This window comes from Aplidium turbinatum, chromosome 2 (assembly GCF_918807975.1).
Source record: "Aplidium turbinatum chromosome 2, kaAplTurb1.1, whole genome shotgun sequence".
NCBI lineage: Eukaryota > Metazoa > Chordata > Ascidiacea > Aplousobranchia > Polyclinidae > Aplidium > Aplidium turbinatum.
The window spans coordinates 15873868-16018046 of record NC_137473.1 but is presented as its reverse complement, the minus strand read 5'-3'; the positions used below and the strand labels follow the sequence as shown (position 1 = coordinate 16018046).

At 37.9% G+C, this 144179-nt stretch overlaps 4 protein-coding genes and 1 pseudogene across 4 annotated transcripts; 3 read left to right on the top strand and 2 right to left on the bottom strand.

Annotated features, from left to right (window-relative positions):
* Positions 1 to 2324: 2324 nt before the first annotated feature.
* Positions 2325 to 13809, bottom strand: LOC145788368 (uncharacterized; annotated as a pseudogene).
* A 12941-nt stretch (positions 13810 to 26750) lies between these two features.
* On the top strand, positions 26751 to 28158 carry LOC145765534 (F-box/LRR-repeat protein 3-like). The gene has a single exon (XM_082577371.1). It carries the CDS (start codon positions 26816 to 26818, stop codon positions 27965 to 27967), a length of 1152 nt encoding a protein of 383 aa, XP_082433497.1. The 5' UTR covers positions 26751 to 26815; the 3' UTR covers positions 27968 to 28158.
* A 51048-nt stretch (positions 28159 to 79206) lies between these two features.
* Positions 79207 to 85935, top strand: LOC145764864 (uncharacterized). Its single transcript, XM_082576555.1, has 5 exons — positions 79207 to 79379; positions 80618 to 80953; positions 81721 to 81877; positions 83547 to 83738; positions 83965 to 85935. The coding sequence occupies exons 1-5, from the start codon at positions 79212 to 79214 to the stop codon at positions 84186 to 84188; spliced, it is 1077 nt and encodes a 358-aa protein (XP_082432681.1). The 5' UTR covers positions 79207 to 79211; the 3' UTR covers positions 84189 to 85935.
* Positions 85936 to 89475: 3540 nt separating this feature from the next.
* LOC145788367 (cyclic nucleotide-gated channel alpha-3-like) lies at positions 89476 to 117357 on the top strand. The gene is made up of 16 exons (XM_082600141.1): positions 89476 to 89583; positions 90041 to 90237; positions 99487 to 99622; positions 101993 to 102246; positions 102810 to 102940; positions 103727 to 103871; positions 104186 to 104244; positions 106548 to 106609; positions 107240 to 107431; positions 108537 to 108691; positions 109174 to 109349; positions 112425 to 112518; positions 112759 to 112919; positions 114546 to 114619; positions 115113 to 115262; positions 116845 to 117357. The coding sequence occupies exons 1-16, from the start codon at positions 89476 to 89478 to the stop codon at positions 116872 to 116874; spliced, it is 2124 nt and encodes a 707-aa protein (XP_082456267.1). The 3' UTR covers positions 116875 to 117357.
* Positions 117167 to 127738, bottom strand: LOC145765081 (protein BCCIP homolog). The gene is made up of 8 exons (XM_082576822.1): positions 127709 to 127738; positions 127371 to 127480; positions 126073 to 126190; positions 122788 to 122933; positions 119804 to 119962; positions 119080 to 119172; positions 118556 to 118699; positions 117167 to 117407 (listed from the first exon to the last, which is right to left on the bottom strand). The coding sequence occupies exons 3-8, from the start codon at positions 126182 to 126184 to the stop codon at positions 117234 to 117236; spliced, it is 828 nt and encodes a 275-aa protein (XP_082432948.1). The 5' UTR covers positions 126185 to 126190; positions 127371 to 127480; positions 127709 to 127738; the 3' UTR covers positions 117167 to 117233.
* Positions 127739 to 144179: the final 16441 nt, after the last annotated feature.

The following is a 144179-nucleotide window of genomic DNA, read 5'->3' as shown; positions in this document are numbered from 1 at the left end:
CTCAACTGAGAATCTGCAAAGCTGGGGTTTTTTTTCGGTCATTGACCGATTTTTTAGCAAAATGTCCGAAAAAAATATAGTCAATTGGGTCAAAATGTCCGAAAAAATATACAGTATAGTCAATTGACTATATATGACCAAAAATGACTAAAAATGACCGAAATAAATAAAAAATGGCCGAATTTTTTCAAGTCATTTCGGACAAATAACCGAATAGTCTCAGCAAATAACCGAATAGTCTCAGCAAAAAAAAAAAAACAGCTGCAAAGTGTTTTCAGAGAAAGGGTCTGCGATAGTTTTCGAATTTGCAGCATGATTACTTCTCACTATCACAATGAGCAAATCCAAAAAAAATTATTTTGATTGTGAAAGTGGAAAGCTGATGTGCAATCTGCTATTTGTGCAGCCAGCCAGTCATCTGGAGTGAGGTCTACAAGTGTAGAAATGCCCACAAAACCTGCATGTTAAAAAATAAAATGTGATGATGATGATTGATAAGTTTTGTTTTTATGTTGGTTGTATCCAGGCTTACACCCAGTGGTTGAAGATTTAGATGAAGTGGACGAGAAGGCAACAAAACCAACCTTTGTGTCAACCTTCAGGCATGCTTGTTGTAAGTGTCCTGCCAAACACACAGCCGCTTGCTCTAGAGCGGTGTCAAACCGACACCCTTTCAATTGCCGTTCTTAGGCTCTCACTACTTGGCTATGCAGCTGACAATTCATAAGTACCGGTAACGGCATTTACAAACTGTCTGTGCTTTATTTATGCATTTACAGCACAATGCCATTCAGCGGCATCTAATGGATAAAATAATTCCTCGGCAACAAGTCTTCAATGATCGGAAACTTCACAATGTTAATATCGGTGATCGGTCCTGCATCAGTGATTCAAAGCTTCTACAACTATGCGAAACTACCAGGATTAAGCTCTGCAAGAAGCTTTCTCAGTCCGAGGATCAATCAAAAGTCAAAGTTCTCGATATCATGATTGCGTATTTGCGTCAGACAATTTGCGTGATTCGCGCCCTGGTTACAACGAAGCTTATTTCGCTGCGCCCACCAACGGCCAAACTGAAGCTACCTGCTTTGTAAATGGTTGAAATATTAAAAACAATGTCAGCTCATATTTGCGTCACGATGCACAGCGCTCAGTTTAGTCGTTCTCAAGTTCTTTTATTTCGCATCATCAGCACATGTGCAAAAAAAATTACAAGATTACAATGTGAACTAAGTTGTTTGCTGATGATGGGAGTGGCAGAAGGACCGAACTGGTCATCAAGTCTGCCACACCCAATATGTGGTGTCATGGCCTATTTGACATAGAACGGTGCCAGCACAGTCTCTGTAACATAGAAATCATAAGAGAGTAGAAGCATCATAGATTGCTTTATGCGGTACCGTCGCAACTTGCTAGCCGCCATCTTTGTTAGCACATGGTATTCACCGCTGGAGCTTTCTCAAGTTGATAAATGCGTGCTACAAATTGTTTACAAAATGCCTTATTATGCAGCTATGAACTGCACAAATTGCCTCAAAAAGGGCTCAGGGAAAACTTTTTCAGGGATGGTCGAGCATTTTCAGGGGTTGTCAGGCATTGTAGAGTAGCTACTTTCAGGCATTGTTAGGAATTTTCAGGCATTGTCTAGGATTTCCAGGCATTGTCCATCATTATCAGTGGTTGACAGGCTTATTAGGCATTATAGAACATTTTCAGGCATTGTCGAACATTTTCAGGCATTGTCGAACATTTTCAGGGGTTGTCGAGCATTTTCAGGGGTTGTCAGGCACTGTAGAGTACCGGTAGCTACTTTCAGGCATTGTTGGGCATTTCCATACATTGTCTAGGATTTCCAGGCATTGTTGATCATTATTAGTGGTTGACGGGTTTGTCAGGCATTGTCGAATATTTTCAGGCACTAACACTTGTTTCATATTTGTTGTTGCTTGTTTTATTCCCGTTATCGAGTACGACATGCTGGTTATACAATAAATAACAAAAATTAGTTTAAGTCCACATTTTGGCTACATTTAAGTCATAAGCAAAAGATAATTTTCACTTTAACTCAAGCAGCGTAACACGAGAACGGAAAAGGGAAGATGCGGCAAAACGAGCTAGCGTTATAACATGCATTATAAAACAGCTTAGGCCTACAGTCAGAAAAAATAACTATAAAAACACATGGCCGCATCACCAGCAATGGTGCAAGGCCAGCTGCGTTATGTGAGGAGGAACGCTGCTGCGGTAGTATAAAAAAAGAAAAAGCCGGTAGGCAGAGAAAACCTCCCGAAGAGATTTTGCTAAGAAAGAAAGTAATCACAAAATCAACTAACAATAGGTTTACGAAAGTTACACAGCATGAAACATACAAACACGATACGTGATGCCATTGGGACATACTGGTAAGGCAGTGGGTTAGTCAAAATTTTATATGTCTTGGTCAGTCCAATAACACGCTCGACATGTATGCGTGATGATGCAATGATGATGATGCAATATCCGAGACAACCACATCTGCATCAAGTTGGTGCTTCCCTTTCAGCATGGTAGGCGTGTTGACTGCAACATCATAAGGTGCAAAAAGATCCTGCACAAGAATACTTCTGTCAGCCATGATGTTATCCCCTTGTGAAAAGTGTTCATTAGCTTGCTTGTAGAGAGCACTTTGCTCGATAAGTTGGCGATCACTTGAACATCCACCTGTTGATGGGCCTACGTACGATACCAGCCCATTTGGAGTGATGCCAATCATAATTTTTAGTGTGTTCTTATTCTTGTAGGTGGAGAACGTCATGCTTTGAGCATCAATTTTTCTTGGCTTATTGATTGGTATTTCAGTTGCAGCTAAAATGACACGTGTTGTGAGGAATGAATTTTGAAATTGTGTGGGCATGTGTTCATCCACAACAGCTCGAGATGGCCAAATATTAAGTTCCTTCAGCTGAAAATACATAAAGTTGATCCATACCCTGAAAATTAATGAAACTGTGCTTTTACTAATGTGAAAAAGAAAACTCAGCTCTTTAGTTTCCTTTGATTTGTGGCGTTCCCCTTTACAATTCTGCCTGCGTCTGAATAGTTCTGTCCGCTAGAGGTCGCCAAGGCTGGAACGTGGCTCGCGCCGCGGATGAATAAAAAACAGGGACTTTTTGAAAACAACAACTCAGCGATCGGACGTAAATTGAAGTGAAGGAAAGCGATGCACAAAAGACAATAAAGAAATGACATTCGGAAATCGGAACATGGCTACAAGGTTGAACCCGGACTATTGATTAAGGACATTTATTCTATTAAGTAATATTACTGTGTGTGTAACCTGGTCTGCCCTGGTGACGTTAATTTGTATTATCTTCTACCATTGTTAATTAATGTTTTGTGTTTACTTTGAATTATTATACTACTTCTACAATGCTTACTTTAGTGTGGTATTAATAGACAGTGCACTCTAGAAGAGATAAGGTTAGAACATCGCCCTTTCTGAGCTAGGAGTCGCATGTCGGTAGTGCTTAGCGTACACTATTCGACCACCTACAACCCATACGCCAAACTGGTGACCCCCGGCAAAGCCTTCTTCTAGCAGTGCATTGCCTGTTAGTGTTTTGTGTAAATTTATATACCATAATGTGTGTAGACTAACTTAATCTTTTTTTTCTAATCATTTTTTGTTATCATTGTGGCTACACACACCTACAATACACGCCACCAATCACGCATCACACAAAATAACTCTTATATCTCACCAAACATTAGTAACAGCGTGATGACAGAGCATTACCCAACAACTTCCATTTTAAAACCGGGTAAACGAGTCACCCAAGAACTTTGCAAATCTGCCCCTAAGGCATGGTTTGCTAATTTTAATAGAGTGTGCCAGAAGTGGAGCATAGTTGAGGATTCAGACAAGATTGAAGCTTTAATGTCTTGTCTGGATTCATCAACTATGATTGCAGTGCAACCACTTTTGGCAAGACAAAAACAATTCCCGGACATTCAAAGTTTTCTGATAAGCAAATTCACAGAACCCTTATGCGACCAAATTCAAAAGTTAGTTTCTGTCAAGCAGTTGGGTGATGTGAAACCTTCGGAGTTTGTGGCTAACATGAGAGTAAATATCTCGGAGTCGGACATGTCGGACTCTGTGGTGAAGTCCATGTTGGTCGACAAACTTCCACAAGAGGTTAAAATTGCATTGGCACCACTTCATGAGGCTTCACTAGAGGAGTATGCAATAGCAGCAGACCATGCTATAAAGCATACTGCCCCTTTATCTTTTGTGGGTGCTGTAAACAAAGAGCACCAGCAGTCTGAAATGGTTAGGGTAAATTTACAGCTGGAGTCATTGACCAAGTCAGTGCAAGAATTAATGAGGACTCTTCCAAGCCAAGCTTTTTCCCAGAACACAGGTCCATCACATGCTAGGTTTGCACCAAAACCACAAGCTCCACCCTCAAATTACTCTCGCGTGGCTAGAACACACAATACAATGTGTTTCTATCACCAACGGTTTGGTGCAAATGCTCGCAAATGTAACCCTCCTTGCTCTTTCCAGGGAAACTGGTAGGTTGCACTGCGAGATCGACTGTGCCCAGTGCAACAAAACTTCCATTTCATAAAAGTCACAGTCCACTTCTTCACATTAGGGATCACAAGTCAGGTTTATGCTTCATGATAGACAGTGGTGCTGAAATAAGCTTGGTTAGGCCGTATAAGTCTGAAAAACATTTAAAAACACATAGTCATTCTTTAGTGGGGGTGAATGGAACTTCCATTGCCACTTTTGGACATCGAACCATGAACTTGCAGTTTGGTGATAAAACTTCAAGGTTTCGGTGGATTTTTGTAGTGGCCGAAGTGTCTCAAAATATTCTTGGTGCTGATTTTCTCAAACATTTTAATTTATGCGTCGACTTCAGTCAATCTTGTCTGAGAAGTGTCAACCAGTCAATTGCATGGCCACTTTACCCAAAAATGGTAGCACATGTAGGTGCACCCAAAGCATTTGTAGCCACCAATTCCTTCTTACAAATTTTAGAAAAATATCCTGATTTAACGCGTCCACCAAACAAAAACAAACCAATCAAGCACAATATCACCCACACCATTGAAACCACTGGCTATCCTTGTTCTGCACGCGTTCGCCCTTTGTCACCTGAAAAATTAAAAGCGGCCAAAGAAGAAATTGACATGCTCCTTGAAGCAGGCATAATTAGTAGGTCCAACTAACTTTTCCTCAGCCCTGCATATGGTACCTAAAGGAAACTCTGGTGTTTTTCGTCTATGTGGAGACTATCGTTCCTTAAACGTCCAAACAGTGCCTGATATGTATCCTACACCTTCGATAAATCAGTTGTTGCACAGATTGCAAGGTTCTTCTATCTTCAGTAAAATAGACTTAGTTCGAGCTTACCACCAAATCCCTTTGTCGTCCGAGTCAAGACATAAGACTGCCATCACATGTCCTTTAGGTCTGTTTGAATATAATTTTATGCCTTTCGGATTAAGAAATGCTTCCAGCACCTTTCAACGCTTCATTGATCATGTCTGTCATGGTTTAACCAACGTAATGGCATATGTAGATGACATAATTATATTTTCTGAAAATGAAGAAGACCACAAAATGCATTTACGTAAGTTATTCCGCAGGCTGGATGAGTATGGAATAATCATCAATCCTACAAAATCTGAATTTGGTAAGAGTGAATTACTGTTCTTAGGGCATCTGGTGTCTAAGGATGGTGTGCGACCCACCCCTGACAAGGTCAAGGCAATTTCTGAATTTCCCTTGCCTGAAACAACAAAACAATTAAGACGTTATCTGGGCATGGTAAACTACTACCACAGATTCATACCACATGCAGCTCAATGCTTAGCACCCCTCAATGACTTGATTTCTGGTAAAACACGTGCGGATAAAAAGATTGTTTGGACTAAATGTGCAGAAAAAGCTTTTTTCGACAGCAAAGTAGTTTTGGCTGAAGCATCAATTTTGGTGTATCCACTGGAAAATGCTCCTTTAAGTATGATGGTTGATGCCAGTGACACAGCAATAGGTGGTGTGTTGCAAGTGAAAATTGATGGGTCCTGGTCCCCTGTAGCTTTCTTTTCGAGACGACTGGATAAGACACAGAAATCTTATTCTGCCTTTGATAGGGAGTTATTAGCGGCCTACAGTACTCTTAAACATTTCCATCATTATGTAGAAGGAAAGGATTTTACTCTTTTCACTGATCACAAACCTTTAGTAAGTGCATTCCTTTCCAAATCTAATCAATCTATCTTGAGGCGAGTCAGACAGGTGAGCTACATCACAGAATTTACTTCAAACATCAAACACATTCAAGGGTCTGCAAATTTTACTGCTGATGCTCTTTCTCGAATTGAAATTAATGGTGTGTTACATGTGCAAAGTGGCATTAATTTCTCCGAAGTGGCTGCAGCCCAAGAGTGTGATGAAGCTGTTCAGAGCATGCTCAACAATCCACAGGCATCTGGGCTGTTCTTAGACCAGTATGCTATTCCAGGTGTTCAAGATAAACTCATATGGTGTGACACTTCAACTGCTGTGGTTCGACCGGTAATTTCACTAAAATATAGAAAGATGGTCTTTGACCAGTTGCATTCATTAAGTCACCCTGGAGTAAGGGCTACTCATGATCTTATTTCGCGGCGTTTTGTGTGGCCAGGCATGCGAAAAGAGATTGCCAGCTGGGTAAAAGAGTGTCAGTCTTGTCAACGAAGCAAAGTCATTCGCCACAACATTGCTCCATTAAAGGATTTCAAAATGCCTCAGTCACGGTTTGAACACATTCACATTGACTTGGTAGGTCCCTTACCGGAATCAAGCGGCTATAAATACCTATTTACAGCAGTAGATCGTTTTACTCGTTGGCCAGTGGCAGTACCCTTGAAGAACATTTCTACAGAATCCGTAATAGATGCCTTTATGTATGGTTTTGTTTCACAGATGGGAGTGCCCAAAACTGTCACTTCTGACAGAGGAGCTCAGTTTGAATCAAATTTGTGGGGTCAGCTCATGAATTTCCTTGGTTGTCGTCGAAATAGAACTACTAGCTACCATCCGCAATGCAATGGCCTAGTAGAGAACATGCATAGACGCCTGAAAGATGCTCTACGTCAGTGGTCTCCAACCTTTTTAAGAAGCGACCCCAATTTAAATAAAAATGAAATCAGCATATACATGTGACCCCATTTTGTTTTCCGATACGACTAAAAATATTTCAAGTAATGCTGAAACTAAATAATACGAGCAAGTATGCATAGTTACAGAGAAATGTGGCTACATAAAAGTATTCCAAATGATTGTTTTAAGAAGTTTCAATTAACACATGAACTTGATTTCACGAACACAAAATTGTCAATTTGTTTCAACGTTTAATTTGCATTGTCAATGCGATGGTTGCGCCTGCATACCAGTAGCGCACCGAGCATGGGGCTAAGGGGGCTCAAGCCCCCCCCAAACCCGCCACCAAAAATAAAGTTTTTGTATGTTCTCCGTTTATACCCTTTGCTTACAGGTTAGATATGAATGACACAACATTACAACAGGGCTGAGCATTATAACAATATATTTCATATATTTACAAATAGTGTTGACAGTACAACGTTTTCGGCTTAATATAAGCCTTCATCAGGAACCTGAAAATATTTATAAAAATGCAATGAGTTTCAACTTCTTGAAAGTAAAATTACATTAGGAAAAGGCAACTACGTAAATAACTACCAAAAATTTTGGGTACCCGGTCATTTGGTCGACAGGACGTTTGGTCGACAGACATTTGGTCGACAGGACGTTTGGTCGACAGGACGTTAGGTCGACAGAACGATTTATTTTAGGGTTAGGGTTAGTTAACTAACCATAACCCTAATCTAACCCTGACTCTAACCCTAACCCTAACCCAAAAATGAATCGTTCTGTCGACCTAACGTCCTGTCGACCAAACGTCCTGTCGACCAAACGTCCTGTCGACCAAATGTCTGTCGACCAAACGACCGTGCACCAAATTTTGCACCACAGGGAACGTGATACATCAAGTAAATGTTGAGGAGAATGGATGCAGCTCCAGCAAATAATTGTTTGTTTAAATTTGGGTTGTAGCGTTTGATTAACACTGCTTTCTGAAATTTGGTATCAAATTGGGATTTGCCTTTGTGTAAATTTTAAATGAGTCAGCAGAGAATTTTCGATCTGTGCAAAGAGAACGCTCCATGATATGGTCTTTGATGGTACTTTTCTTTAACTCCCTAAAGTTCAGATGCTCCCGTACTCACGTGGTCAAATGTCTGGTGGACATACCAATGTACCATACGTCAATGCCGAATCACACGGACATGTAAAACTGTGTACGACACTTGAGCAGAGAGACGAAGGCGCCTGGGACTTTAGTTGAAAATACGAACTAATTTTGAATGTTTTGTAAGTAGGAAAAACGTCCAGATCAAATTTACTGTTTACAAAATTAGTGTTTTGTTTCAAGCTGTTTTCGTGCTGGTTGTTGTTTTTGCACTTACTTGTGTTGGCAAACAAAAAGCTAATTCTATTTTGTCATACATAACAAAAAAAATCGAGATCTATAGACGATTGCGAGAGTAGACGTAGGGATGAGGATGCTGATGGTGCTATAGTAGCATGCATGTGAGTGCCTTTAAATATTAATCAAAGGAATGGGCATTGGCCGGTGGCGTAGCCAAGGGGGGGTTTGGGAGTTTGGTGAGAAAAAAGTTTGGTGAAAAGAGAAAAAAGTTTGGTGACCCCTGTTTTAGGCGAACACGCCGTCTGGCTTTGCCCGCCGACCGTTAACCCCCCCCCTTTCAAAATTCCTGGCTAGGCCACTGGCATTGGCCTATAATAACTGTTACTCGGCCGACATTTTTGAATTAGCTCCCCCCCTACATTTTTTTCTGGGTGCGCTACTGCCTGTGGGTTGTGGACCGTGAGTGCCTTTAAATATTAGTCAAAGGGATGGGCATTGGCCTACTGTCACTATTGTCGCAAATCACTCGGCCGACATTTCTGAATTAGCCCCCCCCTAAATTTTTTTCTGGGTGCGCTACTGCTGCATACTGTCCACGAGTTTTTGAAACCGCGGCTTGACTTTGCATAAGCTTAACCGCATGTCATGCTCTACTTCCAATCGATTACGATGTTTCGTTTTTAAAATACTCATTGCGCTGAATCCGGCTTCACACAACCATGTGGTTGAAAACGGGATAAGTAGTTGAATAACAAAATTTGACATAGTCGGGTACGTTGAGTGCATTGACACCCAAAAGTAAATATTTGCTGAGACCTTTGGATGTTTTGCTTTAAACGAGTTAAAAGAAATACGGTTTGCCGCATCAGCTGTCATTTCTGTAAATTCTTCAGCAACACGGAGGGGCAGTTCCTGCAAGTCTATGACAGAAAAAGGATCTATTATCCAGTCTTGTTCTTTGGACGGCGTCAGGATGTTGCCATAGTAGTGCTCAAACTTTTTGCTAAGCTGCTGAAGGTGTCCAAGTATGGTATTTTGCATAGACACATCTCTGTCGACAATGTATTGTTGAAGTTCTTGAAACATGTCAAACTCATTTCGCTTCACATAACTTTGCCACAGGATAAGTTTTTTGTAGAAAGCGGTAATTTTAGCAGTGTGATCAATAATCGTAAAGCCAGAACCTTGCATGGATTGATTCAAACAGTTCAGCAAATCAAATATGTCGGCTAAGTAAGCCACGTTTGCAATGAACTTTTCCTGACCAAACTGTTTAGCCAAGGCCAAATGATCCTGTTTGTTTAGAAAAATAACAATTTCTTTTCGCAGTTCATAAACTCGCTTGAGTACTCGACCACGTGACAACCAACGCACTTCTGTATGCAATAGCAATCCTGTGTGATCAGCACCCATCTCATCACACAAACAGGAAAATAAACGCTGGTTGAGTGGCCTCGCTTTAATGTAATTTACACACTTTGTCACAGAATTCAAAGTATCATGCAGTTCCTCAGATAAATTTTTGGCGACGAGTGCTTGTCTGTGCAAAAAACAATGTGTCCATTTTGCTTTTGGTGCTTTGTCCTGAATTCTTTTTACCACTCCGGAATTTATGCCAGTACATGCTGCCGCACCATCGGTACATATTCCAGCACATTTTCCCCAGGATATAGAATTATCGTTAAAGAATTTATCAAGACTTTTGAATATATCTTCACCTCTAGTATGCAACTGCAGTGATTTGCAAAACAGAAGCTCTTCTAATACTTCTTCTCCGTTGATATATCGAATAAATACAGAAAGTTGAGGCAGGCCGGCAACATCGGTGGACTCATCTAATTGAATTGCATACCATGGAGAAGCATTTACTTGAATTACAATTTGATCAAGAACGTCATTGGACATATCTTCAATCCTACGTTTTACTGATGTAGCTGATAGTGAAATTGAATCCAATTTTTTGCTCTCTTTTTCTCCAATCATGATTTTCACAACTTTCTTCATTACTGGCATCAGCAAATTTTCTCCAATTGTATGGGCTTTCTTTTGCTTTGCAATCTGATAAGAGGCGACATACGAAGAATAAACAGCAGCTTTATTTACTGCAGTAAATGCTTTCATCACACTTGCTTGTGATGCAAGAGATTGCAATTTACGTTAAAAAAACTCAGATGGTTTATCCACGCAGCCTGGATGATTTTTTTCTAAATGACGTTTAAGTTTATTTTTTTTCATCGATTCTTCTGCTAGAACTTTTAGACAGATTACACACTTTAGTTTGCCATTAAATTCAGTGAAACCAAGTTTTAAAAAAGCCTCGTCATATGATCTTTTTCTGGAATTTTTTGCTGCCATTTTTGTATAATATTTAGCTATACTTACTAGCTAGAAATTACCATTACTAGCTGCAAAGCAAACCGTAAACAGCCGGTGAAATGTCTGCACACTATACCTGCATAAATAACTATTCGCTCGTTTTGGAGTCACCTTGAATAATAAAAAGCTAGTCAAAGCTAGCATCGTGAATGCTTTTGCTCTGTTCTACTAAACAAAACTTTTACCTTACAAAGGTGAAGTGTTGCGCCTCCTTGTCGCAACTATTCGGCTTTTGATTATTGCACCACAATGGTTTATTTGTGACACGAGGTAGCAAGCTGTACTCCAAAACACAGGCAAAGGTTGCGAACTAGAACAAAAAAGGATCAGTCTTTTTTTCGATAATAAATTGAAAGTGTAATAAATCGAATATGGTGAGTTATGGCGACCCCAGGAAAAGTTAAGGCGACCCCACTTGGGGTCGCGACCCACAGGTTGGAGACCACTGCTCTACGTAGTTGTAACAACCCAGGTGATTGGTACCATAATCTACCCCTTGTGCTACTCTCTATGCGCAATACAGTCAAACAAGAGTTGAAATGTTCTCCAGCAGAGCTTCTTTATGGTGCCTCCGTGGCCATGCCAGGAGATTTTCAGGTTGAAGGAACTGCTGCTGCTGTTCCTCAGCATGAGTTTGTAAAGACACTGAAAAATCATTTCAAAGACATTCAGCCTTCACCAACTCGACCTCACCCACAGCACAAAAGCCATATTGACCCAGAGCTGATGTCATGTGAGTATGTGTGGATTAGAAGAGATGCAACTGCATTTCCTCTGCAATCACGTTACACAGGTCCTTACCGGGTGATCTCTAGAAATGAAAAATATTTTACTTTAGACATTAAAGACAATAGGAAAACTGTATCCATTGATCGCTTAAAAGCTGCACATATGCCAGAGCTGAACAATCAGCCTACACCTAAATCTTCACCGCCTCTGACTTCAGTGACACCGACCGCAACTACTGTTCGTCGCACGAGGTGTGGTCGTAATGTAACTCTTCCTGCACACCTCAATGATTATGTGCAAGTGTAAAGTCTGTCCTCTCACTGTATGTTCTTACATTTACATACCATAGTTTCTTTGCTTGTAGTAGGAACTAGATTAGGACCAGTGCGAGGAAATATATCAGCTCTTTTCTTTTCAGGCAGTTGTAGATTCTCTTTCAGCAGGTATTTATTCTGGATGACCAATTCTCTAAAGACTCAACATGTGTTGTATATAACAGGACTGCATACACAGTTCACTTGTTTTATATACACTTTGTGTATGATAGCTGCATGTTATTTCTAGTTTTCTTTGCAGAAGGTTGTGGCCAACCCAGCCATGACATCTGTCTGTGGGCTATAAGTCAAGCATGTAACTTTCCTAAACCCTTTAACGGTGCACACAATGCATTCAACCATTCGTAGTGATGATATCATTATGTCCTCTGTTGTACTCACTCATGTACTTGAGCATAATTGTACCACTCTGCATGTCTGTGGTGTTGTTTGGTACATCCGGAGTACCATTCGACGTTTGGAGAGTAATAAGATCCTCAATAGGCATCAAGTTCTCCCTTCCACATTGTTTTCTTCCATTTTTTTTCGTATACAAGCCATACTCCATTTTGACGATTGTTTGAGAACCGTTCATCCAGAAGTATCTTGACTGAGTAACCTCATCTTGACAGAATCTTGCCTTGTTTTTCTTTTGTCTATTCGCACGTACAATTACCTAATCATTGTACACATACTACATTTCATTGACATGGAACACACACTGTCACGCATCATGTTGTAGCAGTTGATTCGTTTATTTTTTTGTATGTTCGCAACACTTCTGTGTTGGAGTAGTTTTCACTCTAAGCAACCGCAGTGATTGTTAACCCAGCAGCCGTCATGCTGTTATGTTTTGAGTAAGTTTGTGAGCATCATTGTTATTATTGTATGATAAGTCATTGTTTTATGTTTGAACCATTCGAAGTTAACTACAACGTCATTACCAGGGTAGACTTGGGCAGCAACCCCGTCGATAATTGCATTTGTTTACCTATCTTGTGCACGTTTAATGATCAACCGACAACACATAGTTTTGGCCGCATAATTTGAAAGAAAACTAGTGCTACAAACAAGACTGTTATAAAGATTTCTGCAAACGCATCAGTCCCGAGACACCAGCATCTCCATCGAGAAGTCACGCCAAGAAGCATGTCGATGTTTGATCATTTCATCAACTCATGATCTAATCATCTGGCGCCAAGTGATGTGGCGTTCCCCTTTACAATTCTGCCTGCGTCTGAATAGTTCTGTCCGCTAGAGGTCGCCAAGGCTGGAACGTGGCTCGCGCCGCGGATGAATAAAAAACAGGGACTTTTTGAAAACAACAACTCAGCGATCGGACGTAAATTGAAGTGAAGGAAAGCGATGCACAAAAGACAATAAAGAAATGACATTCGGAAATCGGAACATGGCTACAAGGTTGAACCCGGACTATTGATTAAGGACATTTATTCTATTAAGTAATATTACTGTGTGTGTAACCTGGTCTGCCCTGGTGACGTTAATTTGTATTATCTTCTACCATTGTTAATTAATGTTTTGTGTTTACTTTGAATTATTATACTACTTCTACAATGCTTACTTTAGTGTGGTATTAATAGACAGTGCACTCTAGAAGAGATAAGGTTAGAACATCGCCCTTTCTGAGCTAGGAGTCGCATGTCGGTAGTGCTTAGCGTACACTATTCGACCACCTACAACCCATACGCCAAAGATTGTCTTAGCTTCATTAGAGTAAGAAAGAGCTGGTTTGGTGGGTCAAGTTTGCTGCTGGTATAGTTCAAGTCATATGCAGCTGGCCCCAAGCAACGCAAGAATAACATAAAGTTATCATAATCATCGAAACCAGTGTAGTAGTTTATGACTTGCTTATTTTCATTGTAATGTTCAATTCTCATTCCAGTTGAAGCGCTTCCTCCGCTATTGTCGTTGCTGTCCAGGCTGCACTGAATTGCAACTGAAGTCGCTTTCCTTCTCTTGCAATGAGGTTCCGTTGTACCATAGATATCTTACATATAGATAGGCAACTCAGTGGTGCGTAACGATGTTTGAAGGCTAACAGCGTAGCTATGGCTGTATGCATTGACTTCAAACTTGGCACAGCAAAACAACTTTATTTTTAATATATTTTTTTGGTTTTTGTTTAAATAAAACTTTCTTCGTTTTCAAGTTGACGTATGGATTGCTTGTGATGACGTCACATTCTCGTTCCGCATGGACTGCTTTATGGAGATTCTGGCGATTGAAAACAAATCACAGTCACAGAGGGTACCTCAAAATACCCTTTGTCAGGCATTGTAGGCATTGTCGGGCATTGTCAGGCATTGTCGGGCACTGTCGGCTTTTTGGGGGGTTGTGGAGCATTTTCAGGAGTTGTCGAACATTTTCAGGGGTTTCAGGTATTGTAGAGTAGGCTAACTACTTTCAGGCATTGTTGGGAATTTCTAGGCATTGTGTAAGATTTCCAGGCATTGTCGATCATTATCAGTGGTTGACAGGCTTGTGAGGCATTGTCGAACATTTTCAGGCATTATCGAACATACTCAGGGGTTGTCGAGCATTTTCAGGGGTTGTCAGGCATTGTAGAGTAGCTACTTTCAGGCATTGTTGGGAATTTCCAGGCATTGTCTAGGATTTCCAGGCATTGTCGATCAATATCAGTGTTTGACAGGTTTGGTAGTCATTATGGAACATTTTCAGGCATTGTCGAACATGTTCAGGAATTGTCGAGCATTTTCAGGGGTTGTCAGGCATTGTAGAGTAGCTACTTTCAGGCATTGTTGGGAATTTCTAGGCATTATCTAGGATTTGCAGTCATTGTCGATCAATATCAGTGTTTGACAGGTTTGGTAGTCATTATGGAACATTTTCAGGCATTGTCGAACATTTTCAGGGATTGTCGAGCATTTTCAGGGGTTGTCAGGCATTGTAGAGTAGCTACTTTCAGGCATTGTTGGGAATTTCCAGGCATTGTTGATCATTATTAGTGGTTGACGGGTTTGTCAGGCATTGTCGAACATTTTCGGGGGTTGTCCAGCATTTTCAGGGGTAGTCAGGCATTCTAAATTAAGCTACTTTCAGGCATTGTTGGGCATTTCCTAGCATTGTCTAAGATTTCCAGGCATTGTCGATCATTATTGGTTTTTGACACGTTTGTCAGGCATTGTCGAACATTTTCATGCATTTTTATTCCCAGCTTTGCATGCGCAGCAGAATGATCCCTTTCTATTTTGCGTAGGTTGTAAACGTATTTACGGTATACACAAACACAGCAGCGTTTAAATGACCTGGCTATCATAAGTATCGACAATGCCTGACAAACCTGTCAAAACCTGGTAATGATCGACAACCCAAGAAAACGTTCGACAACGCCAAACAAACCTATCAACCACTGAATATGTTCGACAATGCCTGAAAATCCTAGACAATGCCTGAAGATGTCCGACAATCAGTGGCGTAGCTAGGGGGGGGAAGAAGGGGAGGACCGCCCCGGGCGGCACGTCTGGGGGCGGCACTTTCAGACTACGATTTTTGATTTTGATTATAATCTGATAAAAAACGCATTTCATTTTCACACAGGGCCGGATTTAGCTAATGGGGGCCCCGGGCACTTTTAGATCAGGGGCCCCCGTGCAAAAAAATTCGCCTACGGCGCGAAACACCCCCTCGACGTCTACAGTAGCATCAATCCAGCACTGCACAGCATTTTGCTGAAACCACAAAAGCTAATAGTAAAAAAAATCACATTTTTTTCACGTAGGGGGGCCCTTTAAAAGTCGGGGGTTCCGGGGTACCTGCACCCTCTGCCCCCCCTAAATCCGGGCCTGTTTTCACATGCTTTTTTTTGAAGGGGCGGCAAAATCTGAATCCACCTCGGGCGGCACATTCCCTAACTACGCCACTGCCGACAATGCCTGCCAGAAAGAATCTAAAGTACTTTATAATGCCTGAGAGCCCCTGACACCTAAAAATATTCGACAATTCTTGAAAATTTCCGACAATGACTGATAATGGTTGACAAGCCTGTCAACCATTGATATTGATCGACAATGCCTGGAAATCCTAGACAATGCCTTGAAATTACCGACAATGCCTGAAAGTAGCTACTCTACAATGCCTGACAACCCCTGAAAATGCTCGACAACCCCTGAAAATGTTCGACAATTCCTGAAAATGTTCGACAATGCTTGAAAATGTTCCATAATGACTACCAAACCCGTCAACCACTGATATTGATCGACAATGCCTGGAAATTCCCAACAATGCCTGAAAGTAGCTACTCTACAATGCCTGACAACCCCTGAAAATCCTCGAAAACCCCTGAAAATGTTTGACAATTATCGCTACCGTATATCTCACCCTAAAATCGTTCCGGCGCCCCTCTATCTCAGGTTTGTGAACTGCCTACAACAAGCTATAATGAGTCACTGAAAATAAGCTTAAATGATATTTCCAACGATCATGAAACAGAAGTTGCATAACCTACGTGAAGAAAGATTATTGTCTTGATTTTTCATAGTAGGCTATTCTGTAAAAACTTGAAATATACGCCATCAAAAATATTCCAAAGGAGCTCAAAAGCCACCACTCGCCAAGCCCAAACCGTACAATAATAGCCTACCATAGATACGCTAGCCAAGCTGGCAACCTTGATTGTTGATTGTGTCCATAAAGTCAGTCGAGCGTGACGATAATTCCACGATTGCTGAGTTGCATATCTATATTTAAGATATCTATGGTTGTACATTCAGCATGATCAACAACCTCTTCTTCATGCTGCCAATCTTCAATGTTACAAAGCTTTTCTAATCTTCGTTTCAAACGCGCTCCTCTTCCTGAGGTAGCAAGTGTTGGTTTGAAAGTGATGGCACACTGTTTGCTTTCAAGCAATGTGTTGTCATTCAATGTGTTTGAAAACGCCTGTTTACTTATTTGCTTTTATAGCCACAGCAACGTTAAATCAAGCCTAAAATGTATCAAGCTTTGTAATATGCACCTTCTTACCCTCACATCAACACAAAACTGCACTCCCATCCCACCCATATCAGCTGTACGCGCGTTACGCAAAGCGTGCTAAAGCTTGAAGCAATCACTGCGAGCGTGTTGCTAGGACCCAGTTGTAGCGCCACCGAGTGGATCGCACAACCCCATTGTTATTAATCTTTGTTCCGTTTGTTTCACTGTTGCAGAATAAATTTAAAGGAGCCTAGAAAAAATGTTTTTAGTCAATGTGTTAGGTTGATAAAAAAGTTGTAGGCTATTTTGTGTAGGCTACTTGCCTTGATTCTTAAAGTATGTAAACAAGCCAAAGAGTATGACAAGTTTACGAAAGAACTTTAGTTTCATGAAGTTTTATAAGAATGGCGGCATTGAGGACAAGTGCCTGTGTTGTATCGGAAAATCGAAAATCACCATCGGAAATTTTTTTCGGGAAGCACTGGGCAGCACTTTTCTTAAATGCCCAGCCCAGGCAATCAGGCATCAGTGCTCTCACTTTTAGGGATTTAGTTATTCGTTCCAAATTGGAACTTTTAGTCCCTTTTAGGGACAAATCTAGGGATTTTTTGGGGATTTTTAGCAAGTTCTTGCAAATTATATTGTTTAATTTGCTAACTAGTAAATTTTGTTTTGTTTGCTTTTCTGTGATATGAAGTGGATTTTTGAAGTCCTGTTGTTGCTTGCTTGTTGTCAATGCTCAAGGCGATTTTTTTTATTTTTTTTTAAAATTATTGGGTACCGTAGCCTAATTATCATTGCCGTTTTAGGGTTAGGGGTTGGGGTTAGAGGTTAGGAGTTAGAGTTTGAGGTAAGGTGTTAGGCTTGGGGTTAGAGGTTAGGGTCTTATTTTAACGTTTAGCGTCGTTAAAACGATGTAAAAGCGGCAATGATAATTGGGCTACGCATGGGCTCCGTTAGAGGGGTGGCCACTGGTGTGATTACCCCCCCCACCAATTGGAGTGGGGGTAACTAATGCAAAATTACCCCCCACTAATGTAAATATAAAAATTTAATTTTTATATTTTTTCTACTTTTGTGTTATAATTTTATTTTTTTATTTTGTTGCACAACTTTTTAGTTGTTTGCTTGAAAATTCCAACTCGCAAGACAACGCAAATATGCAATAGAGACCTGCATAATGCTATGGGAATTGTTCAGAAGCTAAGTAGTTTGCAAAATCAGGCTAGCAAGTTCAAAATCGCCCTGCAGGAGGAATCCCACCATGGCTTGCACACTTTGTGCCAAACAAGATGGCTGACACGTGTACCGGCCATTTCAGTGTTGTCAAACTACGAAGCCAAAGCCTTGCTAAACACACTTCAAAATTTCATCAATGCAAAATCATTAGGCCTTTATTCCCAATTATTGCAAGGCAACACATACTTTGCATTGCAGTTTTGTCAAGTTTTATTCAAACCACTTAAACAGATAACTGGCGTGTTGCAGATTAAGTCTTAGCCTATAGCTACCAGCAGCGACATGATGGAGCTGGTTGAAAGCTCAAAAGTTAATTACCAGAGTCTTAGAAATGAAAAACAATTTATGCAGTTATGAATATAGGCTAGGCTACAAGGAATTTCAGCAGCAAGTAGATAGCTAAGGCTTAGCTAAAGTCCAAATTTCAAGAAAGCGCTGTGAGCAAAATGCTTGCCATGACCTCGCTTCTCATTACAGAAGGTAGTTCTATGCATCTATTGACAGCATAGTGCAAGGCCTCACCCACCGCTTCAATGGCGAAGAAATTAAAACTCACCAAATGCTTAAAGTTGTAGTATCTGGCACAGTCAACGGCAGTGCTGTTACAGCGTTGGAACGATATGGCTTCGACATGAAAATTTTGGGCCAAGATTTAAGCCACTTCCATCAGAAATTTGGGCCGATCAAGTATGTGTGCGATGTTCGAAACAAGTTAATGGGATTTAGGCCTATTATTGTCAAAGAGTTTTATGCCATTGTGGAAAAACTTGTAAAATTGCTATTGGTCAATGGCCCTTCTTCTGCAGAAGCTGAAAGATCATTTAGCTCGCTACGCCGCTTAAAAACATGGCTCCAAAGCATATTGACTGCTTCAAGACTCAATTTCATTGCCATGTGCCATGCCCATTAAGTGTATTTGGATGAACTAAGTGTAGATGAAATCTGCAAAGAATTTTTTTTTCAACAATGCAAAAAGATTTAAAGTCTTTGGCGACTTCTGACTGTTCTGCTTAGAATAGAAGCAGAGTGCACACAGAGTTTTGTTTGAGTTGAGGTGTTCGTTTATAATGTTATTTCTTTGTAGTTTTTGTGAAATTTCGGCACAAGGTATTACCTGGGTGTTATGTCATTTTTTGCTTAGTGTTATTTTTTATACGGCTCAGATGGTAGGCCTTCCTATAGTATCGATCAAGATGTCTCCTTATTTTCAGTTCTGTAAAAGTTAATGCATTTTAGCTTCTTTTTTTCTGAGATGAATGTAGGCCTAACCCTAGATGCTGAAACGTTTCATTTCACTGTGGATGTTATGGAACAGGTTGTCGTGCTGTATTCATGTAATTGTAAATTAAGTTTTATAGATTCGGCCACCCCCACTAGTGGGGAACAAACCGACGATGGATTGTGATGTGATGAGATTATAGCATTGACCTTAACGCTTTTGGCCTTTTAAATCTAACCTTTTAGCGTCTGAAGTGCAAAATTTGAAGGACTTGAGCCAAGGAAGAATAGGCTACAGAGAGGGATTTTGCGTACGTCCCCTCTTCCTGTCAAAATTGTCTCAAAACCTCAAAAAATGTGGCAAATGTTAAAAAGCTTTTGCTCGTGATTTCAGATTCGTTGAAATAATTTTTCGCTTTTAAATCGTACTGAAAGGCAAAAATTTTGCGCCTTTGGCGCGAAACATGCAGCCTAAGACGCTGTATAAGAAACTGAAGCTTTCAGTAATGCGAAGGAGGGTCTGGTGGGCGACCTCCCAGAAGTATTATATATGTGATGCGATAATCCAATAAACCCCTGTCGATGTCAAAACATCGTTCCCGCCCCTGCTTAAATTACCCCCCACTCTCAGGAAGTGTCCGGAGCCCCTGGGCTATGGTACGGTACCCAAAAATTTCAAAAAAAGTTTTCAAAAAATTGCCGAATAAGGAACTCGCCGAAAAGGGCTCTCGCCGAATAGGGCACTCGCCAAATAGGACTCGCCGAATAGTACGGTAGCAGACCCTCATTAACCACCCCTTACAGGCAGGGTTACATTCACTTTCGCCTGAATGTTTAGTACTCCACTTTTTGATATATAACATCGGTTTTATCTTTTTCGCTGAACGTGGAGATTTAAATGTGAAACTTGTCTATAACTCATTCTTATTTGAATTTTCATGTATTCAGAATTTTTCATATTAGCAAGGTGTTAATTCTGTTTGTGGTGTGAATAAGTAGCAGGATGGCGTCTTCAAGGAGAAAGTGTGAAAATGACCCTGATGTTTTTTGTTACATATGTGGCCATTGGCGTAATTTTTTTAAAAAATTTGACGAAATTAGAGGTGCTCTAAGTTATCTTATGAAAATTGTCAATATAGGCTAATCAATTGAAAACCTGACCGATGGAAAATGTTAAAACCAATGACTCAATCTAATAGTAAATTCAACCATGTTTAGCCTACGTCATGAAACGTCGAATCAACATAAAAGAAGATAATTTTGTCGTATGTGTAATCAAATAGGCTGCAGCGGTATGTTAAACGATCAGATAGAAATGAAAACAAGTATTACATGCGAGGCGAAAGTGATCTTACATTGAATATTGAAATATATTCGACTTTAATTTGTTCACGTCTGCCTTATAATGCGGCTTGCTATAAATTAATCACATCCAAATTTGTTTCTGCGGGTCGTTGTCTTGGAAACAAACTCCGTGACAAGTTCTTCCATGTTTAATTTCTCAGCCAATTCGCGATGACTACCTATAACGGCGAAGGCCGAAGGCTTAGTGCCGAAGGCTTAGTCTAATGAGAACCTTATCTTCTCGTTCCCCGAGGCTTAAATCAAGTATGGGACTCCGGAATGGCCCGATTCGGTGAGTCCGATTCGGTGAGTTCCCTATTCGGTGAGAGCTTTTTTCGGTGAGAGCCCTATTCGGTGATTTTTTTTTAGTTGTTGGGTACCGTAGCCTAATTATCATTGTCGTAATAGGGGTTAAGGGTTTGGGGGTTAAGGTTTGGGGTTAAGGGTTGGGGGTTAAGGGTTGGGGTGAAGGGTTTGGGGTTAAGGTTTTGGGGGTAAGGGTTTGGGGGTTAAGGGTTTGGGGGTTAAGGGTTTGGGGGTTAAGGGTTTGGAGGTTAAGGGTTTAGGGGTTAAGGGTTTGGGGGTTAAGGGTTTGGGGGTTAAAGGTTGGGGGTTAAGGGTTTGGGGGTTAAGGGTTGGGGGTTAAGGGTTTGGGGGTTAAGGGTTTGGCGTTTAAGGGTTTGGGGTTAAGGGTTTGGGGGTTAAGGGTTTGGGGGTTTGGGTTTGGGGGTTAAGGGTTGGGGGTTAAGGGTTTGGGGGTTAAGGGTTTTGGGGGTAAAGGTTTGGGGGTTGAGGGTTTGGGGGTTGAGGGTTTGGGGGTTAAGGGTTGGAGGGGAAGGGTTGGGGGTTAAGGGTTTGGGGGATAAGGTTTGGGGTTAATGGTTTGGGGGTTGAGGGTTAAGGGTTTGGGGGTTAAGGGTTGGAGGTTAAGGGTTTGGGGGTTAAGGGTTTGGGGGTTTGGGTTTGGGGGTTGAGGGTTGGGGTTAAGGGTTTGGGGGTTAAGGGTTGGGGGTTAAGGGTTTGGGGGTTAAGGGTTTTGGGGGTAAAGGTTTGGGGGTCGAGGGTTTGGGGGTTGAGGGTTTGGGGGTTAAGGGTTGGAGGGGAAGGGTTGGGGGTTAAGGGTTTGGGGGATAATGTTTGGGGTTAATGGTTTGGGGGTTGAGGGTTGGGGGTTGAGGGTTAAGGGTTTAGGGGTTAAGGGTTTGGGGGTTAAGGGTTGGAGGTTAAGGGTTTGGGGGTTAAGGGTTTGGGGGTTAAGGGTTGGGGGTTAAGGGTTGGGGGTTAATGGTTAGGGTCTTATTTCAACGTTTAGCGACGTTAAAACGATGTAAATGCTGCAATGATAATTAGGCTACGGTACCCAATAATTTTCAAAAAAAAATTCAAAAAAATCACCGAATAGGGCTCTCACCGAAAAAGGCTCTCACCGAATCGGACTCACCGAATAGTAGCAGATCCTGGGGCTCACCTTTATCTTTTTTTACCTATAACGGCCAAATTGTTCAGTCGTTGTTGCGTTTGAGTGCTGCGAAGGTAGGTCTTCAAACGTCGTAATAACGAAAAGGAACGTTCGGCTTCACAGGAAGAAGTCGGAATAACAATGTAAGTTACCAAAGCTGCATATATATTTGGCATTATATCGACCATTGACGGCTGTGCAATGAATTTCTGACGTAGCGTATTCACTGTCACAACATCACCGTCACGTTTGCAACAAGCGAACCAATGTTTGCGTTGCTGTTTGTGACCTCACAGACATCGGTGAGATTAAAAGAAGTTCGATTGCTGCAGTTTGCAGAAAAATGCTTTGATCCTACAATTGCTCTCCCAGTCAGCAAAGCTGGTCTTTTTTACATTGATTCAACGTCTGCAGACGATAAATCAATGTAAGAAGGACCAGTTTAAATTCACAAAAAACTTTTTTTTTTGTAAATTGGTTAAACGAATCAATCGTATCAAAACGTCTGGCAAATAGGTGATTCGATTAAACGATTTCGTCTGTAGTACAATCATGTCTGCCTTTGATATGCGTGGCGCTGCGTACCACCCACAATAGTAAAACACTAAAAATATTGCGCTTTGGTGAAACGACTTTCAAGAAAGAAAAAAACCCGTTATTTAGCAATGCTAATTTCCATTTGAATCGGTGTATTTTGTATGCAAACCAGGGCCCAGGGGTGCTTTCGCATTTATGTTGTTACCTCAGATTTTCATTTTGGGTTGCTCAAGCACCCTTCGCACCCCTGAAATGACACCTATGTATGTGGCAGTTATAGGATACTGTTCCTAACCAAAGGCAAACCATAACAAGTTTTGTGAAACAAGCATATCTTGCATACTTTAAAATTCGCCTGGGTGATCAGGACAAATCATGGGCTCCACAAACTGCATGTGAAGCTTGTGTGGAAAACCTAAGACGATAGAGCAATGGAAATCCTAAATCCACTCAGAACATTCACGAAAATCATGCAAGTGAAAGTTTGTCCCAGAGTAACGTTTCCCAAAACCTATTTTTAAGTGTCTATTCCAGGGGGGGGCAAAGTTGTTCAAAGAAAGAGCCGCTCGCGTATAAACCATAAACACCAGCGAGCCGCAAAATCAGTTGACATAACATAACAGCAATAAAAACACAATGATTGTTTATCCATATGAGTTATGTACTTGACTCACTAATCTCCAAAAATTTGGACGATAAGTTGTTGATGCTGTGCGAATTAATTCTTCCATTTGTCAAGGTTGCACAATGTTTTGATTTTACAAAGTTATAAATTCTTGTAAAAATGAATAAGTAAGTTCTGGTACCCAGGCCTTAAAACTCGTCTTTTTTCCCGGCAGCCATCGTGGCCTACCGAGAGCTCCTTTTCGGCGGCCAAGTCTGCGTGCTTGGAGGCCAAAATACAAATAACGATAGCACAAGTAAATAGAAGGATGTCACCATTTAGGGTGTGAAGTCACTAACCCACAGCGGAAACATTTCTCATCTCTGAAGACACATGTTTTCCCCTCGGATGTCAACTAACCTACCCAGACAACAAAATCCATCATTTTTACATTGATTCTACGTTTGGTTGTTAAATCAGAGAAAAAATGACGAATTTTGTTGTCTGGGTAGTTCTCCCTTTTCACAATGATTCAATGTCCGACAACATTGAATCTACATAAACATGACAATATTGCCAGCGGATGTAAATTAGCACTTCGGATTAAAACTTTGCTAAAATAAACATCGGGAATTACAAACAAGACTTATCTGGTGATCGCAGCTGGATATTTTCTATACAATAGCTAATGTTTCCGCACAATACAACAATGGTGATTATGACGCGCTGACCTAATTCTGCATAACTCTTTGATACTAGATATTTTCGACAGTTAATCCACGATCATTTTATTGCAAAATTAAATAATTAGCTAGAAGAAACTGGCGACCAAATTGGCCGACTGAGGAGGTAGCACTGGCGGACATTCAAGCACTACTTAGCGGCCATTCCCGCGATGGCCGCCGGCTGCTTTAAGGCTTGGTACCGTACTACTTTTAAGCTTCAGCTAATCGCTGCTTATAGCGACTTTACTAAACTTCCAATTGTTGCTGAGTGAACTCAAAATGAGCCAGGAGAAGCACAATGTTGCTTTTGCAAAGTCACAATTCCATTGTTTAACAATGGTTACAGTAAAAGAGAGACTCTTGTTTGATCTTTGTGTTGTATTGGCCGCAAATTACATTTTGAAGACAGTGTAGCTAAGTCACCAATTTTAATTTATACCAACCGATTTTTGTGCCCCTATCAATGTGGCGCCCATTCCTCGAGCCATACCTGCTATACCCTAGGTACGCCACTGCTTGGTTGACAGTCCGAGATACATTTATAAATTATAATCTTAATTTTTTTGTAGTAGGCTATTACGATTCAATACAAGAGCCACAAAATTTATGTTGAAGAGCCGCACCGTTGGTCTATTCTATTCAATTTCTTCAATTTTATTTTTCTTTGCTCTCGCAAACATATAACGAATGACAATGTTACAAACACACAACTGTAGCACCAACAAAAGGAAAAGATGGCAAAACCAAAAGGTTTAAAATATGCATCGGGGATTTGCACAGCCACCAAACCTACTTCTTAACATGAAAAAAATAACAATGTAGCCTACTCTTGTAAAAAAAAAGGGCGTTGAACGTTTAGTGTTTGCACATAAACTTTAAAGAATTGGGTTCAAGTTACCGGACTTCAATAAAATTAAAAAATATAAAAGAGGTCTTGAAATACGGTACCTCAATGTTTTCATTAATATTATGTTTGTATCTCTTGTGTAGACTTTAGACTTTATCGTGATGAATTTAGACTTTATCGCAGACCTTATTGACAAAAAAAGGTCCAAATTCCTTAAAACGCCATAGTCTACCAATATAGATCAGGAGTCGATTTTACCAATTTTTACCAAATCAGCATTCAGATATCATAAAATCCTGATGTGATACAAAAAATCTGATGTGATTTTTTAATTCAGCACCCAAAATATATCCTAGAATGACATTTACTATGCTGACACAAAAAGTGTGTTGGCTTGTGTAATAACTACACTGAACCATAGGCAATAGGCATACAAAGCCAAGCAACGTTATCAAGTTTAACAATTAACATATTAAAAATTATTATATTTACAAAAAACACAAAGTCAAGTCAATTTATTTGTTTTAACAGCGCCATATATTAACAAATAATCAGAGTAAAATGTAATTGTCAAAACAATGCATTGTACAACTGTTGGTTAGATTATGGCGCAATCAGGATGGTAGCGAAAAAATGTATAGATGGTAGCAAAACTACACAACAATTTAATATTGAACGTTTTCGACATCACACAATGTCCTCTTCAGGAATAACATATATATATACAATTTTTACTACATCTGAATAAAATACAATGGTTATTATAACTATAAACAGGAAAAACCAAAAAACTACACAGTACTTCTGACTAGCTCAAACTCAACGATATAGGCTCTGTGAGAATCAAAGGTAACTGCATCAAAAGGTGTTGAACAGATCACATGATGTGGTAGAAAGGCAAGGTGCAAAAAAACTAATTTTAAAATACAGAGAGCAAGAAAATGCAAGAAAAATTTATTTAAAATGGTATATATCATTTGTGAAAAGATTTTTCAGATCATTGCTACCAGATACTGCAGTACTGTTTTGAGTTTTTGAATTTTTTGAGGAAAAGAATTGGTCAAAATCAATGTCATAAGTTCTGTCAACAAAGGAGAGACTAGAATTCAAGCATCTCTGACAGTACCATGGCACATCATCATTCATCAGATTCCTTACAAAGAGAGATAAACTTTATAATACATGTGTTACTGTGTTAGGCCAGAACATTTTAAATATCTGAGCCAACGTTGATTGATATTACAAAAAACAGAATTTTAATTTTTTAATGACTTTAGTGCAACGTGAACATTCAACCTTATTTAACATTTCCAAAGCAGAGTTTTTCTCCTAATTTGCATGTAACAAGGGACTGTCCAACAGTGACTCTCTGCATAGTGACCATTTGTAACTTTCATGAAGATTTTGTACATAGGTGTATAAAATTAGCTAGACCGAAGCATGCTTGCTAACTTTATTGCAGTTTTTAGGGTGCCGTATCAAAGCAGGAAAGATTTAGTAGTATGGTATATTTGCAATGACACTTTACATATTATAGTTTATAAGATACCCTGTTTGTTTTGTGAAATATATTACAAGTTTATGACATTTATATGTAACTTGTTTAATTTCTGGACTTGTTGAAAAATAACTGCAAATTCTTGCAATACATTGAAGTAAAATTTTTGAAAACGTTTGTTCTTGATTAGGTTATTTATTCCCGTAGGCTACTAATTTGATCATTGTTTTAAATGTATTGTCATAATTACTTGTTGGTAGATGACGTTTTTTATTCATAAGTAAATTTTTGTACTCCAAATGCACTTTTGTGCTCCAATTTTTAGCATCCCTAACTAGTACAATAAAATGAGGTGAATAGCTACTATGTTGACTTTTAATTTATTTGCTAAAAATTTCAGAGTAACAATTTATGTAATTAGTACCGTAATAACTGTTGTGTAGGAAAAGTCAGTGTTCCTCACTTTCTCATCATATCATGTCTAACTTTCATCCCTTGCAAGAGTTAGATTGGTCTATCTTGCCTGAATGTGCACTTGTTACAGTGTTTGGTTTTATTTCATTGAAAGACAAGAAAAATGCCAGTTTAGTTTGCAAGCATTGGTCTCAATGCTTTTATCATCCCAAACTGTGGAATCATTTCACAATAAAGTGTGGAAAAAAATTTAAAGCAAATCAACTGCGAGGTTTTTTCAAAAATGTTTGTATGGCTGTAAAAAGTATTGAACTTTCTTATGAAAATCTCAAAGGAAGTACATCACAAGCTTGTCAAATAATCACAGAGCTTTCCAACATCAAGAACAAACAACTGAAAACATTTGAACTACACAATCTCTTTTCTAGCCATTATGGTGTCAATATTGAAGTGAAATCTTTTTTACTATATTTGGAAAAGTTCTTTTCTCAAACAGACGAGTGCAGTTGTAAATATTTAACAACTGTTGATCTCAATGATTCTGGTACTCCCGTGGATGACAAGTTACTGATCAGCTTAGCTCAAAATCATCCTGGACTTGAAGTTTTAAGAATTCAGGGGAAGTTACATTTTGAGAAAGTTCCTGCTCCTTCGTCATTATTTTTGCTTGTTGAGAAATGTCAGTCCTTGAAAGAGTTGGATGTATACTATAATTCCATTGATGACAATGTTATAAAAGCATTATGTAACTTTAGAAAATCTGCACTTCAGAAGCTTTCCTTTATCTGCAGTCTTCCAATTGTTGCCGAGTCTTATGTAGAAGAACATTTATGGAATGAATTTACCAAAGCAAATATGAACGTTGAAGCTAAAGTAGTGATTTTCACCCATCGATGTCGATATCTATCTACAATAGTTAATGACACGTGCAATATTTTATGTCCTTCTCTACCACTTGTCTACTTAAAACTTGATTCGAAAGAAGGTTCGGCTGAATTGGATTATGTTACTAGTAAATATTCATCTACTTTAAGATATTTGGTCATCATTGGTAGTTTTGATGCTGATAGATCTTTTGAACGATCCCTTTTAAACTTGGTTGTTAAATGTGACCAACTGAAAGAATTGTATTGTGAAAGATGTTTGAAAGGAGAAATAGTTGATCAAATTTTATCCAAAAGAGTGTTTGATAAACATGTACTCAGTACTATCTGAAAAACAAGTTTTATTGTTTTAACAAAGATTTTTAAAACTAAGCAATAAATTTGTGAAACAAGAAAATATTTTTTTTGTTGACTTGTGATCTTTGTCAACTTGCTTCTAATCACTTACTTCACAAAGATGAGGTTTTTCAAACTGAATATTCAGTTGTTCATCTTAATTGCCATTGGCGTATTATTTCAATTGCTTGCAACTAGTTTAATCGTAGTTTTCAGATTTGTTTCAACTTCTTTTTATTTCCAAATCCTAAGTTTCAATTAAAAATACTTGTCCTAACTTTAAAAACATTCAAATTTTAGCTACCATGTCATATTAACTGTGGTCTAGGGTTACCATATTTGATGATACACAATCCCTGACAAATTTATTTCTGTTGCATTAACTTTTTTGCGATCCAAGCACTTCTATTACGGAATAAATTTAGAATATTTGAAAGTGCATAGTTAGTTAAACATTAACGTTTATGAAAACAAAAAGTATCACAGAACTACTACAAAATAAACAGACATAACCCAGCAACAACACTTCATTTAACATTATAAAAACAAAAAACAATAAGGTAGCATTTTCGGCTAGTCATACAGCTCTTTTCAAGCCTATAAAAAATATTTTTAAAAGAAATGCTATAGAATAATGCACTATCACAGCACAAATATGGACATTGGACGAATCTAAACATTTGAGAAACTTGCTAAACTAGCTCACACAAAATGATAACTGAAAAATTACACAACACACGGGTCAAGTATTTGAGAGTAAAATTAATTAATTGTTCAGAAAAGGACAGTTTTTATCAGCGCCACAGCAAAGAAAAACTGGGCAATTCTGAGCAACATACAGGGTTTTTCGACAGTTGAAAGTACTTGCACCATTTCTTATGTGCAGGCAGTGAAGTAAATTCGTCATCACTGCTGCAACTTTGAACAAGCGACTTCATATTACAAACTTGGTCAAAACAAACAGTGTTCCAACTTGGTATCTCACTCAAGGACATCCACATAAAACAGTTAAGCTCTTTTAGTGGTTTCATCTACAATCTACATCAGTGCATGTACTTCTAGACTACCTGTACTGGACACAGGTTTTTATTGAATACGCTAGTGGCCCCATGCGACGAAAACCGTAATTACCGAACAAACAAAACCGCAGTACTGTTTTAGGCGTGAGATGTAGAATATAGCAAAGAGTTAGCTGCAAATGTTTGTTTATTAATTTTAGTACTTTAAGCAGCACAGAAAATTGCAATGCAACATGAATTTAAGGAGAGGTGTGACAACTGTGACATTGATGCAACACAAACAACAAGGTAGGCTACGCGGAACAATGTCAAAGAAAAATATCACTGAATTATTTCCATCGCATTCTTGGCTGAAACTTTGTGCTAGTATAGCTTTAATTGATTTCTCAATGTTTGAGGTACGATTCCACTGACGACGACGTCCAAAATATCGCTTGTCCGTCAAAATAGACATAAGTCACATCTCTGGTTGTTGTTAGTATCCATCACGCAACTTAGTAATTTTACGGCACGATGTTGATCTACTGCTTTGCGATAGATCACGAACATAATTGGACATAAAACAATTAAAAAACTTGCAGATCATATTGTTGATGATATCATGGATATCAGATATGATAACAGAATGATATCAGAAAACTTTATAAGAGAAATAGTTTTGATCTTTCGTTCGTTCTGTAAAACAAGCTGTACAGAAATGGTTGACATTAGACTCAAGTGAAGTCAACTCAGATCGCCATGCTTTTAAATATTTAACAGAAGCATTTTGATTTGGTGCACCAAGTTTGTGTGTGATAAGATGAAGTGTTCTTTCTGAAGGCAAAATTAAAATTTCATTTTTTAAAAGAACTCTGTAAGCACTTGCACTTGTTGACTATACCAGATATGCAAAAACAGTGGTTAATCTAGAGTTTTTTCGTCCGTTTGTAGAACCTCCAATAAGCTTCAGTTATGAAATTTATTCTTTTACAATCAGGAAAAAATTCTTCAAAAGAAGTTGTAAAATCATGAAGAACATCATCAAAGCTAGTTGTGTGACAAGATGATAATTGACATTTTAGGTCAGCAAGCAGGTTTGTGACTTCACTGAAACGACTTATTGTGCCATTTGCAATATTAACATTGTTCTTTCTTTTTTTACTACAGTACTCAAAAAGGACTCGTATGACAAATCAACAAAAATCCGCAACCCCATGCTTAAAGATGGAATTTCAGCAGTCATGTCAACAATACAAAGAAATAAAATGTCGTCTTTCAACAACGCAGTAATTTCAGATGGCATGGCTTGTTCTGTCTGTATTTGCTCATATATGTCTTCAATTGACCTCACCTGGTTTTTTTCTAAAAATAAGTTGCTCATTTTCTCTACAATTTCAGTATCTTGTTTGTGTCTGGCACTGGCAGAAGTGGGTCTTCTACTATTCGGTGAGTCCGATTCGGTGAGTCTGATTCGGTGAGTTCCTAACCTCTAACCCCTAACTCCTAACCTCTAACCCCTAACCCTAAAACGGCAATGATAATTAGGCTACGGTACCCAATAATTAAAAAAAAAAAATTGAAAAAATCCCCAGTTAAGAGATCGGACTCACCGAATCGGACTCACCGAATCGGACTCACCGAATCGGACTCACCGAATTGGACTCACCGAATCGGACTCACCGAAACGGGCCATTCCGGGCAGAAGTAGTTTTGGATTGTTTGGGTGGTGACTCACTGGACATGTAAGTTGGGCAGTTGGGAAATAATGTTGGCAATCAGAATGCATCACTCCTTAGTTTTCTGTAAAAGTGACAATACAAAAGCTATGCATCTCTTTTAAGATTAGAGTTTCATGATAGGCTAAACAACACATACCGGTACTCTATGAGTCAAAACATTCAATGGAAGGTCTCAATTTCATAATCAATAAGCCTAGGGCTTCATATAATTGGTAGGCCCAACATGATTAACACTACTTTTAACAGCCTACTAGGCCTATATGGAGAAAATTAGATATGAGGTAGCACAGCAACATAAATCTTAAAAGTTAATTAACTAGAATTTATTTATTTGTTCGAATTTATTTGTGTTTTGAATAATTTTTTTTTTTTTTTTTTTTCGTCTCTCTTGTCAACAAAACCAGTAAACTGAACTAAACTAAGCTTTGGGTCTTGTGTACTTTAAGCCGTCCACGTTCAATGCGGACATCTTTTGTACAAAAGACCATTACCCTTTTTCTGCACAATCTAAGGCTCACCTTCTTTTGAGATCTGAAGTTCCTTTCTTCTTAATTTGACTTGTATTAGAATCTTCCGATAAACTCCCAAAGCAATCATCAGTAAAATGCAAAGAACACACCTTAGAACTTTTGCTTGCAACAAAATCTTTTTGAGAAAGTTTACAGCTCCATTTTTCTAACAGTTCATGACTTTGAAAAAGAAAACTGCTTTAACACACCTTTTGGTGTTTTATGCCTATCATAGCCACTTTTACAGCCATAAGCAGAGCAACATCCCATAATTCGAAATTTGTACCAAGCTACACAACCTGCAACAATTCATCAGGTGTCTTTATTTGTAAATTGAATGAATAAATTAATCTAACATATAACTGCTGTGATAAGAGAGCTGAATTGGAAACATCACTTTCTAACTGATTTCAATTCTGTATGCTTTAGTTTTGCAGTAATTACAAAATACCATAGCTAACTGCTTACTACTATTATGTAGGCTATTTTCAAAACTTGACTTCTTGCAAACTTGCATGCCTTACTGCTGTGCTGTTATCAATGTCACTCAATGCAAGCCTTCTTGTATTCACTGTCAACAATCAAAAACGAGGTATTTTTTAATAATGTTTTATGCTTTGTACATAAAGTTGTACATAGGCTACTTTTGTACCGAGCAGTACCATAGGTTCCATTCTCACAAAGCTTTCCCATGGCTACTGCTGTGCTAACATCACAGTCACGCACACAAAACATTAAAGAAAGGTAGCCTACCTTTCTACAAAGCACACAATTTCCTTCAAAGTTTAAAACTGAACTATATTTTTTTTTTCATAAGAAAACTTAAATGAACTGAATTCTCTGTCTTCTGTCTAGTTTTTGAAAAACTGAAAAAGCGCAATTCCTTTGGGTCCACTGTGGTATGGTCACGTGATGAATACATCACCTGTGACCAGTACAGGTAGTCTAGAAGTACATGATCAGTGTTTCTCAACCTTTTGTGTTTCACGACCCCTTTTAGGTGTTTAATAAAGCCTGCGACCTCCTTCCTGCTCTCTTTTCTATAGATAGTCTAAGCTATAAAAATTAGCACAAAAATGCATTTCAATAAAATTTAATTTCGAAGAACTGTTGAATGTCCCAATTTTAATGTTTGGCGTTTAAAATCGGCCACATGGCGTTGGAAATTTTTTAAATGCTTGCTGATGTGATTGGAATGCTTTGTTTGGAAATGCCAAGTTTCGAAATGCCAACTTTGATGGCTTCATAGATTCAGCACTGAGAAACATTGCACAAAACACACTGTGGATTCTCAATGCTGTTGCTAACTATGGAAGTAATCCTGAACATTAAATAGCCTACTCTTCAAAATATTTTCGTTTCTTGTCCTTGGTAAGTATAGAACTGAAATAATTATAAACATTGAAATATGTTTACTCCTGACTCACTAAACGCAACTGCACAATAATTAAAATCTGATTTAGACCAATGTTTTTTAACAATTTTTTTCTTCAATTTTTACTGCAATTTTCTTCATTTCGCCGACCAAGGTTTTTCTAATACTGACGTTTCGAGCAAGTTAAACAGGCTGTCTCAGTTCATTCTTTACAAAGTGGAAAAAATATTGATATATTTTTTTGATCATATTTTCAATGTTGATGCTCAATGCTCATTCTTTCAGCTCCATAATGGATACAGTTTTTCAAAACATGTGCTGGGCAGCCTACCCGAGTCAACCATGTGCTTATCGTTTTTTTAAACTTTGCAAACACATTGTTACCAAGTTTCACGCAAGCAAAATGTTGCACAACTGGGGGGATGATTTTGCACTGAAGATATGCACTTTCATCCAATAAGTGGAAGAATCTTTAGATAGGTCTTTATTTGGTCACCAGAAAAATCTCATGGCATCGCGGTCACGTGGTGAGATCCTGACTTGGTAAAACATTGCCTCCACGACCACATCTGAAATTATGGCTACGCTTTTTGCGGACTCTCAGCAGGACGCGAACAAGAGAGTTCATGAGGTCTGGGGCCTTTCATCAAAAAGTTGTTTAGTGATCTTCCACATGACGTTGCAGCACAGTCGTAGACTAAATAATATGTAAATATGAAGTTTGGTTTCTTTGGATTAAATACAGGATGGTGGGTACTATCGTTGTTGACTTCATCTTGAGGAGCGATCTCAGCATAGCCCTTGTCGAAGGTGATTTGCATTTGTGCTGCATACTTTTCATGAAGAGCGCTGTCACGTTGAAGGTGTTCTTCAGGTTGTCTAATCGTCGTGGAGCTATGTCACGGCTGTCTGGAAGCTCAACACCGTCGAGCTTCCAGACTTTCGAGAAATTGAACCCAAATTTTAGCAGTTTCTGTGGGTTTGTAGCATATTCATTAGATCTTCCTTATAAAGGTCTGTGTCAGCTGTTAGAGAAAGTGTTTCTTCTTCATCAGTGATTATTAAATTGGACGAGTCTTCTGCATCGGTGGGCCACTTCATGCCACGGACAAGAAAAACTAAAATCTCTAATATCTCTAAGTAACCAGCCTAAGGGTGTCCTGACTGCATCAGGTCCTAGCTTCGGGTTAGATGCAAAACGGCTTTTAATGCAGTGTAACTGTACCATTGTCCAGTTGCATCAAGTCAATGCCTTGGAGGTACTTGTGAGTTTTCAGAAACTTTGGAGAAGACGCTGGAGTTGGTTTGGGAGGTATCTTGTCAACGATGATTACATCTGTCAGCTCTTGCACTTTGCCGCCAACTACTCATAGAACTTTCAATCCAGAAGAGCATAAGTATGTATTACCTTGCTTTCTCCTGTCACATGTACAGGAATGATGTCCAAGTAAGTTGCCGAGTTGCTCGTTCGGGAGTGGAAGGTTTCTACAATTTCATTTGTGTTTCTTTTTGAAGGTATTCTTTTGTGATCATTTGGCTGGCTATCATTTCTTCTATTAGCAACGGGGTTGGGGTGTCGTTTCTGGATTTGTTCTCCAGTCATGGCCAGATATTGATGTAATGAGCTTCTGCAATCTGCATTCAGTGCATTTACCTCGTCTTCTGCAGTCTCTGGTCCAAGACAGTTTAAGCACAGTTTATTCTTCCTCATAAATTGCTCCCGTTCAGTGACAGACTTGGCTTTGAACTCTTTACAGTGTTGCAACTGTTGCAAAGAGTTCAAAGCCAAATCACGAAGCGCTTGCATAATGCATATGGTGTTGACGTCAGCTCAGGTGTCTAGCTGGAAATGGACTTCCTTTTCATTTATGTTGAGTAGTTCAGTCAGTCCTCCGTTCTCACTTCCTTGAATCCTTGTATTGCACACAAATATGTGTCTTCTTCTGAGTGTACACTTGGCTCCATGTTTTGGAGCTGGTGTATGCAGTTTCGGCATTTTACTGAAATATGATTTCTCTCCCCCAAGTAGAACACATTTTTCCATATAATACGCAGGGCACATATTTCTGTTGCATGGATGGTTTTGGCCACAAAAGTCACATTCAGCGATTTTCTCATTACCGGTACGTGGAAAGCATCTCTGTGTTGCCTTGTTGGGATGGTGTTGTACTACCTTACAGACTCACCAGACTCAGTTCGGCAGGCTTTGTTTGCAATTCTTGCAATTGTTTGTGCGATGCTTTGCGGGCTCGGCAAATTTGCACTGTTTTGTCAAACTTGTGTAAATGTCGCTTGACGCTTGAGCGTGACCATTGAGCTAAAGAAAACATTTTTGCATTGCCAAGGTAGAAGTTGTGGATCATTTGTGCTGATGTGCTGTGAAATGTTTTTCCCTTTTGCGGAGGTGGCAGAGAGCATATACCATCGGTAGACTCCAGACTGCGAGCAATTCGCACAACATTTTCTTTTACAGAGAAAAAGGTGGCAACTTATGATCTTGACCAGTTCGGTGGAGCCAAGGTAAGTATTCAAATTTTTTTGGCCCTTGTGTTCGTATCACAAATTTTTACTTTCATTTTGTCCATCATTAGGTTCAACGATTCTTTGATAATGGAGTCTTGGGCCGCAACATCGACTTCATCTGGTAACACACCTGTAAAATTTCTGTCATTTTCTTTTTATAATTTTCTTTGATCTTGCTTAATTTTCGTTTTCCGTTTGTAATTTGACTGGTTGACGACATGCTGTGGAGCTTAACTGGGGACTCTTGCATGCCTGATAAGCTAGTGTTCAGCTCCGTCAAACTTGTCAATGTCTCGATCGAAGATGTTTTATTACTCAATTCGTCGTCGGTTGAACTTTGTTGTGATGACATGCTGGAAGTTTTATCATCGATCATCTGATAGATTTGAATTTTGCAATTGCAGCATACATTATAAAACATCTTCATTGAGGCTTACTGTGCACAAATTCTTCCTTATGATTTTTTTGTTAGATGAAAGTGGATTGCAGCATTTTCGTTGCAAAAAATTAAATCTGTCCAGATAGTAAGCTTTATGGTGGATGCATATTCGTTTAATGAAAGGCGGTTCTGACCCATCAAGGTTATCCTTAACCGTAAGAGCTCATTTTTACCAGATGATAAATCAGCAGAAGATGCAAATACAATGTATTATTTTATCATTTTGTACTTCAGAGTTGATGTTGTTTTTAGGAGATGGCATAGATGCTCTAACATCACCTGAAGAAGTGGATACCACTGTGTTACCAGTATTGGAAGACACTTTGTACGCATATGTCCTATAATTTTTCTTCTCAGTTTCACCAGAGTTGTTTTGAGTATAAGTCTTTCAATTCTTTTTCATAAATGCTGTGTCACTGATAACATAGACCTCAATTCTTTCTCCTGATCACTCAGATTATTTGTCACCAATTGAGCATCTTTCAGTTGGTAGACATCTATTTGCATGAATGTTATTTTATGATGCTGCAACATCTATATGCTGCAACATCTATACTTTTCAGATCCAGCGATGGATAGTCACAAGTAGCCGTAACAAAGAGTGCTTTTTGGTCTTTTAGATGCTCATTGCATTGATGAAAGATCTCCAAAATATCTTTCACATTAGCAAGAGACTATCCACTTCCCTTTCTTTTCACATTCTGACGTTCAGGAACTATAGCATACAGAACATCCTTAGCTTCTTCAACAGAAGGATCATCATAATGATCAGTGATCAGTTTAATAACAAGGTGGCTTGTCAACAAGTTCATCTTGTTAAAAATCAGAGTTGGACAAAATCATCTGTTTGGGTGATCTTGAAGATCAAGATTAAAAAGAATACGTGATCTTCAAGATTAACATCGTGATCGTGAAGATCAAGATCACTTCTTGAGTACTTGAAAAAAGCAGTTTTTGACCGATCAATATCCTAAACAATTCTCAGTCTGGTTGGTTCTCTGCAGTCTGCAATAAGCCACTTCACATGACCACAGTTGACTAGAATCCATTTTTTTTCAATTGCCAATCTAAAGCCGCTCATATTTTCCCCGATCAGAAGAGTGATCATTTGCTTGATTTTCTTTCCCCTAGTGCATCGTTCTCCCCTGAAACTCATGGTCTGGTTCGGAAGCAAATACCAGAAGATTTCTGTCTCATCCAGGTTGAATACGTCTGTCTTGAACGTGATCCCGTGGCGCTTCTTCAAATTGCCCAGCCAACCATTGCTCGCCATGAAGTCTGGAATGTGCATCAGCTTGGCCAGTTTTAAAGCCTTCTCCTTTATCAGAGCGTTGCCGACAGGCAGATTGTTCCCTCTTGCTTGCTTTAGCCATATGAGCACCTCGTCACCAAGCTTAGAGTGATGAGACAGCTTCAGATTCATACGTTTTGATGGAACTCCAGCTCTGATAGCCGCCTAGATTGCATCCTTCTTGCTGATAATTCCCTTCACTGTGGTTCTCTTAACTTTGATGCCCCATTTCTTGCTCATTTTCTTAGCCAGCTTGAACTGATTCGGCTCCTTCTTCACGGCTCCAATGATCTCCTTCAATGTAAAGTCGGTTTGCTTGTGCTTTTGAGTTGACATAGAATCTGAAACAAACTTTAGAATTCGAAACTACTGTAGGCCTACTGTACTTTATACTGTAATAAATTATAATCGTACAACACAACGTGGCATTGCATTGTCATGTCACACACGTCATCCAGTTGAGACTTTAAAAAAATTACAAAACCACCTGTGTCACAATTCTGTCTACCAGGAAGTGGCTCGCGACCAACCAGAGCCCAGCCAAGTCGAGTCTTCACTGCTCTTGGTTGATCTACTCCTCCTTTCCGGATTTCGTAAATATCATGCACTGCTTGCACACCAGCCAATTCATCATCATTCACTTCAGGAAAGTCAGTAGATAATCATATTTCATAACATCTACTTTAGTAGGGATGCTAGCTGTCAATTTTGGCAAATCAGCTATTGCCATAACATGCTTGATGTAGAAAGACTTTTGTTTCTGAAGACCCTGAACTGAAAGTGATACGTCACGGCGGTGCCGTTCACACATGCTAATGTACCTTCCACTTTCTCTCCTTGCACTCCAAGCTTGTCAAGCACTTGGTGCAGAATTACATATCTGAGCCTTCGTCCAAGAAGGCAATGGTTTCTACTGCCTTAGATTTGTCGGATGCCCAAATCTGAACGGCTACCACTTTAAGCCGTTTTCTGGTTCCGGTAGATTGCACTGCAGCTGAAATAGTCTCATCTTGACCAGGTGATACAGACTGATCGTTTCCGTTGCTGATTCCACCATCGTTGTGATCTTTGTTTTCTTTGTGGAACAGTGAGTTATGTTTTCCCAGACAGCTCTTTGCACCCGACCTTGCTGTGACAATCTTTTGTCATTTGATTACTTCCTAAACAGTTGAAGCATATTTGTAGCTCTTTGCATTGAAAATTTCCATCTGTCTATGACCGACCATTCCCTAAAGGATGTGCATCGCCAAAGAGGATGACCTTCATCACAGCAGGGACCAGGTCTTTGACTCCTATTCCTACTCTCGTCTATCCTAGAACCTGAAGAGTTGGGAACTGCCTGAGTAGCAAAAACTGATGTCGCTTTATATTGCTGTTTGGAAATGTTTGCTATAGACTTCCCAATGAAGTCGCATGTCATGCTGGCCTGTTCTTGGACAAAGCTTATCAAGTCTCCAAATATTACCTCTTGTTTCATCACCAATTTTATTCTGGACGCCTTGTGGAAGCTATGTTGCATCCGCTTGGGCAACTGCTTTAAGACCGTTAAGATAAGCTCTTGCGAATTTAAACTGGAGTGATAGTTTCAAGCCTACAAAGTTAGTTGGCAACTCAACATAGTGTTTACAAGAAAGCGCAAGCTAGCTTCGTCGTCTCTGACTTCAGGCATTTTCAATTTCCTCAAGTTAGCATCCACAATAACATGTCTCTGGCCATACCTTTCAAACAAGAGACGCTTACAGGGTTGCCACTTTAAAAAGTTACATTTTATTATGAATTTATGACAAAAGGGAGCCTATTTTTTATGATTTTATCCCAAATTTTCACGTGTGTCAATATCATTGTCAAGTTTTTGGATTTCGAACTGTATTTTTTCACTTTCAACAGTAGCACGCATGTCTGCATGTCTTCTTGCCTAGGTTCTTTTTCCTGGCAGCTCTTCTTTGTTCAAGATCAGTGCTGTATTTTGAGCGCGCAATTTTGATGGATGAATGAAGATTCGTTGTTAATGGAAAGTTTAACTCACCTCCAACTCTATCTAGCTCATCTTTTACCATTCGCAACCCAATGATCGTATCCTCATCAAGATTGGTGCCATGACTGTCAAGCAGCAGCTTGTTAATTGAAAACCCTCTCTCTGGGTTTTCAATTAACATGACTTACCGATACAAGGCATTGCAATGACTAACCGATAACACACACTTTGCCAATGCCATCGCCCACCAGTTGTGAGTACCTTTTCTGACCGTTGTCTGTAACCATGGTACCAACTTTATTCCAATAATGATCAATGCATTTGTAGGCAGACATTGGTTTAGTACTAACTAAGCCACAGAACTGTAGTGCTTGTGGCCAATAAGTGTTTTGTTCAGAAGATGAAGGTTGTTCATTTTCAGGTCGCTTGACTGCTTCACACCAATCTCTTGGAATGGTTTCAGTTTGATACTCCTGCCATTGACTTCGGATTTTGTCACAGATAATCTCCATAGTAATTGGCTCCTTCAAACCAAACACAGTGGAAAGGCGTTAGTTTAGCACAGTGCTGACAGAGATATCCAAGTTAGATATGGCATTCAGTGCACTTGATACGTTTCTTCTCAGGATGCAAGTACGGAGCCTGTTTCAGCAATGGTTTATGAAGAGGAAGTTTATTCTGCAAATAATTGGTTGCAGTGATATAAAATTTTAAGCAATCATTTCTAAATTTTGAATTGTCCTGTTGTGAAATCAATGGATCAGTCAACAGCATCTCTTCTTTTGTTCCTACATCAATTAAGTTGATCATTTTCTGGTTTTTCTTGTTTCTTACATCCACTTGAATGTTTCTGAATCAACCGATGTAATAACTTTCTTCTTCAAGAATTTACGCATGATGTTGGACACCAATCTGCATCTACCCTAATACAATAGATGTATTTTTGGACGGTCATTTTGAAATATAAGTAAAAACTCTTCAAAATCAGTAGAAGCAAAAGCACAAAATGCGATGTATGCTTCAGTTAGGGAATCTTTCAGAGCATTTGCAGTGCTGTCATACCTTGCGGTTAGATGTAAAAATTTTCTTGTTTTGGAAGGAAGTTTAAGAAATACTGCTTTAGGTTGGTATATTGTTCTAATATACGTAATGCAACATATTTCATCGATAACCATCTAGTTTCTGTGTGATGATTGATATAGCGTGCTGCAATATCTGTTACATTTGCCATTTGATTGTAGTCCTCACGTTTTACACTGGACAACTTAAAAAAGAAATGCAAGTTGTGTAAAAAGCAAAGGTATCAATGTCAAACAACCAACTAACGATTTCTTTTCGAAAAGCTGTGTGAACTGGATGGAGCGAGCAGGTCCCAATGTTAAGCATGGTAGTTTGCAACGTTTCTTCCAAATGCACCTTTAGTTTTCTTTCAAAACTTAAATTTACCTTTGGCCCATCCATTCCAATGCTCAAAAGCAATTGTGGGTTTTAGGAAAGGCTTTGCATAAACTGTCCAAAGTGTTCCAGAAGCTGGTCATTGTTGCAATGGCCCAGAAACAATGAACCACAATAAGCATTAACAATTTCATTTTGTTTGTTACTCCAATACCGTACATAATTGTTATATTGCTTTTGAGTAGGGATGTGTCGATTACAAAATTTTGCCGATGCCGATTCTTAAATATTTGCCGATTCCGATTCTTTGGTTAAATGATTAAAGCTGCTTTTAGTTGGCACTCTACAAGTGGTTGAGATTTTGTTACAAGTTGCTGCCTTTGAAATGTCTAAAAGCGTTCACTTTGTCGCCTGCTCTAGACAGCGTGATTTTTTACGGTAGTTCTTCACTTCTTGCGCGTTACAAAGTGGTGAATGGTGAAGGTGATAGACACCCGTTTTATTTGTCGCGGAAATCAGTTAAAAGAGAAAAATGCCCATTGCTCACAGAGTGCAAAATCAACGTAGCTTAATGCAGTGTGCAAAATATTATCTTGTGCAGTTTGCAGTATTTTTCTCGCAGAATTCAAAAAGGTGCCAGACACAAGAAGAGAAAAAGACTAGAGTGTAAAAGAAAATGAACGCAGCTCGGTATTGAATATACAAAAACCTTTATAAAAGTAACACACCTGCCTTGCATTCAAAGTGCATCAGTGCATCAAATATAGAATGACTTAACATTTGAAATACAAAAAGTATATTATAAACAGCAAGTCGATCTTATTGAAAGAATTTATCATTTATTAAAAATAATAATACTTATTATTTGGTCACGAGAGTAGGGGCTCAATGCGTTCCTACAATCTCTCCTCTTCCTGCCTCAACCATGCTTGCAATCATTTCTGGTATTTTTATTTATTGCGTATGACTTGATTCAGTGAGTTAGGATAAAAGCTGAAATTTTGTACACACTTAATTCTTAACGATTTAACTTAAATCCAAAATCAAAAATTCCTCTAGCTTGCTTTACTAAATACTGAACCCAACACAAAGGCAAAATTGTGACCAGAAACAACGGCTCCCGGCACGCAGCAAAAAGTGACAATCAGTTGTGAAATCTCTTGACAGCCAGGCAAGCCACATCGCGCAGAACACAGAAACAACACAAACTCAATGTCAACAAATTTTCATCACAATTTCAATCCAGAGGGCAATTGACCCGCCGGAACATTATTAATTACCTGATAAAAGATGCATTAGCTTTATTTGTCCAAATGTCTGTTGTAAAGCTCAAATGGCTTGGTTCTTTTACATTTTTTTTTAAATTTTAGTCAACACTTTGGAGTGCATTTCAGGAATAATGTTGGTCGTGAAATTCTTTCTGGAGGGCAGTTCATAATTCGGTTTAAGTAGTTTCATTGAGTCTTGCAAAACCAACATCTTCAACAATTGAAAAAGGCTGTGAATCGATTTACGATCATTTCACCAATAGCAATATGAATTTTTGTGGCTTGAGAGCTGTTTATATCCCAAATCCTTTTAAGTTTGTATGTTTCTTCCAAAGTTTTCTGTGAATTTGAATTGCCAGAGGATGATGCTTTTGAATCAGGTTTAGTCTTCTTGGGAGCTGTAACTGTAACATAATTACTTAGAGGGCGCTTCTGAGCCATTTGTTTTGCTAGTAATTCTTCTTGTTCATCCACTTGTTTTTGATGTTGCTTCCGAAGATGTTTCATCATGTTACTGGTAGTAAAAGCTTTTTCATCTTTACCCCCTCGTGACAAAACTTTGACAATTTCTAACTGTACACAATGTCATTTCGCTTCTTGCTGCGCTAAAAATGTCTGCATTAAGGTATATTCTACAGATCAAAGAAAACTCCCTAATTTTGTCAAATGCCTACTAGAGCTGGGCGACATTGGTAAAATCATTTCGATACGATATTACCAAAAATAAAACGATATTATCAAACTTTCGATATTTTACGGCGAATCTTCTGCGGTTACGGTACCCCAAGTAATGAAAAGAACACTAATTCAAAAGCGTTTTGAATCTTTCAGACAGTTGCTCACATTTCTTTGCAGTTTATATTCCTTCACTTTTTCTCTTCACATACTGCAAGAGAAACATAAAATACTAACACAAACATAAAATACTAACACAAACATAAAATACACAAAAATAAACCATTTCGCTGCATCCAATTAGCACAGGAACTGAAATACCAAGAACTCATTGATATTTTGCAGTTGTGTGAGTTAGGGCAAGAAGGGGTTTTGAAAAGTTGAAAATTCTGTTGCTCCTGTGCTGATCGGATAAACATGATTAGTCTTGAATACATACTGATAAAAGTATCCTTTCACAATCAAGTTAGTTAAGTAGTTATCAAATCAACTGCTGAACAAAAAATCAGACAAAGCCTACAGACAATCTGACATGTTATATCCATAACCAATTATTTAAACCATACAGTTAGCTGCAGTCATCACTTTTGTTGTCGTTGAACGTAAACAAACATGCAAAGAATGATGCTCTTTTAATGTGTTTACAACAAATTGGCAATTGAAACAATCAAATCTTTCAACCCAGGGCTCAACAGGCAATTATTTGCTGGCGGAACTTCCTATCTTTTAACATTTTTTTGATTGATTTGTCACGTCTTGTGTTTCTCGTATTTTTGCTTTATTTGTGCCACTATCTCGTGCTGTGCTTCTGTCCATCTTGCGTAATCTGCTTGAGTCCTTTTCTGAACAATTAATTAATTTTACCTCTCAAATACTTAACCCATTGTGCTGCCTAATTTTTAGTTAACAGTATGTGTGAGCTAGATAAGCAAGTTTCTCAAATGTTTAGATTTATCCATATTTTGTTGCGATAGTGTATTATTCTTTAGTATTTCTTTTAAAAATATTTTTCTTGTAGGCTTGAAAAGAGCTGTATGATTAGCTGAAAACGTTAGCTGTTTTTATTGTGTTAAATGTAGTGTTGTTGCTGGGTTACGTCTGTTTATAGTTTAAAAAGTTACCTCTCTACCCAAATTGTAATCAAACAAAAGTTTAAAAAATATTTAGCATCATATAATTATGGAAACCTACCATATATAATTTTTAAAAATTTTATGACTTTTTATGATGAAGTAGTCTATGATTTTATGAGTTTTTTTTATGCTGCACGGTGTTTTGGCAGGATTTTATCATTTTATGCTCTGTAGCAATCCTGCGCTTAACATTATTCAAAACTTCTTGGCCGGACATAGCACTAGCAGTACGTACAAGGAAGAATTAAATCGTGGGCTCTCCTTAGCAAATCAAGCAAAAACACCAATTGTTTAGATGGATCAGGAATCCGCTAGCCAACTACCTCTTTAAGTGCATTTACAAACTCTTAAAAACGCAGAGCATCTCCATGAAACGATGGCATACTTTTCTTGGGTGCATCAAATCCATCGCAAATGGTAGTTGCCACGAGATGCATGGCTGGCCTCAAACAATTGTCATGTTCTGCCTTCGAGGTTGATACACTTGTCCCATGATGTCACACGGACTGGATTGTAACACCTGAACAACTGGAGTATTCTGACTTGACTTTACCAACATTGGAGGTATGAAACCTTTAGCCAGAAATTGCTCGCAATCTAGCGAAAACTGAGAAGGGTGCGAAGGTCCCGCAGGTAGTCTAGTTGGTACTTCGCATCCCACCGGGCTGGTAGGCATCGACAGGTTGAGTGCACTACCCTTACCTTTTAACTCAGCAAGACAGATTAAAGGGGTTGGCTGAAGGTGTGGGTGTTTTTCTAATTCAGAATTTTTTGAAGAAGCGACTGGGCTGACTCTGCAAGGACATCCTCGTAGACTGGATCGTCAGGTTCCTCTTCAACATTGATGGGAGAATTTGATATGAGAGACTTCAGTTCCTCTTCGATCTTGCTTGTCTCGATCTCATGTTCTAAGGCTTCTTTCCTGGCGGCAAGTTTTTGTTCTTCTTTTGCTCGCAACGCTTTCTTTGCATGACCAGTTCTAGAGTCTTTTTCTTCTGGAGAAGTTCAGCTTCTTTGGCGGCTCTACTACTGCTGCTTGCACTGAACGAGCTCGACGATGTTTTGAGCATTATAAATTTTAAACGAATATCACGACGTCTGACAAATGAAATGTGGACGAACTTGAGTCCTGAACTCAGGCTGTTGAAAATGGATCGATCCAAAAAGGGTTAATGATAGACTGTTGAAAATAATTCAACCACTATTCAAAATAATGTAGATCCCTATGTTATACGTAGCAAGCGATTTCACCTATTGAAATCTCTCGTCAAACCCGAATAGCTAGGATAAAACGGTGCGGCTTTCTTAGGCAATTGGGTCGCTGATCTTCTCGTCTGTAGGTTAGGGTGCATCGAATGCCCTCACCTTTTTCTATTAACCCTACCTTTTTTGGTGGTGAGGTTCATCCTAAAAATAAAAACTGTGAAGTTTGGAGTTGATTGGACAATGTTAAGGGGTAGCAGATGGCTTGTTTCTATGACAACATGTTGCTCGAGAATAAAATGGCGTATAAATACCATATCTCGGTTCAAGAAAGGGGTAGAGACTTGATTTTTGCACCAAAAGATGCGTAATTGGCAAGTTTATAACTTGTTAACATACTACAGGTCTAAAACCTTTATTGGTCAAGTTATTCTTAAAAACCTGATTTTTGGCGAATTTGGGTAACACTGCACGAAATTTCTGAAAAACGAAAAGGCAAGTCAACTTTTTCAAAGCAGAGTGAATAAATGAAGACAGAAATTAAACAGTAGAAATGTTTACAATGTCAGTAAGACAGTGTCTGAATTCCAAGTATTAGTGCAAGTTCCATTTATAGAGTGAGGTACCATGAGGATGAACCCAATTGTCTGTTGCGTTGATTTGGCAGTGTATGTCTACAGTTTTCAACTACCTGCAATACTTTCCGGTAACGGTCTTCCTTCATTGCTGTACCAATAAAGTCGTAACCAAGTTTGACTCCTCTCTCTGCAGCATCATTTACAATGCTGATGCTACTTACAATGAGCTTAGCTTTGTTATATTCATCGTCAATGTGCCAATCTTTCAGAGGTTTGTAGAGAAATCCATGGTCTAATTTCATAATTTTGAAAAAAGACCAAGAATCCATCCCGACGTACCTTGAAAGATCATGTGTTGCCTCTGTTGGCATCTTTGGAAAAGTATGTTTTCCAAATCCTGTGCCATGTCTCTTGGTGCATAGATCATCATCAACTTCATGTTTCAACATCTTGGTCACCATCAGCTCTTTAATGCTGTCATCTACTGCATTACTAAATATAGCTAATGGTACAAGTTCTTCTGTGAGGTACCACACGTGGTTACCAAAGCTCTTGATTGCTGCATTAGAAATCACCCCATGTATATCCTTGAAACTGATTAAAGAATTGATGAAAAGTTGATCATTGTGTAGTGCACTTGAGGGTGCAAGTGCTGTGAGCCGCCATGGGATATAGCAGAAGACTACAAACTGCACAAAGCGCCTTATCTTTGGCAGCTGATCTCTTGCAAGTATGACCCCTTTCGGTAGTTCTCTTAATATCTTTGAACCCATTAGATCAATTTTTATGGCATAAAGAAGTTTAGCCATCCAACGAGCTTTATGTAATGCACTAGATCTGTTGAACGAAAACCCTTCCAACTCATTTCCACCACTCAGATACAGAAGAACTAAAGTGACTAGTTCCTTGTAATCTCCTCTGCATGGGACATTATTGAATTTCTTTTCGAAATCTTTTGAGCCAATCTTCACCTGCTGACATCTCCTGCGTCCAATTATTAGGAATGTTTTTCTGCTTCTCTTTTGCAAATTTGAAGTTAATTCTTTGGTTTGTAGATTGCTAAGACCATGAAACATTTTCGACATCTTGATGATGTATTTGCCAAGAGCTGTTTCTTCCTCATTAGAAAAAAATTACAAGAAAAAGTAAGGTCAACCCAACAACCGTGTCCATTCAACACACAACTATTCAACTAACTTTAACAGATAGCCTGTCATTTTTAATGTTGTAATAGCCTAACCAACGATAGCATTGAATCTACACATTTGAACAACTTACCTGCTTTGTTACCATAGACAATTTTGAAACATTAAGTTGTTCCGAATTTTGTTGTTTTGCTTTCAGCAACGACGTTCGTTTCGTTGTCCTCCCTGCCAGTATGGGAACTTGTGCCACTTTTGCAGTGTAAAGGCTATATACAACTTGCCTATTTTGACTATCTACGGTTTTTATCAAGAGTACCGTAGCCTAATACAACTTTATAGTCTAACTACGGTTTAAGGTAGCCGAGGCTCTCTGTTGGTGAAACATTAACTCTCACGGTCTTTGCTTAGCCTATGTCACTTTAGGCTACTTTTAAATTGAACTACTGTATTATGTTATAGTAGGCCTAAACGGATAAGTAAAACTGTAATAGTTTGATAACCAGACAATGTCTTCAAATTGCAAATCGAACCTCTATGTGAATGTTTAAATATCGAATGCAATTTAATGCGGTACTTTACAAAAGTTATCGCACTTTGAACATATAGCCTAACGAAAAAAATAGCCTAACCTACAGGGCCCTGTGAGCACCATTTCGCCCGTACTCTTCCAAATTTCACCAATGGGCCTCTACTTTTTAGTAAAGGTGCCTAAATTGTTTTTCAAACCACAGGTTGTGAATTCGGATCAAAAATATTAGACCGACTCCACAATCTGTTGGGACTCGTCTTTGTTCAGCCTATGGTAGCCCACTGCTCAGCGAAAGCCTTTCCTTTTTCTTGCCAATCTAGTTGATCGTGTGTTTCTTTACACCAGTTTGTTGTTTCATAAAAGCTAGGGAAAAGAATGACACATTGCTTGTTATAAAAAAATAAGACGCTTGGTTGAATGCAAAACAGCCCACTTCAACAAGGTAGTTACAAAAAAATTGGCGACGTGGAGTTTTCTTTGGTATGCAAGCTCCTCCTAAAAAGTCTGTTGTAATTAGAAAATCGTATCGAATGCAAAGTCAACGTTTCTGAATGCCATTTTTGAACATCTTCGTCGTTTCAACTGTACCGTTTAGGTTATTATCGCTCCCCTTTAATAAATTGTAAGCTTCCATTTTTTGTCATAGAGAATAGCCTTCTTTCTGGCCAGACCTCTGCATAACCCGACTGTCGGAGCCGACCAGCCGCTCTCATGTAACAGAGGAACTGTTAGCTCTGGTGCCGTGCGGAGGGGATCCGACCTCGCCCTGCTCGCGTGTTTATTGTTTTAATTTAGACATTACCGTGTGATATATATACTGACTGTGTCTTTTGCTTGAAGCCTACGTTTATTCCGCCTCACACCCTCATCAGAAGTCAAACGGCTCCCCCCGTTTGCCTTCTTGCGGGGGTGTCTGTGGCGCCCTGCGTTACTGCTTAGGTCTTTTCAACGTTTGTTGCCGTCGTGAAAGTGTCGTTCTTTTGCACATACAGTAGAACTCGGTTAATCCGGATTCGGTTAATCCGGATCTTCGCCTAATCCGGATGAAACTGGAAGTACAAATGATTTGTAATCTTTTTCTTGAGAAACGGCTTCGGATTATCCGGATTGTTTAATCCGGATCTTCGCCTATTCCGGACAAAAGTTGCGCTTTCTCTATTGCTTTATCCGGATTTTCCCGACAGTTTTGCCATTTTATGCTAAAACGTAACGTGGCTTATTGCGAGAAATTTCTTATCTATTGTTCCGTTAATGTGACGCAATAAATTATTGCGGATTTCTTCTTTTCATGAACAGTAATCCCTCCTAACGCAAAATTTGTGTGCAAATGCTCAAACTCGTACTGTAACTTGAAAAGATGGTGGAATTTTCGGCGGTATGTCGTTGATGTTTTTCCAATAGAAGACTTTGTTTGATTTTTTGTAAGTTTTCCAAAGAAACTCGTCTTTTGTAACTGTTTTCAAAAGTTTTGAGTGACTACAGATTATTCCGACACGCATGTCTGAAGATATAACTTTTGCCAGTGTGTTCTTGCGTTAGACGCAGAGTCTACAAATACTTTCGTTTTACATGCATACTGCATTTCAAAAGAATTCTATCGCTAATATGGTGATCGCGCGTCTCGGAATTGACAGATGACCACACTAATGCGTTCAATTTCAGTGATTTTCACCGATACCCTTCTATCTAGGTAACGTCAGGCTTGATAGAACCGTCATCGGTTAATCCGGATCTTCGCCTAATCCGGATGGAATCGCCGGTCAAATCGAATCCGGATTAACCGAGTTCTACTGTATGTAGCCTAACGCTACAAGTACGGTAATCGTGCAGTTGTGCTTCAAGATTCTGAGGCGTGATTAGAGATTTGTGTGCCTCTCAAGAACTTGCATGTCAATAAGCAAAACACATTCTTTCAACCGGCAGTTTCAATCACATATACCGTAGGCTACGTAGTTTTTTCGTCTCTTCAACGTTATAGTCTACAGACAGGCGCGGATTTATGGGGGGGGCCCAGGGGACCCGGCCCCCCCCCGAAATTTTGTGAAAAATTGTATGTTTCCGCATCAAATGGCTTGATATGCTTCTAAACAGCTGATATTAGTCCCTCGGCATCACAATTGATGAAAATGGTTGTTTTAATGTCTATTTCTAGCATATCGTATATGTCGTAGTATCATTGTTCATATCTGTTTAGCTTTTGTTTCCTTTTAATTGATTTTCAAATTTTCTGGCCCCCCCCGAAAAAAACTCTTAGATTCGCGCCTGTCTACAGATGCTGGATGTCTCAGCGACTATGTAGGCTATATTGTATATCGCGTTCTGGCCTTAAATCAGACAAAGAGTAGCCTATTATTTTTGGTTTAGAGAGTATGTCAGAGTACGGCATAATTTTGGTGCAGCTCACTATAACATGATTTTGGTACAGTAGTGATATTACTTCTGGCTCCGTCAGTCAACGTTCAGTGTGCAGTTCCTGGGTTGAACTTATGATTTGAATTATGTTCTGTTGTGGAAATACGATTGCAATCTTTTTAGTTATGTTGTGACAATAAAATCATACATGTAGTAAAGAAGCCCAGACTTCGTTCTCGGATCATTTCTGCCACATTGTTGTGCCCGAAATGTCGCTGTAGACTAGTATTACAGCTAGGCATGGGCGGATAAGTTATCTGCTGTCCCCTACAAGTCTTGTGCTGTCAACCGTTGAAAGATATTGTCCAAGAAAGCGAGAGCGTAGGCCATTGTTGCTTCTGTAAACTCCAACAAAATAACATAGATTTAGGCTACGGTAACTTACTCGTTTCGCTGATTTAAAATAGTCTTTCCAAATGATGATCAACAATACAAATCCGATGGATGCAGCCTAAGTTAGGTTACAAAATGTTGAGTTTTTGTAGCAGCATTGTCACATTTTTTATTTAAAATTACCGAAAAACGCTGCACAAACTGAATATGGGTGGGCCCTAAAACATATATGTGGGTCCACAACCGGGGTTTTAGAGCGTTAAATACAGTAGAGCCTTGCGTGGTTTAAGCCATTGAATATTGAGCTTCGGCAGCAATATTTAGGCTACAACATTTTTTCATTTCAAATAACCAAAAACATTAAAAAACTGACATGAGTGGCTCCCTAAACAGCCATGACCCCCGGGGGTACAAAAGACAACTAATACAGCCCTACTACCTAAGATCACTCTTGAACAATAACATATTTACACTACACAATCACAACAACGCTAAGAAAAATATCATTTTTTGAGAAGGGGCATTGCCCAAATCAGTTAGAACAAAAAGTAATGCTTCTCTCAAATCTCCTATAGCAAGCATATTAAGAGGCAGAAAAAATAGCGCCAATAAAAACATTGAAAAAAAATGAGAATCACTTTTGTATTGGTGAGAGATCTGGGACTTGGCGCAATCATGAATGTAAACGCTTGCTGTTATGCGTAGATACGCACTTGCAGTAACAGTTAAACAGCCTTAAAGCCTTTTTAAACGGAAAATGCTTTAATCTGAAAAGTCATAGAATGAAGAAATAAACAACATGGAGAAGCTATATCCTTGGATTGGATTGAGAAAGCCTATTTGGAAGCTTGGATAATCCTAATAGCCTAGTTTTGCATACCGGTATGCCTACTTGCTACAGCGGATCTGCAATGAAGTTGGTGGGTTGCTTTTGTTTTGAATCTTTATCCTCTAACTGAGAAAGCCTAGGTTATTCCTGATAGTTTCGCATAGCTAGGTTACTTGTTAAGGCTTTGACGCAGGGCGGTTACCGAGTTTGACAGAGTGAAAGTTTCCGATTGTTGAAGTGTTGTTGCCAGGGAATTATTTCATCCATTGGGTGCCGCTAAATGAAAAGTAGTCCTTAAAATCCGTGGCTTAAGCGCACACCCCAGAGTCGAGCCAGCGCTGCCTGATCTTGAAGCTTCTTCGTTCATAAATTCACGCATCAACCAACTAAGCTATGTAATTGGGGAACCGTAGTTCCGACGAAGCAAAACAACGATCTATGTAAAATAAAAGTCTGTGGAGTACTGAAGCAAACATAGGCTACTTGTATAGGGAGCTTGAGAAAAAGAATAAATGCAAGAAATAGGCCAGCGCCCGGGAGCAGATAAATCTATTCTTTTACAAAAGTTTCACAAAAGGGATAAATAGAACTAAGGTAGGGGAAGGCGGGGCAAAGCGGGACACTTTTCGTAAAAACGTAATTTCAGCAACAGTGATGGTTGGATTTAGTTAATTTCTTTTTTAATCGAAAGCCTTAGTTGGTCAGCATATTTGGTTCAAAGATCAAGCGGAATCTTTCTACTGTTATAGTACAAATCAAAAAAGAATTTTTTTTTTAATTGTCCCGCTTTGCCCCAGCCGTGGGGCAAAGCGGGACACTTCATTTTTGCATGATTTGGTACTGTTTAGCCGCTTCTCTCAAAGACAACTTCTTGCTTTTCACATCTTTTATTGCATTCTTAATATTGATGGCCTATCCGTCCATTTACCTATTTCAGTTTTTCTCTTATAGCGACGAGCCATTGTCAGAATTAAATTGTGTAGCCCTACCGGTACAATATAAATGAATGCTTATAAATATTTTACAATCTTGAGGGCTAAAAGAGGTAGGCTATTAACAAAAATTCAATGTACAGAAGAACCACAGATACAATCTAGACGTCTAGACTAGAGTCTCATATTGCCCTAATGCACTGTCCCACTTTGCCCTAATACAGCTGTCCCACTTTGCCCCAAAGTATAGCCTCTAGAAAATAACATCTCTGCTGAAACCTGTAAAGTTTTAGGTAAAAGTTGCTTTTGTTACCAACAAATACTGTCTCAATGTCTAAGACAAAAACAAAGCTACCAACAAATTCGCTTATGCTAACGAATGTGGTAGCTACTTTTCCATTTCTTTCTTATAACAAACCATGCCAAAACACATTTTACTTCCTCACGACACGCGTTGTGTTCTGCCAGTCGCCATTTTTTCACAGCAAATACAGTTTATAGTTGCCTAACTAGTGCTTCCGGTTAGAGGGAGACAAAGAACACAAAACGTGAAAAATCGCGATGTCCGCTTTGCCCCGTGTCCCGCTTTGCCTCATCTTCCCCTACCGTAGTTAATAAATCCGTGGATTGGCTAAAGTATTTAAAGCCGTCAGTATAAGATGTATATTTATTTCTTAATCGTTTTTCTGTTGAGTGTTAACAGCTTCTGTGTGCATTATTTTTCATTTTGGGCCTAAAATAGAACACTCTTTCAATCTCATGTAAAGGCTGTTTTTCTATCACTTAAGCTCAACATTTTACTGCAGCTAATGATTCAGACGTAATAAGTTCAATTTTTATTGCTGGCACAAGCCGCAGATAATGCATTAGTAACCACACGAATTTGACACCAACAGAAGTAAAAACGCTACAAAAATAAAAGTTTAAAATGTGCTTCGGTAACACAAACTAAGTCCAAATTAAAGATGGCCTAACGTTTTCTAATCACCAAGCCTAGTCTTTAAATAAACATGTAGTTGGCACAATCACACCCTCCCCTCCCTCCCATGTTAAGCTACGAAGCTGAAACGATGCAAGAGTGAGCGATCGTTAGTCTACACTACAGTACATACAAACGTGGAAGATAAAACAACAGCCCATGTCTGGAAGAATATATATAGCCTAGAAACCGTTTTATTATAGGCTTATTGTCGGCTGCGTAGCCGAGTGGTAAGAACGTCTGCGCGACGTTCGAAACGACGTGGGTTCGACACCGCTCCAGAGCACGCGGCTGTGTCTCGGCAAAGACACTTAATGGCAAGCCAAAATAAGGGGAGCAGCTGACTCGAAGACTATATGTCACCTCGCTGCTTCCTGTTGTCTGTTGTATCGCATCTGTGGTTGCATTGTACAGTAGGCTACGTTATCAATGGCGTAAATAAAAACACGATTACTATTGTCGATTTCACTAAACAAATTTCTCATTAAATCTCACTGAAACTATATTTAGGCATAATCAATTTTGTGATAAATATAAATAACTTATTTTAAAAGTTGCTCGGCTAGTCTAAGCGCTGTTAATTTGTCAAAATATAGAAAAGCAGCTGAAATATAAAAAAGAAAGGTTATTCTTATTCTTGCACTAGCGTCATCGCCGCACCTTTCGCTTTTTGTGACGTCGTTTTCGGACGTACTTGCTCGAATGATGAATGGACTGTTTGCGTCTGTTGATTCTCAAGACGCGTCACTAACTATTTTCAACATTTGATTGACAGTCGAATGTCACGCGGTAGAGAGCTTGTAAGTATCTTTTCTTTGCTTTTCAATTTCTGGTTTCATTTCAGCAATATCTATTTTAAATGTTCTTATTATAAAAGATAATTAATAAAAAAACAATCCGTTTAATTGTTGCAACAAGATTAATTGTTGCAACAATGACGAATCCAACAGTCGAACACATGTGAAAATCTTTGGCGGAAAACTGTACATTGTTTGGAAAAACAATCAGCTCAGCCAGCTTGCAAAAGCAACAATATCTCGCAACAAAACTTGCTGCTTGTAACAATTGGTCACAGCGGTAAACCATAATTTCTTCGTGGGAAAATTGTAACTTAAAGTTCCCGGATCCTTTCGTCTGCATATAATGACCGAAGAAACACACACTTGAACTTCTTTTCAAACAGTGTATTCCTGTAAAAATTAGCCCGAGGCTACCGAAAACGAGGGGGTGCAACGCCTACACCACTTAAACTGTCACTACACAACAGATTACTTGGATAAAAGACGGAACTTTTGTCCAGCTAGCAAGCACTAAGCCAACAGTTAAATGTGCGGCCAACTTTCAAACAATCATTTTACGAATGACCAGAATAGATATCAATATCTCAAATTCACGTAGAAAGTAACTGTGACGCAATAAATGAAAGACAATTATGAAGTCATTCCAACAGGTGTTTAAAGCTGATGTAATATTTCCTGTTTAAACAGGCCCAAACAAGTCCAAACAAGTTTGACACAAGTCTATGAACGATGGTGCAATTTTGGCACATTTTCTAGCAACTTCCATGACGTAATATTCAGTAGACTTGAACGGTTTTATATGACGTTTGATTTGTACAGAGATTGGCCGTAACAACAATGTTTCGCTACATCGGTTCGGATGGCCCAGGTGTCACCAAACTACGGCCCGCGGGCCGAAACTGGCCCACGAACTGATTTCATCCGGCCCACCACATGCTGCGGAAATATACAGCTTCACTACAATTGTTAAGGAAAAAAGTTACCAAACTTGTTCTAAAGGACTGACGTTGGTGTTCTGTTTTTATCATTAGGCCACCACAAATGGGGACAGCCTAAGCCAAATTGGGAAAGATGTAATGTTTTTTCAAGTGCACGATGCCCTGTAGTGTATCACGGCAGGGGATAACTTTTCCAGCAACCTTTCGATTTTCATCACAACTTTGCTGTTTCATCGCTGACTTTGTTATTTATTGTGCTCAATTCAAGTCCAGTGGAGAATCTAAATAGTTGTATCTTTTCGCAATTTGCATCCGGCCCGCAGCTGTTAATTTCGCAGCAATCCGAGAAAAAAGTTTGGTGACCCCTGGCTTAGACTACTCATGCAACAAAATAGTCCACGCGAGTTCTTATTGTTGATTTAGCTTGTTGATATCACTTGTATAGTTTTTCATTAGGGGAAGTGTGGGACCCATGGAACGGTTAATTAACCTCTAAAACTGTAAGTGGTGATAGACCGCTGACTAACGTTTGCATTTCTAAGTTAAGCACAGATCAACAACCTGCTGTCTCATAGGAATTAAGTTGAACATAGCCAACATAACCTTATTAAAAGGTTTAAGCCATTTATATGATATTGTTTAGTTAAGAAACCAAACCTTCGTGCAATGTCCTTTGCAATTTCAAATGACACACCAGTGTGTTGCGACTTACAGTTTGAGAATCACTGTAGGCTAATACATAAACGAAGCACAAACAATTTTTAAATTTCGTAATTTATCAATCATGCTAAAAACTCGGAAACTCTAGTGGATCTCCTGAAACCGCTTCACGGACCCCGGTTGAGAACCACTGACCTATTGGGACCTTTGAACAGTATTTAAACACTCCTGTAAAACATGCAATTTGGAAATTTCAAATTATTGTATTATTTGCAAAACACGTTTAACAAAGAAAACAAGAACCATAGCCTATACCAAGTTTTAATTTTGGATAGGCCTAGTTTAAATAAGTTACAAATAAAAAAACGTAAAATTAATAAACAAACGCATAATGCAGACTTAGGTTACTGTAGGCTTATTGTATTTAAAGAACATCAGTTACCGGTACAGTTTTCTGCAGTTGTTATTAAAAAAAAAACTATTTTGATTTATTTGACTTAAAAGTAGGCAAAACGTAAAAGGCAAGGATCCGACAAAACGCTTCAGAATAGATTGTTCGATTGGTTCTAACTTACATAGTTCAAAAAATGTAAAAACGACATTTTAATTTGTGTAAGCTCAGCTTGGGTACATTAAACCTATATTTACCATTAAGCTTAATATTTTTATTTGTCAATGCGCCACAACTTATGGGTTGTCAATATGTTTACTCGGACTAAGGAAAATTCCTTACATAGGCTACAGAGAGCAAAAAGCTCAATTTCACCTGTGAAATCACACAAATGCTATTCACAGCTGGGTTTTTTTTTTCGCTGAGACTTTTCGGTCATTTGTCCGAAATGACTTGAAAAAATTCGGTCATTTTTTATTTATTTCGGTCATTTTTTCTGATGAAAATATTTCCTTTCAAGTAGCTGATACAAACCAAAATTTGCACTTCCTGACTAGCTACAACATTAAGTTTCGCTGAGAAACGTTGTCGTGTTTTATCTGAGAAAAGTTAGAACAGACAAACGTTTCTTCAACGTTCATCAGCAAAACTCAACCTTGCAACACCCGACCGCAGACATCTTTTATTGCACAACGGAAAGGAATAAAAACAAGTAAGAATGACCAAAAAAAAAAAACACGTTAGGGAACGTTCAAATATTACGTAACGCTTTTTTTTCCGAATTTTTGATCCTCCCCTCCCCCATGTAACGCCAACGTAACGCTTTTTTCAATCCCCCCCCTCCCCCATGTAACGCTTTTTCACTACGAATTCAGCACAAAAAACTACCATTCCGTACTCGAAAGCGTTACGTAACGTTTTGCTTGAACCCCCTCCCCTCCCGATGTGACGATAACGTAACGCTTTGCATAAACCCCCCCTCCCCCTCGAAGGCGTTACGTAATATTTGAACGTTCCCTTACGCTCTAATAGTTTGCATTTACAAAGTGATTTAACTCTTCAACAATTTCACCACTCACGTTGTAGCGTGCTCACGTTGCCGTGCCAGTGCGCGTATGCCGCGTCATAATTGAATGTTTTGTATGATGCAGCATTCAACCTCAAACGCATAAGTTTATCTGCAGTTGAACAACGCAAGCGATTTCTTGCTGGAGTTCGCAACCGAGAGAGCAAACTGAATCCACATTCTGCGGTTGCGATCTCTTCATTAAAAGTCAGCAAAGCATTAGCAATTAGCTGCCGAACTTGGCCAATCTATGCCACGCTTCGCAGCTATTGTTAAAACTTTCCGCCAATTGTCACCTGGTTCGCAATCACACATTACTTCAAATTTAAAATTTTTAATGGAGTGGAGTACGACGTTGCAAAAACCATCACACAAAATCACTATCTATGGATGTGGAGTCAAACATTTCACAGAGGTTATCACCAGCTCAAAAGTTAACAACATTATGCAACATGCTGGGATAACCTCCCGACTGACAGATCAATCTTTTCCATGACTCGAAAGATTTGAAAACACAGTGGCATTTCTAGAAAGTTAAAGTCTTTGAGTGTGTTACTTTCATGTTTGCGTTTATCACAAGCAATGAGACATTGGATCAACGTACAAAGGGATACTTCGTTGTTTATCGAGGTCTGGTCAATAACATTTCGAAAGGGTTGAGCTCAAAAATTGATAATATAGTTATGCAACATGCTGAGAAAACGTTCCGATTGACAGAACGGACCGATCAATCTCTACCAAGCGGTTTGACCTTTCCAAGGCAACGCAACATTGCGTCACACGTCAGTCACGTTTGAGAAATGTTACTTCTGTATTTGCGTTATCACATATAATAAGACATTGGATCAACGTTCAAACACTAAGTCTATGTCTTGTATTTCCGATTGACAAAAAATCGTAGAGTGGCGCAAGAAGCTTCTTTGCAATCACTGAAATCGATTTGCGCGCGTTGACTACATATTTTTTCAGACATTTTGACCGAATTGACTATTTTTTTTTTCGGACATTTTGCTAAAAAATCGGTCAATGACCGACAAATGACCGAAAAAAAAAACCCAGATTCACAGTAAAAAAAAAAGAAGAAATCTCTGTTATTCTGGTTTGGATTTGGAAATAGTTATCGATTTTTTTTTTACATTTTACAAGGGACTAAATAATCTGTTGTTCCATTGGTCCCACTGTAGCCTATCCATAGATCCAACATCTCTCCTATTATTTGTAGATATTAGGCTATTGTCTGTTTGTTTGTTTTTTGGTTTTTTTTTTTTTTTTTTTTTAGATATAAGCAAGTTGATTATTTTATTTGGACACGCCACTGCTCTAAATAGCCTATTTACTTCTCTAAGCAGCCTATTGCCTTTGCTATTATAATAAGAATGTTATTTAAACAAATAAAATTTGTTTTTGATCGTACGGTATATTTATTGTAAAGCAAAACTATTTCTTCCCAGGATTGTAAGTTACGTTATAGTTTCCATGCACAGCAACTTAGAGTGGGATATTTGGGGATCTAGCTTATATAATCTCATCAGACGTTAAGTTGATTTCGACTTTCCGCCACTTTATAAAACTCCTCTCTCTACAGCTCTCCATTCCTCACAACCTTCTTCAGCTTTTCCAAGGCCTTCTCATTGGCATTAATAACTGTATCCAGCCATCTCGTTTTGGGACGATCCTTTCTTATTCTTCTGCTTATCAAACCAAGCAAGCATCTGTTCAATCTAAACCTGACTATTGTGGTGAAATATCCATACTTTAACCATAGACACTATAGTGTTTTGAATGCTTCATCAGCATTGCTGCCACAAACCTTTCTACTACCATTTGATTGCTGATACTGGTAGTTTTCTGGTATTGAGAAAGCTTTTCTGGACAACTTTGAAAAATTGTTTCTGGCAATTGCTTGTTTCATAGACTTTCCACTTGTTGTCGGATATTTTTCATCCACCAAATGTCGCTGAATGAGGACCTGTCTTTGAAGCACTTTGCTTCGGTCCACAGCAGCACAAGAGTTCAATCATTGTTGGCTAGTGATCTTAATCTGGCTTTTATTGGTTTTAAGACAAAGGTTTTATGTAAAGTACGATTTCAACGGACGTACTTTTGATACTGTAGGCAGCAGGCTACCTATTGATATTGAAAGCAGGACGATACGCACTATGCAGCCAGAAGCCTAGACAGGGCATCAATAGCCTATTTTGGATACAAGCTCGGGATAATTTTTGAGGATCCAGATCCTTTCCAAAGGAGCCCAGATTCCGAAGAAAGTAACGCATATTTTTTCTATGATGCATTTTCATCAAGTGTATTTCGTTTAAGAAAGACCTCCTGCTTTTTAGAAGAAACACCTTTCCTCGCTAATCTTTTCAGTAATTTCCCTCCTTAGCTTTATTAGGAAGTGCTTCTTTACGGTGTAGGCTATTATTCTTGGTGTTTTGGATTGTCAATGGTACCGGACTCAAATTAACCTCTGAACACCTCTACTTTTGAGCCTATACGTCATAGAGGACACTTCGGGCATATTTTTGAATTTTAGTTGCTAGCCTACATGAAAAAATATCAAAGTCGAGATAAACTTTTAAGTTCATTGTGTTCCAATACTATTGTGTAAAAAAGGGTAGAAAATTTAAATAACTATATTCTTTGTATCAAATTTTATACGAAGAAACGTACCGGTAGGCTATGTCAATATGTCATGTATCCGAAATCACCCCATCAGTGGGACAAAATCATACATATGTTAGGGTAACTTCGGACAGGTATTCCTAAGTACAAGTGTTTCCACCTTCCCCCACCAGTGGATAGCGTTCTCCCTCTTGCGACATGAAGACAATCAACCAGTTTTAATTGAAGACACAAAGAAGGGATAGAAAGCTATACTTTGTTAGCTGCTTTTCTGCACTAACTTCGTTTGGAGGTAGCGCAGCACGCAATGTAACACCGGCTGAGAACTAGACCTACATGTCTAGCTGGAAACAAAACAATTTATCTTTGTAAATGTAGCCTAAACAAACGAAAAGTAGCCTACTGTTTATCGTGCCACTCATTATCACGGAGCTCTGCTACTCTGCAAAATCTCACCAGCGCTGCTAAGACACGCTTCAATGAAAATTGTACATAGGCCTTCGTGTAAGGGCATGGCCTAATGCTAGATTATTATTATCAGTCTTCTGTGTTTACCATAGGCATGTATTACTTTCGCAAATTAGCTTGTCTTAATCAACACAGCACGTGGCCAAAGCGAAAAAGTTTAACTTTCAAACAATCGATTTCTTGTCGATGGTTAACGTGAGGTGTGCTGTGGATATTGCGTTTTCACTGGATCGTGACCAATGCAAGCTATATTTAGTCCTGGAAAGACTGCCTGTGTGTAGGCTATATTCGCCCGCGGCTGCGTTTTATTGTAACAAGCTGGTTTTGTGCTGTAATTGGAAAGATAAGTTAGGGTTGTGGCTGTTGAAGGAAAAGGTTTACAAACACATAAGCGAGTTTCAATCTCCAATTTGCTAAGCTTGAAGTAAATAAAGTAGCTTACGGTTGTCTTGAGAGAAGCTACAAAACGAAGCCTAGATAGCTGCTGCTGTGCTATCTCTTCCACACTAAATCAAGTAGGTCAAGAAGTACGAAATGTTAGTAACAAGCAAGTTTTAAGAAATTAATTATTTATGTGGACTACACACACACTAAGGTTGGCCGATAGTCCATCAAGGCCAGCATTTGTTGTTTCATAGTAGGCTGCATGAGTAGTTCGGTTCAGTTTGTTTTTATTTCTGACCATTACAACGAAAAACAATATATGCCAAACATAGCAGAGGTCTAGAAAAAGGTAGAAAAGGATAGTATAGTAAGCTTCTCAGTACAGTAGTTCTAAAACAGCTGGTTTTATTACGTTAACACTTTAATCTTTTAAATTCACATTGAATTGTTCACAAGGTAAGAAGCTGATTAAAAACAAGGCAGCCTATGTTCTTATCGCGTATGGCTTACATGAGCTAAACACTATCACAAGATGCTGTATCGTCATTTGATTCCAATGTTTTATGAATTCAACACAACTGAATTTGTCAAGAAACTACATCAGGCATCGAAATCTAATTGTTTGTGCTCACTAGCAATTTAAGAAAAAATTGACCTGGAATTCTCAACTTAGGAACAAATGGTTGGTACACCTAATTAATGTAATCTAATCAAAAATAAAAAGTCCAAATTGTGGATACTAATAATGAAGTATATAATACTAATAATTAATAATAATGAACATGAGTTTAGTATCCACATTTTGGGCGCTTTATTTGTTAATTAAATTTTCAACTTTTGCATTTCGGCGGATGCAATAAATTTATTTTGTTCCCAATTTTTTTGTAGCCTATTTGGAGGTTTTCTATGTGCCTTTTTAGATGCTTTGATTGCAGATTTCAGCTGTGCTTTCCTCCAGCGCTTAATTCGACTGAAACTCAAACCAAAGAACGTATTGTGGACATTTGTGCTTCGTATATCCTATGATAGAAAATGGATGTAGGCCTAAAACTAGTATGGGAACTTCCCATTGGGAAGTCTTACTTGCACTTTCTCTTCCCAACTTTAATGTTAAAGATTCCAGAAAATATCATTTTGCTTAGGCCTAAGGCTAACGTTCACTCACCAAAGCAAACGCATGTGTGATGTCTTGAAAATAAAAAGCATGGAAACGAAAACTCAATATCGTGTGCATCTGGCGTTCCATTGCTCCAACCAGGGGCTCTATCCACTTTTAGAATTCGGGGGGGGGGGTGATTTTTGGACAGTGGGCTAAAATCGTCATAGTCATTTCAACTTCTGGGGGGCTGCGCCCCCCAGACCCCCCATTGCAGCATCAGCTTCTTTCTGATGGAAGCATAGGGTTTCCAAGTCGTTTCACAAAGTATGTTTCGGAAAGGGCATTTTTGGGTAAGCAAACTGGTAGTCACTTAACAAGAAATATTTCTGGCACTGCAAATGAAAACTCGAACCAATCATAAACTACGTTTTTCGTGACGTGAAAAAGGGCGAAAAGAAGATGATACAAAGCAAATCAAGTGCTGGATTTTCTACCAGCTGTTTGTTTGTTTGTTTATTTGTTTTTCATATTTTTACCCTGCATGGCGAGAAAGCGGACTTGAGCGCTATGCATCGGTGTACGCCTTCTGACGTACACCTGACCCACGCTGCAGCCGAAGGCAATGTCTGTTTCCGGTTGTCTACTCTACTTATGACTTAAATTTGGTACTACCCATTACTCGAAATCGATCACTGAGTAGAGGCAATTATACTCATAGTGAAGTTTCTTCCCCAGAGAAACAACAGCAAGTGCGGGGGGGGTGGAGTCGAACATGCAGGCTCTCGACTGCGAGCCCAACACGCTAACCACTCGGCCACTGCTGCCGACTAAGTTGGCAGCTGGTTGGCTTTTTAGGGGTTAGGGTTAGAAAGTAGTCATTTCATTGACGTGGGTTCGATTCTCACAACTGCTATTGCTCTTTTTTCTTCTGTAATTACCAAATAAAGTTCAAAGCAAAGATTAACTCTCTGGCTAAGTGCGAGAAAGTCACAATTGGACGGTAGCCTCTTATAACATGTTCTGATTGGTTGGCGGTGTCATTCTAGTCATTTGCAGTGGCAGAATTTTTTCTTGTTAAAGTGGCTACCAAGCAAGCTAAGTTAAAACACAGTGTAAACGCCTGGCTCGTAGTTCAGGGTTGCCAAACCAAAAAATCATATTGAAATGAAATATATATTCATATTGATAAAAAATTCAAAATGTGCCAACAGCGAAAATATATTTTTCAAAATTTGATCAATAAAATATCACAAAACCTTTTCAAAGCCAAATGAGTGGGGGGGGGGGGGGTGATTTTGCATTGATCACCCCCCCACTCCAATTAGTGAGGGGGTGATCACCCCCTCACCCCCCCTTGGATAGAGCCCATGGCTCCAACGCATTGTGAGACTAAGTTGTGGTGTTGGAAGGTTTTTCGTATGTTTGTAGTTGCAGTAAATTTGTCAAAAAATCAAAGCTGAACATTTTTACTTAAATTGGCCACTGTTCAGACCTCCACATGAGTCCCATGGCGGGAGGACCTACTTTCCGTTGACGATGACACCAGGTCGTGGCTAACTGACGGTGCACATATTTAGCGACAATACGAGAGAAGAAGGTTAAGATTCGTAGTGCTTTATATGGTTACAGAGTTGAAGCACATAAGTATTGATGCTCAAAAATTGTGGGGTCAAAGTCGGGTATTTTTGTCCAATTATATGGCGATTGTGTAAAGCTCAGAATAAATGAGGATGTGTGGTAAAAAAAAATTAAACTTGCAAACTGATGCAAAATTACTTGTGGTTAACAAAATCTAAAGCAAGCTAGCTTATCATTTGATCTGCAAGTAGACTATTTTTTTTCTGTGAACTGTACCGGAGTGCAATCTCCTCTAAAAAGATTGGAGTTCATCCTTTGCAATCAAAGTATTTTCCCAAAGCCAATTGTTGCACGCCCCATGGTGTGAGAAACAGTGTGTTAAACGCAGGAGTCACTAACTGGCGGCCCGCCACGCTGTAATGTGGCGGCCCGCGGAAGGTATCAGCGTACAAGTAGGACTATAACCAAAAATACTTTTCTTGAGGAGTTAAAAAGCATGAAGGCAAAAATACTTTCCGGGAAGCATATTTTCACTTTTTGTGGTTGTAATACGAAAATATTTAGCTTAGTAGCCTAGTAGGCCTACTGCAAAATTTTGTCAACCAACAATTCTTGCCATTCTGATAAGCACCGCAAGTGACAGTTGTCTATTATAATCAACGAAAGACGGTTTTATAGACTCTCACAAAAAGGATGAAAAACCAACTCACTTCTTTTTTATAGGGAACACTGTTCATGAGTTAGGCTACGATAGAAACGTTTTTATCGTTTGTTTCATGATGCTTGGTTTCTTTCTCCCTGTTATTGGAGCCTATTTATCACTGATATGTTTGCAGTTGCACTGACTATTCGTCGTCGTCGTCGTGTGAGCATCTGGGGCCAAGGGTCTATCCTTTTACCACCCCAGATTCACGATGTTTCCGGACTACACTGGAAGGCTACTAGAGAGCAGCCAGTCTTTGGTATCATTATCCATGACACGCAGACCTTCCACTCCGTTAGGTGGCTTGAAGATGGAGCAGTCATTGATGATGTGGTCTGCGGTCTGTTCCTCGGCACCACATTCACAGGAGGAGGAAGAGTCCATTCCCCATTGGTGCATGGTTGAGCGGAAAAGCCCGACATCCGTACGGAGACGGTTGAAGCGCACCCATGCCTGTCTTGGTAGTGTTACACCGATGGGGCGTGTGTCGACGTCGGAGATGAACGAATAGAGCCTGGTGGCGGTTCACTTCCATTCAGAACTCCATTTATGGTCCGCTCAAGCAGCCGCAGAGATGTCTTGTACATCAGCTTCGTTGATAAAGTTGAGCGGCTGGCACGAATGAGTGTCTTGATTTCAGTCGACGGGGGTGCTCGTTTGAGAGAGCAGCGATCTTGTGGTGGAGAAGGTGGTTAGGCTCTAGTGCCCGTCGACCGAGGGACAGAGTGGCTTCTTCGCGACGAAGCTCAGCGGGTTGGATGCCAGCGAAAATGGGGAGATTGTCCGAAGGTGTGGGACGCAGGCATCCGGTCACTGTGCGCAGGGCGCTGTTTATGGCAGTGTCGATGTTATGGCAGTGAGCACTGCGGCATCAAACAGGTGCACAGTACTCTGCTGAAGAGTAGACAAGGGCTAAGGCTGCTATACGGTATGCAAAGTGTCAGCCCTCGCCCCCCAGCTAGAGCCTGCCAAACGCTTGAGTAGCGCAGCGCGGGATATGAGTTTCTTGCGCAGTGACACCAAATGGTGGCGGTATGTGAGCGATCTGTCCAGTGTCACCCCAAGATATCTTGGTCTGTGGTGTTTCCACTGACTATTGTTGCCTGTATTGCGATGTGTCAAACATTTCCTCGTTTACTAAAACTGTTAACTGCAAGATATTTTTTGTGAAGCGAAGTGACGACACCACTCTTGCTTGGCGATGAATATTCTGATGAAACCGCTCGCCTCGCTAGCACAACTGCGCAAAACAAGTGGCCTCGTTTATGAGGCATTGTTAAAGAAGTCAAAAGTGTTGTTAAAGGAGCTTGGCCTGGCAGTAACGTTCTTCGACTAATTTTGTCACTGCTGTATTCTAAGATAAATATTAACAACATGTAAAGCTGGATACTGGGTACGAAATGTGTTTTTTTCTAGCATAACAGTCAACCTACCGTACCAAAAGTTTTATTTGTGCGGCTCGCCACAGCTCTTCTTAGTGCTAAAGTGGCCCGCATGCAAAAAAAGTTGGTGACCCCTGTGTTAAAGTATTCACCTGACAATGGTTTGAACACTGTTGGAAGCCAGCAATCGTGTTAAGATGATGAAACACCCGAATTCGTGGGCAGGCGAGCGAGCTCCCCATACAAGCACCGAACCGCTCCTTTGCATGATTCAATAAAAGCTTCTTTTTTTTAACAGTAGGCCTACTTGTTTCAGCAACTTTATCAGCAAGGCCTGGAGCTGTGAATATAGGCTAACCGATATTCTTATGTGGATATGATAAGTAGACCATATTGCAAAGTCAAATTGGATGAAGTTAACTTTATATGAGCAGTGAAGAAACGAAGAGTTAATTAGCAAATGTTTTTAGTCTCAAGCAACCATTTCTGTTAATTTAAAAGATCTTAACGAAAATTGTTGGACGTTCTACTTGCTGTGGTTCAGTGCCAACGTATAACAATTTTTTTCTGACGTTGCAAGGTTTGAGCACAAGTTGGCTATGCCGGAAATAGCGTTTCATATTGGCACTTAAAAGGTAGTTTATTAAGCTGAAGTAGGCTACCCAAACACCTTTTTCTCATTACCTGTTTAGAGTTATAGGAATTTCAAAATTTGTTGTGGCTTTCAGAGTTCTAGAAATTGATCTTATCATACCTAACGTTCAAAGCAGAAAATAAACGGAGGCTCATTAACAAAAACTTGACTTTTTGATTCATTAGTTTTGTAAAATTTGTAAATAATGTAATAACAATATAAAACATTTCTGAATCACTGGTTGGAGAAAATGTTTTTTATGTTATTAGCTTAGGTTCATCTTTTACGCGCAAGACTGAACATTGTTTCTGCTTTTGGTATGGGAAACATAATTAGCGTGCATGCGAGAAAAACGTGCTCCAATGCATTGAAAACAACGAGGAGATTTAGCTAACGCTTTATTCCATATCGGAAGCGGAAGTCTTTGTCACGTGCAAGACTATTCTAACCGTTCTTCTGGATTTTTTTTACAAACGCTTCCGTTCATGAAATGGGTTTTGGGTCAGGTCGTGAAATTCCTTGTTTGGAAAACTTGTCCAGTTTTGTCAGTAGTTTTTTGAATTAATTTAATTAGCTGACTCCAGCAGCTCGTATCCGAGCATTGGTTTTGTTTTCAAGCTGTCGGATGTGGCTTTGGATGGTGATGTCGGATGTGGCGTTGAAGATTCAGTCTGTGGTGGAATAAACGTGAGCGAAGTCATATTGTTAGCCTACCTATGGAAGGTTGGGAACTTGGTTTATTTAGCTTTTCTCGGAAAAACAATTGATGCTTAAAAGCAAAGACATGCTGGAGATGTTAAACTGTAGTCTAATATGGCCTACTCTAAACTGCTTTTGAATGTTATGCTTTCCCAGACAGCAAACCCGGCATTTTTACATTGAACTAACGTCTGCAGACGTTGGTTCAATGTAAAAATGCCGGGTTTGCTGTCTGGGTTTAGAAATAACATTACCTTCAATTGTAATAAAACAGTTGGACTGGTTCATCAATGTCGCAAATTTAAAGTTTCAACTTCTTCTACCATAAAGTTGTACATGTACAATACGCAAATTAAATTGGTTAGACAAGTGACATATTTAGGAATACTGATCAATCATACCATTAGTGATGATGCTGACATCAAAAGAAAAATACGATCTATTTATGTTTCTCCTCATCAGCTAAGATCCAAGTTTGGAAAAATTCTGCAGAACTCAGCTATGGTGTAACTATAAAACTTCTACATTGAATCGTCTCTACGTTGCTTACAATAATTCGTATAGAATTCGTCATAATTTATCGAGATAGCCTATGATAGTGCTAGAGTGTATCACGTAGGCTACAGCCTACATAACCATATTTTTACCTTCCGCACTCCGCTTACAAAAAGTTGCTACGCGTTTGTAGAACGTTGCAAACATTCTGCCAATCCGCTTTTGCGCAACGTCATGACATCTGATTATAATTACAACTCAAAATTTTTTTAAAAGGTGCTTGGTGCAGTTTTCGTTTGTCATTTAGTGTAGCGGTTGATTGAATTTCTACTGACTTTGTGTCTGATGCAAATAAATAAAGTAAAAATAAAACAAACTTTATTTTTATGTTAGCTTTATTTATTTTTGTTAACATTGCAAAAGTGCAACAGATTCTATACGCTTATCTGCCTGTATAGGCTTACTTTAGATTATTTGCTCTTTGTTTTTTGACTTTTGTGACGATGCTAGATAGCCTACAGAAATAAAGGCTATCCGAATATGCAATCAACTCACTGTACTTGCATCCTTTAACTTTTTTCCAATGTTTTCCATTCATTGACCTGCTAGTAACCTGCCGCATATCGTTTATTGTAGCTATCGACAATGTTTTTATTAATCCCGGCAACCTTCTAATAATGAAAATGTAGCGGCATGATGCATACTTAGGGCCTTTACGACCATTAATGCGGCCTATAAAAACGTCGTGCACTTAACTTTATTTGTCAGACCAGAATTGGTTCTGACACCACATTACGAATGCATAAGACCCGATGCTTGATGCTTCGCTTACCCCGTAGGTTTCCAGCTGTGATATAGCCGTACCAAGCATCCTTCCAATTACTTCCTGATTGTACAATATCAGTTTTACCAAAGTAGGTTGCATCTTATAGGCAGGGGCGCCGAAACGGTTTTTGACTGGGGGCAGGATTATGAAAAAAGGGCACTTTTGTTGCTGAAAAGCCAATTTTTTTTAAATTTTAAGATAAGATATAGCAATAATGCTCATCCATCAGCTCATCATCGAGTAATGAAGCAAGTGTCCGGTATACAAAGAACAATGGTACGGGTAGGCATCATGCTATGATATGATGATGCAGGCTAATTAGTAGGGCGATTTTTTTTCACTAAAGTTACTTTTTTTTAGTTGTACCAATTAACAAAAGAAATGTAGAACCAAAATTTCATGATTGTTGGGTCAATATTTAAGAAGTTATAAAGTTACCAAAAGTTGCCTAATTCCCCTATTTATTTATCTTTCATTGCTACTGGAGATATGAATTTACATTTTATGTAATGCAAAGACTTTTAATATATCTTCTATTATGGTACAGATTTTAGGTTTGCACGAGCCCATGCTTGTTCGTATCGCGTGTAGCCTATTCCCAAAAACTCGTAAACGTGAAGTAATTTTTTTCGATGAAACAAATTGTGTTAACTACTGTATATTTAACCACTTGTTTTCCCTGCAACAGCTGAAGTGTTTGATTGGCAGAAACTTCCTGCCAGAGAATGTAAAGCATTAGCCTACATATGTGTAATTTGAATGTGTAATTATAATTTGAGTACAAATGGAAACTAATTTAGATGCTTTTTTATGTTGATGCTGTTTTATGTTTATGCTGCCGTTTTTTCGCTTTCTTGTTTTTGATGAATAAAGTTACTTTTTGGTTACTTTTTCGTAAAATTAAAGTCCCTTTTTTGAGTTTTTTAGGTTAGAAAAAAATCGCCCTACTAATTAGCAGGGGAAAGTAACCATAGTTGAGCCGGTTCCTTAGTTGATCCACCAGGATTTTTTATCGATTTGTTCAAAATCATTGCACCGTGACCACATCAAAGTGTTTGCAGTAAAATGGCTGTTCTTCGTTGTTAGTCTCAAGCGGTTTTTGCAAAAGATGAGTTCGCTAGCTTAAATTATGTATTTTTCTCACTAAAAACCGTTTTTTCTTGAGAAAAAGTCAGCTTAGCTCATTCTGGAAGTATAGCAGTTGGAAAGGCGAAAGTTTTTATATGTATATACCAAAGCTTGAAGTTTTAATTTGCGTAGAATTTAAACTGCTGGATCAAAAAGAACTGACAAAATTTTCATGTTGTGTTCAAACTGAGCGCTGCTCCATAGTTGAGCCACTTCACCGACCCTTAGTTGAGCCAAGTGGCTCAACTATGGCTACCTACTAAATAACGATATTCCACCGATGTTTGCCTTTCCTCGTAAACGATACAAACCGTACATGATCAAAAATGCTCCAGTTGGTTCCTTGGGTGTCGCAAACCCATCCGGATGGATGACCACAGAATTATTTGTCTATTACTTAGATCATTTTATAAAACATACTAAATGTTCGATGGAAAACCCCGTGCTGCTTATTCTTGACAATCATGTATCACATGTCTCCTTAACAGCCGTAGAAAGAGCCAGAGAGCATGGGATTGTTATGCTCACGCTTCATCCACATACTTCGCATAAACTTCAACCGCTAGATAAAGCCGTTTTTGGACCCTTCAAACAATATTACAACAAGTTTCTGGACAGCTGGATGAAATCGCACCCTGGAATCCCTTGCACCATTTACGATGTTGCTGGCATTGCTAAGGAAGCATTACAACGTATCATTTAGCAAAAACAACATTGAACCTGCTTTCAAAGCAACTGGAGTTTTTCCACTCAACAGAGATATCTACACAGACGAAGATTTCTTGCCATCAGATCTTACTGATAGACCCAACCCTGCCGCTACAGAACAGCAGCTCATTGAAGAAACTGTACATTGTGCTGATCCCACAGTGACTGGTAACATACTTCAAGAACTCGATTCTTCTTTACAAATGCAAAATGTGCATCAGGATGTTCCCTCTGTGCAGGAAAATGCTTCTGAAATGGGTAGAAGTGAAGGAACGTCAATTTACCAGACACCGATTCGAAGATTCGAAAAAATAAAATGAAATCAGCTGTTATAACAAGTACACCAGAGAAAAACCGCCTCATAGAGAAGCAAAAGCTATTAGATAAGAAACGAAGGAGGCAATCTGACAAAGTGGCAAAGAAAAGCAGTCAACCCAAGATGAGACGGGCTCAACAGAAAAATAAAACGCTTCACAAGCAAACACAAAGAAGGCAAAGAAATCAATCATCTTCGAGAGTTCCTCAGAAGAATCTGATACTATGAGCCTGCATGATAGCTCTGATTTTGATGAAGTTGAAGATGAAAACATCTGTTGCATTTGCTCTGAAGTATACGTTAAAAATGTGGAGGAATGGGTTAAATGCCTTTGTTCGAGCTGTGTTCATTGCAATCCATCAGCTGTCAGCTGCAGCAGTGCAGGTCCATGTAAGAGCTGGGCACATGAAGCTTGTACTGATGATACAGCTATTTTCATATGCCAGTATTGCCAATAACTGACTAAAGCATTTGAAAAACTGATTTTTTTGAATAACTGACATAAGTTTTAATGACACTCTCTGACTATTTGTATTCGTTCTTTCTTTCATATTGCTCATTGTCAATACACCTTTAATGAAACCACTTAATCTCAATGTGTGTTTTAAGCTATAAAACGTACAGGTTCATCAGTTTATCAATTCCCTTTTCTACAATACAGTGGCTCAACTAAAGACACTGGGTGGATCAACTATGGCGCTGCGATTCCATAGTTGAGCCAAATGAGTAGCCTACTTATACGTGAAAAAAATGCTACAACTAAGTTACTTACGAGGTATGTAAAAACACAAATCGCTAGTTTAAAGAGTTTCGTTTACGGTATTCAGTTTGTTTTGAGTGAAAACATTACCGGTTAGAATTTATCGCCAAAAATGTAAAATTTGGCTCAACTATGGTTACTTTCCCCTAATTACCTACTGTGAAACAGAATTTTGTGTCGTGAATATTATTTTGAGACGGAAATGAAAGATTATAAGTAGGCTAAAAGCTAATGGCTGAAATTGTTATGTTGTATTGCAAAATTTGCAGTAGCTCACATGACCTTAAAAGGGTACCATTGCCCCCCTGCCCCCCCCATCCAAAGAAAAATTGAGGACAGGGGGGCATCCGCTCTCCCTGCCCCCCCCCCCCCCCCGCTTCCGGCGCCCCTGCTTATAGGCTATAAGAAATGGGAGTACTCAATTACCAAGCTTTACCAGTTGGACACTACCATTTTCGTGAATCGTGGTGAACGTAAATGACTGAAATTTTGCATGTGGAAGCGAGATATACTAGTCCAGCGGTTCTCAACCAGTGGGCCATGGCTCACTGGTGGGCCATAGAAGCATTTTGAGGTGGGCTACAGACATATTTAAAAAATTGAAAGATTTATTGTAACATTTTGATTCATTTTTGTCACTATAGTCAATTTTACACTTGTGTGTTTGTTTAGTTACAATGAATGATGCTGCTGTTTTTAGTTACAAAGTGGCAATCATCATTCTAATTTTTGCAGCATACAGTTTTACTTCAACTCAGTTTTTACAACACTTTATGATGTAATAGACTAATTTGTGGTTACAATTAGGCCATCTTTATAAGCGGTAGCTTTATTGAACTTCTGCAGATCCGCTTTTTAGTACGTGCAGCATTTTATTTTGTGGATTATTTTGGGAAGGAATTGACAATACTGGAAGCTTTAAGTTTGATGAAAATTACATTCAGTATGTAGGCCTACATCAATTTTTGAAAGAGAAGAAAAAGGACAATGTGTATTAGGCCTATGTTGTAAAGTTCTTTGTCATCATTCATTGAGGCCATCAAAACTGAATTTTCACCTGGAAAAAGTTCATCCAAATTACAAGGATGAAGATGTGAACTTTTTTTAACGAAAAAAAGATAGTGTGAAGCGTCAGCGTCTGGATTCAACAAGGGGATTCTAGCAACATTCCAAAGGCAATGTTCTGCTGCTTTTTGTTAATACACCTTTTTGTAATTTTTTTCTTACATAAAAACTAAATGGGCCACAGAACTTTTATGCAAACAAAAATGGGCCACGAAAGAAAAAAAGGTTGAGAACCACTGTACTAGTCAATGTTATTTGAAGTAGTTTGAAGGAAAAAAATTGTAGTTCAAGCATGACATCAAAATAAGTTTTTTCACTTGTTGAAGTAACCATGAGTAGTCAGATTTCTTTTGTGTTTTTGATTTAACAATGACTTAAAAGGAAGTAGTTTTTAGGTTGAGTTAATCCTTATAACTTGTACTTCCATAAGTTCCATTAAGCAAAAAAAGTGCAAAGTTAATTTTTTTCAAGTTGTGGACTGAGAGGCAAAAATATTTCAAAGTGAGGTTCAAGGACCTCTGGGACAGTATAAACGTATACGTATACAACATATAACACAATATGATGGTGTTGACAAATCCTTTTTTTATAAAAAGTCATGAGACATTTAAACAACTTTATTGCATATTTTGTTTTCAATAGGGTTTGTTTTGTAAGTTTGAGAGTTTTGTTGAGTTAATCTTACTAAACTATTTATTTTAAAGTTTCTTTGATATAAAGTGCCCCAACAATACCTCGTAATACACAAATGCATGCATGAAAGCAATGCAAAATCTCTGTTTTTTTTGTTTGCAACTAGTTTCTTGTTGCACTAAATGCATTTTTAAAATGTCCCACTGCTCCCTTAGGTTAAGCACCAGTGGGACACTTTGGTACGGCATTTAAAACTTGAAAATAAACATCAAAACATCAAAAAACATTTTTGAAATGTTTTGAAGATGTGAGCAGTAGGTGAAACTTCATGAAAAATGTGTTTGGTAGGCTATACATCGTTGGTAAATTATTTGAGTTATTAAAAAAAAGCTATTTTTTCCCCAGTGGTCCCTGATCTGCCTTCGCTTTTCGAATGAATTTCGAAGTTGTTATCAGGTGTATTAAATACAAATTATTTTGATGCGACTCCACAGCCTTGACAAACAGTCATGGCCGATACCAACCTTTTTTGTTGCTCAGATACGAACTGGCAAGATAAGCATAGAAAATGAGAAAACTGAGCGATTAATGACTAATTAACTTTTTAGTGATACGAGCACAATTTGTAGACGATGCTTTCTTTTGTTTTATGTTCTTGAACACATACTTATTTCGCTTGTGCTATAGATTAACGAAGCTGAGCTGTTAAGCGTATAGGCCTTAAAGTAATCAAGCATGAAGTCGAGGAAATCCAAGTGTTTTTTTTAAACTATTTTTTAGCACTTGACAATTATTTAAGAGAGCAAAAAGCGTATTTTGTACGTCTTTAGACGTTATCTCATGACAAGGTTTGCTTTCTGATAATTACCAAAGACGTTCCGGTAATAGATAAAAGCAGAGTAGCCTACAAACAGCATTGATAAGCAAAACTTATTTGCTTTGTCTCTTGTTTGTTGATACTACAAAACGTTTGGATGTAAAATGCGCAATGACTTATTAGGAGGCTAAGTCAGTGCAGCCTAGTTTCCTATTACTTTGCATTCTGACTGGTGTTTTACGTCTTTTGCATTAAAAGCTGCTACCACTTTAAAAAAAAGAAAAGTTGGCCCTGTCTTCTTCACCTTGAAAACATGCGTGTGTTATCTATTTTATCTCGTTTTTAAGACCCAATCCCCATTGAACGTTTGATGAGAAGAATACCACTAAAGACATAAACGCCACGAAGCGAAAAGCCTGACAAGAAGGTTATTAACTTATTTTGTTACAAAGTATTTAGTAAAAAGGTTTACACTTTGCCACACTGTCAAACACAAATTCTTTTGGATTGTTTGCTCAATGCTTTGTTGCATTCCATAGTCTATTGATTGCTAAGCTGACTGTTCATATTGAATTAATGATTAACTGCATTGACAGTTAGTATTCTATGGTCTCAATGGTAGGAGTGGAGTTCAGGTGGAGTAACAGTTTTGCAATCCTGAAAGAATTTCGAGGCGTGTCCAAAAATACCTTCTTGACTCCCCTTTCAACGCCAGCGACCATTGGCGCTATGGGCCTATTGTAGTTGTTAATAAATTTATTGATAATTTATGGCAGATTGCTAAGAGAGAATCTGACTACTCGCAATAGAAGGCTATACAATTTTTAGTAAGTGTCTTGGGCAATTTTATTGCTTTTTATTGCCTACAGTTTATTGTAGTGTGGAAATAAAATAGAGGTTAAATTTTATCACAGTTTAAATTTTAGTCTGCATGTGATTCTTTGCAGAGTTTTGCATCCACAACACAAGCTCTTAGTTTTCTTTTAATGTCTCTTCAAATAAGGCGTGAATTTTATTCTTTGATTTGATTGCATTAATAAGTCATTAATCATAACGTCGTCTCAAGTAGCGAGACCTTAAAATGACATTTCAGGGCACATATTCCACTTCTTCGCTAAGGTAACCCTGCTGGCTTTGTTATGATTGTGCTGCGATACTTTACTCCACGCTGCAGAGCGTCAAAAACATGCTGTTTGGAATAATTCACTCTACCGTACTTTTGCATCTGTCTAACACAATTGACTCGCTATCCGGCCCGACATCACTTTTTCGTCGTCATATTTTGCGGTGCTAAAAATAGCTGCCCGTTTCCGAAGACCGTTGGCTGCGCAGTTAAAATCGCGCTCCCACACACTGTCACGCGCACGTTGACACTTGCTTTATTTCTTATTTCAAACGCGCTCTATTTACGCGCTGGAGTGTTATTAGGTATTTTCGGAATAAAAGACGATAGCGGTCCACGTATTACTTACTAGCTTTCAATGTAACGACATAGCTGCTGTTTGGGACAGAAAATGCACATATGCCAGTATTTATTTCCTCGACATGTCGACGCAGTTATCATGATTAATTGATGGAAGATAGATTTATTTTAATTTAAAGAGCAAGCAGTGAGAAGTAAAATTGATTTGCAAGTTAGAATCTGAAATTTTGCGCTGGATTAACATTTGTACACGCACAGGAGTCCAGGACACACTTAGCACTATATCACCTGTTTGTTGTAGTATCAGGTAGTTTGGCCTCGTTTGCTGCTGAGCTCATTTGGATAAGTGTGAGTCTGAGAGAGATGACAAGTGATTAAGAACGTCATTTTCAATGGTCGAGTGTTTAAAAATCTGTTTCGCTTCGGGGTTTATCATTGGCCTACTGGCAAATAGGCAATGCAGTTATTGCAGTGCATGCCGATTGCCGAGGCTAATTGTACAACTACTGTAGTCCGGTGGGATATTGTTTTTCGCAACAACTGTTTGGAAGTGTGAGCGTTTTTAAAATTTGAGCTGGATTTGTGCTTATGCTCTTTACAGCGTCAATTTAAATCATAAATTGTTTTTTTCCATCAGTTTAGTTCAAAACTTCAAATTCATTTCTAGTTGAAGTCTTTTCCTTCGCATCCATATTTACTCCTGAGTCCTGTCCCATTTACCACCGCGTTCTAAAAACCCGTTAGTGAGTGAACAAACCTCTTGAAAACACTGATATCAGAGCAACCTTTTTGCTACCTGCAAGATGCCTTATTATAAACAAATTATTGTTTGTGTAACAGCGTAATGAGGAAGCAGTAGGTAGATAAAGGACTGCTTTGTCACTTTCCGGATTGATTGCTGAAGCCTACGTACTGTAGGCTACTTAGTTGTCAGCACACTTTCAGATGATGCAGAAACGTGGGCTAGTTGCATTTTTGAATGCGATCGATTTTTGCTACAGTTTGCACAATGGAGCCGGTTTGCATAGTTGAGCTATTAATAGCCCGTATTGCAGCGAATCCGCACTTTTTGGCATAGTTGGAGAACGGGAACGGGATATTGATTAAAAGAATGCATGCGCATGAATGTTACTATTTATGAAACCAATCGAATCTTTTTCCTTGTGGTTTCAAATCATGATCGATAGCCAGAAAATAGAAGTTTGACAGTTTGTATGCTGTTTCACATTTTGATCAGTTGTAGCCTACAATGAACAAAGGAAAGTAATAATCCTGCGTTATGTCATACTTTTCAGTTAAATTTTTAAGTTAACAACAGCAGCATTCTCATACATTTAGCGTCGCGACAATGGCTGCTGCAGATATTATATTTATAACTTGTTGGCAACCTACAGTAATTAGTGGTAACTGCACACTGCTTGACAACGTTGGGCGTTTTGTTTGAGTTTGTATGAAGACAGAAAGATTGCTAGTAGATGATGCATGATGGAATTGGAAAGTGCTTCGATATTAGCATACTACGTTCAACAGGTCACATACAGGGAGACTTTTTTTGGGAAGACCATTTGTGTGAATTGACATTGTTTGCATCAAAACATTGTAAAACAGCATTTTCGTTGTTTACATTTTGCAAAGTCACATATGTTTCAAGGCTCTGTAAAAAAAGACTAAAAATTGACTTAAAATCAGTAAGGTAATGTTATAAACTATTTTCTTGTTTCGTTAAATATAATTTTTATTTGTTTGTTTTGTTTGAACCGGTAGCCTAATGTTTTAAAAAGGTGAGTTGGCGTGTATACAGACAGAAGTAGCCCAAGCTGTTGCTCTCAATGTTTATCTGAGTAATTCTATATCCTTATCTGAATAAACAGAAAAGTTTATTGGTTCTAAGAAATTTTCACTTGGATGGGTGTATTGTGTGCACTCGCTCGCGCTTTCGTACGCTTTGGGATTATGTGGTATTGTTAGTGCATTGTGCTGTATTTGTATGACAATGTGCTAACTTGATGATAGGTATTTTCTTGATTGCGAAAAGTAGACAAAGATGTTTTGATAGATAGTTTCAAAAATGTGTCAAGTCTTTCGAGCAAAATATGAAATGTCATCCCAGCAACTGACAATACTTTTGAAAGTAAAAAAAATTCCAGAAAAATTATGAGTACAAACTGCATTAGTTTTGTTGCGTTGTGTTGTATGTTTTTTTATGGACAACTTCAGTTATTCCCGGAAGTTTATATGTTAAAAGAATGAAGACAACTGTCCAAACAAAACTTTAGACTTTTATCCAACGTCTTTCCACTGGTAATCTATTATTAAGTATTTTTGAGATTGTAGTTCCCCACAACCTATTTATTGAGTTTCTTAACGATGAACTCATCATACTCGCAATGAAGGATCATGATGATTTATTGAGTAAAAGCTCTGTAGGCGTCGTGATTAAACTAAAAAGCTGCAAACAGTCGCCGACCAGTTGGCTTGCTTATGTAAACGGAAAAACGCTGCGCTAGTACTATCAAGAAATTAAGAAATTTTTAGGTCTATTTTGAGATGACATTTGTTCCAATGGTATGGCAATATTCTCATGTGATTCCAAGCCAGCTAAAATTCATAGTCTAATGTTGCGTCAACGTCGAAAAACGTTTACCTACCAATAACATGATGTTTTTGACATGTGGGTTATTTCACAGAAATCATAAATCATCTAGTCTAAAAGTAACTTTAATTTCAGAGTTTCATGAGAATGAAGTGGTGAAATTTCGCAATGATAGTTAAATTTAGATACTTTCAGGTTTCAGATATTAATTGTGTTGCCTTGGCTCAATCAAGCGTTTGTCACCAGTGGTGTAGCAGTTGGCTCAAAATGGTCTTAGTTTAGTTTTAAATTATATGTGTTACGAATTTTATTTCGACCAAACAAAGTTTGTTTAAACGGTCGTAATCAGTTTCCAGTGTAAGCAGAGCAAAATCATGTCATTTTTGGGCATATGCTAACAATAAAAGTAAGCTATTCTAAACAAAAAAAGAAAACTTTAACTTGTCATAGTCATCAGAAAATGCTCACTAAACTGGAGAGAGGTTTGTTTTTAGGACAATGCACTTAAAGTTAACTTGAAACGTAGGCAAGAAATGATTTTTTTTAAATATTTTTTGTTTCCAACAACTTTACAGTTACGCTTTAGAGCGTCAGCTTCAAATGGCTGGATAAGGATATATATAATTATGCGTTGTCTTGACAGGATAACGTTCTTGAAGACATCGTGTTGTTGCTCATCTACTTAAACGTAGGCTACTACGATATATGCAAAGTTGGCTCAAAGCCCCTTATACGCACAGACAGCAGAGTTTCCAACGTCTAGTTTAAAAGATTGAGTACCAAAATTTTTTCTGCTAGCATCAGGCAGGACGTAGAATATCTTTTGAGATTGTATCTTTCATTTCAAAGGTCTAATTGTCATCTAATGTGCTGCATGAAATGAATTAGCTGCAACACATCATCTTACATCCAGGGGCGGATTCAGGTATTAACGTTAGGGGGGGCGATGTCATTGACATTCAGGCAAGTGATCAGCCCGGCATAAACAACGACGGAGGTCTCCCCTAGAAAATTTAGGTTGAGTTTGGTGCGTTCTGAGAGCATTTCGAACACAAATTATGAGAAATTTTATAACTTAAAAAACCCTCAACAATGCTGTTGTTTAACAAAGGGAGGGGTAAAGAGCTGATGTGCCCTTGCCATGTCAAGTTGAAGCCTGAACAACCTAGCCGCATTTATAGTTGAGACTGAACGTTTCACTCTTGATTGTTTCACAGCAATTTAAAAATTGACCACGGAAAGATAATAACACGTAATTCTGTCTTCCCAATGTCGCAGCATAATATTGATACAGACATTGAGGTTGTTATAGACTTACTGTATAACTTCGAGGCTTTATTCCTCTGACAAGTTTTGAATTGTTATACTGTAAAGAGCAATGAGGAAAGGTTGTGCATGCATTCAACATAATGACTAACAAAAGTGGGGGTCAGATCAAAATACTGGGTCATGCTCCACCCCCAGTAGAATCGCCACTATAGGCTATAGCTTTCGATTGTAAATTTTTATTTTGGAGCACCGAAACACTACAATTTGTACATTAAAACTACAGAATGGCAGTTAAACATAACTTAGTAAAATGACAACTAAAGGATATAGTCCTCCTTAAAACGTGTCATGCACGGTCGCTGCACCAGACAAATAAAAAAACTAACAATAACAGAAACAACTATTTCTGTTTACTTCACAAATAAAACGAAAATAAAAAAGCTACTTTGCCGGTACGGGTAATACTAACAGGTGTCGTACCTTTGACTACAACACAAACTCAAGTTTGCGGTTTCTACTGTTGGCAAATCGATTTATCACGGAATCTGGGTCAATTAAAATGTCCCGATGCTGGTATAGTAAGGCCAATCCATTAAGTCTTTCCTCGCCAATGTTGTTCCTCAGCCAGGTTTTCAACGACCGAAGAGATGAAAAGCTTTTTTCGGCTGATGCTACGCTGACTGGCAAGGTTAATAGTAGTTTTAGAAGAGAGTGTACGATTGTGTACACATCTTCATCACACTGTTGTAAAGCTTCTTCCGCAGTCATCGGTAAGACTGCAGCAGTCGCCGGAACAGTTATACTTGTTCATACTTCGTCCATAATTAGATCTCTGAACATAGAGCAGATTCCACACTATATATATATGACGTAACAAGCCGTTGTAGGCATTGCAAATGACTTTTGTCAATGTTATCGGGTCGATACTTCAGTAATTTCGTGGTAGCAATGATGTTAGGCGACAAGATGCTAAAGTCTCATTGAAAAAAGTTGAACTTTGCTGTTTCTTGATGCAATTTCAAGATAGAATTCCAATGGTTTTAGTTCCACGTCTGACCGCCAAAGTTGCCAATAACCTACTCTGTCAACCAACTTATCTCGGCTTAGGGATTTATTGCTGTGCTCTAGACTAGAATGCTGGCAAAATGTTTAGAAACTTTTAAAAGTTTAGTAATTTTGTTCGGTGATTAGACTCTGTGACGAAATAATAGCCTTTCATAGACCTACTATGTTATTATTATAGGCTACCTTAGCCTAACCTAATCTTTGAACAATGAACATGGCGAAAGACTTATGCAGCATTGCTTTCGATATGTTGTTTTCCAAATCGTATGGATATAAATAAAGAATAAAGCTACTTTCTTAGCTTTTAGGGGGGGCGATCGCCCCAATCGCCTCCCTCTGGATCCGCCCCTGCCTACATCACGGTAGCAAAAGTTTGTAGCAAGTTTTAGCTTTGTAAATTTATTTAAAATATCTTGTAATTCAATCAACTTTGATTTTGCAGAGGATAATTAAAATGCAGTCTTCTGCAGATAGTTTGACAGTGCTGATGCATGCCTATAAAGCTTATCAAGATCAACAAGCTCAAAACTCCACAGCAAGAGTTGAAAGTGAAACAGATCCTAATACCAGCACATGCGAACATCGTTTAACCGAGGCGTATCAAATGCACACCTGCCCAGCAGTAAGTAGAGTCTTACGTTTACATTATAGTACTGTTGAAAATACCATTTCAGGCTCTCGCCTACATAGTGTAGACCCAAAAACACAACGTAGCTTACCGTACCCATGGCCACCTAAAGATACGGCCTGATTTGTCACATTTCGCAGAAATTTCCAGGTTTTTCTAACTTTGGGCGGAAGTTTAAATAAATTTTTCGAAAAATTAGATTTTTACGCTTTCTTTATTTTTTTCCCCAGATGATACAATAGGTTTTAACATCCTTACATGTTGAAAAACAAAGAAAATTTTATTTCGAAGATTTTAGTCAGACTGTTAATTTTCAATAACAGTCTGATTTTGCGTTTTTCAACTTACTTTTTCTCATTTGCTACTGCTTCCCCAAGGCAACAAAAAAGTTTTATGTCATTAGGAAACCGCAAAAAGTAAAAACATCTCAGAAAATGTCAGTCAAGCACTAGCAGTACAAGCTGTAATCAAAATCTGCAAAATGTGACAAATCAGGCCGCATCTCCAGGTGGCCATGCCGTACCTTTATAAATATATACTTTTTCAAGTCGACTACTGCTACACTTATGCTACAAGTAATAATTTTAAATTGTCAAGAAACATCGCAAACTTCAAACTTTTAAAACTAGTATTACTGGAACTGTTAGTTTTTGGTTTGTCAGTGCTGCCACTGAGACACGTTGAGGTTGAAATAGTTAGATTGGATTGAGGACATGTAATAGCTCCCCTCCAAGGGTTCCCAGTAATTGCATATTTTGAGTTCAAGTTTCCTTTATGTATTTAAAGATCTTCGCTAATTTCATTATCGTATATTATATTAATACAAAATAAAGATGTTATGCATGGCTTATATCCATGTAACAGTATCGCATACATTGTATTGATAGGAAAAACACCGTAGTCTATATCTTACCTTACTTATTGATTAAGGTTGGCATTAAATCACTGTGGTAGTTGGTAAAAGGGACCTTTCCGCTAATTATTGCTTACAATGTTCAACATACGACCCTTCAATTTACACCAAAGTAATTTACATTCGGACATTGTGGCTCTGTAAAGGTTGCTGGCAAATACTGTAGACCTAGACCCATACAATTTATAGAATAACATTTTGTAGCCCTTGGCGAATAAAATCAAACCTTTAGTTATTCTAAAGCAATCTTATCACAGCCGAATATAAACTCATTTGGGGATTTCCGAAGTCCAACTAGGTAATTTTGTCTTTATTTCAGATAAACTCAGACAGCCAAAGCAAACCTTTCAGCCGAGACCTTCTTGAAGAAGCCATGTCGTATTGCCAACAAAATAAGAATGATAAAAACGAAGATACCACTACCACTGCACAACTTACTATTAGATTACCTAAACAACCTGTTCAAAGCGAGACTTTCAAGCCTGTTCCTCGATCAATTTCGCCAAGCAACGGTCGCTATGATAACTTTGCGGCAGTTAAAGAAGTAAAAGAACTGAGCATCAAAGATGATGCGAATACAGAAGATGTGACAGACATTGTTAAAACAAGTTCAAACTCGTTTAAGCCGGTTGTGGAAAGGCCTTCTCAAGGAAAGGTAAATACTATTCAAGTTAATGGACTATTTATCACATGGATAATGGATATGATGGATTTTTTATTTTAAAGTCATATGTTTTATGATCTCTGTTTTACCTGCTAAGCCAACCCTGATTCTGATAGACTGATATTATGGCATACACTTACTCATATGGCATACACCATGATATTATGGCATACACCATATCTTGCATGCGATATAAAAATTAGAATAATACAAAATCAGGGCTACAATAAAGCAGTTGATACTACCACAACTCAACAAACAAACAAAACAAGTTTATGTAACCAACTAATGATTATTGAAACTGTAATCTACAATTCACTAGGGGTCGGTAAAGTAATTCTAGTGGGGAACAAAGTGCCAACGAAAAAACAGTGAAAAACACATCTGTTGTGCCCCTTGAAATACCACCACAAGATTGTAAAGTTTTTAGTAGGCTACATTTTGCTGTCAAACTAGACTTTTGAAATAGTCTGAATTGCTTTGTGCCTTCTGTTGAAAGTTGTAGCAAAAAGCTTTAAATCAATGCCCAGCGATAAAATTATATAATGTTGCTTTTAGAACATTTTAGTGTTGGAAAACTGGCAAACAACTACCATCAATGTGCAAACTGCTTGCTTCTTGTATAAAATTCAGAAAGTTGCACAAGCGCTGATGAAAAATATCAAAATCTAGAAGTGGTTATATCATACTTGGCTGTTACGTGTCTTGATATTTTATTTGCTTTGTTTTATATTCTGCAAGTATTTCTAATCGGCCAGGTTACCTTAGTACAAAAGGAAGGCATGACTTATACCAGAATCGGACCTCCTAGAGCTTTTGCGCCATCTCCCGACAGTGCTTTTAGATCAACTGCTCCAGTAGATGGTGTTGAAGGAAAACGTTTAAAAATAGATCCTGGTTTACGACATTTACAAGGTAAAGATTAATTTGACTTCTTGAGATCAGTATACTGTAATTAGTTTGTCCTCGATTTTGCTTATTAATCTGCACCATAGCTTTAAAGCACATTTCACAATGCTACGCTCTGAAAATACAAATCTTAATCAAACGAAGCATTTTCATGAAAGCATAAATGCCTTTGTTTCAAGGTATATAGAGAATAGTACCCTATAAAAAACTGTAGACATTGACACTGTTCCGATCTTCACCTTTTATCAGTACAGTAAACGTCTACCGGACAATTAACTTATTATTACATACAATGATGCATATACACTAAATAGATATCGCATATAGTTAATTGTCATCTAAAGTCTAAACCAGTGGTTCCCAACCTTTTTTGGTGTCGGAGCCGAATTTCAAACTTCAGAGTACGTATGGAGCCGCATGAAAACACTCAAGTAATTATAACGAAAATTCTAAAGCATGTACCAACGAATAGCAACATTAACAAGAAAAATAACACAAACCAATTTAATGTCCAACTTGGCATTGGCTTTGAGCCAAGTTTGTCAAAGCGAGGCGCAATTGCAGAGGATGCAGTATGCAGTAGCTGCTTGAGGTGGTCATCGGTCAACCGATTGCGATATTTATTTTTGATTCTGATCATTTTACTGAAAAGTGCTTTACATACGTAAGTTGATCCAAATGCAGAGCTATTTTTCTGGGCATTGTTTTTCAAGTTCCGATACTCTCCCTCTGGAACTCGACTACAAAATTCAAGTAGGTCTTCACTTTGAAGTAATTGTTTGAGCTCGATATCTGACTGCATGTCTAGCAACTCCAATTGAAAATTATCAGGAGCTGTGGCCACATTAACTGCAATAGGATTTGCAAACATGTTCATCATTGGCAAAAATAAATTCATTCCGTTAATGCGGCAGTTGAACTCATCAATCAAGTTACTGATAAGTCTGCTGTATGCTTCAAATGATCCATTGGTTCGATGGTCAGATAGTGTTGGGAAATGTGTTGTTTGTAACATCACCTGCAAGCTGTGTTTTCCTTCAGAGTCATTACTAACCTTGAACCCTAATTATTAATAAATTTTTTATATTTGGTGTGGGATTTTCAGGGGTCAATGAGAGCCGCAAGAAGGCTAGCTTGGAGCCGCATGCGGCTCTAAGAGCCGCGGTTGGGAATCACTGGTCTAAACACTTAGGTAGTCAGTAACTATATTTGATATAGTTGGCTCTGTTGTTGTGTTGCATGGTATGAAGTACCTTTTGTAACATTGATTATATTTATTGTTTATGTATAATGACATTTTAAATTTTTAATTTTGCGCTTTGTTGATTACCTCGTCAAGAAATGGCAAGTAGCGCTTTTTTTCATATCAATTTTTACTGATACTTATAGACATAGTCAGTATGCGACCATTGTCGTCGACTGTATAGCGATGAGAGCCCTAGTACAGTACGCAAAAAGTTGCCGGTTCGACACCGCTCAAGAGCATGTGGCTGTATCTTTGATAGGACGCCTAAAGGTATGCCTCAAAGTAAACACGAATATTGGCTTCCTTGCTTTTTCGTCCACTTAATCTAAATTTTCTACCACCGGGCGTAAAGCCAGGACACGTCAGAAAGATAGATGTATGACCATTGCAAAAAGATTTACTCAAGTTAATCATTGTGCGTTTTCTCAGATCCTACAAAAAGTCGACTGAGTCGTTCAACATCAGTCCCGGTAACCTACCCCGAAGGGGAAGAGAATACTCCCCCTCATCACCGTGTCCTCTATCGCACCGGATCTGTGTCCAATTCTACAAAACTTAAACTGAAAAGCGCTATCCTTGCTAAAACTTCAGCTGCTCTAGTTAGAAAGCCCAGCATAACAGGCAAGTAAAATAACTAATAAATAGATAGTAATGTTGCTGCAATTACAACATGCCTATATGATGTCATTGGGAATGCTCTCAATAAAATGTGTTACAATCAATTTCTGGCGCTGAAATTTTTTCAGAGATTTTTTCCAATGAGTTGTATCTTAATTTTTTTAAGCATGGGTTTCGTAAGAACTTAATTCTACCAAACGGTATCAATGTATTTTATTTTGGTCTTCAGATTATGAAATGATGCAAATCCAAACTGATCCTGATCCGGATGACTCCGACTCTTCTCAAAGTGAAGATGACGATGAAGAAGAGGAGATCGTTGAGTCATCACCAAATCTTCGAAAAAGAAAATTGTCTGACGACCGGACTCCACCCCCTGTATCCACCAATGAGCATTCACCACTGGTCATTCCCCATCAGCCATCAGTGATAACAACCGCAGGGTCGACTTGAAGAACATACAAGATTTTGAAGGTTACTTACCTTTCCGAGGACCTAATCATTTTTTAAATGACTGTTTAGACTGTGTTCTTTGAAATCCACCTTGTCTGGGTATAAGAAAAGTGAAGGGAAAAGTTTTTTCACTGAAGCAATAGACTTGCAAATAGACAGTTAAATCATTAAAAGTATAGACAAAAATCCTGCTTGCAGCACGTCAGTGGACCAGAGGTTACTGAAGAAAACCTTTTTGCAGCCTGCAAGCTAGCAATTATGCATTTCACGTTATATAGAAAATGTTGCTGAAAAAAGGACTGCCATTCCAATTGCTGCTAATAACATTCCACCGACGTGGTGAACGAGATCACCTGCACCGTTCCAACTAAGTTCGAAATTTGCATACGATTTTAGACATTTATCTATGTAAACAAAGCGTATTTTTATTTTTGTTCCTTTGTGTTCTGTTCCAATGATTGAGAGATTTTGATTGTTTTGTTTAGGGGTGTGCTAGCTCATTTGTTTAATATTTCGATGGGTTATTTTACGATTTGCTCGTGCAGAATCTTCGCATGACTGATAATGCAAATATTGAAAGGAATTCGTGATTCTTTTTGTAACAACCTGATTTCGTTTTGTAACAAGGCAATTATGAGATCGCGATTTGTCCAAATTGACAGTCAAAAACTCTTTGCAAATTAGGGTTCGGCATGGTCATTGTATCCAGCTTCAATCGCTTCTAACATCAAATATGCCGTTTTCAGCACAAAAACACATTCGTGTAGTGTTTTAAAAATGGTAAAAAAATAGTTATTAATAATGAACTTTTCAAAATATATAGAATCAAATTTGTTATTTGGAATGTCATACATGACAGTGATGTTGACCAGGGGTCCCCAAACTGCGGCCCGTGGGCAAGATTCGGCCCGCAAGGCTCGCTCATCCTGGCCATCAAACTGTGCAAACAATGTGATATATGAACTGAATAATAATTCTATCAAACGTTAACGCTGTATGAAGTGATTGAGTATTTAATTTTCCGTTTCCCGTCCTCACTTTTGATGAAATGTTTTGAAAGTATCTATTTTTGAATAAAGTAGACTATGTGTGACTTTAGGAGGTTGTGATAAAGAAAGGAGTTTTTTTCTTCACAACTCACTTCCCTGCAACGAGTGAGCGTGTCAACTGTCGCATACAGCTAAATAAATCATTCCCACTCTGTTGAATCACCACGGCAGGCTGAAAACTGTACTGAATAAAATGGTTATCCGGCCCCAAAGGTCTTTTAGTCACCTGGCCCTTTCTCAAAAAAGTTTGGTGACCTTTGATGTACTGCAAACTATCGACAAAACAAACCAACTTTATTTAATATTGAAAACAGGCAAAATTGCTTGTTTGTTAATTTATAGTATTATACAATGAATCGGCATTTTAAACGTTTTACATCGTCTCATCACAAACACTTCATTTTAGGTCGATGCTAGATGGAAAACAGTTACAAAAGTTATGCAAGGAGGGTATTGTCAACTTGGTTGGTTGTACAGTACATACGAAAAAACTCATCTCAAAACGCTGTAATATATAAAATGAACTCTATAATCATTGAACATTTTATGATGTGTGTAAATTTCTCTTGCTTGTGTAAAACCATGTGAAAAATGTTGCATATTAGCCTACATGCTCGTTTTAACTGTCTTTAGAATATATACTTTTTCTTAACCGTATTTTGTTGTTTCTTGTTGATGAATACCAAACTTATCTACAATTGAAACTTTGGTTTATTGAAACAGTCAGTGACAGGTCCACAAAAATCAAGTTTACACAGTAGCATCAATTAGAGTCAACTGCAGTGTAGCTTAATTTACTGTTGCAGTAGCTTCATTCTAGGCAAAGTTTAACAAGAAAACACAAGATTAAGCAATCTTGGTGAACATTTCCATATGATGTGATTAAGCAAAGGAAGTTTCTGCAGTGGAGGCTGGCCGAAGCAATAGGCCTAAGCCACGTTTGGCTAAATAAACTTCTTCTTTGAAGCGAAAATTTTGTGTAAGAATGTCGAAGTTGTAATTTCAATTTTCTTGGTCAATGTTAATTTTTAAGCAGCCATGTTTTAGTTACTTCAATTAACTAATCACGTTTCCTTTTTCATGAATAACAAATTCTAGATGAAACAGTTTCGTTTTTTAAAAATTGCAATTAGAGTTGCCATACGTCCAAACAATGAAAACCATCAGTAGCGCTTTAGGTACCGGAGTGCTCAATCACAGACAAAACGTTATAAAAATATTTAAGGTAATCTGGAAGAAATTATAATAAAAAAGTTGTCCTTTTATTGCAGTCCATACTTTTAACAACCAAGCATACACACTAAATTTTTTGCAGCAAAACTCGTAAAAGGGTTGCGGAAGAAGGGTCAAATTCCATTACACCACAGCCACGAAACTTGTAAGTAGGAAGTATAGCCCATATAGGTTTGCAAATAGCTTATTAGACGTTTTCAAGTTTGCCGTTGCAAAATATTTGGCATTCATAATTTGTCTTTTTGTAAGTCAACTTATCATTGTAGAAGACCATACAGATACTTCCGTGACAAATTGATGAACTATTTATGTAGGCTAGTTCACATACTGTAGCCTACAACGTAAAGGTAACTGCGAAAAGTCCCGTCTTGGAACGCACATTTCAATATTCTGTTGTAGCCTATTTAAAAATTTCCTCAAAATTTGGATTTACAATAAGCTGTCAATGTATTTTTCCATCAAATTTTTCTGTCCTGAAAGGTTAAATCTACTGGACGTTAGAAGATGTCTAAACTATTCAAAACATTCCCGTAACCTTAGAAAGGCAGCATTGACTAGTCATATGACACACGTGCGTAGACTTGGCATTTTGTACTACTGATTGGCCGGATGAGGCGGTTGCGTTTCCGGGTATTGGCTAAACGTGATATATAGAATTACTTAGCATGATAATTATGTACCTGGACTGATACAGACGTTGGCGATGTTATAGTCTTCCAAATCAGGGCCTTTTTTACAGATCTTTATTGGAGGAGAAAATTTTTGTTTGTTCTCCTTTCAGACCCCCGATTCATTTCACAGACGCATTGAATTTTTGTCTTTTAACTCCAACGATGTACGGGGTTAGGGTTAGGGTTGCGCCATTATAAGTTGTGCAAGCCTACACCGACATGTAAGAAATATGACGATCAGGACTTCTCTTATCAACGTTTTTTTGAATCTATGCATTTTCTATTCATGTATCTGATTAAGGTCAATGGTCAATTTTAACAATTACGCTAGACCAGATTACTAACAAAAACACTTTTTTGACAGGCCAAAACATAAATCAGTCATAAATTATTTCACAAATTCTGTTTTACTCACAAAAGTTCATCAAATGACATATTGATATAGCCTACAGCATCCGCTGCAAAACCAAACTAACATGTCAGAAAAGGCAATATCGTAGAAAAAAACGCAGATTATCGATTTTTCAGCCCCATTTGTCAAATATCACGCTTCAAGGAGATGGCTGGCGCACATCAAAATACTAATGATCAAAATAGCATTTGTGTGGAATATAAGAGAACAATGAGAGATTTTGAGTCAGTATTTATTTTGATACTTTTTAAGTAACAACCGTTGTTGGATGAGCCTGCCTAAATGATCTGGTTTGCGATAAAAAAAAAAACTTTCTGAAGTCTAGACTTCAGAAAAGCAAAAATTCGAGAAGTCATTCAATAAAAATATAAATAAATTTTTAGTGAAAAGATATGTGCAGCGTATGTGCTACATATTGGTTTCCCACACAATAAATGCAAGCGACATGTTAGCTGGTGGATTCGTTACTTGGTTTACCTTTGTTCACTTTAAACTGGAGGTTGAATAATAAGCATAATTTAATGTATCTTAATTCAGATTATAAGGCTACGTTATAGTTTGCATTTCTAGAAAATGCAAATGTTTAGGATCCTTCTTTGAAATAGATGCAGTGATTTGAAAATAATAGTTTACAGCAGCATATTGTAGCTACTTAGAAAAAATATGTCATCAGTATACGAACCTTATAAAAAAACAGATAAAAATCAAGTCCACCAAATATTTTAAGATTTAACTTTCTCGTATCAAAACTAGGCTACTTTAGAAAACTTTATATACTATTTACTGAAAAGCATAAAATGACTAATAAATAAACCGTTAAACTAATAAATAAATTACCTAAATATAGGTAGGCTACAAATAAATTACAACGCAAACGCGTTTATTAAATGTAATGATCTATCGTTAAAATTTAACCTAATGCTGAAAACGTATTCTTACTTAATCTGACTGCCCTGCGTGGGTGGCAAAAGTAGTAAGAATATTAGAGACTTTCTTAATTCATGCTCGCGCTTGAGCGATAACTTATAGCAGAGGTGGGCACCGCTGCTTTAAAAGTAGCGCACTCTCGTAACTTTGAAAATCTTAAAATGATTTTTTTATTGTACTATCGGAAAGCAGCGAAAGTACGACTAAAACAAATGTCTCGCCTCTCCACTACCTTGGTAAAAAAGTAGCAGCTTTTTAGCGGTGAGACAATCGCCTACTGCTAAAAATTTGTTTTGATACTATTACATTTTAATACCATTGTAATTCATGTTGAATGAGATTTTTTCTCCAAAGTTACTTTTGTCACCCGAAATTTTCGTTTTGTCTACGTCATTATTTACCGTATGAAAGTGTTGACTTTTGGAAAGTACGAAAAATATTCATTTATAACTTAGATCTTTGATACGGCCTCAACTCTTGAAAGAAAATTCTTGCATTTTGAAAGGTTTTTCATTAGATAAACATGCTATATACGTATAGAAGCCTACTGAAAGAATTCACGAAGCCTAACGATCGAATTCAATCAAAGCAGATTTCTCTGCCTCAGAAGCAAGATAGAAGAATGCATTTCAAACATCACTGTCTTGTCCAAATTATAAATGGCCAGACATGTTGTCTGATTCTTTTGTATATCTTTGTGGTCACAAGTGTAGAAAACAAAAATCGATTTGTTGCTTTAAGATCTGTTTTCTCTCACTAAGAGCGAATTTATTTGATTTATTTTACTAAACGTCGATCAAAACCACAGCTCTGTTCAAAAAGATAATTGCATTGCTCCACACGCTAGGAATGTTGTAGCCCTAACAATTTACAACGTTTTTTGCAGCAGCAATTGCGTTGATGACTGACTAACGTTAACAAACATTGTATTATAAGAGCAGCAGTAAAACCAATAAAACCTTAGTTGTATTGAACTTACGCAAACAAATTGCCAAATGGTGGACTCCAGAATTGAAACTATATCTTTGTCCAGTCAGTCGGAGTCTCGAGTTCCGAATCTAAAAGCAAAAAAGACTTGGTCGAAAGTGTCAAAGACCTTAGAGGTGAGGAATATAACCCATAAGCTACAACAGACAACATCTTGAAAAAGTTCAATTTAAAGACATGCAGTTTATTCTGTAATATAGAATACCATATTCTATTAACAAGCTTGAGTGACAAATAGAGGTCAACATGTTTAAGAGGTCATAAGAAATCAAGATAGCCTTCGGGTTATCCTATATTCTACTAAGCACGCAGTACTTTGTAAAACTATGGTGACCAATTGTTTTGTTGTGGTTACTTTTCGTCAACATTTAAGATGCATGTAACAAACTTGACACACTCAGACGTAGATCAGAGTTGCCGTTTTTCAAAGATTTAGCTCGGTGTCTGGCTAAAATTAAAAGGTAGATGAAAATCAAATTTTTTATTTGACCGCCTAGTACATGATAAGTTTCTTGACCGAAAGTCATTCTTTATGATAAAAAGTAATAGGCTAGTCTGTATTGTATCTAACAGGCAACAAGACGGCTGCGCAGAATACTTCCGTTAGACGTTCAGAGTACTGAAGAGTACGAAAATGCGCGCCATTCTTTCTTGAAGACTCTGTCATGTGCTAAGGAAAGTAAAACTGAAAAGACGGTTACCGATATAAACGAATTCAAATATGCAGATGGAATTCCAATTAAAGACAGCGATAAAGAATCGTTTTCCAGGTAAAGAAAAAATTGATCTAAAATTTTTGCTTATACGATCGCTTTTTGGATAACTGAAGCGGTTGATTTGGCCACATAATTGTTTGATAATAATTTTTACTGACTTAAGTTAGTATGTAGGATAGGTTCCATTAAGGATAGGGGATCTCCTGACTACGAAGCATCTCCTGACTACTTATTGATTCTATTTGAATAAGGCACTAACATGGCTTACTATATTACAGGCCTCCCAGACGCGCAGTGCCACCTAAAAACTGGAGGCGAGTGTTTTAAAATCATGTTTAACGTGTAATTGGTACAGATCAATCATTTTACCATTTGCAACCATTTTTACATTTTTGACTGTCGAACCTACTACTTCTACACAGAATAAATGTTGTTAGATATTGAAACAACATAAAACAACTGATTTTGCTATAGGTTGTGTAATGCTTAGAAAGCATGCAAAATTGCAATTTAACCAAATGTCAACAAAAGAAACTTAAAGTTTATCAACATGAAAATGTATGCATTACACTCAATTCAACAATATTCATAAACAAATATGCAGTTATATATGCTGTGAGCTTTGAGTTTTCAATTGAGTTTTACATTGCCAATTAATAAATTGTCACTTCTGGCAATATACGAAAGCCACATGCTAGCACAGTGATACTCAACCTTTTTTCTTTTGTGGCCCATTTTTACCAAGCAGAAGTTTCTGGGACCCACTATCCTGTTCACACTGTTGTAGTAGCTTAAAATCAAGGTTCGTATATGGTGCAATACAAGGCATTGATTGCAACATGCCACCGAGTTTATAATTAGAACAAAAATTGCCACTCTGTAGTAAAAAACAGCAGCATCAGTCATTGTTACCACTATCAAAACTACTAAAGTAACGCACAAGTGCAAAATTAACTACAGTGAAACAAATGAAACTAAAATTTTTAATGAATCTAGCATTTTTTAAATAATTCTGTGGCCCATCTCAAAATGTTTCCATGGCTGAGAACCGCTGTGCTAGCACAATCAAAACAAGAAAACATATGGGGCCCTACGTTGTGGAAGTGAGACAAATTAGCATCAGTTCTGTAGTTTCAAAACTTTTAGCTTTGCCTCCTTGTTGCTACGAGGTGTGTACAAGCGCGAATGATTGTTAAACAAAATATTGCACAAGATTGCAGCATGCTGTTTACTTGCACAAAGCAAAAGAACACATAGAGATTTACGGCAAGTTACATTTGCCACTTCTCGAAAAAGTGTGTAGCTGTAAAACACCCACTGGCAGACGTTATCGCCAGGAATTGTCAATCCCCCACGATTTATTTTGTTCATGCATGCACCGTAGGCCTACTTTTTGTAATAAAAACCGGTGTCATCAACATCAAAATTACTGTTTCGCACAACATAACCAGCAATATACATGTCACGATTTCTTTCTATCTCTTAGCAGGAAAAAGACTTGGAAAGATTCAATGACGTAGTTTAATGGGTCAAACCGAAAAGCAGTCAATTAAATGTCGAATAATTCTACTAGTAAAATGATAATCTGACTTCTTGAAGAACTTTAACGAACGGCTTCTCAAATAACTCTAATTTTGAACACAATTTATATCAGCACCAATTCTCATCTATTTGTATTCAATTACTTCAAGTCTCAATCACCAATAATTTCTGCATCAACTACCAATCCACAACTCATAACACAACTCTCATAACCAACTCAATAATAATCATCATAATAATCATTAGGGTCATTCCATGCCAAACGTCCTGGACCCTCCAGTTTGACCCTCTCCAAATTTGCTGAAAATCGGACAAAAGGTTGGATAACATGATTAAGCTAAAAATTGAAAATTTTAGCTCAAAATCTGTTGTACTTTTCAAATTATGACATTTTTAAATTGAGTACACCCCTGCGCTGATGAGCGCTCAGTCATTTTCGGCCATTTTTAAACAAGCATATCTCTCTCATTGCAAATTTAATCTACTTCATTTCTGACAAAATGAGACACTTGTAGGTATATTACATGAATCCAGTTTCAAAATTATATTGTCTTAAAGCATTTTGAAAATATGGAGGCTCAAAGTGTCCCCATTTTGATGCGAAGACAAATTTTGGACCATATTAAAAAAGCTGTAGATTCCATACAAAACATAGCATTGCTATCAAATTTATCCTGGAGGCTCCCCTCCTACTGGATTACAACTACATTGAATTTGGAAGGAAACACTGCTGTCATTAAAAAGTTATTTCACGTCAAAATATGGACCAGCAGCAAATTTTGCTAAAATACGCCATCTTGTGGTGAAAAAATGACCCCGTCAGACGTTGTTTTGAAAAAAAATATTTTTTTCATCTGAAAGAGATATTCATGAGGAACTCATCTTCTGAGTTTCAACTTTGTTCCGCAACTATTAAGGGGTGAGATGCAGTGATGTCTAACCCCTCTTAATATCCATTTCAAGCAATGAGAAAAACATGAACATTAACTTTTAAGTTAGCCAATTGCACTTGTTGTATCGTAAATGACATAAACAACTACAGCATATTGTACAAAGGAAGCAAAGAACATTCAACCTAAAATGACTGGTTGCCTTGTAGGCTTCTGGAATTTGACTTTTTCGTAAATGTAAAACTTGTAAATGTGTTTGCATGTTAATTTTCCTCCATGTTTGGGTCTTCACAACTTTTAATCTAAAGCATTTACAAAACTGAAATTTGGTATTCTGAGTAAGAAGCAGCCCTAGTTTTCATATCTACCATCACAATTGCCAATTTTAAATTAGTTTTAGAGATAGAACGTTTCAAAAATTGAAATTTTTTACATTTGAAAATTTTTTAGCAATTTTTGATGTCTGCTATCTCCCAAACCAATAGTCACAGAACTACCATTTTGCATATCATTAATCTATACTAGTTGGTAATTAACCCTCATGAGACTGACACCAAACAAAAGTGAAATTATTGAAGTTTGGAGGGTGCAAAGATGAAGCCCGAGCAAAAAAACTCAAAATGCGCCATCTTGTGGTTAATATTTGACACTGTGGACAGTCATTCAAAAAGTCGAAACTTTCAGGAAAAAATCTTCTTTGCCTAAGCTATAGACAGTTCAAGTTTGAAATTTGTAACCTAACTCCTTTAATAGTAAATGCAGCTGTGAAATCATGAGCTTGACCATCACATGCAAAAGTCTTGGGGGTGGGGGGAGGTAGGGTGGCTTTTATTTGGCAAAAAAAGAAAATTTTGCTGAGGACACCCTTTTAAATGGTGAGGTTGTCAGAAAAAATAACTCCTGCAAAAGTCTTGAAATTGATTTAGGGATGGTTCCATTGGCCCTCCCCCCCTAAAGTTCTGCGCCCTCCCCCAAAATACCATCTGCAATTCTGCATATCTCAAAACTGCTTGAGCTAGAGATATGGTTACTAAATAACTGCTTTTCTACTCAAGATAGGCACAATCACTGTTCAGAAAGCGGATAGAAAATCATGTTTTCTGCATCTTTTGACACAAAAACCATATCTCTAGCTCAAGCAGTTTTTGAGATATGCAGATGGTATTTTGGGGGAGGGCGCAGAACTTTAGGGGGGGAGGGCCAATGGGATCATCCCTAAATCAATTTCAAGACTTTTGCAGGAGTTATTTTTTCTGACAACCTCACCATTTAAAAGGGTGTCTTCAGCAAATTTTTCATTTTTTGCCAAATAAGAGCCACCCTACCTCCCCCCACCCCCGAGACTTTTGCATGTGATGGTCAAGCTCATGATTTCACAGCTGCATTTACTATTAAAGGAGTTATGTTACATATTTCAAACTTGAACTGTCTATAGCTTAGGCAAAGAAGATTTTTTCCTGAAAGTTTCGACTCTTTGAATGACTGTCCACAGTGTCAAATATTAACCACAAGATGGCGCATTTTGAGTTTTTTTGCTCGGGCTTCATCTTTGCACCCTCCAAACTTCAATAATTTCACTTTTGTTTGGTGTCAGTTTCATGAGGGTGAATTACCAACTAGTATAGATTAATGATATGCAAAATGGTAGTTCTGTGACTATTGGTTTGGGAGATAGCAGACATCAAAAATTGCTAAAAAATTTTCAAATGTAAAAAATTTCAATTTTTGAAACGTTCTATCTCTAAAACTAATTTGAAATTGGCAATTGTGATGGTAGATATGAAAACTAGGGCTGCTTCTTACTCAGAATACCAAATTTCAGTTTTGTAAATGCTTTAGATTAAAAGTTGTTAAGACCCAAACATGGAGGAAAATTAACATGCAAACACATTTACAAGTTTTACATTTACAAGAAAGTCAAATTCCAGTAGCCTACAAGGCAACCAGTCATTTTAGGTTGAATGTTCTTTGCTTCCTTTGTACAATATGCTGTAGTTGTTTATGTCATTTACGATGCAACAAGTGCAATTGGCTAACTTAAAAGTTAATGTTCATGTTTTTCTCATTGCTTGAAATGGATATTAAGAGGGGTTAAACATCACTGCATCTCACCCCTTAATAGTTGCGGAACAAAGTTGAAACTCAGAAGATGAGTTCCTCATGAATATCTCTTTCAGATGAAAAAAATATTTTTTTTCAAAACAGTGTCTGACGGGGTCATTGTTTCACCACAAGATGGCGTATTTTAGCAAAATTTGCTGCTGGTCCATATTTTGACGTGAAATAACTTTTCAATCACAGCAAGGTTTCCTTCCAAATTCAATGTAGTTGTAATCCAGTAGAAGGGGAGCCTCCAGGATAAATTTGAGAGCAATGCTGTGTTTTGTATGGAAGCTACAGCTTTTTTAATATGGTCCAAAATTTGTCTTCGCATCAAAATGGGGACACTTGGGGCCTCCATATTTTCAAAATGCTTTGAGACAATATAATTTTGAAACTGGACTCATGTAATATACCTACAAGTGTCTCATTTTGCCAGAAATGAAGTAGATTAAATTTGCAATGAGAGATATATGCTTGTTTAAAAATGGCCGAAAATGACTGAGCGCTCATCAGCGCAGGGGTGTACTCAATTTAAAAATGTCAAAATTTGAAAAGTACAATAGATTTTGAGCTAAAATTTTCAATTTTTAGCTCAATCATGTTATCCAACCTTTTGTCCGATTTTCAGCAAATTTGGAGAGGGTCAAACTGGGAAGTTTCAAAATTTCAGGACGTTTGGCATGGAATGACCCATTACACAAACTACACCACTATTTATAGTTGGTTGTTCAGTCCAGTAACTTCGAGAAGGTTACGTAAGGTTACATCATAAAGAACCATTGTTCTATCAAGCAGCATTTAAATGTAAACAACAGAAGTCTCTAGAATGTCACGTAGGGAAAATGATTCCAGAAAACACATTTTACATAATACAGATTTCGTACTCAGAGGTTACTTCAGGTCATAACCGATAATAACACATCGCACCAGAATTCTACAACCAAAACAACACGCTCGTTGAAGATACAAAGCAAGCCATCGCGAGGCATTGCACCTTGATTGTGACAATACAACAATGTCATCTTACATCTGTAGGAAGTGAGCCCTCTAATTTGTCCAAGTGTTCAAAGACTGTGCAAACGTTTTCTGACATAGAAAAATCACATTTCAAGCAAGAGTGACCACCAGCATTAGCACTTTTTAACAGGTTTTTGTCTATGCCAAGAAAAACTTTGGTTTTGTAAATATCAACTTTTTCAAGCACTTGCTGTGCAGTAATAAAATATGCACCCCCTGAGCCCTGGCACAGTTTGCCAAACTTTTTCTGAAGTGCATCGGTAGAAAACTTTTGACAATTTATTAATTGGCAATGTAAAACTCAATTGAAAACTCAAAGCTCACAGTATATAACTGCATATTTGTTTATGAATATTGTTGAATTGAGTGTAATGCATACATTTTCATGTTGATAAACTTTAAGTTTCTTTTGTTGACATTTGGTTAAATTGCAATTTTGCATGCTTTCTAAGCATTACACAACCTATAGCAAAATCAGTTGTTTTATGTTGTTTCAATATCTAGCAACATTTATTCTGTGTAGAAGTAGTAGGTTCGACAGTCAGAAATGTAAAAATGCTTGCAAATGGTAAAATGATTGATCTGTACCAATTACACGTTAAATGTGATTTTAAAACACTCGCCTCCAGTTTTTAGGTGGCACTGCGCGTCTGGGAGGCCTGTAATATAGTAAGCCATGGGCACTAATGATGCTCCACAGTAGAAGAGCGAAATGCATATGCCATAAATAGAGCTCTGCTGATTCTCCATGTATTTTTAATAAAAAAATTGTAGTATAGGTTATGGTTATATTGATAGCCTACTTTGTTGTTATTGCTTGCCTATAAAGACAGTAGGCTACTTTCACATATTGGACATCGTATATTCCCTGGGGCTGGGAAGTCGGAGTTGTGGAGTCAAAGGGATTTTGGTGTGTCCGGAGTCAGATTCGAAAAAGACCGAATTCGACTTCGGCTTGATACAAAAAATAAATAAACAGTGTTGTTCACAATTGAGTAGAACGTTTGCACATACAGAGAACTAAATTTTAATAACCTATGGTTGTTTTCGTGTACGTCTTCTATTCATTGCACATGAACATCTTTGTCTAATTTGAATGAATAGTAGTTTCAGATTCTTTTTTATTTGGTTTAGCACTACAGCACGTATGCATTAATTAATATATAGATACATTGGATGTGGTGCTGACTGCTGGTACTTGGATGACAGCGAAATGCCACAGGGTCAACGTAGTCAGCTGCCATCATCATACAAAAAAAATCTACGAAAAGAAGAGGTAATAACAACAAGAGTACAAGAAAACCATAAACAAAAATAAATAAACAAACAACCAAAGTTAGAATAACAGGCAGCGAGGTGGAGGTATAGGCTGAACAAGATAGCAATTAAAATTTCTACGCCTAGTTGTTGTATTGACTTGTTTAAGAAAGTGATTTTTAATTTAGTTTGACATAACACATTTAAAGATATGGTTTAAAGTTTTGTGTGAATGATTCTCTAGAGTTTTATAGATAGGTATTCAATTTTTTTCTTGTCTGTATTCGATTTGCAATTTGGTAGATAAATTTTCTATTTAATTTTCTTTCGGGTGTTGTAGTAATGAACTTTATTTAGGTTTTTAAAATATTCGGAAAATTCACCAGACAACATGTTGTGAGCAGATTTATATACAAAAACAGCGCATTCAAGGTTAAATATATCGTTTAGTTTAAGGACATTTAATTTAGAATATGAGGAGTTTCTTGTGGTGTGTAGAGGAGAAACTAAGCAAGCTTTAATAAAGGTGTTTTGCATAGTTCGAATTGGAGCGAATGGTGTTGTGGAGGCTCTACCTCAATTAAAATGGAATATTGTAGTTTTTGAATGAAATAAGGCGAAATATATCATTTGCAGAGTTGCAGTAGGCGCAATATTTCTTAGTTTGTAAGCAGTTTCACAAGCTCTGATGAGGGTAATCTTAAAATTAGACAAATGCACCTCCCACTTAAGTCTGTTGTCGAAGTAAACTCCTAGATGTTTGTTACTTTCAGTTTCTAAAACAGTGCAATCAAAGACCACATTTATGACTGCAGTATTTGTTCCAACATCAAATTTACATTAGATTCATTCAAAGATAATTCGCAACTGTCAATCAGAGTTTGAAACTAAAATTCAACCAAGCGCCCATTTTTTATATTTCATTATTGGTGATCGGTTGAAGAGTTTTTAAGTTTTTGTTAGATTGTTAGACTTGTATCATCTGCAAAAATTGTTGATTTAAAGAATGAGGCATTAGGTAGATCTTTAATATAAATTAAAAATGATAAGGATCCAAGAATGGATCCTTGTGGGACACCGCAGGTCACGGTAAGAATTTCAGGCCTAATGTTGCCGATTCTAGTAGGCTACATTGAAGTCTGTTTTCAAGATATGATTTCAAATTGTCACAGATTTTACATAGTATAGAATCAAAAGGTGGTTGCACAAGATTGCTTGTTAGATGCAAGATGCAAATCAGCTGAATAATCTTGAATTTCCTCAAATCGGTTTTATATTGCTACAAAGCATAGAACAGCCTACCCTGTATGTTACCTACAACAACAACAACAACAACAACAACCTTTTTGGAACTTGTAACCGATCCGCATGCTTTTATAACTTTATGAACAATCCGGTGAAAACCGGTTGAATCTCACCAATAAATTCAGAATGAGACACAAACCGTCTATTTTAATTTTGTGAAATTGGCTATTATTGAGCGTTTACGTTCATTTTTGTTGATGGTCTATTTTAGCTATTTCCTTCAATTTTGGTAAAGTGGTGATTTTCTTGAACAAATAGACAAATAAAACCTAACAGCCACACGACATTTAACATAATATAATAACATGAAAATAAACTAAAAATTGTCTAAACTAGATTATGTATAGTTTTATTAAATTGAAGTTCAACAGTGATATTATTCCCGTGTATGAAACATAGTTGTTATTATTTTCAGCTTAAATCTAAGACTCTCTTCTTTCTGTGTTCAAATGTCGTGTACAAGTTCACTTGTTTGCATGACGCGGACTGTACATGCATTGGTAGGCTATGTCTACGAGAGTGAGAGAGCATTTGGATTTAATTGTTCTCCAGAAAAACTGCCATTAAAGATAAAACTCGACTTCCAAACTTGTTCAAACGATAAACCATCCCTGGAGTCTTTTAGAATTGTGCATAAATGCTTCAACAAATTTGATATTAAAATTCACGAGGCTTTGCTCATAACATCCTGCAATCTTTGTCTCAATAGGCAGTTGTTCGCCGCAGACGCCTCCTATCTGCTAAATATCTTCACGTAATTTTGCGTCATTGATTTGTGTTTTTTCCTTGCGCAATTAAGCGTCATTGGATTTTGCCTCTCCTCTGCTTTGCCGTTTCATTCTTATGCGTTCCTTTTTTCGATTCCGTGTAGGCTATGTAGATGAGTTGTGTAATTTCAATTTATGTACAACATCGGTCAGTTGGTTACTTGATAAGGGCTAACATGAGTATGGCCGAAAACGTTTGTAATTTTTAGTTTATTTTCATGTTATTATATTATGTTAAATTCCGTGTGGTTGCTAGGTTCTATTAAATACTTGTTGGCTAAATATTGGTCTTAAAACTTTGGTTTGTATAATTTTCTTGACGCTGAGTAGAATAGAACTATCATAAGTTCTTACCATTACCACTAATTATTGTTGTTATTATTAGTGTTTATCAATATATTTTTACTAAGACGTATTTTCAGTGGTGTAGGAACAAAACTGATCATCAATCCAGAAGGAAACAATCTGATTGCGTGGCTTGGTCTTATTACTGCTTCCTTCCTTTACTTTGCGTGGTCGCTTATTGCTAGGCAAGCTTTCACCCAATTACGAGAAGCCGTGAGTATTTAGTTGCAATAACATGCTGAAAAATTATGAGAAAATGGAGCGAGCAGTTAAACCCACAAAGTTTTCCTCGCATTTAAGTGTAAAAATTATTGAATTTGTGAATTTAAATTGAACTTCTTTAACCACTTGTAGTTTACAGTGTTAGTCATCATTTTGATTTGTTGTCTTGCAAACAAATTGTAAGAGATGAAATTGATTATAGACTTAGATTGATCCAAATCAAATATTTTTAACAGTTTTCAAAATTTGTTTCATTCTCTTACAAATGTTTTTATCTTCGTGTGGATTTTGTTTTCAGTATTTTTTACAGAATACGTTTTCCTATGTCACAAACTTATTGCCTGTCGTAAGATTTTTTGTGAAAATATTTTATTGTTAGGCTACCTATGCTCTTGTTTGTGATTTAGATTTTTGCTGAATAACTTAGGTCGCTGCCAGTTCACAATTTACTGCTTTTAACCGATTAATCATAAAACAAAATTATTTTTAGTTTGAAATACTAATTTGTAACTAGGCCTATATGATTGGAATTAAAACGTTAGTCACTATTTAATGTTAAAAACATTGCATGCGACCACGGTTCGTTTTTTGGCTATCTAGAAGCACAAGATGAGAAACTGTTCTATCTGTTTAACATCATACAAAACTATTGATAGGTGTTGTTTCAAATCAACTAGGCCTACTATGTTTAGCTAGATCAAAAGTAGTCCACAGCATAAGTTCAAACTTGGGTAGGCCTAGTTTTGAAATCATCTGTTATTCCGGCAAAATTTGTCGCAATTTTTTTTTTATTCAAAATAATATATGTTGCGTCGAAATGACAAAGTTTAAAATTCCAAAATGTTAAATATATTTTTATGCTGAGCATTCGGCAGCTTTTTTGGTTGGTTTGTGTAAATTTTGCCCCCCCCCCCCCAAAAAAGAAATTGGTAATCTAACACTTTTGCTTGATGCCGTTTAACTTTCAGCAGAAGGCAGTTTCGTTTTATGCTCGTCTAAAAATTTCTAATTTGTTTGCATCTGCAAAAAAATATTGATTTTGGATGTTTTGTATGGCTATTCGCTTGAAGCTAATATTCAATAGCAATCAATCAAAACTTCAAATTATTAGAAATCTATTGAACTAATGCAAGATTTTTTCTGTACTCTAATCCCGCAATTACGGTTTTAATAGGCTTGCAGCTCCGAGGTAGCTTTGCTGTAAAGTGATTTGCACAAATCGTTTATAATTGAATTGAAAACGGTTAAAATCAATTTGACGTGAAGTGCCTACAGCTTGCTTTGCGTTCAAGCATTAAGGATTAAGCCTATCAATTATAACAAAATTATTGTTTTTTGTGACAAAAACTGTGTAAAGCACTGGAAGCACCACAAATCTATGATAGATAGACCAACAGCGCTATTTGATTTTAAAAACGAAACCAATTCTTTGCAATAAAAATATCTCTTTCAAAACAAGATCTAGAGTTTTAAAATGCTATATTTATCCTGTTTTTCATTACAACTCTGAAACCTGGAATATTTCAACAAAAATGGCAGAAAAGATTAATGCTTTTGAAATGTGGTGCTTCCGTAGAATGCAACGCATTTCATGGCTGGCAAAGAAAACAAATAAAGAAATTCTACACCAAGTGAACCAAACCAGAACTCTGTTAAAAAGTATGAAAACCAGACAATATAAATTTCTCGGCCATGTAGTAAGAAAGCAAAAACTGGAGCATCTCTCTTTAACTGGTAAAATTTTTGGAAAGCGGGCACCTGGCAGACAAAGACAAACACATCTGGAACAATTTAACGACAAGACAGAAACAATCATCCATGCAACATATAATAGGAACATTTGGTCTAATTATTCATCGGAGGCCGTCGATGCCTGGTTCAGGCAAGGCAATTGAAGAAGAAGAAGCTCAACTTGTTTTGGAAATCAGGCAAAATACGGTTTGAAGATAAGATCATACGAAGCACATTTCTTTTCTGAAGCTCGTTTTTTAAGTCACCGTAGCCTATTATCCAACAAGGGATAATACGAAACTGTTTTTTTTTTTTTCATTTTCGAAACAATTTTTGTGGTCGAAACAGTAAAAGATTGAGAGCAAAGCAATTTTGCTACGTATGTCTAGGCTCATAGCGCTATAGAATTATAAAAACACCCTTCACCAAGTCAAGATTGTTATAAGAATATTGTAAATATTGAAAGATGAAGTACAGTATACTATATAGTTTTATACCGAAAACCTGTAATTCAAAGGCAATACCGACGGTAGCTTGCTTACCACAGGCTTACAGCATAGCTGTCTTGGTGACTTTTGGTAAATGCAAAATCGCCAACGTGGACAACTCGAAATTCTGTTTGTCATTTAGGTTTCCTGGCGGCCTTTGGACTGTATTTGCGACATCATATTTCTTGTCGACATCTTAATGCAATCTTTAACTGGTTTCCTTGAAGACGGGCTTTTGGTGACAGATGTTGTGCGCGTGGTGAAGCGCTACGTTAAATCAAGATGGTTCATCCTTGACGTAATTTGCTTGCTTCCCTTCCCATTTATTACGTCAGAATTGCCAATGTGGAGACTTCCAAGAGTCCTGAAAATGTTTAGAGCAAAAGAATTTATCAGGTGTGTAAAAACCTTGATGCAGTAACTATGACTATCGCCGTGGCTAAAAAAAAATCAAAACAGATGTATTATATTTTACACATTTGGAGCAATACACATCCAAAAAGTTGCCTTTTTTACATGGTTTTAACGTCACTAGACATTAAAGCGATAATAACATAAAGTGATGTTTTGAAATATTTTATTGTAACTTTTATGCTTCTATTTGGTAAGGTTATTGCATAGGGATATTCGTGTACTGTAACATAATTTATTTCCAAATTAATTTTTATTGTCATGCAATGCATGTCAATTGTCAATGCAATCACAGCTAGTGAGTGACAATCATGAACTGATTCTCGTTGTTGTGACCTAGAACAATGCAAAAAAACACTTTAAAAAATTATAGTGAGCTACTATAAGGCGGAAATGCTATATTTGAGTAATTTGCAATTAAACATGCAGACAAATGTCTTCATAATTTAATGTATATGTCATAATATTTATAAACCATCATACATTAATTCAAGTGTCATGTTAATAGCAAGAATGCTAGTTAAATAACATGTTTCGTAATTGTTTAGGAAACTTGAATGGGCTATCTCTTATCCCACCGTATTACGTGTGGCAATTCTAGTGCATACACTGATGATGCTAATGCATTGGTTTGCTTGTTTCTACTTCATGGTGAGCGAATCAAAAGGCATCTCTGAAGGCAAGTACTCATACAGGCTATACTGTATAATAAGGTTCAGGTAACCGCAAATAGTAAGGCCGTAAAAGTAACAATCATGTGTCTAAAGTTAAAAACAATTCAAGCCTAATCATTGTAACCTACAAAACTTTCATTTTATATTACTTAGTTAGCTACAGTTGGTTGACTCCACAGGTATTTCGAAACTGAAAAGGTCTTATTCTTACTATCAGTTTGCGCAGATACTTGAATAGTAATGCTAGACCAGGTTGCCACATTTAACAATAAAAGATGTTGCTTGAAATGAATGGAAATACATTGAATTTTTATTGTTTTTGGTATGATTTTTGAATTTCTTTATGTGGATGCATTGGTGAAATTTTTGCAATTATTTAAATAAAACCTATAAAATAAACAAAAAACCCAGCTTCACAGGTTTTATGTAATTTACATTGAAGAAAGCAGTTATCATTTTATCAAGTATGCGAAACAAGACCCGTAAGATTAATAATGACAGCAATTTTGAAAACACAACATAAAAGTGGAGAAATAACGTGTGGTAGTCCATTGTGTATTACTTAACATGTTAAATAACCTGCTACGCGTAACTTAACTTTCATATAAAAGCTTAGCTTATCAACAATTCCCTTAGTTATGAAGTGACATTAGATTCTATACGTCAACCATGTGTAACGACTACCGGTACCCTTTTTGATAGAAATCGCGAGCAATTGCTTTTTTTTGGTTAACGTTGTGATACAACTTTAGTTCAGATTTCTGGAAACTAATTTGAAGCAAAAATTGTAGATGGAACTCGTGGTTGGGCATATCCTTTCACCGCAAATGTGTCAGAGTGGAGTACACTGCAAAGGAAATATCTTCACTCTCTCTATTGGTCGTGCCTCACACTCACAACCATTGGAGAAAAGCAGTCACCAACTACTGATATCGAGTAAGCTGCGTTATTGCTTGACAAAAGGGTTTGTTGCGTCATATAGATGTTGCTTTACGAACAATAAGATGTCTTTTTGTGAACATATTTGTGTAGTTTAACGCAGTTGTGTGAAAAATACCATTTTCTTAATCTTTATTTTGTCTCCAACGTATTTTTTAGCTCAAATTTTTCCGCATAATGGAACCAGATTCTGGATTAAATTAACTTGATTCAGACCGATACTCTGATTAGGCAAGTTAAAGCTGTTCTTGGCAGAGCCACCCAAAACTATCAGTTTCATATTAATTTAAAACCAGTGCTTTATTTTACAGATATTTATGCACGATGGCGGCCTACTTTTTGGGGATTTTTGTTTTTGCTACGGTTGTTGGTGAGTAGTTGACTAGTTGTATGCCTAGGTCTACTGTTTTCTGTCATCGAGCAAATTGCTTGAAAGGTCAAACGACTTTTGTTTGTAGTCCATTGGAAATGAAATAAGAAACAAACTGAGCATCTATGATTAGGCATACGAACGCTGCATCCAAAAATTGTTATGTTCTTTTTATAAAATCTATACCAACAAAACATCTCAGCGGTTGCCAAATGTTGCTAAACACAACAAAAGTATCGATTTGCTGAGTAGACCTATCAAAAAATGAAAGGCTATATTGATCTATGTCTGACAAAAATGGTTACATTGTTCGTCTGGAAGCTTGTTTTAAGTTCAGACTTGTAGTAAAATGTATCCGATATGATGCGAGCTTTATTAGTCAGTGATCTCAGTAAGATCCGTTGTACAGCCGGGTGGTAAGAGCCCTAGTACGGCACTCGAAAGGGTACCGGTTTGACATCGCTTAAGAGCATGCGGCTGTGTCTTTGGCAGGACACTTAGACATGCCTGAAGGTGGACACAAAGACTGGCTTCCTTGACTTCCCCTCCACTTATTCTAACACTTCAACCACCGGGTAAAAGCCTGGATAGTGGATATAACAAACAAACAAAAAAATCAATAAGATGTGGGCTGAAGCCAGTGCCGGTCTTAGCGTATTTCGGTCCCTGTGCGGAATATGCTTTTGCGGGCCCCAATGAGAATGATCCAATTCAGTAGTGTAGCTAGGTGTTTTGAAAGGAGAGGGGGTGGTTTGACGGTCGGCAGACGAAGCCTGACGGCGTGATCGCTGAAGACGACACCCAGCGGTAGGGAGGGTCTGGGGGACCTCCCCCAGAAAATTTTGAAAAACTGCTTTGAATTTGAGACATTCTGAGAGCATGTTCAACAAAATTTGGGCATGAATGTTACTGTAAAATGGTGTTGTCCGGTGGCATAGCAAAAGGATAAGATCATGCTTTCTTTGGCAATTTTCGGAAATAAAGCTATGTTTCTATGTTGAGTCTGGATGCAACCTATTTCGTCTCCTGAAAAATTCGTACCCCAATTTCGTACCCTGAAATCGGAGTAACAAAATCAAATTTCGACCTATTTCGTCGCCTAAAAAGATCGAGAGAATTTTTGAAATGTTTGCTGCAACTCCGATCAGCGACTTCGGCTCTGTTGTTTTTTTCTCGATCTTTTCAGGGTACGAAATGTTCATGGGACGAAATAGGTTGCACCCGTGGAGTCTCTATGTTTTCTTGTTGCTAATTCCTTTGTTGAATTTACTTGTTGAATTTTTCCATTGGAAATGACAAAATTACTGCATTTTCTGAGTAAATTGCGGGCCCCCTAATTTGCGGGCCCTGTGCGATCGCACGGATTGCACACCCCAAAGACCGGCACTGCTGAAGCTAACATAGTTGAAATGAGCTATAAATACCTTATCTAGCTTACTTTCATTTGCAATATTGCTATTGAAATACATTTTTGTAAACTAATTGCCCTGAAAATATTTAGATACATTGTTTTGATAACAAGGAATTTTTTTAGCTTTCTCAAACTCAGTTAGAGATTTCTTAGTTTTGTGGCTCTTTACAACGGGGCAACTTGTGACACAAATAACATTGCAAGCACTTGTAGACTACATATTTGCATGTGGAATGTGTTAGGATATTTGCAGTCATTTCTAATAAGTATGAAGCTGATTAATGTCTTTTAACTGTTTTAAGTAAGAAAAGGTTACGGCATTTTTACTGTGACCAAATTTCTTCAACCTATCCTCAAATCCACTAGAGATTTAAAACACGCTCCGGTTTTAATGCCACCCGTTAGTCTGGTGAATTTTGATTTGAGCGAGGAAAATAATTTTTGTCAAAATTTACGTTTTACCACATTTTTCTGTTTTCACTTGGTGTTTTGCTTACGTAATTTATATTTCTGGAGTCTTTTCCTACGTAAAAATAGCTACGCTGCTGAATAGATAAAGTCCACCCCAATAGCTCAGTTGGTTAGCGCATGACTTTGTGAACGAAGAAGCTGCCAGATTAAGCAAGGCTGGTTCGACTCTCGAGGTGTGCTCTCGAACAACGTATTTCAGGACTACTCTCCATTCAGCGGCATCTAGTGAATGGAATAATTCCCCGGCAACTACACTTCAACAATCGAAAAACTTCACTCTGCCGATCTCGGTAACCGGCCCTGCGTCAAATACTAACCTCTAAATATGCGAAACTACCAGGAATAATCTATCAAGGCTTTGTCAGTCCGAGGATAAAGATTCAAAACCATCTGTAGCTTATATACAATATTTGTCTGACAGGTCAAGTTGGAAACGTAATTGCCACTCAAAACGAAAACAAACAAGCCTACCAAAGAATGACAGTAAGTTGTGAACGTGATAGCTAGATTGTACTTGTAGGCTACTAGATTTCAAAACGTTCAGTAGAGCACAAGTTTTTAGTTTGGTACGGTATTATAATTGAAGGTTTGTATAGCTTGATAATAGACCTAATCAGTAAAAAACACTATGAAAAAATCCTTTGCAAAACCCTTTCGCTCTATCAAAATAAACCATAAAAGTTCTGCATTCCTAATGTTGAAACTTATTGACCAACTATCATAACATATCATTTTATTTTTCGTCATTAACGTGTCGGGAACGAAAAATGTAATACTAAGTTTATAATCGATATATCATTATCGATACGTCAATAAACGGGAGCCTATATCGATTATTATTGTAGCCAATAGGCCTACTATCTTTTCGTAGTTAATAGGCTATTCTCTTTTTTTGTGGTATTATTAAGTTAGTATCTGGACAAATATTTTCTTGGAAACTTTTACCTCAGTGGGATATTTACCTACAGTCAACAAAAATAGTCTTTGGTTCACCGCGCAGCGTCAGTGCAACCATCACACGCATTGCTCCAGTAAACTACAAACTGCTAAAGCAAAAGATGGATTTCGCAGCATAAAGGTAAGCTAACTTCTATTATAATCTTTCATTTGCAGGATCACGCCAAGAAATTTATGACGGCAAAGAACATTCCCAAGTCAATGCAGCAGAGAGTGCTGCGTTGGTACCGGTTCTCTCGTTCACGCGGCACGCTCACTGGTGATAATGACGTCAACAGTCTGCAAATGGTACCGGATTCTCTGAAAACTGAATTGGCAATTTATGTGAATCTGAGCACTTTGCGAAAGGTGGGTATTTTTCTACAAAAAGTTACTAAAAAGTAAAAATAACTTTTTGTGTTAAACTTTTTAATGTTCGGTTAAAGCAGTGTTTCTCAACCTTTTTTGGCCCAACGGCCCCTTTATAAACTGGTGATATTTTACCGCCTCCCAACAAAAACAATTTAATTACGCATGAAAACAGTATAGGCCTACTGTTGGTAGTAGTGGTTACGTCATAATGGAACTCACCAGATTTTGTGACATACCGGTACTGAAAAATTAATGAATTTAAATAGATAGCGTTTGTAAACAAAACAGTTGGTCAATGGTCAATCAAATACGACGATGGTGTAAGAGAAATTGTTTGGCTATCATCAAAGTCCCTAGGCTATCATGCGAGCATGTAGAGTAAATTAACCAGACAATGATGTGACAAAATTGTTACGCTGGTCGGTAGATGGGTTAAACCAGAATGCCCTTAATAATCAAAACGCCCCCCCCCCTTAAGCCGAGATAATCATACCGCCCCCTGCAAAATCCAAAAGCCCTCTGTGTGGCGGTACCGCCCCGTTGAGAACCACTGGGTTAAAGAAAAGCTGTTGATGTTGGGTGGCAGAATACTTCGAAACAAAAACGAAAGGTGAACTCCTACTGAAGCCTACAACTACAGAAAGCGGCATAACGTTCAAAGTGCGTTTATCTTACTTTCATTTTTTTAAAACTTGCAAGTCCGCTAACTGCTATTGGAGCTTACGGACGTTAAAGACAAAATAAAATGTAATTTTGTATTTTTAGGTAGATTTTGGGCTAAATAGTTAATTAGTGAAAGGGTTTTATTATGTTTTGCTGAAAATTTTTTTTTTCAATACCTCTAGATGAAATGTTTAAAAACATGGAGCAAAGATGCTCAATTGCAAATTTTACTTTGGTGGTGTTTTTGGTGTTCTCAAATGTTTGAGAATTTTGGTTTTAGCGCGCCACAAAGCGAATTTGTTCAAATTTCTAGATGAATCCAATACAAAAACAAAACGTTGTTTTAATTGTATTATTTTTGTATTCTTGAAATTTGTTATTTTAGAAAACGTTTGTAAGAACATGGCTTTCAGCTGCTAAACTACAATGCTTTTTTTAGGTATCAATTTTCCAACTTGTACAGCCAGAGTTTCTCCACCATTTGGTGCTCAAGATGAAGTCTTGCATTTATACTCCCAATGACTTAGTTTGCAGATATGGAGAAGTCGGTAGAGAAATGTTTATCGTAAACCATGGATTTCTCGAAGTTATTAGGTGCATGAAACTATCATTAAACGTTTAGATTGGTGTGAGATTAAAGTACCGTAAATGGGCCTGTAGGTAAATGCCATGGTTAGTTTGCGTCAAAATAAAGTACAAAAATTGAAAAATACCAGACAAACAAGTTTGGCTGATAGCTCAATCGGATAAGGCTTTGTGAACGAAGAAATGGTCCAACTCTCCGGCGTGCAACCTACTATACTACAACTCTCCGGTTTGTATTTCGAAGACAGCTCAGTCTGCGGTATTTAGTGCATGAAACAAGCTATAGGAAAAAAACTACAATATTTTGTAGAAAGGAGAGTTCTTCCTGGCTATCAGCACAAGGCAAACTTCGTCTTGTCGATTCCTGTAACCGGGCCTGCGTCTCTGGTTCGAAGACTTTACAATACACAGCATTGGCTAACCTGAGACCAATCTAGATAGCCTACACAGCCTTGGCTATAAATGTATAAAAAAAACATCTTTTTATGCAGTGAATGTGGAAGAACTGTCGCTCGCTTAAAAACAGGAGACTTTTTCGGAGAAATTGCTGTGTTAAACTTAAACGAAGGTGTTAACATACGAGTGGCTAGTGTGCGCAGTGTTGGATATTCAGAAGTGTTCATTTTATCTGCTGATGATATGCTGCAAGCTATGGAGTACTACCCAGGTAAGAGCTAATCAACATTTCCTTTTGGTTATTTTTGAATAATTTCGTGCTCAAGTTTTTGTGATGAGAAACGTTCTAAAACTATTTAAAGTTATTTATGTAAGCCTAGTGGCTTACTGTAGTTCAGGCTACAGCCGAATTATATCTGTAAAATAGGTGGAATGAACAAGCAAATAGGCTAGGTCTTTTCTAATCTAGTTTATGAAATGCTAATTAAAAAATTTAACAAGGCTTCAAAAACAACAATTGTGTTGAAAAATAAACTAAAGTGTACAAAAAAATGGAGTTGGTCGAAATATGCTTTTATTCTTTAAAATAAAAGGAAGTTTTAGTTTTATGGCAAGTTAGTTTTTAAGTTGAGTTAATCCTTAGGCTATAACTTGCAGGCTACTTCCATTAGGCAAAATACTGCAAAGTTAATCTTTTTTCAAGTTTTGAATTGAGAGGCAAAAATATTTCAAAAAAGTTTCAGGCTCCGGTGGGACATTTTGTTCAAGGACCTGTGGGGCAGTATAAACGTATGCTATATATATAGCCTACAGTCTACACCCTACATACGGTACACAACATAATACAATATGATGACTTTGACAAATCCTTTCTTTCAAAAAAGTCATGAAACATTTAACCAACTTATTCATTGTGTATTCTATTTTGTTTTCAATAGTGTTTGTTTTGTAAGTTTGAGAGTTTTGTTGAGTTAATCCAATTAAACTATTTATTTTAACGTTTCTTTGGTGTAACTGTAAAGCAGGGGTCGGCAAACTGCGGCCCGCGGGCCAAATGCGGCCCACGGACAAACTTTTTTGCGACCCTCGAACGATCTTACTTTTAGTGCATAAACTAAAGTTTCATCATTATCTACGCATGAATTTATTTTATATCATAACAAAAAGCCCTTTAACATGTGTCCCGAATTTACTCGGTAACTCCCATGTACGCTACAAAATGTCTCAAAATTATGGTCTGACGTTACTCAAAATTATGTACCCCACTGTCGAGGAATGGCGCAAGCGAAAGCACTTATTGATTATGTGTAATTATGACGTAACAGAAACGAAACTGATTTATGCAGTAATTTTCCACGATTCAGTTCCAATTGCCAACTTTTATAAAGAATATGTCCATAAATCCACCTGTGTAAATGTAAATCTCATCTGTATGACAATTGACTATGCAAAACGTGTAATGTGCAATATTGTGCATGTTTGGAAGCACATATTGCTGTGAGCAGCTTTTTTCAACAAAGAATAAACTTCGCACTCGCCTGTCAGATCGTGATTTCAATGACGTATTGCAAATATCATCAACAAAGTTGCCAGTTGATTTAAACACCTTGGCCATGACACAGAAACAACATCATCCTTCACATTGATAAATGATAAGTATATAAAAACAATGCATTGCGTTTTAATACGTGTTTGATAATAAATATGAAACGGCAACAAACACGTCTCATTGTGCATTGTGCAATCGACACAGGAATAGGAGTTGCAGGTGCGCCATGATTTTAAGGATAATGTGCCGATTGTTTATAGGTTGTTGAAATTTATGCGGCCAACACGTTACCGGAAGTATGTAGATTTGGCCCAGTAGTACAGAAAGTTTGCCGACCGCTGCAGTGTAAAGTGTCGCAACAATGCCTTGTAATACACAAATGCATGCATGCAAGCAATGCAAATCTCTGTGTTTTTCTTTACAACTAATTTCTTGTTTCACTAAATGCATTTTTAAAGTGTCCCACTGCTTTCTTAGGTTAGAAACCAGTGAGACATTTTAGTGTGGCAATTTGAACTTGAAAACAGGGTATGGGATGAAAGACGTTTTTTCCATCTTCCATCCTGAGATTTTCTTCCATTTTATCTCCATTCCATCTTAGAAATCTTCCATTCCATCTCAGAAATCTCTTCCATTCCATCTTCACATTTTGTGATCTCCGCGTTGAATATGCCACAAATAAACATAAAAACCATAGCTTTCTGATTGGTCAATTCTGCCTAACGACTGTAGGTTTGACAAATACGCGCCAGGCAACAGTCCCGTTGGTTTAATACAAACCGAAAATCGAATTATTTCAGCAAGCAACGTAATATTTTGCATGTCTTGATAAAGCATTAGAAAGTTAGGCCTAATGATGGAATTGGGATGGAATGATGGAAGATTGTCTTCCATCCCTTCACCAAGATCTTCCATTCCTTTCCATTTCCATCCCAAAATCTGTCTTCCATTCCATCCCATCCCATTCCCTGCTTGAAAATAAACAATATTAGAATTTTTGTTGAAATGTTTTGAAGGTGTGAGCAATAGTTGAAACTTCATGAAAAATGTGGTTTGGTAGGCCTACACATTGTTTGTAATGTTTTGAGTTATTAAAGAAAAAACTATTTTGGTCCCACTGGTCCCTAATCTCCTCTACATATAGCACAAGGCCCCTAAAGGTGTAGGCTACAGAAACCAGAGTTTTGAAGCATTTAGAAGCCGGAGTCTTTCTTTTCGGCCGGAGTTGGAGTGCGACCGGAACCTGAAACTTTTGGCGAAAACACGATTCCAAGTCTGATTTTGTTGCCTGTTTATACTTTAACATGCAAATATTTACGTTGTAGGCTTACTTGGCGCAGTTGTTATTTTTGTGTAGCTTATTTCTATGATTTTATTTTCCAAGCAGTATTTTTTTCAGTTAAAAAATTATGCTTTTCTTTTCAACGCAGGGAATAGAGAAGATATAGCCTAAGTATTAGCCTATAAGTGGTAGGCCTAGGCCATAAAATACTTTGAACACAGGCTACTGACTCCAAACTCCAATTTGGAGCAGACTTCGAAGTCGGAGTGGAGCAGGAGTCCAGAAAGCCTGACATCGTACACTTCTGATGCCCACGCACATTGAATGTCATACTGCCTTTTGCTTCCGTTGTGAACGTACAGTGAAAGGGAATTGGTTGAATTTCAAAACAAAACCAAGCGTAAAAAAAGGAAATCTGCTGCAAAATAAAATCTTTATCAAGTAGCCCAATTTTACAAACAAAACTATTTTCTAATAGTTTTCTATTAATTTTTCACACTTTGTAAATATCACAGATGCAAAACAACTTCTACACTTGTATGGACGCAAAAGATTTCAAGAGACGGAAAAGCGTTCACGATGGAATACAATGGAAAACAACACGAAAACGTGCGTTGCTATGTTTAGGCTGTGGTAAAAACACAAGTTAGTTAGAATAGAAGCATCGTATGACGGATGAATTAACAGTTTCAACATAGGCTAATACTTTTTTGAAATGTCAAGTTCTGTAGTTTATCTCGTTTAGTTGTTAGACTGTTTGTAAAAGTAAGTAGCCTAGTAGCCTTCGCTAGTTTATCGATTAAACATCATAAAAATAGAAGTTATGGGCTAGTGTTTTGTGATGTCTAGGATTTACGAGAAAGTGCAAGAAACACAAAAACTTCACCGAAAAAAGGATGGCAAGCTACTGCACGCAACGGAGATGCTTGTAAGTTCGACAGCCACAGCAATAGAAAGTGAAGTCATGGGAACTGTTTTTCCGATTCCAAAACAGGCGGAAAAACCAAAAGGTATGGAAAACTTTCACAACTAGCTAGCCTAACTTAGATCCTGAACCTGAAGGGAGTAGCATACTATAGACTACATCTAAGTCGTATACTTTGGCCGTGTAATCGCCTTTGAAGCAGAATGGAAAACAAGGATTTTTAGAAGTAGCCTACGGGATTCGAAACTACTTTCTCGGAGTAGGGTGCGTTAAATAATAGTGTTGCCAGTTTTTTGTTTTACTCTAAATGCTATTCTTGATTTTCTCAAACTTTAAATAATGCTTGTTTGATAAATCAATTTCAATATTTGTAAATACAAAATTCATCATAAAGTTAAACTTTAATTTATTAACTCATCATTACAGCAATGTTGAAAATTTTAAGATGTTCAAAACAGGCTACATCTTGAAAAACTATAAATTTATCAAATAAACTACTGTTGTGCAACATCATCAGCTTATCTAAAGATAGCATTACTGGTAGAGTCAAGTAATGAATGTAATGTTTATTACATTTGTAATTTATTTTTGAGTTGTCTTTTCTATGGGGATAATTGGTTTAAATTTATCAATTATTAGTCATGTTTTAAGTTATTAATTTTCCTAGTAGGCTATTCCTTTCACCTCATTAATAAGTTGACAAAAGATCACTTTAGAAATTAAAATAATTCGTGCAGTTGTTGCAAATTTTAGTCGAGGCTTGACTAGAAATCATTGGCTGATTTTTGAGCAGCTTGATTAAACATAGCTTTTTGTCTGCAAAATGTGCACAGAATCTGGCAACACTTTTGCCTAACACTTTTGGTAACGCCTAGAACATCACACAACTAAGGCGAAAGAGCCACGCAGCTTGAGTCCTGTCTTTGTCATGAGTTACCAAGGGGGGTGGGGGGGGGGGACTTGTATACCTGGGACTGGTATACAAGCCCCCCCCACCCCCTTGGTAACTCATGACAAAGACAGGACTCAATGGACATGGTTCTTTCGCCTTAGTTGTGTGATGTTCTAGTCGTTACCAACACTTTTGCCCTACTCGGAGAACCAAGTTGGCGTCAGTTGCGCTTCCAGATACGTTCTTGATTTCCCTGATAGAAACTCTCACGGAATAGGTTATACTCGGCGGTCCGGATGGGTGAAGATCTCGCAACGTTTGACACCATTGAAACTAAAGCAAACTTGGCAATAAAAGTCTAGATTGGAAGAAAAGTAATTGTCATATTGACGGCAAGCACAGAAGAAGTTTTAACAGTCCTCAGCAAATTTATTGTCACACAAACGTTATTGTTGCAGATAATTACATCACTAATGAGACACAGAACTTTGGCCAGAAATTGCGTAACAGCCTATAAATTTGTAGTCAATAATTTAGAAACGTTTTTGTCAGTTTCAAAGGTCGATGTTCCGGTCGATGCCCCAACACGCTTATAACAAAATGTATTTAATATACGGACTACCAGCGCACTTTTCTCTAAATCTGTTGCCGGTTTCGGACCGAAAATATCCAAATCGAGTCAGGACTGAAGATAATTCATCCTGCTCGATTAAATGCTTCGTCAGACTGTTTTTTAGCCTTCTACAATTTCTATGTAAAAGGCTATAATTACAATCATAAAGAGTGGTCCGTTTACTTAAGCCTATGATGTTTTGGCAGATAAACAAAAACACAAGCAAGAAACCAACATTCAAGTTGAGACCGAAAAGCACCCTGACAATATCATGTTACTGGTATGTATTTTCTATAGCTTTCGATGAGACCACTGTAGCTTGGTCTATTCGTGTGCGCTTGAGCACCGCATACAAGGACTTCTCTTTATTCAGCGGCACCTAGTGGATGGAATAATTCCCCAGTTTCAACTATAGAAAACTTTATCTTGTCCAAGTCGATGACCGGGCCTGTGTCAGTGGTTAAAAGCCTCTACAAGATACAAAACTGCCAGGATTAAGTTCTCAAAGAAGCTTTCCCAGTCCGAAAGCAAAAAACCAAATCAAGCAACGCAGCAGTTATGCGTTTTCACATCAAATGCTTACAATGATCATAATGCATATTTTTTTGTCAGCAAATTATGCTTTTGCGAGTTAGCCTACTTATTGGCCTGCGAGTTAGCCTACTACTACTACATTTTATGTTATTTTTGCTTAATGTACCCAACCCAACCAAATCACGTTCGACTCCCTTCATGCTTTCTGGGGTTAAATTAGTTTTTAATTTCTTTCACAGAACCAGCTTGTGAAAGAATTATCTGAAATTATCAACCTGCACGGCCATCGGGCGTCATCTAGCGGAGAACAAATTGCTAAACAAGAAATAATTATCAAAGAACAACAAAAAGAACTTGAAAGATTAAACGCAGATGTGAAGTTGCTAATGGTAGGTAGCCTTACCTTCTCCCAAAGATTTTTATAACATCTCTTTCTCCGTTGAAACCTTTCTCCACGCGAATCTTTCGTTTATATTGTTTAAGTGTGAAATTTTTTATGTTGTTTATAATTAGCATTTGAACAGAGACTGTTCTGGTGTTAAGAAAGATACCCAGCTTTTATTTCCGACGTTTCGTCACGACTAACTTTATCAAGGGTGCTGAAACCTGTTCAGCAGCAAATGGCACGACACAAAAGCTTTGTCAAGAGTTGGCCATTGTCCTTGACAACAAAGGTTAATCTGTAACGTGAGTGAAAAAAAGAAGTTTTGCTAGCGCTCTGATCAAATAGTAGGCTACGTGATGGCAAGCCGTCGTACAAAAGGCCGGTTAAATGTTGTAGGAAAAGTAGTAAAAAAAAAGGAAATGGGACACGTAGGTATAGACCAGGCATGGAGGAACCACGTGGGCCTGGGCCCACCTACTTTATTTTCTGGGTGGGCCTGGCCCACCCACTTTTGAAAGCCAAATTTCTTTGAAAAGGTAGCGAAAATGGCAAATCAGAGAGGGAGTTCCATAACAGGTCTTCACTCAATTGATACACACTAGTTTGATTATATTTGATACTAGCTCAATTGATAAAATCTACACACTAGCTCAATGATGAAATCCAATCTTCAAACTTTTTTGTTGAGCCCACTATTGATAGGCAGCACGTGTGGTTGTGGCTGGTGGAGCAATCTATCAATCAGTATAATTATTCTGTATAGTCCCCTATGGTTAAAACAATGATATTATTACATATGCACGTAGGCTACTGTATAATGCTGCAGATTATTACTCTCAGGTGGTATTATAACTGTGTGTGTATTGTTGCCGTTTTATTTGTGTGTACATCGCCATATTTTGTAAAACGCCATAGAGCAACTTAACAATTTTGTAAATTCTTTGGACGAAAATCGGGCTCAAAAAATAAAAGATTTTCGCTTTTTGGCATGAAAGGCAATCATGAAAACACAATGTACACACGATTTCAAGTATTAGGAATGCAACAATGTTATGGGGGGCTTTTCCCCCCAGAAGTTGGATTGACTTTGACCGCTGCGCCCAACTACTTTTAAAATGGTTCCTCCATGTCTGTGTAGAACAGTCTTTAAAAGCAATTTCTAATGTGGCTAGCCTGGCATACATTTCTTTGTATTGATTCAGAAAGTTTAAATAACATCTCACACACGGAAGCGTGCTAATGTTGCCCCAAAGTGAAAACCGTTTGCAGTGTGTGCCTTTATAATGGAGAAGGGTTAAAGAAACTGAGAAAAACTCTGCTAGTGTGTCTGTAAATTTTAAAACATCTTTAATATAACCATTGTTTTTCAAAATGTCTTGATTACTTCTTTTAATGCACACTTATAGGCTACTGTTAATATAACATACTGTTCCAGTATGCCATGTATTTTGCGAAAAACTTGGCCAGTAGGCTATAATACACATTCTGAAGACCTAAAGCTACCGCCGGTACTAACTTATATGAAAAAAACTAGTTTTATTTAACTGAAGAAGTTAACAATTTGAGACTTTCCCTGTCATTTACAGAATAAACTGGAACAAGGGAACGACTGGTGAAAAGAGCACAAGTTGGAGCAATGGAGTCCATTCAAATAAAAGCTATAGAAAAGATGATTGGCAAGACCATCTGAGATGATAAAAAGCTGGGTTTCACATCCGACGTGAAACCGAAAACATTTTTTCCCAACACGTATAATGCAATGGATCTTTCTGTCTGCATCACTGGCCTAGTTTGACTAGCCAGTGCACAAAAACGGTGCAGCTTTTCTTATTAAAACATGCCTTGCGCGTTAGCAAAACAGCTTGCACATGTGATAAACATATGCAAATGTAATTGAGACAATTTTGCATTGTTGTTCAAAAACCATTTATTAGCACTATAGCAGACCCAGGCAGTGTCAAATGGCACGTACGCTTTACACCCTAGACTGCAATTTGGAAACGGCTTTCTCCAAGCCTGTTTGAGTTAAAAGTAAAACTTTCCTCTTCTTCATGGCGTCGTCATTGTCAACATTGTAAGTAAAGGTGGCGAGAGATTCTTCGGCAAAAAATTCTTCCTCCGCGTTGACAAATAGTTCTTTCGGTGTTTTCTGTGTACAGATATAATTTTTCTAAATACAAGCACCAACGTTGAATATATGTCGTTTTTATGTAAAGAAGCAACAGTAAAGTGTACATGCATGGGTCAAGTCAATGGATGTAAAAGGAGAAAGGCATGTATGATTATAGGCTAAGCTAAAGTTATGAAGCACTGAAATCAGCGAGAAGAGCTTCAACGCATAGGCCTACAAGCGTTTTGAAATTTCATGCTGTCCCTTCTTCAGAGAAAGACTAGACTGGAATGCATCAGCATTTATATTTCATAACTACTAAGAGTGGCCAGACGATTGCACTACGGTATAGTGATGCAATTTATGAGGAAAGGCAACTTTGTTGAACCATAAACAGATAAAACCTAGCAACAAAACGGTAACATAGTCTATAGAAGTAAACTAAAAATTGCAAAACGTTTTCGGCTATGCGTCATGTTAGCCATTGTCAAGCATATGAACAACTGATATACAATTCAGCATCACAATGAAAAACAATACAAACCTATCTATAAGAGATCTAGAAAAATAAAGAAATGACAAGACGCGAATGTTATGACCTGCTTGAGACCGAAACAGGAAAATCAGTTTAAGATTTGGCAAGTTGCAACTTGCAAATATTACATAAATAATACATAAACAATAAACATAAAATAAACGCAAAAGAATGAACTAAACATGGCGAGAAAGATGAAACGACGAGGTGAAAACATGACGCTTCCAAAGACGTTGAGCAGATACGAGGCACCTCCAGCAAACAACTGCCTATTGAGCCGAGGATTGCAAGATTTGATAACCATAGACTGGTGGATTTATGTGTCAAAATAGGTAGAACATTTCCTTATAATTTTAAAATACTCCTAGATATTTATAGTCTCGGGAGAGAGTTTGCTTTTTTGTACCAAAGACAGGCAAGGAACATAATACAACAGGGTTGAGATTTATAACAATATATTTTACAATATATATTGTTATAATGCTCAACCCTGTTGTAATATTACTCCTTGCCTGTCTTAAACATTTAGTAATAGTAAAATAACCAAGCAAGACACTGCTAAAATGGTTATACAGTATTTCAAATACTGAGCGTTATGATGACCGGAAAAAGTTTTGACAAAATAACCAAATCAAACGCAAGTCTTACTCACCGACGCCTTGCCTTTGAAATTGTCAAAATCTTCATAAACTTTACAGATCATCAAGTAATGTGTGAAATCAAACCGAGATTTATGCTGACGACCTCTGGCGCGCTTTAACTCGTTGAGAAGGTTGTCAAACATCGGGACAGCGGCCTAAAGTACAAGATTGTGTTTGGGGAAAAAATGTGCTTAATCAAATATAACACGAGATATTTAGCAGCTGAATGTACACTTGTACAGATTACTTCACAATAATTAATTCTTAACAGGGGATAAGCCAGGAAATCTCGTAAATCTCTATGTCTTGTGCAGTGTGCTCAGCTGAGCCCAACCAAAATGTTTCAAATTGACGTGAAATTCCGAGACGTAAAAGCGTTCAAAACAAATTTGCACACATTCTTTAATGTGAAGGAGCGTTCTTCCTGGCCATCAGCACAAGGCTGAGCAGTGAGCACTCATTAGTTGCACCTCCAATCGCTGCCGAGAATCATACATTCCTTAAAATCACCAGATAAAAATTTCCTTTTTCTTACCTGAGGTGGGACATTTACAAATCTCTCGTTGAATATAAAGCCGAGGCATGATGGAAGAGAACTGAAATCATCCCCCGTGCTTGACTTGACGACCTGTACAGAAACTTGCACATTAATGATTACACGGAATTCTGGAAATTAATCCGGCAACAGTGACGTCAGTTGTCGACCATTTAAACTGGTTTTGTGGCATCGCGGATAAGCAAAACCGAATGCTCTAGCTTTGTCTGGGGTCGAGCCACTAGCTGTATTACTTTGAGTTTCATGAGCTAGCCGCTTAAGTCAACGCAGGTGCCGAAGGGAAAAAAAACTCCAACTCGAGCACTGCCGTGCTTCAGTGCACGGCACAACCGCACTGCTTCAAGGAAGCCAAGAAGAGGACGAACAGACAGTCTACCCATGTTTGGCGATATCAAAAAAAAAAATCTGTTGCCAATGAAGCTCATTCAATACACAAGCGTTGCATAATTGCCATAATAAGTCAATAAACTAATTATTGCTTTGCATTTCCACTAAAGAGCGGCAGGTTGCATTTCCACGTCATTTGGCCATGAAGAGCCCCTTCTTGTAAATAATCTTGAAAGTTTTTAAACATACAAGGTCGGATAATAAACCTTAGACTTTGTATACATAAATCGTTTCAAGTTTGCTAAAGAATAAAACAAGCGTAAAACAATAACTTTTGTTAGAAGAGAGATTTGTGCTCACAAACCAAGCTGCTCACCTTGATGAATGCGTCTTTGTCGTTGATCGGAGCTCCAGCGGCATGTTCAGTGAAATAATTGATTAGCAAGGAAGTGAGGTCGTCCTTATCACGAGTGAGCGAGTAACACGTCACCAAGCCATAGACACAAGCATCATCGCTGTCACTGTCGTCTGGCGACTAATACAAATAATTTCTTTAGTGGAGAATCTAGGTTTATCATCATTATGTTCCTTTCTCGTATTGGGGGTTGGATACAATGTGCCATTGTTCTCGATCATGAGTTTTTCATACTGCACTTTCATTATTTAATTTTGCCCAATTAGAGATATTTGTTGTCCAAATCATTTTTGGTCTGCCTTTGTTTTTTTACCATTTATCAAGGGGACAATACACAAATAAATTATTTAAAAAAAGATGAACTTCGTACAATAAATCGTCGGTTTGATTTTTGAAACGGTTTAATCTCAGGGAAAATGACGTTTGTGTATCAATTTTGTCTTAAACTCTGATACTTTCTCGAAATGTATACGAAGAATATCTGGCGATGTGCCAAGTGCAAGAAGCACAGCTTGTGTTATCTGAGAGACCGAAAGTGTATTTTGACTATTTTAACAGTTTCTACATCAAAAAATTAATAACCCAAAATTTATAACCAAACCGGATGAAACCATCAATTGCAAACGAAAGTTGTTGAACAAAATATACAACAAATATTTATAAAACTTGATCCGACAAATTTGGTAGAAGAAAAATATAACAAACATTTCAAAAAAATATAAAAATAGGCTATACGAAAAAACAGCACGGTACGTAATAGCTCAACTATCAACTTTTTTTCGAATTGAACCATAATCAGGGTTCCCACACATTTTTTATAAACAAATTCCCTACTTTTTCAATACTAATTTAATACTAAATTTTAAAAATTCCCTACCTAATTTCGATCTAAATTGCGCATTAACAGTGCTAAATCAATGAAAATTTCTGTGCTGTATTATTTCTAAACACGATCATGCATAGCATAGGTTTAAAATTGTATATCCGAACTCTATTACATCCGAATCAGCATGAAAAAATAATAATGTCAGAAGATTCCTGTTTGAACAAAAAACTGTTTTGTTTTTTTCAAAAGATCCGGCGAACTGAAACCAGTCGGGTTAAACTGTCACATTTATACTGAAATTACAATTCAAAGCTTCATTAAATAGGACGTGGCAACCTGCCATAAGCCAAACCAAAACAATTAAAATTCAGACTACTAACAAAAATGAAATAAGTAAAAAGCTACTGAACACTGAATCACAAAAACATTTAAAGGCCTACTAAATGAAAATTTCAAACGGGAATTAAGCATTAAAATGCGTAAACTGAACATTCAAGAATACATTTCAAGAAAAATTACCGAAAAAAAAATGTTTTTAATGGCTCTGGCAAGGCCCAAAGTCCAACGTTTCATTTATTTTCATTTTCTTTCAAAATAACCAAAAAGTGCAAACACTGCTCGAGAATACGTCACAAAAGACAGCAATAACAAAAGCCACGTTACCACATCTGATGTTTTGAGCAAACTGTCTGATGTTTTGATGTTGAAATGTGATGTTTTGATGTACATAGATACATAGCCTACAGACAAATCGCCCGCAGTAACAATTATTGCGAGATCAGCTGATTGCTAGTGACGTGATCGCAGACTGTACTGTACATATCTAGTGACGCAGACTGTACAGTCGCACGCTTCGTTGCTCAAGCCCAATCTCATTTTGAAAGCTCTGACAAAAGCACGCAAAATTTTATTGAAAATCGATTTATGGTAGCATGTTAAACAGAAAGAACGTGGAAAATCGCCAAGTCAGGTTTTTCCTTTAGTATCCCTTTAAGAGCCAAAGTTATTATTTTTAACAGCGGATTCCCAAGTCCAGATAAATGGTTATGTAATATGTAGGCTACAGGTCTACGTGTAGCCTATGCAAAAACAAACTACCGAACACCTCTTTTTTAAAATCCCTGGAAAAATTTGCAGATCTATCTTTTGATTCTAAGTTGTGGCTTGAATTTTCTGGAAAAAAGTTTCACACTTTTTGACTTAGCCGAACGTTAGAGCGGAATATTCAGCATTATATGGCTTAGCAGTAACCGCACTCCTGCCGTTAATCTCCATGTAGGCTATGTGTGTGTCAGTGTTTGCAACGTTGATAAAATACCGTTCCAGCGTAAGTATATAACATTGAAACTGCCTTGAAACCAGCATTGACAAACATCAGGCCAAGGCTAGGCTTGCTTTGTAGCAGAGAACAGTCGCACCCATCAGTCCATCACACTGAACAAATTTGTTTACTTTTTGATTTTGTTTCCAGCAGGCTACAAGTAGTAGGCTTCGCCTACGGATAGCTTGTTGTTAGTTTTTGTTTAAATTAAGCCTTTCAATAAATCCTATCAAAAACGTTTATTTTGCATTGTTTATCCTTTTAACTGTAAAGGGTCGCGGAAAATTTTAGGAGATTAAAAGGGGTCCCGAGCAAAAAAGTTTGGGAAGCCCTGAACTAGCCTACACGTAGTTGGGTTAGTTCTCCCACCATCTGACCACATAGTCACTGAACATCGGCAGGCACTTCTGTAATTGTGATCAATTAAATCAGTAAAACCATGCTGGATGGATTGACCTTAGAACCCAAACACAAACTCAGAAAAACCGCTTGGTGCAGTAGTGATTTATTTTAACAGCTGATCCAGCTGACAAGGACGGTATTGTATCCGGTTTAATCCAGTCCATATCGCATGATTTTTTATCTACAAATTAGTCATCAAGGTTTTCCATACTTTTTCAATACCATGAGGAGGTTTCACGTAATTCCCGACCTTTTCCAGGTCTGGAAAACGGGTTTTCAAATTCCCTACTTTTTCCCTACTTTCCCGACTGCGTGGGAACCCTGCATAATATATTAAAGGATCAGGTTGGATGAAATGTGTTCAAATTGAGCTTTCAAGGATTTGCAACAACTTACTTCGCTTTGTTTCAATACTGTTCCGATAAAATTCTGCTTGATCAGTGCTTCAGCTAAAAGAGATATGTTGATTTTGCAATTTGAAGAAAAAAGTTGGACTAAAAGTTGTTTGATTCCGTCAAAGTCTTCATCAGATGGAGAAAATCCTGCAATACACTTCAAGTAAAGCGACAAAAGCAGCGTAAACCACCGAAGAAAATTATGTGTTATCGACTGTATGTCTACAATCTTGTCCACACTACAATCGTTCAGTGGATGTATTTGTAACTAAAACTCATGTGAGACTGTGGTGTGCACTGTGGAGTATAAATAGCAACTAACACGTTTAAATTTAATGCATCAATAATTTAGTGTCCAGCCGCAAATTGTTAATTTATATTCTCAGAACAAATGACACTGAAGTGATTTTGAAATCATATAACAGTAGCAAAGGAAAAATTAAGGTCTCAGAGTACAAAAGGAAGTCTGAGTCTCAAATTAACACCAAGGAATGCACACTGCTCTGGTGTGCAAACTGTCAGTTAATTAACAACATCTTGATATTAGTGTCTGACTTTTTCACGCCATCAAATGAAGATTGTAACACAGGTTTGAGTGGAGACGACGAGGTGTGAATCAAATAAAAATGAAGAAGTGGTTGCTGGCAACATGTTCGTATCTTTATATAAAGGCATTTCTGATTACAAGAGAAGCTTACTATGCAAGTTTCTCGGAATCTTCCTCCACAAGGCTTAAAATGTGCCATTTCCCAATAGAAGTGCCCTTGCAAAAAATTAGAGTGATTGGAGATCATTTGAAGGTCAATCAGATTTTCACTTTTTTACCACATTCTGCCTATGTTAAACCCTATCGCACACAGGCCGATATTGTGTGCAAGACTTACAGAGGGAGGAATGCCCCTATTATCTCAAAAACCACAGCAGAGAATGAGCTAGACTTATATATGATGCAGAATTAAACTTAGTGTGTATGTAAACAGCATTTATTAACTTAACACCCAACAAAGCAAAAGTCTTATTTCCATACTATACTATCGGCAACTACCAGTATTAACAACTGTTCACTCGAAACCGGCAGTAGTCTCATCAGTTATCACCAATCATTTTCATTGGTTAAATAAGTTTAAACATAATACAACTTTTTATTTATCACAAAAAGACATCCATTAATATCACGATAAATGAATTAAAATACAATGTTAAATCAGAGATGACATTCGGTCACTGTTTTCATCACAGTCTCGTTTCAGGCTTTGTTGAGATTGAGGGTTGCTTTGGTTGGCACGGAAACCTTTTTCTGTGGGTGCTTACTAATTGTAGTACCGTAGGTACTGTTCTGAGTCTCATCTTTGGTTAGACTTAGAGCTGAATTGTAAGACTGAATTAGTGCAATTCCTCGCTCGCCGTGTCATTAACCACTTTCAGGGAACTGACACCGGCTTTAAACTTATGATATGCTGGGTCTGATGCCCAGAGGTATGGGCATGGGGGAATTGGCAAGGAATGCTCCTGCTTCTTTGAATTACCATTTGTGCACAGCAGATCAAATAGCTTTAGTGATCATCAAACAGAGCAAGATGCTCAGAAAAATACTACAAGTGACAATGGAGGGCCTTCAGAGCGGGTCCACGTCTTTTAGGCGCAGACAGTTAGGCGCCGGTCAAATAGGCGTGCACACTGTGGCGTCTGGATATTTAGGTGCGGATGCGGAGCACTGTGGCGCCCGTTCATTTAGGTGCTATTTCTAGTAAAGTCTGCAGACTGTATCAGCTTGGCAGGTAGAGCAATGCTTTCACACAAAATGTTATATTGAACAGAAAAACATTTTTGTTAATGCGCGTGTGGTGTGGAGATGAGGTGCGAGACAACGCTCTACTGCTCTTGATATTAGCACATCTCCACAGGACATTTGCTATGCATCCTGAACACAGGTTGCAGCCAGATGGAACCTTACTTAATCTGTTATCTTTTGCTTCTACTGGGGATGGATAGGTCGTGTGGCAAGTACGTATGAGACAACGCTCTACTATATGAATACACTTCTATACTTTGCTCGTTATTAAACCTAGTCGGGGTTTTGACGGAAAACTGAGTTACTCTTCACTCAAACCTACCACCCGCTTGAATATAGGCTACGGTATATTTTTTACTGATGTTTAGTGTAGTTATTATTTGACTCACTAAAAGTGAACTCAGTCATGTTCTTAAACTTGAATAACTTATTGATAAAGTTTTCACCAACGCAAACCTGGACTAACAACAAATAAATACCGAACACGCGCATTAAAATACAATATATTTTTCTGTTCAATATAACATTTTGTGTGAAAAGCATTGCTCTACCTGCCAAGCTGATACAATCTGCAGACTTTACTAGAAATAGCACCTAAATGCACGAGCGCCACAGTGCTCCACACCTAAATATCCAGACGCCACAGTGTGCGCGCCTATGTGACCGGCGCCTAACTGTCTGCACCTAAAAGACTTGCTCCCTTCAGAGCTGCTTTCTTGATATGACATATTGGGTAGTGGTGAAGGAGGTCGAGAACTTTCAAGTCGTTGTTGGGAGCTCTTGTAGGTTGTTGCTAATGGAGCCTCGTGCCAGTACCGTGCATAAACAAGAGCCACAAAGAGACAAAACTGGGATAAACCAGTGATCTCTTTAATGGTAAGTTTGAACTGGTCCCAGAACAAAATTATCTTTAGGGAGTAGATGGCCTTTGCCATCCATCTTGCACTGTGTATTACAAGTTTTGCCTTTGAATATCTTTGAATAGAAGAATATTGAAAAATAAGGTGTTTTATGCACCATGTGGTAAAAAAGTGAAAATCTGATTGACCTTCAAACGACCTCCAATCAGTCTACATTTTTGCACTTCTATGGGCAAATGGCACATTTTAAGCCTTGTGGAGGAAGATTCTGAGAAATTTGTACTTTTTTGAACCACTCTACTGGAGATGCTGTGAATCACGTTTTTCAAAGTTTTGAAACAACGTTTTTCATAACATCACTGACTAAAAATGTTGAAACCCCATATGCAAGTCACTTGGGGATTAAAAGACTTAGGGGTGTGATGTTTGATGTTTAGAAAATTAAAGTCAGTCGGGAACATTCTGTAAAGTGTGACAAATCAGGCAGTATCTCTAAATCCTTAGTTCTTCAGCAATCAGAATTGAAACTTTAAACGGTCATAATTTGACATTGTTTATTTAGGAATGTTATTTCCAAGTGAGTTAATCTTATCATTCACGCAACATTATTATACCGCTTTCATCAAAAGAATACCTTCAAAATCAACGTCTATTACTCTTCCATCAACTATCATTTCTTCTTCATCATTATCATCATCGCTGGAAGAAAGATCGTCTTCTTTTTTCAAACATTTGGCTTCATTCATTTTGAACTTAAAACATAAAACACATTGTGAAAAGTTAGATGTTGTGAATTGAATGGTGTGACAGACGATATGGAAGTAGTGGGATAGAAGGAGAAAGATGCTGCAGACAGAGTGACTGATATGGAGGAACTGCAATCTGCAGCTGCACTGGTGAGTGGTGACTCCACTTGAAGTGGGAATAAAGCTAGAAAATTGAGTGAAATGTTAGATATCACAACTAAAAAGCAGGGATTCATACTATAGGGATCGCCAACTCGGCTGGAAATCCGACAATCGGAGTGTAAAAGTGTTGCCAGATAGATTTTACATTTAAAAAAATATATATTATTTTGGCATTTTTAAAGTAGTAGTTGCCCAAAACTTGCCCGTAAATAAATATTTTAAAACTTATCTAAAGCAATTTTATTGTTCAATTATCAAACTATCATATTTTTGGCAAATTTAACCTCTCTTGTACATAAAACATATTACTTGAAAATTAATTACCGGTTTCAACACTTAAAACGTGAAACTCTTTATTCCTGAGGTGTATTTTTAAGTTTTTCAATTTTTTTTTGTTTTTAACTGGTTAGTATAATTTTTTTTAAACCTGCAAGTTTTATTTAAGTTTTGCACATAAATTCAGCACATTCTTATTGCAAAGTAGCACAACTACAAACTACTTTAACTCAATCTTGTGCAACTTTAAACTTCAGGTTAGTTTTAAACGGACAAGCTTTGGGTGACCAATACTCTTTAAAAATGCCAAAATAACATTTTTTCTAAAAATATAAAAAATATCTGGCAACACTTTTACACTCCGATTGTCGGATTTCCAGCCGAGTTGGCGATCCCTATACTATGAATCCCTGCTAAAAAGTTTTTTAAAGTTGCTCATGAAAAATTGTTTGGAGAAAATGAGTCAAGTCAAAATGTTTTTGTTTTGTTTCTGGCTTTGTGTATGTTATTTTTATATATATAATGCTGGAACACAAAATAAATTCACAAATCACAAGACGTTAGTTTATTTCCAATGCAGGCCTACAACATGACTTTATTGTTGACAACTGTATTCACTTGAATTAGACAAAAGTCATTCATTAAAAACTATTGCATCAAAGTATTACAGGCCCCAATGAGCGGCACCATTGCAGACATAGGCACAAATAATACATAATTGTAAAAAATAAAAAAAACATTTGACTACCTTTTTCCTTCGGTTTTCTTAGGGTCTATGACAGTGAGACCAACGTTACTTCTACCAGCTTTCAAAACAACTTCTGTTTCTATGCTTTTGTTAACGGCCTGCGTCAAGTTCTATGAAAAAATAGGTTTTAACAGTGAGCATAGAAAATTATTTTGCAACATCAAAAATCTCAGAAATTTCATCCCAGGTATATATATACAAAAAAACGTTAAAGTGATAATAACACATCAATTCTCAAAGGTAGACTATACATACAATATAAAACAACTGGTCAACAAGATAAGGTCAATACAAAAATGATAGCTTAAGTTTACCACAAACCAAAACATGGCACAAACCTTCTTTAGTTTAGCTGCTGCAATGAGATTGGCTTTCTTTGGTTTGATGCTACGTCCTACAAAAGGTATGAAATAAAAAGTACCGCTAGTGTACAAAACAGCAAAAACAAAACTCTCAATCAGATGACTTTGACCATTTGACATGGTTCAAGTTCACTTAGGCAATGCTGTTCTTAAATATTTTTCAAGCAACAAAATGAATTGTGACAGTGGGTTTGAATACACCTGGTGGTTGTCAATCGGTATTGCTCTGTTGAGGCTGATTTTCAGTAAGAGGCAGTTGAGTTGTGAGTACCTTTTTGGTGAACGAAAATTTATCATAAGAAATTTTTCAACTACAGCAAAATTCAAAAAAATTCTTAAGAACTAAACTTGATTATTCATACTGTTACAGGTGAAAGCTGCAAAAAAGTACCGTACCGGTACTATTATAATTGATCAAGTTCTAAAAAAATACTTCTAGGAAATGTGAGATCAATGCAGTCGCAATGAGCCACGAACATTCACACTAAAATCTATTAAGTTTAGACGTCACAAACTCAGACTTTTATTTTGATGAAGAGAAGGCGAGAAAAATTATATCATGCCTAAATGAACAGATGCATATTGCATATAGCCTCTGAGGCTTTATTCACAATGTACGCTATCATAAGAATAGTTCCTGCGCTATATACAAAAGTACGGTACACAAATAAATTAGGATATTTGCATACCTCCTTTTTTCAAAGTGCTTCCTTTTTTATGAGATTGTGCACTTTTCTTTTTCGCACTTGCACTGGGAACTTTAACTTTTGTCTTCAATTTCCCCTGCGGCATTGACAAAATTTTAATTGAACTCAGATGAGAATAGTTGTAACTTGTAAGTAATAAATTATACGTCAATACTTTCTCTCTATGCCTTTACAGACAGAAAAAAAATTGAATTAAAGCATTTCTCACAAGCAAAAATAACGAAAAAGCCCAACTTTGACTATCTAGCAACTACAGTAGTCTACCACTGACAAAAGAAATAGGGTACCCACACCATGCAATGTGCACAGTTGTTGTAAAAAGCAGAAAGTAGTGAACCTATTAAAAATGCAACTATAGCCTCTAAGACAGAGTTACTACAGTACCGTATATATGTAGTTTGCACTCATTACCGGTACTGCACGTTCATTAACTTCAAAGACAGATTTCCCCAAAAATGTGAAATTTTCTTACAAATGGACGCCCTCATTAGCTAGCCCCATTAGTTTATGCCTACACTTCCGGCTCAAGATCAGGCAGTGCTGGTTTGTTTGTTATATCTTTACCCTGCATTGCAGGAAAGCGGACTTTAGCGCTATGCATCGGTGTACGCCTTCCGACGTACACCTGACCCACGCTGCAGCCGATGGCAATGTCTGTTTCCGGTTGTCTACTCTACTTATGACTTAAATTTGGTACTACCCATTACTCGAAATCGATTACTGAGGAGAGGCAATTATCGTAAAGTTTCCTGCCCAGAGAAACAACAGCAGCAAGTGCGGGTGGCTGGAGTCGAACATGCATGCTCTCGACTGCGAGCCCAACGCGCTAACCACTCGGCCACTGCTGCCAACTCTCGGAGTGTGCGCTCGAGCAACACCAAGTGAATGGAACAATTCCTCGGAACAACACTTCAACAATCGGAAAACTTCACTCTGCCAATCTCGGTAACCGGCCCTGCGTCCATGATTTATACCAAGGCTTTGTCAATTGTCGGTCGGCCCAAAGGACAAAGTTTCAAAGCCAACCATGCCAGCCTGCCTGGTCTGCATTATGAGAGTTGCCATGGAAAAGTTTTTTTTTTAAATTAATTCGTGAACAACATTTTGAACAGAAAAATGTGATTTTAACCAACCAACACAGAAAAGGATTTTTTGCCCAAAGTTAAGGTTGTTCCAGACGGTTGTTCGCCTGGTCAAACGTCATATAAAAACCGTTCAAGTCTACTGAATATTACGTCATGGAAATTCCTAAAACATGAGCCAAAATTGCGCCATCGTTCGTAAGACCTGTGTCAAACCTGTTGAAACCTGTTTAAACATGAAATATTGCGTCACACGAACTGCTGATGTGCCTTTGAGTTATCACAAATTTTTCTGATTCATTCTTGAAGTTGTGTGTTGGAAGTCGGTCGCACATTTAACTGGTTTATTTGGTGCTTGCTAGCTGGACAAATTCTCCGTCTTTTATCCAAGTAATCTGTATCGTAGTGACAGTTTTTTAGAGGTGTAAGGCATTGCATCTCGATTTCGATAGCCGCGGGCTAATTTTACAGGAATACACTTATTGAATAGACGTTTCAAGAAGTGTTTCTTTCTCGGTCGATACATACAGACGAACGGATTCGGGAATCTTATGTTACAATTTTCCCACGAAGAGATTATGGTTTACCGCTGTGACCATAAAAAATAAAAGACGAGTTTTTGTTAGCTGGTGGGCCAAGAAGCACTTGAAGGCATAAAAATAAAAGACGATTTTTGTCAGTTGGTAGGTCAAGAAGAAATTAAAGCAAAAAAAAAATAAAAGCCGATTTTTGTTAGCGGGTAGGCCAAGAAGCACTTGAAGGCATAAAAATAAACGACGTGTTTGTTGTCAGCTAGTGCAGAAGAACTACTTAGAAGTACAAGAAATAATAAAAGAAGATTTGTTGGTTGGTATTCTACACTCTTACAGAAGCAAAGAAAAGTAAAGACATTTCTTCTCAGTTTGGTACTGAAGAAAAATAACTTTGACATTCATTGGCAAGAAAGAAGATTAAAAGACAATCCATCTGTGCTTGTAGATTCAAGTGGAAGAATCCAAGCAAGTTTTGTGGACTTTAGGACTTCATACTCGTACAGCTACGGTATCGTGCATTTAAATTCTTTTTTGTATTTTTACGGTCTTTGCAGTTAAGTTTTTTATAACTACTGTAGCCTAATAAATTTGTGTGTTTGTGTAACTTAATTTTTGTTTTTTGTTAAATTTAGCCCCAACATTTAATATGTCTACACTCGGTGGCGACAAGGACTCGACCGCCGTAGACTCGACTGAGTTTAAGCCTGATGATGTTCTTTGCGGTCGGGCAGGCCATTCTGGGGAGAGACCCAGTAACGATGAGGCTAAGTCAGTTCGAGAGGCCCGGCATCTTAGAAGGGATATTTTGACTGAAATTGGGGAACTTTCTGTAGCCCTAGCAGGAACTGTTAAATTTTAGATCTAAGTTATCTACTTTAGAAGAGGAATTACGGCATTTCCATGCTCTTTCGACTAAAATCTTTAACTCTGCAATCTTGGCAGAACTTCGTGATAGGGTAGATCCCGAATTTAACTCGTGAAAAAATAACTTTGCACAAAAAGAAAGTGAGTTCTCAGATATGTTGGATGCTGACATACATCCTGAGGATAGCGCCTCAAATGTAAGCACTGGGATGTCTAGGATTTCGTCTCGGATAGTGGCACAAATTAACCTGCAGCTAAGACGAGAGGAGCTCCAGATACAAGCTGAGGCCATTCGAGCTGAGGCTGCCGCGAGAGCTGAGGCCGAAGCGAGAGCTGCTGAGGCTGCCGCGAGAGCTGAGGCCATACGAACTGAGGCTGCCGCGAGAGCTGAGGCCATTCGAGCTGAGGCAGCCGCGAGAGCTGCTGAGTTCGCACTCAAAGACGCTCAGTTGAGGGCTGAACAACGTAAAGAGGTAGTTTTAGCTGAATATCGATCAGAGGTGGGCTCTCGGCGTAGCTCTAAGAAGGGCTCTTCTAGGCATTCCAGAAATGAACATCAATCGCAGTTTAATTTACATTTTCTTTTTCCAAACGCCCGTTCAACCTGTGAGTGGACCAGGGCAATCCACACGTTTTCCAGCTGTTTCAGGAGGTCTCGGGGCCGCGGCTAAGGGTCTTCCGAATGCTGTAGAGCCAAGGTCTGCGAATTACAACCGAACTCCTCCCCCAGAGCGTACAGGTCACGGGGCCGCCATTAGTAGTAATGCTTTGCCCCCTTCACAGTTTTCTGCGCCGCTAGGTTTTGATCGCCCAGCTACACGTAATTTGGGTGGTTGTGAGAGGCGTATCGCGTCTCCTGATTTTAACGTGTGTGAGGATCGTGATCGGGCTGTGCACGTGACTGAGCCCACTCAGCCCCTTAAGGGATATAGCTTGTCTTCTCCCGCTAAATCGAGTTCTCAACAGCAGGATTGCTTTTTTGAATACCAAAATAGTAGGACGTTTTTCGATAAGGCGGCCTTGATTGGTTACGATGGTAATAATATGCCATTTATCTTCTTTAAAAATCGTGTTACGGCCTTAATGGCAGCTTCGCCCTTTAAGGGGACTCGTTTGACTTTGTTACAAGCAGCTTGTGTTAGGACAGCTGCGCAAACGATTGCTAATTTGGTTTCTGACACCCCTGGCTTGTCAGAGGAACACAGGATAGAAATGTCGTTAGCTCGCTTGTCCCAGCGTTTTGGGGTTCGTGGAGGTCTTTTTGCAGAACCGGAAATTAGAAAGTATCGCTATGGTAGCAAATTGACTTCGACCTCTTCCAGTGATCTGAAAGAGTTTAAAGATGAATTATCGCAGTGTTTGCTTTACGCGCAAGCTTATGGTCAGCATGACAAATTGGAAGGACGTTTTGTTTTGGATTTGGCTAAGCGACTCCCGTTTGACGCTAAGCAGCGTTATCTTGACTTTTTAGGTGATCAGTATGGTGGCACTGATGAGCCTACTTTTCAGAGTTTGTTTGAATTTGTAGTACGGGAGGAAACGCGTAAGCCGACTGATTTTAGCATTATGCTAATGGGCGATTCTGGTGAGTCGCAGCAATTTAAAAAGTTTGGCAAAGGAAAATTGCCTTCATGTCCGGTTAGGCAGACGTCCGTAAAACCCCATGATGATGTGAAGTCAGGGAGTTCGCAGTACTCGACTGTTGTTGGCGCACCGCGCGGTGGTGAAGCCAGACGTAAAAACCTGCCGGCATGCATTTGTTGTTCGTCACGTGGTCAAGTTGAATATCATTTTTTGTCTAATTGTAAAGAATTTTTGCGCTTGACACCTAAAGATCGGAGAGATGTCATTGTGAAAGCTGGCAAATGCTTGAATTGTTTGCGCCAGCATATGGTTAGGGATTGCGTTCATGCAAATAACTGTCGTAAGTGTGGGCCTAACAACGATAGGAAACACTATTTTCTTCTGCATGATTTTTATGTGACGTCACGTGATTCTCTGGATTCTGTTGGGAAAGATGATGCTCGTGCCAGAGTTCCTGTGCGTAACGTTAAGATTAGAAATGTTAAAGCAGCTTTTAACCGCGTTACTGCTGCTCGTGTTTTGAATCCAATGACTGGCAAATCGAAGTTGGTGTATTGTCAGCATGATCCTGGTTCGCAGTTGACGTTTGTTTCGAGTGATTTGGTGTGTGAACTTGATCTTAAACCGTACGATAAAGCGTCGTTTAAAATGGATACCCTGGCTGGTCACGGTCAGAAAGCTACTTGTGCTGACCTTGTCAAACTCAACATCCAGTCGTTAGAGACAGATGAACTGTTTTGTGATATAACTTCAGTGGTTAACCCAGCTTGGGCTGACGATGTTAAAACTTTACCGCATAAACAAGATTTAAATGGTTTCCGTCATTTTCATGACGTGAATATGTTTCATTTGAATGATTGTAGTACTGTAGATGTACTGATTGGCAACGACAACGCTTATTTGATGTGTGCAAAAAAAGAGCGTGTTGGTGAAAATCGTAGTGAACCACATGCTTTGCTCACTCCTCTCGGTTGGTTGGCTTGTGGTGGTAAGTCACCCTTAGATGAAAGCGTTGCTAAAGTGTGCAGAGTGCAGACGTCTTCAGAGTCGGATGTAATCTCTGGCTTTCAGCGTAAAATTGAGTCTCGTGATATGGAAATAGCAGACCTGAATAAAGTCATTCAGGATTTGACGTTGCAAAATGAAACCTGTGAATTGTCTCGCAATGATAAGTTGGCTAGAGAACTTGTTGAACCGAATATTGAGTTGAAAGATGGTCGATTTGAGATACCTGTTCCGTTGAAGGAAGATATTGATCTACCTAACAATTTTGTGTTGGCGTCAGATAGAGTTGCTGCTTTAAGGAAGAAGGCTTTAAAACAACCTGAACTTCGTGATTTCCTTACTGACACCATTAAAGATCTTAAATCAAATGGCTATATTGAGCGTACTGGTGAAGCAGGAAATGTCAAGGGATTTGAATGGTATTTACCATACTTTGTTACGTCACAATTAAAAAAGCGCATTGTTTACGATGGCAAGTCTGAATTTCGAGGAACTTGTGTTAATGATGTAATGTTTTCGGGTAAACCCTCTGGTAGATGTCTTGGCTAGATTTCGGCTTGGTAGATCTGGTCTCATGGCTGATGTGACTAAATGCTTCTTTCAAATAAAGTTACCCGAGTTGATAGAATCAGCTGAATTTCACAACGTCCTGAGACAGAGAGAGATAAACTGGGAATTTATACCTCCGTATGCTCCGGCGCAAGGTGGCGCCTGGGAGGCAATGGTTAAACAATTTAAAATTGCATTTTTTCACATTTTGGACTCTTCAATTCGTAAGCCCAATTTTATTGAACTGCTTACGTACACAGGCAGTGCCGTTCGGATCGTGAACGAACGCCCTTTGGTACCTTTGAGTGACGACCCTAGGGATTTTACTGTCATCACCCCTGCCTCACTTTTGACCCCATACTTAGACCCATACTGTGCTGTTGGGCAACCACATGATCGTGACCAATTAAGAAGGGATTATCGGTTCAATTTGTCACTTTCTCAGCAGTTTTGGAGCAAATGGATCGATTTTTACTTGCCAGGTCTTCAGGGCCGGAAAAAATGGCTAAAAATGGCCGAGAATTTGGAGCCTGGTCAACTTGTAGTGGTAGGATCTCTCCAGGACATTGGTAAACGTGGGAAGTATCAACTTGGGAGGGTGCATGAGGTAGTTCCACAAATTAGGAAAGGGAAGCCTGTGGTTCGTAGAGCTAAAGTTGCCGTCTGCAACTATGATGAGAGTACGGGGAAAGTGAAAGTAGACTATGTGTTGAGGGATATTTCGTGCCTCGCCCCCGTAAAGAACACCTAAGTGTTAGGGTTTGAGCCTGGTTTTGTCTGCGGTGGCCGACACTTGTCTGAGCCCAGAACAGTCGGTTATTATCGCAACCATGGTATACAGCGTCATTTTTTTGCGTGTACCTACTACCTATGGTACCAATTTCATGTATCGTCGTGTTTATTCTTATTGCTGTTCATTCTTTGCATGCCCTTTGTATTTGCGTATTAACTTAAACGTGAGTGATTCAAACAATTTGTGTATCATGTGTTTTTATTCATTGGCTCACAATTGTCGTCAATTCTTTTTTAGTTATGCCATGTCAGACTGTCATAACTAGGGGCCGCTATGTTCCAGACGGTTGTTCGCCTGGTCAAACGTCATATAAAAACCGTTCAAGTCTACTGAATATTACGTCATGGAAATTCCTAAAACATGAGCCAAAATTGCGCCATCGTTCGTAAGACCTGTGTCAAACCTGTTGAAACCTGTTTAAACATGAAATATTGCGTCACACGAACTGCTGATGTGCCTTTGAGTTATCACAAATTTTTCTGATTCATTCTTGAAGTTGTGTGTTGGAAGTCGGTCGCACATTTAACTGGTTTATTTGGTGCTTGCTAGCTGGACAAATTCTCCGTCTTTTATCCAAGTAATCTGTATCGTAGTGACAGTTTTTTAGAGGTGTAAGGCATTGCATCTCGATTTCGATAGCCGCGGGCTAATTTTACAGGAATACACTTATTGAATAGACGTTTCAAGAAGTGTTTCTTTCTCGGTCGATACATACAGACGAACGGATTCGGGAATCTTATGTTACAATTTTCCCACGAAGAGATTATGGTTTACCGCTGTGACCAAAGGTTTTGTGAGTCATTACAGATTCTTAGCTTCAACAATTGTTTTTTGTTTGGTTAATAACCTAACCTCACTAATTAACCCTAACCTTACTTTTTTTGAAAAGGTTTTGTGCACCGCAAAAATTATTGTAAAGAAAAAAAAATTGACTTCGATTGGCGTGTCCTAAAGACCGATGTCCTAAAAGAATATACAGAAGGCAAAAGACGAAACCACTGAACCAAACACGTCAACGAAAAATGTTTGCATTCACACGGTGGTCGCAGTGGAAAACCATAATATCTTCGTGGGAAAGTTGTACCATAAAATTCCCGAATCCTTTCGTCTGTATGCGATAACACCGAAAAAATACTCTTCTGAAAACGTCTTTTCACGAATTGTATTTCAAGAAAAAAGAGCCACAGGCTGTCGAAAAGGCGGCGCAACACAGTAGCCTAAGCTTTGCACTAAAACTTGTCACCACAATACAAATTACTGAGATAAAAGACGGAAACTTCGTCTAGTTGGTAAGCACAAGCAAAACAGTTTTTATATTCGACCAACCTTTCCAGCTACAATTCTAAAAATGACAAAACTCATTAAGATATTTCAAAGCCACATGACTTGCAACTGTGACGTAATAGTCGATAGGCATTGTGAAGCAATTCCACAGGTGTTAAAAAGGATTGTGCAATGTTTTACAGGTGTTACGAATAGATGATGAAATCTCTGCTCATTTTTTAGCAATATTCCATGACGTAAGACGCCAGGTTAAGTAGACCTCAACGGTTTTATGTAACGTTTGATTTGGAAAACGATTGTCCGTAACACAATGTAGTCCTATACATACAAACTCTACGCGAAGTAACAAAAAATTTGTGGGAAAAAAATTTTGCGAGCTGGCATCCTAACGAGCAATATTCGCTGCACAAGTCATCATGATCTACATTCTACAGTTTTGTGAATTTTTTGTTTTTTCAAGAAATATAGAAGTCAGAAACAATAGTGTAATTATAAAAAGTTTTTTTTTCTTGAAATGTATTTTTGAATATTGTTCTCTTTTTCCTTTTCTTTTTTGACAATATGAGTCTTGCATGAGGCAGCCACACACATTCATAGGATAGGCTACAGTCTTGCAGAGTGCGAATGCTTACCACACCACGAGCTCAGCCACACAGCGAAGAAACACGTTTTTATAACCAGAAGATAATTGGCTATAGGTACTTATCTACTTTTTATTGATTAGGCCTATCCCTTTTTGTAAAAGAGAATGTGAGCATATGTAGCCTACGTCTATTGGTGTTGAGAATTGGAAATGCAAGGAATACAACTAGGCTATATTTTTTCATTGTAATTGTATTTTTTAATTTTTTCTTATGTTGGGATTTGTGATTTTATCTAACTTATTATTGGTCTGCCTTTGATTCTGTTTTAGTTTTCATTTTATTATGTACACTATTCTTGCAGTGTAGATTTGATTTACGGTACATTATTCTTTTTTTATTTTTATTTTTGAACACTGTGTGTGTAGGCCTAATTGTATGGGCATGAAAATGCGTGGCGGAAAAAAAAAAAAAAACTGCCCACGACGTCGTTCTTGAATATCTCTTTTAGGCTACGAGAAGCCAAATGGAATGCATAGACTTATAGCATCACAGAAGTAAGCTACACTCACCTGGCTTTCCACCTCCTGTCCTGAAATCTGAACAACCCTGGCTCACACAAAAGAAGAAGAAGACTATATAAGCCCATCCCATGTTTTTTTTGTTGAGTAAAATTATTGTTTTATTTGTTTTGTTTCTTTATTTTGCAGTTGTCATGGCAATTCACTTTATTTTATTGCGTTGTGACAGGCTGCCTCTATTTATCACGTTGTGGAAGTGACTGATCGTCCCCACTGTATTTGTTTTGGACTGTTAACAAATAGGTTTGGTAACTGTATAAATTAGAGATTATGCTACTGATTTGTGATTAGGGATATGCTATTGATTTGTGACACTTTGCTGAGACGTTAGGTCAGTGGTTCCCAACCGGGGTGCCGCAGCACCCTGGGGAGTACCATTTATAATACTCTGGAGTGCCGCGAACTATTTGTCATAGGCCTATTCATTTTTTTTTTATCTGTCTTCAATATTTCCAAAACAAAAAACAAATAAATCCTTCCATTAATTACACAGCATCTCGAATCTTTGTAGAAAAAGTTGAGAAATATTTTCCAAAGATGGGAACAAAAAATTATGTATGGGTAAAAGATCTATTTTCATCACCGGATTCTCCTTTTATTTTTAACCTCAAGAAGGGAGACAAACTAACAGATATGCGTAACGACGAAAATATGAAGCTGATACACAAGAAGGTGCTTCATGAGTTCTGGATAAAAATTCGAAATAAATATCCTTGCATTGGAGACAAGGCATTTTACTACAGTTTTCCTCATCATGCCTGTATGAGATTGGATTTTCCGTTTTGACGAACATCAAAACAGAAAAATTAAAAAGCTAATTATAGTCAAGAAAGAAATGAGAATAGCTTCATCGAATGTGAACCCAGGTGTAGGCTAATGGCTAAATGGGATTTTAACGCAAAAATAAGAACAAAGTTCACACTAACGTTGAAATAATTAAACTATAGCCCATTCCTTTGCTTTCTTTTCAAAATGCCGTTTCAGAGTGGCATTCATTCACCAAGTAAAACTTCTGTGTTTGTTTATTTAAGTTGATTTTCTGATGTTGTTATTATTAATTGGCTTTCCTAAAGGCACATCAAGCAAACATGTCCACTTTTCTCCACACTGCATTAGAGCTAAGCGTCAAGCAGAGAAGCTATGATTATGAATACCAATTTTCAATGTTTCTGGTATGAACGGTTAAGGTTTGTTTCTACAAACTGCTGCAGGGGTGCCACAAAATATTTTTCACTCCTGTAAGGTGCTATAAACCAAAAAAGGTTGGGAACCACTGGGTTAGGTAGATGAAAGTAAATTAAGTACGGCCACCAAACCTAACAGTTTAAAAAAGATGAATTAAAACAAAATTGGCTCCACATAGCCTATAGGCTACCTAAAGCAACTAGAGGTGTGCCAGTTGATACAGCCATACAGGAAAGATTGAACCTAATTACCTTTCAACCAATTTCCGCCAAATATGAAAAATAAAATTGAATTAAATGATAGTGACCTAATCAATGATCTTAGATCTCCCCTCCATGAAATATTAACCCTTTGCTTTTCAACGTTTTTTTGGAAGTTAACTGCTCAAGGGGGGGCCGTTTTTGGATCAAATTCAATCAGCTGTTACGTGTTATCCGCTGATGCTATTTCAACAGAAGTTGCACTGGTGTGAAAGCAAATCATTTGTCTATAAGTTTGAAAAGTCATTATTTTAAAATTTTATATGTTAAACTTGATATTTCAATTTTTGCAAAGGTACCCAAAAACGACAATTTTGATTTAACTTGCCGCTATTTAATTACCGTGCTAATCCGATTTCATGCAAACTTCTAAATAACAAAGAGCTCGATCGAATGCACGAAGTGTGTGTGCGGTGTGCCGAATCATTGCATTGATTAGAATTTACGACTTGCGAGCAAATCTTATTGTAAGCTACTCACTGATTCTAAAATAGTTACAATCAGAGTAACATTGTTACACGAATTTGAAAAAAAATCAAAACTGCGTTTGTTGTCTTACATTTTTATCCTAAACTAATGCATTCCGAAACTCATGGCTAGCTTCTAGTTTTATGGAACCAAATTTCTCATAAGTAACACCTTAGCCTGCTTGAATAGCTGTTTACATCTTCGTTTGTGTATTTTAGGTCTACAATTGAGTTCGTAGTATGAATATTTTTAGTAGAGAGAAGACAATTGAACAATGAACATGTTGTTGAAATTATCTGAAATTTCTAAGTTCAAATTAGGTGCTTTTGAAATTGTGGATTTGTGTCAAGTCGCATCACAAATATCATGCAGGCCACATCATAAGTCATTTCGCTTACGAGTGTTTATAAACATGACTCATAAATTACATCCACAAAAAATACAGCATTTACATCAACAAAGCTAAGTTGGAAGCTCACTTTTTATTGAAGATTGTGTCAATCAATTTGAAAATACATTTTTAGTCCGCCAGCGTCGTAATAATGCAACAGCGAATTGAGGAACATGCGTAAACAAAGGAAATGTGAAATAACTCACAGTCAGCAAATCTACATAAATTTAACGTTTACAAATGTTGAATCAATGTAAAAGGACTGGATTGCTGACTGGGTCCTTGTTGTTTGAAGCACTAAAAATACGCGTAAAAGCGACAACATCAGCAAGGCAGTGATTATGTTTCTGGCCAAAAAAAAAAAATAACTTTTGACTTCAAAGATAAAAATGATTATAACAAAGCTTCAAAGTTTGTCGTAAAAAATTTTACAGAGATACAATAAACATAATCATTTTGTGCCAGATTGTGAGAAGATTTCCTAGATTCTTTCCAACCATTTGCAGGATTGCAAATTATTTTCCATAACTTTATATTGCTAAAAAATGGCTTCTTTGTTGAAACAACGTGGCTACAATTTTATAAAAAATTCTTAGGCCTACTACATTGAAGTAATGAAATTTTTTTTGTGATTTTGCTGATGACGTTTTACAATATCCGAGAAGTAAAAAATAATAATGATGAATTATTTTACAAAACCGTGGTTTGCAAGTGCTTCACAAAAAATTGTTGGGGGAAAATTTACTATTAGACGTAAAACGTTTGTAAAAGAAAATTGTCAGTTTACGTATTTATAATGTTTATTGCGCTGTTATCGAATTATAAACTGCCTGTAGGCTATTGTCTACCTTTGTAGTTGCCGGCCAGCTTAGAGCAGCATGCAAACTAAGCGTTTATGGTATTTGCATCGTGTTATGATTCTCGAAAATTTCCCACAAGGTCTTTATTTTTATCGTGATATTTTGTGCCTCTTTTGTCCTAAACTTGAAGTTATTGTGCAGCACAATCCACATCGGTTTTTAGACTCAGTCTTCATTGAAAATCTTTTGTGTGGTGCATCATTTCAAGTAGTGTCTTCCCCTAAACTGTTGCACAAATCGCCCAGAACCAGGTTGATTATTATGTATCTTACAGCAGTTGAGAGCCCGTTATTGTATGTGTGGAATTATTACTGTAGATGTCTGACTAAATTCATGCCAAAGTCGAGCAAATTCTGCTTTCGGGATCCTTGCCGTTATTTACGGTATTTTTTGTTGATAAGTTTAGGCAGCATTTTTCCAAGATAAATGAAGACATCGGTATTGTTCGTCACTTAGATTTAGTTTTCTCAGCATTGTTTATTCATTCTTTGATCCACTAGTTTGTCCCACTTTTGGTATAATCGGATCGTTTATAAATGGCGGGTCTTCACGATAGCCGGCCTCTTATACATTGGCGCAACGTATTCAGATGTTGAATCAATGATGAAGAAAGCTGATTTGTTGTTTGTCTTATGTGACGCCTAACTTTATGCCTCGTCTACAGTACAAAATATCTTGTAATGTACATTGTGTACATTGTACATTTTGTTTGTAGGCCTACATTACAAAATATTTTGTAATGTAGATGAGGCATTATCATCTTTATTTTGCGCTCTTTGGAACAAAACACAGTGCACTGTGAAACAAAAATACAGGACAGAACAACAAGTAAGCGACATAAAGCATTGAAGGGACGCCATCGAGTTAGCTGATACGTGTAAATGGAGCCTATCTCATAATTTTGAGTGTATCTCACAATTACTGTTTGCAAAAACGCTATTTCTCCGGCTTCTCCCAAAAGCATTTGCAGTGATACATTTCCTCAATTGCAAGTTTTGTCAATGAGAGCATTTCCATAGAACGTTTATTTCGAAACCAGGTTTTCGTGTTTTTATCCAAGAGAAGATTTCTTATTGTAACGTTTTATATTCGTCAATGAATAGGCTATTATCTGCTTGAAACAACTGTTTTGAATAGTTTGTGGCCTCCATAGCCTACTATTTTGATCGTGGATTGCTATTCTTCTTTGTAGAGCTGATAACGCAAAAAACGTTTGCTATTATTGTTTCTAATTAACAGCTTTGCGATCACTGGCTTTTCTTTGTAGCATAAGAAATAACGCGCTTTGTATTATTGAGGTCAAACCAAACAAAGGAAAGCAAGAGGATGCTTCTCTCTGCTCGCGCATATCGATGCACGAAGCAATTATGAGCTTATGGCTTGTCATCGCAATGTAATCCGTTTCACGCTTTGCTGGAAGTGAGCTAGAAATAGCAAAAATTCACCAAAATCTTGAATTTACAAGAAAACTACACAACTTTTAGCATCAAATTTAATATCATCAGATCCGCCTGGCAATTTTAGGAAAAGTCAAGAAAAACCAAGTGCATGGCGTTACTGTGCTTCAAATAATTAAAGGAAATATGAGGGGGGGGCCAAATCTGGCCTCCCTTTGAGGAGCAAAGTGTTAAGGATTTGCATGTATGTTCAGATCCCGGGTTCAGATTGGAAAGCATCAATCATTTAGAAAAAAAGTTGAAAATTGCTTGCAGCATGTGTTCAAAATATAGATAGCCCGCCCCGATAGCTCAATTGGTTAGCGCGTCACTTCTGGAATAAAGAAACTTCAAGGTCAAGCGGCGCTGGTTCGACTCTCGGGGTGTGCGCTTGAGCAACGCACGTTAAGGACTGCTGCTCTCCATTCAGCGGCATCTAATGGATGGAATAGTTCCCCGGCAACAAGACTTCAACAATCGGAAACTTCACTAGCTGTCAATCTCGGTGACCGGGCCTGCGTCAGTGATTCAAAAATTCAATCAATCAATCAAATAGCCCTTTTTTAGCTTGTCACTTTTTAGCGCTACAATTGTTTAAAGTTGCCAGGTTTGCGGTTTTCCCGCTAAATTGGACCCCATTTAACCTTAAATGGTGTTTTATTTTTTGCTTTCGTAGGTGACGGTTTTTTAGGCTTATTCTGAATATGCCATTTTTTAAGTAGGCTATTGATGTAATATTTTTATCGGTAAAAAGCTATGTTTTGTTTGTCATGCTTAATTTTAATAGTTGTTTCGATTTTGAATCACTATCCGCGGACTGACAAAGCTTTTGATGATTTATTTCTGATAGTTTCGCATACTTGTAGATGCTTTGATACAGGGGCGATTATTCGAAAATTCGACTCTCGCGTCGTGCTCTTGAGCAACGCACGTTATAAGGATTGCTCTCTTTTCAGCGGCACTTAATAGATGGAATAATTCCCGGCAACAAGACTTTAACAATCGGAAACTTCACTCTGTCAGTCTCACTGACGGGTCCTGCGTCAGAGATCCAAAGCCTCTACAAGTATGCGAAACTGCCAGGAGTATGCTCTGCAATAAGCTTTCCTAACCCGAAGATAAAGATTCAATCAGACTGGTTTTCCAAACCCGAGCACTAGACGACAAAAAAAAAACGAAACTTTGCGGCCACCATAATCCTCAGATATTTTTTTTATGGTTTTTGAAAAGTTTATGATATTTTTTATGAACGAAACATGTTTTTCCCAGCGTTTAGGTGATTTTAAGTGTGCGTAGAATAGCCTACCTATGTGCTTTGACTCCTTTTTGGAGCGCTTGCAAAAAAATTGTATGTTGGTTTTGGTTGGTTTGAAGTCTTTTTAGCTGGAAGTTTTTTTAAGTTGTGGCAACTCTGGAATGGTGTCTTGGTTCTTGCAAGGTTGCCAATTTGGCTTTTTTGAAGTCAGATTTTGAGAATCTGGCTGTTTTTCAACTCCATTGGCTTATTTTTTTTTAAATAAAAAAGCCAGAAAAATTAGGCTTTTTCTGGCTTTTTTTCATGATTCATCAATTTTTTGTCAAATTAATAAAAAGCCAACATAATTTTGGTTTTTTGGCTTAATTTTATCTTTCCCATTTTTTTTTAGAAAAAAATTCAGTCAGCCTCAATCGGAGCAGTAATTTCTACTAGAGATGTACCGATACCAATATTTTGGCCAATACCGATACCGATATCACTTTTTTAGGCCGATACCGGTAGGCTACTGATACCGATATTTTAGCCGATACTTTGGTGTTACAAAAAGAAGCCATTTTGATATTTGCAAGGAATTATATCAAATGCTAAGTTTTACCTTATTTGCATAAAACTATTAAAAAAAGGCAGTGGCTATTTAACTGGCGCCGGTCTTTGAATCTGAAACACTATTTAACCGGTCATGACGTCACTATATAGGCACTTTTTTTCTTTTTCTCTTTCAAAGCAAAATACGAGAACGCTTATTTATAAGTTCAAAATTCGATAACTTTATTCAAGTCGATCCGTGGCGCGTATGATATTATTCCAGAGGGAATGAGTTCGATACTATCCAAAGGCGTTCCTTTTTTTATTTTTATTATTATTTTTTTAAACTAAATTTTGACCCGAAGTGCATTTTTTTAGTCAATTTTTAAATTGAGTTGCCTACAGCCCAATTTTTATGTCTTTTCAAATGTGAGTAATAAAGTTAGAGTTTTTTTAACTTGCTGGAATTTGAGATTTTCTCTGGGTACGATAATTTTCCGT

Excerpts from the sequence above, each read along its gene's own strand:
- LOC145788367 (XM_082600141.1), top strand. The coding sequence starts at position 89,476 with ATGGTGGACTCCAGAATTGAAACTATATCTTTGTCCAGTCAGTCGGAG. Across the intron at positions 99,623-101,992 it reads TCACCCAATTACGAGAAGCC|GTTTCCTGGCGGCCTTTGGA; the intron begins GTGAGTATTTAG and ends TTTGTCATTTAG. Across the intron at positions 103,872-104,185 it reads TCACCAACTACTGATATCGA|ATATTTATGCACGATGGCGG; the intron begins GTAAGCTGCGTT and ends TTTATTTTACAG.
- LOC145765534 (XM_082577371.1), top strand. The coding sequence starts at position 26,816 with ATGTCTAACTTTCATCCCTTGCAAGAGTTAGATTGGTCTATCTTGCCT.
- LOC145765081 (XM_082576822.1), bottom strand. The coding sequence starts at position 126,184 with ATGAATGAAGCCAAATGTTTGAAAAAAGAAGACGATCTTTCTTCCAGC. Across the intron at positions 122,934-126,072 it reads AATAGACGTTGATTTTGAAG|GATTTTCTCCATCTGATGAA; the intron begins GTATTCTTTTGA and ends AGTGTATTGCAG. Across the intron at positions 119,963-122,787 it reads CAGTATTGAAACAAAGCGAA|TCGCCAGACGACAGTGACAG; the intron begins GTAAGTTGTTGC and ends TATTTGTATTAG.
- LOC145764864 (XM_082576555.1), top strand. The coding sequence starts at position 79,212 with ATGCAGTCTTCTGCAGATAGTTTGACAGTGCTGATGCATGCCTATAAA. Across the intron at positions 81,878-83,546 it reads TGGTTTACGACATTTACAAG|ATCCTACAAAAAGTCGACTG; the intron begins GTAAAGATTAAT and ends GCGTTTTCTCAG. Across the intron at positions 83,739-83,964 it reads TAGAAAGCCCAGCATAACAG|ATTATGAAATGATGCAAATC; the intron begins GCAAGTAAAATA and ends TTTGGTCTTCAG.